At 43.8% G+C, this 121,896-nt stretch overlaps 1 protein-coding gene and 1 pseudogene across 2 annotated transcripts; both read right to left on the reverse strand.

Moving 5' to 3' along the window:
* Positions 1 to 33,370: 33,370 nt before the first annotated feature.
* Positions 33,371 to 107,872, reverse strand: PIK3R2 (phosphoinositide-3-kinase regulatory subunit 2). Of its 2 annotated transcripts, XM_040417820.1 has the most exons (16): positions 107,743 to 107,872; positions 81,966 to 82,755; positions 65,448 to 65,540; positions 56,706 to 56,768; positions 51,070 to 51,201; positions 48,146 to 48,347; positions 45,284 to 45,369; positions 45,022 to 45,124; positions 44,040 to 44,138; positions 40,644 to 40,824; positions 40,440 to 40,565; positions 40,213 to 40,355; positions 39,576 to 39,752; positions 36,177 to 36,248; positions 35,506 to 35,676; positions 34,134 to 34,323 (listed from the first exon to the last, which is right to left on the reverse strand). In XM_040417820.1, the coding sequence occupies exons 2-16, from the start codon at positions 82,294 to 82,296 to the stop codon at positions 34,134 to 34,136; spliced, it is 2,169 nt and encodes a 722-aa protein (XP_040273754.1). In that variant the 5' UTR covers positions 82,297 to 82,755; positions 107,743 to 107,872. The 2 variants fall into 2 exon arrangements, with proteins under 2 accessions (XP_040273755.1, XP_040273754.1); XM_040417821.1 differs by lacking the exon at positions 107,743 to 107,872 and having other exon boundaries at positions 33,371 to 34,323; positions 81,966 to 82,296.
* LOC120992969 lies at positions 52,554 to 52,678 on the reverse strand (annotated as a pseudogene).
* Positions 107,873 to 121,896: the final 14,024 nt, after the last annotated feature.

The following is a 121,896-nucleotide window of genomic DNA, read 5'->3' on the forward strand; positions in this document are numbered from 1 at the left end:
GAAATCTGTGCTCCCATACATCACAGTGTATGAGAGTACTGATTCTAAAGCGCAATAGACAACTGAACCTCAGGTGCCTATTTCGATAGAAATGTAGAAATTAGTAAAAAAATAAAAATACATTACAAAATCTCATTTAGAACAAGTTTTAATAAAGTGTGTGTTAATATTTAGGTACACTTTAATTACTCAGTCATAATCCATGATCCACATTTTATAATATTTCAGCTGATACCTATTGTGACCATCTACCTCTGTCCAAAAGGTTTTAGAAATTAAGCTAATATCTCTAGAGGGATTCTTCAAGTGTTTATGATAATCTACAAGTTATAACCTTAGTCTCTAGTCTTACAGTGGCACTAAGAGGTCCAGCAATACTTTGCATGCTAAACATTGTTACACAGGGGATTGCGATCAGCACGTCATCGCTACAACGGACGAGCAGTTCTCCTCTGCAAACACCACTGTAAACTGAAGAGACGAACTTAACACCTGGGCACTGTACAAGTTTAATAAGTAACTTGCTGTATGTGTCATGGCACTAAACTTGATATATTGGACAGACTCTCATTCATCTATAGCTGCAGAGTATACCGCTGACAGCTGATAAACACTTATTTAAGCCCTATACTTATCAGTTTGAATATGAGCTATAATGAACTACTGATAAGTTATAACAAGTGTTTGTGAGCTGTCAGGAGTTCAGAGATAAGGGCTACACATGAGTCGTCAGGGCTTCTGACAGGACTGATCGTGAACAGAAAGCGTGCTACTCTGCAAATACACAGAGACTGACATCTATACATGTTTAATACAGAACAATTTAAACAATGATTTGTAGCCCAAAATGAGCCAAATGCAATAAAAAAAAATGCCCCCAAAGGTGTCCATAGCCTTTAATATAGTATTTTCTCAGATCCTCCTTCATAGATGACCTAAAATCTGATCTAAATAACACTATTTTTATATACAGGGCCACCATGATGATTTCTTTCAGCCGTGTCTTGTCTCTGCAGAGTTTAACAAACAGAAATCTTAGTTTCTTACTTTTCCATCATCCTTCCACCTTCTCAACACCCCATCCTTCCACCCCTAATACTGTGTCCACTGTGCTCCCCAATACTATATTGCAGAAACAGTTTCCCTGAAAATACTGGTACCACACAGTACTGCGCCAGTATAAAAATACCCCTTTATGTTGTGCACCAGTACAAAAAAATACCCACTTACCTTTCAGATCAGACCCCCATATCAGACCCCCATATCAGACCTCAGATGAGACCCCATATCAAACCTCAGATCAGACCCCCCATCTGAGACCAGACCCTTTTAGACCTCTATGTCAGACTCCATATCAGACCCCAGTTTCCGACCTCAGATCAGACCCACATTAGACCTTTCAGACCCCCATTAGACCTCTAGACCCCCATATCAGACCTCAGACTAGGCCTCCAAACCCCCATATCAGCCTCCCATTAGACCTCCAAACCCCCTTATCAGACCCCCATTAGACTTCCAGACCCCCATTAGATTTTCAGACCCTCTTAGACTGCCAGACCCCGATTAGACCTCCAGACTCCCAATCAGACCCCCATTAGACTTCCATACCCCCATATCAGACCTCAGACCAGACTTCCAGACCCCCAATAGACCTCCAGACCCCAGTAGACCTCTCAGATGCCCCATATCAAACCTCAGATCAGACTTCAAAATAAATTTACTTACCTCTCCTGCTCCACCGCCTTTCTCCTGGTCCGGCGGTCTCCCCGGCTCTCTTCTCGGGGCCAGCGCTGCACAGTCACCTGTTTGCAGCATCAGGTCACAGTACGCTCTGTACGTCCTGACGCTATAGGCAGCCAGGACACAGCAGTGCGGGCCCCGAGAACAGGAAGCAAGGAGGAGAGGTAAGATGTACTGCTTCTTATAAAGGAAAATATACAGCACCACTGGGAAGGTGGGCCCTCGACCCCTATAAATAAATCTCTGGAACTGTTGTTCACAACTCAAGAAAGATGACTGCTCCCGTAAACACGTAAAGATAATAAAATGGAAATTTACTTTTATAAGTTAAAAGCATATTAGAAAAAAAAGTTTCAGAATGTTATTTTGTAAACAGTTAATAGATTCCTTTTTAATCATACCACCATGTTATCCTCCGCCGTCATATGTTGATTGTGAAATAATGTTGATGAAATTAATCGTTTCTTTTCCTTATGTGGTGTCCTCTTGCTGTTATCATTTGTAGAAGTTACATTTCTCTAAATTTTCAGCATGACGTTTAACCAGTTCCCGACCACCCATAGATGATATGTTGGGACCAGGGATGAGCGAATTGACTTTGGATGAAACATCTGAAGTCAATTCGCATAAAACTTCATTCCAATACTGTACGGAGCAGGAGCTCCGTAGAGTATTTTAAAGTGTTGGCTTCGATGAGCCGAAGTTATTGCTTCGCGAAGTCTCGCGTGACTTCACGTAATAACTTCATAAATTAATTTGTACTGCAAAAAATTATTTCCCGAACTCGGATTCGGTTCCAAGTGGTACCTAGGAACCAAACCCGGGTGGCAGAACATTTAAGTACTTTTCGAATAGCTGGAGCTGAGAACCGGCAGAACAATTAGGAATTTTAGTGAACTTAAAGGGAACCTGTCACCAATTTTATGGTGTCCTAAGGGCAACATAAATAAGTGACTGATTCTCTTAGCAAAATGCTGGGTCACTTTCTTTAATTGACCCAGTCAATCTGCCAACATCTTGTATTGAACAGCTCCAGCTGATAATGATGAGTCATGAATATTCATGAGCTCCTGACTCTCCCCGACCACCTGCTGCTGAATGACAGTTTCTTTCCATATGAATCAGCAGCAGGTGGGCAGGGGAGTGGCTATAGCTCTGAATTAAATATACGCTGGACTCAATGACATCACGCCGGACTCAAATCAGCTCATTGGCATGCGGCATCTTTGTGTGTATATTATGAGATAACCATCTGTCACACCAGTAAGTGAATACATCTAAGGCACTTTTTAGTAGTTAATGATTGTATATAATTAGTTAAATTATAATCAAATATCCACATGACAGGTTCTCCCTTTAACCACCTAAGGCTACTTTCACACTCACGTTTTGGCTTTCAGTTTGTGAGATCTGTTCAGGGCTCTCACAAGCAGTCCAAAACAGATCAGTTTTGCCCTAATGTATTCTGAATGGAAAAGGATCCGCTCAGAATGCATCAGTTTGCCTCCGTTCTGTCTCCATCCTGCTTTGGAGGCGGACACCAAAACGCTGCTTGCAGCATTTTGGTGTCCGTCTGATGAAACTGAGCCAAACGGATCCATTCTGACACACAATGTAAGTCAATGGGGATGGATCCGTTTTCTATTACACAATCTGGCACAATAGAAAACGGATCCGTCCTCCATTGACTTTCAATGGTGTTCAAGACGGATCTGTCTTGGCTATGTTATAGATAATACAAACGGATCCGTTCTGAACGGATGCAGACGGTTGTATTATCTGAATGGTTCCGCACCAAACGCGACTTTGAAAGTAGCCTAAGTCCTTTTCGATGTCAGTGTTAGGCCTCATGCACACGACCGTGCTGTTTTTTGCGGTCTGCAAACCGCAGATCCGCAAAAAACGGAAGCCGCTCGTGTGTCTTCTGCAATTTGCGGAATGGAACGTGCGGCCCATTGTAGAAATGCCTATTCTTGTCCGCAAAACGGACAAGAATAGGACATGCTATATATTTTTTGCGGGACCACGGAACGGAGCAACGGATGCGGACAACACACGGAGTGCTGTCCTTATCTTTTGCGGCCCCATTGTAAATAGTTCGCACCCGAGCCGCAAAAACTGCGGCTCGGATGCAGACCCGAAAAACGGTCGTGTGCATGAGGCCTTACCCAGTGTTTTACCATTTGGTATGTACTGGTGACTTGCATTATTCCTTCCTATGTGATAACCTTACATTTATCAGTGTTAAAGGGGTTGTCTCATCATGGACAATGGGTGCATATTGCTAGGATATACCCCCATTGACTTATTGGGACCCTCACCGATATTGAGAACGGAGCCCCACAAGTGAAGGAGGGCGCACTGCGCATGCGCAACCGTCCTCCCTTCATTTTCTTTGGGGACGGCGAAAACAGGCAATCGCTGGCTCAACTATTTCCGTTGGCTCCATAGAAATGAATGGGAGCATGGGCCGCGCATGCGCGGTACGCTCCCATTCACTTCTATGGGGAGCCGGCTTGGTGGTGGCCAGACCGCAGTCCTCCAGCCACCACCTTGCGGGGCTCCATTCTTGATATAGGTGCGTGTCCCAGCAGTGGGACCTGCACCTATAAGACAATGGGGGCATATCCTAGCGATATGCCTTCATTGTCTATGATGAGACAACCCCTTTAAGACTCATCTGTCACTTATCTGCCCAAGCCTCCAATCTATCCAGATCCATCTGTAGCAGTATACTGTCTTCTTCTGTGTTAATTACTTTACACAGTTTAGTGTCATCTTCAAAAAGTGATATTTTACTGTGAAAGCCTTCTACAAGATCATTTATAAATATATTGAAGAGAATAGGGTCCAATACTGACTCCTGTGGTACCCCACTAGTGACATTGACCCAATATGAGTGCGTACCATTAATAACCACCCTCTGTTTTCTAGCACTGAGCCAGTTACTTAGGGTACATTCACACTAGCGGCAGGACAGATCCGACAGGCTGTTCACCCTGTTGGATCCGTCCTGCCACTATTTCGCCGTGCCGCCGGACCGCCGCGCCGTCCCTATTGACTATAATGGGGACGGGGCGGAGCTCCGGCGCAGCACGGCAGTGCACGGCGAGAGGCCGCCAGACTAAAAAGACGGACATGCAGTACTTTTAGTCCGGCGGCCTCTCGCCATGCACTGCCATGCTGCGCCAGAGCTCCGCCCCCGTCCTGCTGCTAGTGTGAAAGTAGCCTTACCCACATACAGACATTTTCTCCCAGTCCAAGCATTCTCATTTTATATACTAACCTTTTTTGTGGTACAGTGTCAAATGCTTTGGAGAAGTCCAGATATACGACATCCATTGACACACCCTGGTCAAGTCTAGAACTTACCTTCTCATAGAAACTGAAATAATAAATGGAACCTCATTTTGGAAACTCTGCCCACAAAGTATTAAGGAGCATTAGTATTTTGACTCATATATTTTGTAGAAATGAATGCCTAGTGTGTGAAAGGGCGCGCAAAATTAAAGTTTTCCCACAGATATGGCCAGAGTGCCCAATTTTCTGTGCCCAGCTGGTGCCATCTGAGACACATACCACACTTGGGTTGATAGGCAGGTTCTACTGGGCACAGAAATGCCTTAAACATGGATGTAAGCTGCTCTAGGGGCACATGGTAGGGCTTATAAGGGAAGGAGTGCAATTTGGATTTTGGATGGCAAACTCTGCTGGAATGGTTTTTGTGTGCTACCTTACATTTGCAGAGACCTGAGATACCCGTACAGTGGAAACCCCTAATAAGTGACCACATTTTGGAAGTTAAGTCCCTCAAGGCATTTACCAAGAAGTGGAATCAGCATTTTGACACCACAAATGATAATTGCAAGTTTTCCACAGGTATATTCCTGATGTGGAAGCATAAAGTTAAAAGAAACCAGAAACTGGGGGTGGATGGAATGAAGGGACAGGAAGGGGGGGGGGCTTTGAAGAGAGGAAGGGGGTATATAATATGCAAAACAATTCTCGTGCAGAAAATGTACCCAACATGGGTGAGTAACCCTAATCTCCTAAACCATACGTTTTTTTACGAGATGTATGAGGGCTTATTTTTAGAGGGATGAGTTACCATTATCATTGGTACTATTTTGATTGCTTTTTTTTTTTAGAGCGATATATTTAATTTTTCTGGCAATTGACCTGTGATTGCATCGTGGGGTGCTGATGGAGTGAGAGAGGAAGGCCACTCCCTCTGTAAACCGCTTTGATGCAGTGGTCAGCATTGACTGCCACATCTAAGAGGTTAAACCACTGGCATCGAAGTTCTGTGGATATTTATATTATGACTGAAAGGGGTATTCCAGTCATTATTTTTTATTTATTTGTTTGTTTATATAATAGGAAATGATACAATGTTCTAATATACATGTATTTAAAATTCTGCATACATACCTTTATTATATCAGGCGGTTGACCAATATATGCCGTAGAATAGTGTAGCCCATGTATCAGTCCTGTGTAATTTATCCATGGCCTAAATACATAGTAACATAGTTTGTAAGGCTGAAAGAAAGACATCTGTCCATCCAGTTCAGCCTGTTATCCTAACTGATGCTCAGGATCCTTTTTTTTTTTTTACAGGATCTGTTTATTCTTTATATTTCTGTTCTGATGGATCAGAAGAACGGAAAAATAAACGGTGATGAAACATGACATCAGTCATGTGATGTTCTTTACATTATATAACCCCTGATATCCAGTAAATTGCAGTGTTATATGACATGCATGTGCTAGGTCAGCACACAGGACACATTCATGTGATAAGTAAATAGGACTATCATGATTTGTATTGTGGATATTAAAAAAAAGACATTACTGTATGTCTTTACATGGTTTCCTGTCTGTAGGTGGTATGTAAAAATGGCCACCTATCTCAAGGTGATGTTGTAAAATGTCTGCCTGTCTCTAGATGATGTCATTTTATTAATAAAGGTGTATATTCGAAAATTGTTCAACATCCTATTCTCTAAATAAATAAATGTAAACACTAAATATTTTAGACTGAACAGCTAACATGTATTTTAGTCTGCGACTAGAACCTATGGAGCTGTTTGACCCATCACCTCTGCCGGCTTCCTGGGAAAATCCATAGTATTTGAGGCTTTAGCAGAAGGAGCACAGGCTGCAGGCTATTAGCAGAGCGGAGCGAGCGCAGGACAGGAGCTCCCATATCATGCCGCTGCTCTGCCTACTCCCGCTCTGCCAGTCAGGATTTAGAAGAGCAGCATTTGTGAAGGGAAGAGCTGTGATGCTCCAGCCTGTAGACTGCTCAGTGCGGCCAGAGGGAAATCTGTGCTCCCATACATCGCAGTGTATGAGAGTACTGATTCTAAAGCGCAATAGACACCTGAACCTCAGGTGCCTATTTCGCTAGAAAAGTAGAAATTAATAAATAAATTAAAATACATTACAAAATCACATTTAGAACAAGTTTTAATAAAGTGTGTGGTAATATTTAGGTGCACTTTAATTACTCTTTAATATATCAGCTGATACCTATTGTGACCATCTACCTCTGTGCAAAAAGTTTTAGAAATTAAGCTAATATCTCTTGAGGGATTCTTCAAGTGTTTATGATATTCTGCAAGTGATAACATTAGCCTTGAGTCCTACAGTGGCACTAAGAGGTCCAGCAATACTTTGCATGCTAAACATTGTTACACAGGGGATTGCGATCAGCGCGTCATCACTACAACGCATTGGCAGTTCTTCTCTGCAAACACCGCTAAAAACTGAAGAGACAAACTGTACAAGTACAATAAGTAACTTGCTGTATGTGTCATGGCACTAAACTTGATATATTGGTCTGACTCTCATTCATCTATACCGCTGACAGCTCATAAACACTTATTTAAGCCCTGTACTTATCAGTTTGAATATGAGCTATTATGAACTACTGGTAAGTTATAACAAGTGTTTATGAGCTGTCCGGAGTTCAGAGATAAGGGCAACACATGAGTCGTCAGGGCTTCTGACGGGACTGATCTTGAACAGAAAACATGCTACTCTGCAAATACACAGAGACTGACATCTATACATGTTTAATACAGAACAATTTAAACAATGATTTGTAGCCCAAAATGAGTTAAATGCAATAAAAAAAATGCCCCCAAAGGTATCCATAGCCTTTATTACAGTATTTTCTCAGATCCTCCTTCATAGATGACCTAAAATCTGATCTAAATAACACTATTTTTATATACAGGGCCACCATGATGATTTCTTTCAGCCGTATCTTTTCTCTGCAGAGTTTAACAAACAGAAATCTTAGTTTCTTACTTTTCCATCATCCTTCCACCTTCTCAACACCCCATCCTGCCACCCCTAATACTGTGTCCACTGTGCTCCCCAATACTATATTGCAGAAACAGTTCCCCTGAAAATACTGGAACCACACAGTACTGCGCCAGTACAAAAATACCCCTTTATGTTGTGCACCAGTACAGAAAAATACCCATTTACCTTTCAGATCAGACCCCCATATCAGACCTCAGATCAGACCCCCATATCAAACCTCAGATCAGACCCCCCCATCTGAAACCAAACCCCTTTTAGACCTCTATGTCAGACTCGATATCAGACCCCAGTTTCAGACCTCAGATCAGACCCCCATTAGACTCCCAGACCCAAGACACGACCCACACTAGACCTCCACCCATTAGACCTCCAGACCCCATATCAGACCTCGAACTAGGCCTCCAAACCCCCATATCAGCATTTCATTAGACCTCCAAACCCCCTTATCAGACCCCCATTAGACTTTCAAACTCTCTTAGACTGCCAGATCCCGATTAGACCTCCAGACTCCCAATCAGACCCCCATTAGACTTCCAGACCCCCATATGAGACCCCCATTAGACTTCCAGACCCCCATATCAGACCTCAGACCAGACTTCCAGACCCCCAATAGACCTCCAGACCCCTAGTAGATCTCTCAGATGCCCCATATCAGACCTCAGATCAGACTTTAATATAAATTAACTTACCTCTCCTGCTCCACCGCCTTTCTCCTGGTCCAGCGGTCTCCCCGGCTCTCTTCTCGGGCCCGTGCTGCACAGTCACCTGTTTGCAGCGTCAGGTCACAGTGCGCTCTGTACGTCCTGACGCTATACGCAGCCAGGACACAGCAGTGCGGGCCCCGTAAAAAGGAAGCAAGGAGGAGGGGTAAGTACTGCTCTCACAGTGCTTCACTACCCCTCCTCCTGCAGACTAGTGATTGCTCACTAGTATTCCCTTTATAAGATGCACTGCTTCTTATAAAGGGTAATATACAGCACCACTGGGAAGGGGGGCCCTCGACCCCTATAGCTAATTAAGTGACTAGGTTATTTTCCTATATGTTTTCTGTAAAGTAAATCTCTGGAACTGTTGTTCACAACTCAAGAAAGATGATTGCTCCTGTAAACACGTAAAGATAATAAAATGAAAATTTACTTTCATAAATTAAAAGCATATTAGAAAAAAAAGTTTCAGAATGTTATTTTGTAAACAGTTAATAGATTCCTTTTTAATCATACCACCATGTTAACCTCTGCCATCATATGTTGATTGTGAAAAAATGTTTGATGAAATTAATCGTTTCACTTCCTTATGCGGTGTCCTCTTGCTGTTATCATTTGTAGAAGTTACATTTCTCTAAATTTTCAGCATGATGTTTAACCAGTTCCCGACCGCCCATAGATGATACGTTGGGACTAGGGATGAGCGAATCGACTTCGGATGAAACATCTGAAGTCGAATCGCATAAAACTACGTTCCAATACTGTATGGAGCAGGAGCTCTGTACAGTATTAGAATGTATTGGCTCCGATGAGCCGAAGTTATTGCTTCATAAATTAATTTGTACTGTAAAAAAATAATTTCCCGATCTCGGATTCGGTTCCAAGTGGTACCTTGAGTTGAAACCGAACCTGAGTGGCAGAACATTTAAGTACTTTTACCACAGCTGGAGCTGAGCACCGGCAGAACAGTTAGGAATTTTAGTTTAGTGAACTTAACTTAACCACCTAAGGCTACTTTCACACTGGCGTTTTGGCTTTCCATTTGTGAGATCTGTTCAGGGATCTCACAAGCGGTCCAAAACGGATCAGTTTTGCCCTAATGCATTCTGAATGGAAAAGGATCAGCTCAGAATGCATCAGTTTGGCTCCGTTCAGTCTCCATTCCGCTTTGGAGGTGGACACCAAAGCGCTGCTTGCAGTGTTTGGTGTCCGTCTGACGAAACTGAGCCAAACTGATCCGTTCTGACACACAATGTAAGTCAATAGGGCCAGATCCATTTTCCATGACACAATCTGGCACAATAGAAAACTGATCCGTCCTCCATTGACTTTCAGCGGTGTTCAAGACGGATCCGTTTTGGCTATGTTACAGATAATACAAACGGATCCGTTCTGAACGGATGCAGACGGTTGTATTATCTGAAAGAATCTGTCTGTGCAGATCCATGACGGATCCGCACCAAACGCGAGTGTGAAAGTAGCCTAAGTCCTTTTCCATGTCAGTATTACCCAGTGTTTTACCATTTCGTATGTACTGGTGTCACGGCCTTTGGTGTGCGCTGTGACACTTATGCCACGCTTGCTGTTGCCTGTAGCAACGTGTTGCTGTTTCAGCATGCGGGGGCAGTGTCACGGCCTTTGTGGTGTGTGCCGTGACATGGTTGCCTTGCATGTTGTTGCCTGCGGCAACGTGTAGCTTTTTATGCTGGTGTGTGCACTTCCCCTGTCAGTTGTTTCCTCCTCTGTCCGTTGTTGGAGGGGGTAACCACCTTGTTGGGCGTGGTCACTAGGTGCTTCATCTTACCTGTGGCTAGAGGCCAGGAGTCAGTGGTACTCCAGCCATGGTGTGTGTTGGGGTTATGCTCCTGGTCTTCATGTTCAATCTCCCAGAGTGAGGGCCTCCTAGTGGTACATACTGTCACGGTGGGGAGGGGGGAAAACCCCCCACCGTACGATGACTGGGGGATAAGGAAAGCAACTAGGCCTGAACACACGGATAACGGAGCAGGTCACCTCCTAATGCGTCCCTATACCTAGCCCTAACTCCTCACCGTATGAGCGGACCTGGATGGTAGGACGGCTCATACCCTGGATACCTAAGGCCCTGAGTCGCCCTGAGAATCCCTCACAAAGGAGCTGAGAAGAGGCGCCCTGTTCTTCCAGGACACGGAAGAACAGGAGTCTCAAAAGGCCTAGAAGCAGGGAAAGGAAAAGACCATATGCAGCAAGAGAAACGGCAGGTAAGAAAACAAGACAACCCACTTACCTCCCGCTGCCACAACGACTGGAACTCGTGAATATGTACCGGAGCCCTAACACCAAACAGGACACCATACCAGCAAATCTCACAGGTATCCAGCACACCAGACTCCGCTAGGACCCTCATGCCGCAAGGTGCATGGCAGCCCCAGGCGGCACTGCATACAGGCTTGTGGTTCAATAACAACACACCAAATCATAACAACATACAACACATGTAAGGGAGGGAAGAGATCGCTGGAGACCTCGATGTCCCACTAGGAGGCCCTCACTCTGGGAGATGGAACATGAAGACCAGGAGCATAACTCCAACACACACCATGGCTGGAGTACCACTGACTCCTGGCCTCTAGCCACAGGTAAGATGAAGCACCTAGTGACCACGCCCAACAAGGTGGTTAACCCCTCCAACACCAGACAGAGGAGGAAACAACTGACAGGGGAAGTGCACACACCAGCATAAAAAGCTACACGTTGCCGCAGGCAACAACATGCAAGGCAACCATGTCACGGCACACACCACAAATGGTGTGACACTGCCCCCGCATGCTGAAACAGCAACACGTTGCCACAGGCAACAGCAAGCGTGGCATAAGTGTCACAGCGCACACCAAAGGCCGTGACAACTGGTGACTTGCATTATTCCTTCCCATGCGCATAACCTTACATTTGTCAGTGTTAAAGGGTTTGTCTCATCATGGAAAATGGGTGCATATCGCTAGGATATACCCCCATTGACTTATCGGTGCGGGTCCCACCGCTGGGACCCGCACCTATATTGAGAACGGAGCCGTGTAAGTGAAGGACGGCGCACTGGCGCTCGGCTATTTCCGTCGGCTCCATAGAAATGAATAGGAGCGGGGGCCGCACATGCGCAGCACGCTCCCATTCACTTCTTAAGGGAGCCGGCTTGGTGGAACTAGTGTTAAGGACCACTCCATAGAGGCGACCTTGACGTGGTGAGTGGCTTATTACGCTTTGGCCAAAATGTACACCAATGCCTCATTCAGCATAGAGGCAGGGCAGAATGCTGGTTGCAGAGTGCTATTGCATTTGTGTCTTTTTCTTTGTTTATTATTATTTATTTTTGTTGGGATAAGGTACGTGGGGGGGGGGGGGAACGACTCTCCGTGTGGCTACATATAGATTTTATAGTTGTCAAAATATCGGGAAAGGTGTGGAGATGTGTCCTATCTTTAGTCGGGAGATACTTACCTTGGCACTATGGGGACTGTGAATTTGATATAGTGGAATGTTACAGGCCTCAGGGATTCCACTAAACGCACTGCAGTGTTTGATCGGTTGCGGTCATTACCACCCTCTATTGTGGGTCTACAAGAGACACACATGACTTCAGATACTTTGCACTGGTTGAGTAGGGGGTGGGTAGGATGGGCGTACCATTCAGTCTATTCCTCGTATTCTAGGGGGATAAGTGTTTTAATTCACCAAAATGTGCCCTTTCAGCTGTGTAAGTCTCTGACTGAGAAGCGGCGGTATATAGGGTTACATTGTACTCTCTTTAACGTAGAATGTATTCTTATGTTCTTATATATTCCTCCACCGTTTTCCAGTGCAGTTCTAACCCAGGAATTCGCATTTACAACTTCTCTGTCACACCTGCCTATGTGGTTACTTGGAGACTTTAATAATTTTGTGAACAATGCTTTAGATAAGTTCCCTGTACGGCAGCTGATCTAGGCTGACTCTAGAACCCCTTTTGGCAGGCTATTGGAAGAGTTGGGGTTGGTGGATGTCTGGAGAGTCAGGAATCCCAATGAAAGATGTTATTTCTGTGCTTCCGGGACATATGCCTCTCTCTCGCGCATTGATTTGGCCTTAGGCAATTATGCAGTATTACCATGGGTATCCCAGGCATCTTATACTCCTAGAGTGCTATCAGACCATTCTATATTATCTGTCAGTCTATGTGTGGGGGAGGCGCGAGGAAGGAGACATAGAAGATGGAAATTGAATCCGTTCTGGATTAATCTGGTAAATATGGTGGAGGTTAGAGAACAAGGGAGGGAGTTTCTGAAGACCAATGAAGGGTCAGCTGGAGTGAGAGTGATATGAGATACTCTGAAAGCGTTTCTGAGTATTTTTATTGCACAGATATTTAGACTCATTCAGACAAGAACTAGAGCTTTGGGGAAAGAGCTTAATCGCAGGCTAATGGAGAGAGAAAAGCTTCACGTAGCTGATCCCTCCCCATCCTCTTTAGCAAATTGGAAATAGGCGCAGGAGGCTCTTAATGCGCATAGTATGGAACAAGCATGTAATCATAGATTCTTTATGAAACAACAATATTTTAAGGAGGGGGAAAAGTGGGTCATCTTTTGGTGACAGTGGCCAAAGTACAGCTGGACTTATCCTATGTGCACATGATGACAGCACATGATTCTGGCGTGTTGGTTACGGAGACCCCTGACATTCTTAAGGTGTTTAATCAGTTTTATGCAGAGTTATATAAAACTAAATGAAGGTATAGCGACGATGATGTGTTTCACCATCTCTGTCATATTAACATGAAGTTACTGTTGGGAGAGGAGAGGGACCGCCTTGAATCGCCTATCACATTAGAGGAACTGAAGATAGCAATAGGTGGCATGGCTAATGAGAAAGTGTCTGGTCCAGATGGGTTACCGGCTGAGGTGTTTAAGTCCATGGTGGAGGATCTATTGCCTATATTGTTAGAGGTGTTCAAGGGGGCATAGGAGGTGGGACGTCTACCTGATTCTTTTTATGAAGCTACTATAGTAGTCCTCCCTAAGCCGGGAAAGGATCCTACTCTACCTGAGTCTTACAGACCAATCTCTTTACTCACAACAGATGTGAAGATTGTTAGCTAATAGGCTGGTAGGGGTTATTACATCCATGATACATCCAGACCAGTCAGGTTTTATACCATCTAAGTCTACTGCAGTTCATTTGAGGAGGCTATTACTTAATAAGCACGCAGTCCCGGGTGGTTCCTTCGGCAAAGAAGTGATATCACTAGATGCTGCAAAAGCGTTTGATGGGTGTCAAATGGGTGTACCTGTGGGCTGTTTTGCGGCATATAGGGTTTGGGCCTATGTTCCTGTCCTGGGTTCAATTATATGTTGCTCCTGATGCAAAAATAAGAGTAAATAATAAATTATCTGATAGTTTCAGGCTGGAAAGGGGGACTAGACAGGGGTGCCCACTATCGCCCTTGTTATTCGCTATTGCTATTGAACCATTGGCTGCTCTTATTAGACAAGAACCTCAGATTCACGGCTTCAAATCTTCAGTGGTGGAGGAAAAAGTAGCACTATATGCAGATGATCTGCTCTTATTCTTGGATGATGTGGGCACCTCTGTAGTCAAGGTAATGAAGATCATAGACCAGTTTGGGAAATACTCAGGACTATTAACTGGACTAAATCGGCAATAATGTTGATGTCCTCTCAAGAGGATAGGAGATGTGTAGCAAATGTTCCGATCCCGTGTGTAGACATGCTTAAATATCTGGGTATATGGATTACTCGCAATATAAATGATTATAGCACCTCTAATATTCTTCCATTGTTAGAGAAAATGAAGGTAGACACATGGATTAAATTACCCCTTTCAGTTATGGTGCATGCCAACTTAGCCAAAATGATCTTAATGCCACAATTAGTATATGTTTTGCATAATGCACCGGTGTGGGTCCCGAAATATCTGTTCCGCAAAATGGAAAATATATTTAGAGATTTAATATGGAAAAAAAAGACTCCCAGAATAGCACTATCAAAGTTACAGCTGTCTAAAACAGAAGAAGGAATAGCCTTGCCTAATCCATGGGTATATTACATGTCAGCACAACTACAGCATATGCAGGGATGGGGGATAGAGGATGGGAGTAGTGATTTTTACTCCAGAAGATTGATTGTGCAGTCATTGGTATCAGAGAAATCCCTCGTAGAGGCTTTGGAATCGCATAAACTTCGCCTGCACTCTCCTGGATTACCTACCTTACTTCTTTTACACAAAACATGGTGGAGGGTGAGAGAATTATTGGGGATAGATGGATGCACGAAATATACCCCTATTTGGAGGAATTCTCGGTTATGAGAGATTTTTAAGCTGGAAGGATTTGATAATTGGGAACGAGCTGGGGTTATTAGGATATCTCAACTCTATTCAGAAGGGTATCTACTGTGTAACAACACCAAGATCCATCAGCGCTATCTTATTACAGCTATGCAGCAGTGCTCCAAAAACAGCCCCGTACCTCCGCTGTGGTTACTGAACAAAAATAAATTTCTAAATAAGTGTAGGGGCACCTCCACTGGGCTACTGCACACTATAATGGGAGACCGCTACTCGATACCAAACTATAAGGCAAGATTTACCTTGTTATTTTTATTGGTCCTCCTTGCTTGTTACTCCACGTGTGGAGTCACTTTACTTTTATTCTTCAGAGAGCTCAACAAGGATCTCCGCTGATTGTAGGCAAAGTTTTTCAAAGCTCGCCCCGGCCGGTGGCGTAGCTTCTACTTTTGTTTTTCGCTCACGCTCACAGAATGGAGCGGGTGACGTCACCAGAGCTATGGTTACTCACAGACACCAAAAGGGATTATACAACGCGTTTCTAGCACTACAGTGCTCTTCGTCAGGGATTCGCTAAGGTGCCTTCTTTATCTACCTTTTAACAGCTACAATCCTTGTCTGTTTAACCCTTCTTCTGCTGTAAATAACCTAATGAAACCCAAATAACTAAATTTCTTTATTTAGCCCCCTCGGTTCTAATGTGTCCATATTAAAAATCCACTGTCTCTTTTTTTGACATATATTTGAGATAATCTCCTCCACGTATATCCACTTTAACTATTTCCAACCCACAAAACAGGGAACCTTCAAATTTACCATTATGCTGTTCCCTATAATGCCTTGATAACGGGTGATCATCTACTTTCTTTTTTATATTATATACAGTCATGGCCAAAAGTTGAGAATTACATAAATGTTGGAAATTGGAAAAGTTGCTGCTTAAGTTTTTATAATAGCAATTTGCATATACTCCAGAATGTTATGAAGAGTGATCAGATGAATTGCATAGTTCTTCTTTGCCATGAAAATTAACTTAATCCCAAAAAAAACTTTCCACTGCATTTCATTACTGTCATTAAAGGACCTGCTGAGATCATTTCAGTAATCGTCTTGTTAACTCAGGTGAGAATGTTGACGAGCACAAGGCTGGAGTTCATTATGTCAGGCTGATTGGGTTAAAATGGCAGACTTGACATGTTAAAAGGAGGGTGATGCTTGAAATCATTGTTCTTCCATTGTTAACCATGGTGACCTGCAAAGAAACGCGTGCAGCCATCATTGCGTTGCATAAAAATGGCTTAACAGGCAAAGATATTGTGGCTACTAAGATTGCACCTCAATCAACAATTTATAGGATCATCAAGAACTTCAAGGAAAGAGGTTCAATTCTTGCTAAGAAGGCTTCAGGGCGTCCAAGAAAGTCCAGCAAGCGCCAGGATCGTCTCCTAAAGAGGATTCATCTGCGGGATCGGAGTGCCACCAGTGCAGAGCTTGCTCAGGGATGGCAGCAGGCAGGTGTGAGCGCATCTGCACGCACAGTGAGGCGAAGACTTTTGGAAGATGGCCTGGTGTCAAGAAGGGCAGCAAAGAAGCCACTTCTCTCCAAAAAAAACATCAGGGACAGATTGATCTTCTGCAGAAAGTATGGTGAATGGACTGCTGAGGACTGGGGCAAAGTCATATTCTCCGATGAAGCCTCTTTCCGATTGTTTGGGGCATCTGGAAAAAGGCTTGTCCGGAGAAGAAAAGGTGAGCGCTACCATCAGTCCTGTGTCATGCCAACAGTAAAGCATCCTGAGACCATTCATGTGTGGGGTTGCTTCTCATCCAAGGGAGTGGGCTCACTCACAATTTTGCCCAAAAACACAGCCATGAATAAAGAATGGTACCAAAACACCCTCCAACAGCAACTTCTTCCAACAATCCAACAACAGTTTGGTGAAGAACAATGCATTTTCCAGCACGATGGAGCACCGTGCCCTAAGGCAAAAGTGATGACTAAGTGGCTCGGGGACCAAAACGTTGACATTTTGGGTCCATAGCCTGGAAACTCCCCAGATCTTAATCCCATTGAGAACTTGTGGTCAATCCTCAAGAGGTGGGTGGACAAACAAAAACCCACTAATTCTGACAAACTCCAAGAAGTGATTATGAAAGAATGGGTTGCTATCAGTTAGGAATTGGCCCAGAAGTTGATTGAGAGCAAGCCCAGTCAAATTGCAGAGGTCCTGAAAAAGAAGGGCCAACACTGCAAATACTGACTCTTTGCATAAATGTCATGTAATTGTCGATAAAAGCCTTTGAAACGTATGAAGTGCGTGTAATTATATTTCACTACATCACAGAAACAACTGAAACAAAGATCTAAAAGCAGTTTAGCAGCAAACTTTGTGAAAACTAATATTTTTGTCATTCTCAAAACTTTTGGCCACGACTGTACAGTCACGTCCATAAATATTGGGACACTGACACAATTCTACAATTTTTGGCTCTATACACCACCACAATGGATTTGAAATGAAACGAACAAGATGTGCTTTAACTGCAGACTGTCAGCTTTAATTTGAGGGTATTTACATCCAAATCAGGTGAACGGTGTAGGAATTACAATAGTTTGCATATGTGCCTCCCACTTGTTAAGGGACCAAAAGTAATGTGACAATTGGCTTCTCAGCTGTTCCATGACCAGGTGTGTGTTATTCCCTCATTATCCCAATTACAATGAGCAGATAAAAGGTCCAAAGTTCATTTCAAGTGTGCTATTTGCATTTGGAATCTGTTGCTGTCAACTCTCAAGATGAAATCCAAAGAGCTGTCACTATCAGTGAAGCAAGCCATCATTAGGCTGAAAAAACAAAACAAACCCGTCAGAGAGATAGCAAAAACATTAGGCGTGGCCAAAACAACTGTTTGGAACAGTCTTAAAATGAAGGAGCGCACCGGTGAGCTCAGCAACACCAAAAGACCTGGAAAACCACGGAAAACAACTGTGGTGGATGACTGAAGAATTCTTTCCCTGGTGAAGAAAACACCCTTCACAACAGTTGGCCAGATCAAGAACACTCTCCAGGAGGTAGGTGTATGTGTGTCAAAGTCAACAATCAAGAGAAGACTTCACCCCAGTGAATACAGAGGGTTCACCACAATATGTAAACCATTGGTGAGCCTCAAAAACAGGAAGGCCAGATTAGAGTTTACCAAACGACATCTGAAAAAGCCTTCACAGTTCTGGAACAACATCCTATGGACAGATGAGACCAAGATCAACAGTTAAAGCACATCTTGTTCGTTTCATTTCAAATCCATTGTGGTGGTGTATAGAGCCAAACATTTTAGAATTGTGTTGATGTCCCAATATTTATGGACCTGACTGTATATGTTCATTTATTCTCTTCTTCAATGGTCTCTTTGTTCGGCCTATATAGATCTTTTGACATGGGCATTCAATGGCGTAAATGACACCCTTAGTATTACAGGATATATGATCCTTTATTTGGTACTTATACGTACCACTTTTATTTTCTATATGTACCCGTTTTTTGTTCTTATTCTGTGTGTGTCTACATCCTGCACATTTTTTACAGGGATAAAAACCTGTCAGTGGGTTCTTTAATTGTTTTTTATTCATTATTGTGGATGCAATTATGTTTCCAATATTTGCTGCATTCCTATATACAAATGCAGGTGCTGCTGGTATCAAATCCCCAATCCATTTGTCTTCCCTCAGTATATCCCAATGCCTACCCACTATCTTCCTGAATATATCTGTCTCTGAATTGAATGAAATTATAATAGGTGGTATTTCTTTATTTCCATCCTCTTGTCCTTCTGCTCCCTTTTTATTCTTATTATTCTCCCCCAATAGCTGTTCTCTTTCGATCATCCTAACTTCCCCCTTTTGCGCTACTAGTATATTTGTATCATAGCCTTTATCTTCAAATTTGTCCTGTCGTTTTTCAGCTTCCCTATCATATTCTATGACGTCTGTACAATTTCTCCTTAAGCGCATAAACTGACTTCTGGGATTATCATCCAACCACCGGGGGAGGTGGCAGCTTGTTCTTAAAAATCTAGCTGTTAGAATCTGTGGGTTTTTTGTATAAATTTTATTTTTTTCAACATATATTATAAGATCCAGGAAGTTAACCTCTTTAAAACTGTAATTCGGGGTGAATTCCAAATAAAACTCATTTTTATTAATATCATTTAAAAATGTATTTAAAGTTTGTTCACCCCTCCAAATAAATATCACATCGTCAATTAAACGCCACCAGAGGAAGGGGCCCGCCCGGAGGCATTGGGATATACTAAGGGAAGACAAATGGATTAGGGATTTGATACCAGCAGCACCTGCATTTGTATATAGGAAAGCAGCAAATATTGGAAACATAATTGCATCCACGAAAAAATGTGCAGCAATAATGAATAAAAAACAATTAAAGAACCCACTGACAGGTTTTTATCCCTGTAAAAATTGTGCAGGATGTAGACACACACAGAATAAGAACAAAAAACGGGTACATATAGGAAATAAAAGTGGTACGTATAAGTACCAAATAAAGGATCATATATCCTGTAATACTAAGGGTGTCATTTACGCCATTGAATGCCCATGTCAAAAGATCTATATAGGCCGAACAAAGAGACCATTGAAGAAGAGAATAAATGAACATATATATATATATATATATATATAATATAAAAAAGAAAGTAGATGATCACACGTTATCAAGGCATTATAGGGAACAGCATAATGGTAAATTTGAAGGTTCCCTGTTTTGTGGGTTGGAAATAGTTAAAGTGGATATACGTGGAGGAGATTATCTCAAATATGTCAAAAAAAGAGAGACACAGTGGATTTTTAATATGGACACATTAGAACCGAGGGGGCTAAATAAAGAAATTTAGTTATTTGGGTTTCATTAAGTTATTTACAGCAGAAGAAGGATTAAACAGACAAGGATCGTAGCTGTGAAAAGGTAGACAAAGAAGGCAACTTAGCGAATCCCTGACGAAGAGCACCGTAGTGCTAGAAACGCGTTGTATAATCCCTTTTGGTGTCTGTGAGGAACCATAGCTCTGATGATGTCACCCGCTCCATTCTGTGAGCGTGAGCGAAAAACGAAAGTAGAAGCTACCCCACCGGCCGGGGCGAGCTTTGAAAAACTTTGCCTACAATCAGCGGAGATCCTTGTTGAGCTCTCTTAAGAATAAAAGTAAAGTGACTCCACACGTGGACTAACAAGCAACTACAAGGACGACCAATAAAAATAGCAAGGTAAATCTTGCCTTATAGTTTGGTATCGAGTAGCAGTCTCCCATTATAGTGTGCAGTAGCCCAGTGGAGGTGCGCGGTGCCCCTACACTTATTTAGAAATTGCTTTCTATTCAGAAGGGACTCAAGTCTTTTCAACAAATGCAGAGTTTCAATTGACTAGCAGGGTGTTCTATCAGTAGTTACAGCTACAGTACAGACCAAAAGTTTGGACACACCTTCTCATTCAAAGAGTTTTCTTTATTTTCATGACTATGAAGGCATCAAAACTATGAATTAACACATGTGGAATTATATACATAACAAACAAGTGTGAAACAACTGAAAATATGTCATTCTAGGTTCTTCAAAGTAGCCACCTTTTGCTTTGATTACTGCTTTGCACACTCTTGGCATTCTCTTGATGAGCTTCAAGAGGTAGTCCCCTGAAATGGTCTTCCAACAGTCTTGAAGGAGTTCCCAGAGATGCTTAGCACTTGTTGGCCCTTTTGCCTTCACTCTGCGGTCCAGCTCACCCCAAACCATCTCGATTGGGTTCAGGTCCGGTGACTGTGGAGGCCAGGTCATCTGGTGCAGCACCCCATCACTCTCCTTCATGGTCAAATAGCCCTTACTTTCAAAGTTTTCCCAATTTTTCGGCTGACTGACTGACCTTCATTTCTTAAAGTAATGATGTCCACTCGTTTTTCTTTACTTAGCTGCTTTTTTCTTGCCATAATACAAATTCTAACAGTCTATTCAGTAGGACTATCAGCTGTGTATCCACCTGATTTCTCCTCAACGCCACTGATGGTCCCAACCCCATTTATAAGGCAAGAAATCCCACTTATTAAACTTGACAGGGCACACCTGTGAAGTGAAAACCATTTCAGGGGACTACCTCTTGAAGCTCATCAAGAGAATGCCAAGAGTGTGCAAAGCAGTAATCAAAGCAAAAGGTGGCTACTTTGAAGAACCTAGAATATGACATATTTTCAGTTGTTTCACACTTGTTTGTTATGTATATAATCCCACATGTGTTAATTCATAGTTTTGATGCCTTCAGTGTGAATCTACAATTTTCATAGTAAAAATAAAGAAAACTGAATGAGAAGGTGTGTCCAAACTTTTGGTCTGTACTGTACATGTCCTGCAGAGTCAGGAACGAGGAAGTCCGTTGACATTGACTTTAATGCCAGGGATTGATTTAGTGGTACAAGCCAGGTTTTCCCGCAAAATAATTTCCATGGCATATTCCATTTTATTGGATGAAGAACTGCGTAATCCACTTGCAGGTCTCAAGGGTAAATGGGAGAGAGACGTGGGAGTGTTAACAGACGAGCAATAGAATGATGTTTTGGGGGGCAATACCCAGAATATCTTTGAGTGTGGCGCAGTGATGTTCACAACAGTTTTTATTACACCATGTATATAAGACGCCATGGCACATGTTTCAGATGGGCCTGCGGGCGGACTCTAAATGTCCACGGTGTACTGCCCCGGAAGTAGACTTGATTCATATGTTCTGGACCTATACGGAACTGGAGCATTTCTGGACTGCAGTGTATAAGCAAATAGAAGAAAGATATGAAGTTAAATTACCACAGGTTCCAATGGTTAGGGTACCTTGGGTATGTAGAAGATCTGTCAGTCAGTCTCTACAGATCATAAGTTAGCCATTGCTAAATTATTATATGTTGCACGTAAATCCATAGCTACACAGAAATAAATTAGACCCTATCTGGGAAAGGATTTAACAATACACAATCACATAGCTACAGGCTAATTTCCTTTCTTGTCCCAGATAATAAAATTTAACTTTTAATGATTCGCTTAAAATGAAGTCAGCACATCTATTAACTATTTTAAGTGAGCTCTAAACACTGTGGGTTAAAACTAGCTGATGCTCATTATTAGTGCCAGATCACCGTTATTGAATTGCTTCGTTTTTAGACAGTGGCTGGGAGTGCACTACAGAGTGGTGGTGTGGGGAAGTGCACTCCCAGCCACTGTCTAAAAACGAAGCAATTCAATAACATAGTGATCTGGCACTAATAATGAGCATCAGCTAATTTTAACCCACAGTGTTTAGAGCTCACTTAAAATAGTTAATAAATGTGCTGACTTCATTTTAAGCGAATCATTAAAAGTTACATTTTATTATCTGGGACAAGAAAGGAAATTAGCCTGTAGCTATGTGATTGTGTAAATCCATAGCTAAGCATTGGATACAGCCGACTCCTCCGACTGAGTCGGAATGGGTTAACATGGTTAATCACATGATTTCCATGGAAAGTGGCATTCATATTAAAATAGGCACTGTAAAGAAATTTGAGAAGCAGTGGAAGACATGTCTGGCTGGCCCTGGTCTGTTATCTCAAAGATTCATGCATATCTGGAATGGTATAGTTCTTATGGGATTTGGAGGGCTGAGATAAAGGAACACAGAGGTATGGATGCTATAAGAAGCTACAGTATTAGTGTAATTGATGTAATATTTAAATTGGATATCAGGTGACTAATATATTGGAGTGATAATTTCCTTTTTAGGATATGTGGCCACACGGAGAGTTGGGGGGAGGGAGGACAAGGGAGAGTTGGGTGGAGGGAGGGGTATTGGGATTTTATACTGATCAATGTATGACAGTGTACAATTGTGATAAATGTCATCTTTATTCTGTACTTGTACATTTGCCATAACTGTGATTGTTGTATACTTTCATTTTTATTCTCATACGAAAAACAATAAATAAGAAAGAACATCTTTCTGACGGCCAGGACCATGGGAGCGCACATAGGCTGTCACCTTTTCCTATAGTGTGCAAGCACGACCACCAGTGCTGGATTGCACGGTGGTTGGAACCATGGAAACGAGCAGTGTATAATATGAAGGAAAAATGAATCCAGCCAGCATAGGAGGCAATATGGCCAATCACAATACATTAGTAAATGCCTTGTATTAACTTTCTCTACATGATAAATTCCACTTGCTGAAGTGACACAACCCCTTTAAGGCATTAAGTAGATCTGTGCTTGCACCGTACTTCATATTGTGTGGATGTGCCAACTAATTTATTTTTTTTGCACTGTTCATGGTGACTTTGGTTGTGGACTCCTCCCTGTTTTAATTAAAGCACAGAAAAGCTGGTTCCGTACTGGCCCCAAGTTCATTTTGGCCCTTAGGCCCATGTTTGGTGAGTGCAGGGACACAGCTGTGAGAAGTAGCTTTGCTGTGGCTAAGAACTTCAACTTTATAAGTAAATATGGCAAGTAAAGCAATTTAAAACAATGAGGTTCATTTATTAAGGGTCTTGTGACTATTTTAGTAAGAAAAAAAAGTTAGTTGCAAGCCTTTTTACTTGGCTGTGCAACAATATTAAGTCGCACAGCTGGTTTCACGGCATGCTTGGCAATTGTGAGGGATGGGAGCATGTCAGGGGCCACATCAGACCCGGGACTCCGGCCCCGGCAAATGTTGGTGAAAAACTATGCCAGCCTGGTACACAAGGTCTTCTATAAACGGGTCTGATTTATGATGAATCTTACAGCAGCGCAAGGAGGAAACTAAGACCAAAGCTGTAAAAAGCTGGTTGTAGTAAATGTGTCCCAATATATTCAGTGTTTGTATATATAGTGCTGCCCATAATTATTCATACCCCTGGCAAATTTTGACTTAAACTTACTTTTATTCAACCAGCAAGTAATTTTTTGACGGGAAATGACATAGGTGTCTCCCAAAAGATAATAAGACGATGTACAAGAGGCATTATTGTGAAAAAACAAAAAAACAACATTTCTCAGCTTTTATTTACATTTGAGCAAAAAATACAAGATGTTCTGCACTGTGGAAAATCTCAGAGGACGTGGTCGGAAGCCAAAAGTGACACCTGTGCTGGCCAGGAGGATAGTTAGAGAGGTGAAAAAGAATCCAAGGATCACCACCAAGGCCATCCTGGTGAATCTGGGCTCTGCTGGTGGCAATGTCTCAAGGCAGACAATCCAACGGACACTGCACACTGCTGGATTCCACTTCTCCAGATAAGGCACTCAAAGCTCGCTTGGCCTTTGCAAAAGCTCATCTGGACAAAGAAGAAGACTTCTGGTCTTGTGTTATGGTCAGATAAAACAAAAATTAAATTGTTTGGTCACAATGATGTTTCCTTCATTTGGGGTAAAAAAGGAGAAGCCTTCAACCCAAAGAACACCATCCCCACTGTCAAACATGGTGGTGGGAACCTAATGCTTTGGGGGTGTTTTTCAGCCAATGGACCAGGGAACCTAATCACAGTAAACGGCACCATGAAAAAAGAGCAATACATGAGGATTCTCAATGACAACATCAGGCAGTCTGCAGAGAAACTTGGCCTTGGGCACCAGTTGACATTTCAGCATGACAATGACCCAAAACACACAGCAAAAGTGGTGAAGAAATGGTTAGCAGACAACAACAGTAACGTTTTGGAGTGGCCCAGCCAGAGTCCAGACTTGAATCCAATTGAGAATCTGTGGAGGGAGCTAAAGATCAGGCTGATGGCAAGAAGACCCTCCAACCTGAAAGATTTGGAGCTCATTGCTAAAGATGAATGGGCAAAAAATACCTGTGGAGACATGCAAAAAGCTGGTCTGCAATTATAGGAAGCGTTTGATTGCTGTAATAGCCAATAAAGGCTTTTCTATTGATTATTGAGAAGGGTATGAATAATTTTGGACTGGACACTTTTTGCTCAAATGTAAATAAAAGCTGAGAAATGTTTTTTTCCACAATAATGCCCCTTGTACATAGTCTTATTATCTTTTGGGAGACACCTATGTCGTTTCCTGTCAAAAAATTACTTGCTGGTTGAATAAAAGTAACTTTAAGTCAAAATTTGCCAGGGGTATGAATAATTATGGGCAGCACTGTATCTTGGTGCACATTTTATTAGCTGACCAGGCCCAGTTTCAGGAACACACATTTTGAGACTCAATCGTAGTCTATGAGCTGCAACATAACATGCACTACATTGCCTAGCAATAAATCATTTCTCCATTGTGATAGATGTAGATGACACAAGTATTTTCATCTGCTTTTATTTTTTTAATTTTTTTTTAAGTACCATACAAAATGTCATTTTCGAGTACCAGTCTTGGAAACAAATACTTGGTTTACATTAGTAAACATTTATTAATAAACAGAAACATTGTTAAGGAAAAAAAAAAGAAAGAAAATCTCTGGTAACATAGTGTTAAGTATACAAGATAAATCAAAAGTTTATCTTCCCAATGTTCACTGGATAAAACTTCTGGCATAAAACATATGGAATATTAAACATACAACAATAAAGCCAGCTTATGTAGAAACATTCAGCATTTGTGTCAATGGCTGGTCATGTTACAAAGAAAAAAAGGCTACATGCTACAGAGCAGCCGGCTTACTCTAGAAACTATCAGAAGTGATTCACTCTACACTTCCTAGTAAAAGGGTTAATAGTTCATATATGTTGAATTTTCACAGTATGCTTTTCTCCTGCATAATCTACAGCAACAAAAGCTTAAATGTAATAATCTAGAAGTGAAATGGAATACATCTATATAAAAAACATGGTTAGGTATAAAATCTATAACATTTTCCAAATTGGTTCTCTTGTCTGCATAGGGTTATAAAGTATAAAAGAATTTAAATTCTCTGCCCCGAGAAACAATCATAGCAATGTCTATGGATCAGGCACTAAAGAAAATGTGAAGCAAAACAGACAAAGTGCATATTGTACATACACCATGTGATGTGTATATGAAAATCTACATTAACTCTTACAGTCCTGGGTGCAGCTCTATAATTTTTTAGAAAGTGAAGTGACATAATAATGGGAGACTTCATGGCTTCAGGGAAATATTAGAAATCCAAAAACGATCAGAGCCTCCACAAAGCCATGTTACACAACTCATATCAGCTTTGTACTCTGATATCTCCAGAACTCCCATAGAAATGGGGGGGCTGCAGGGGATATGGGGTCCCATTCTCGTGATTGGTAGGGCCCCTAAGGATAGGGGATAACTTCAAAGAACTGGAATACCCCTTTAAGGCCTAAAACTGGTGTGGGGAGATGTCCGGCTGTGTGCCAGTTTGTACTTTTTTTTTTTTTTAACTATTTGAAAAAAAAGATTTATGGTTTTATTCAAGAGCCGAGTGCTGGACCTGCCATTTGGTTTCTACAATGGATTTGGATCCGTGCACCGAGGACTAACAAAGGCGGTGAGCTGATTGCATTTATTTCTTTGTTCTGATCATTAAAGGGGTATTCTGCTTATGTATCCTACCCCTGTGACCCCCCCCCCCCAATCAAGAGAACTGCGACCTTATTTTGAGGGGCTCCACGGGGTATGGGGTCCCCGTTTTCGTGACTGTTGGGGGTCCCAGGGGTAGGATCCCACTTATCTAATAGCTATCCCCTAGGGCTCTTTCACACGACATTACATAACTGGAATACCCCTTTAAAGCTGGAACCTTTTTACAGAAGATTTTTCAATCAACTGGAAAGACTTTTTTTTTTATGTAAAACACTCTTGATGATCATAATTATTGTATAAGTGTATTGCTGCATATGTATGTTACCATAAGCCTTATATAAGTTACTCCAGATGGGACTAACTGAAATCAACTGGAACTAATGCTTATTGAAGCCAAATACTGGAATGCAATTCAAAAAGAAGACTCAGTTGTTCCTTTATGTTTGCCATCCATTTCTGATCCACTCCTGACTTTTGCTGCAAAAACCACATAACAAAATGAGACGTGGAATCCCAGCCTTAGACCTCCTGCACACGAACGTGTGCTGCGCGTTGCCGTGTTGCGGACCGCATTTGCGATCCGCAATACATGGGCGCTGTTCCGTGGGCATTCCGCATTGCAGTTACGGACCCATTCACTTTAATTGGTCCGCAAATCTGGAATGGTGCAGAACGGAAGCACGGAACGGAAACCTACGGAAGCACTAAAAGTGAATGGGTCCGCGATGCGCTGCGGCTGCCCCACAGTCGGTGTTCGTGCATTGCTGCCCGAAATTTACAGGGTGCACACGTTCGTGTGCAGGAGGCCTTAGCCCAGGGGTGGCCAACCCGCGGCTCGCGAGCCGCATGCGGCTCCTTGAGCCTTCATTTGCGGCTCGCAGGGGAGCGGTGCGGCCAGCGATTACTCTCTGTGAGTGAAGCGCTGGAACGAGGTGGAAGAGTGGAGAGGACTCAGAGCGCCGAGAGCGGGCACGTGACTCAGTCACTCACTGCAGCTCCGCCCCCTCCTCCGGCAGAGAAGGTGAAGCTGCAGTGCTTAACCCCGCCACCAGCCGCCGATGTGCCCGCCCACTGCCCCACACCCCCATCTGTGAGTGTGTCTGTGTGACCAAATGCCCGCCTCCAGTCTTCACAGTGCCTGCCCACAGTGCCCAGCAGCCAGATTCATCAGACCGCAGGCTGGGGCTATGGGGGTGGCAAGAAGTGGCGCAGCAAGCAAAGAGGACCTGCTTCCAGCTACATAGTAAATTTTTATGAATGTTAATGGTGGACAGCAGGTCAGTGGGCACTCAGAGCAGCAGTGGCAGAGAGACTCACTGAGGCCAGCAGCAGCCATTTTAGTCCGATTACAGCCACTCTGCAGCTTTGGCTCTAATCTGACTGAAATGGATGCTGCTGGCCTCAGTCTCTCTGCCACTGCTGCTCTGCCTTTTTTTTCACAGGTGCCACTGCCCAGCACACCAAGTGTGTTTGAGCATATGGGTGGTAGTCTAAGCATGGGCGGTCATCTGAGCATGGGGCGGTCATCTGAGCATAGAGCGGTCATCTGAGCATGGGGCGGTCATCTGAGCATGGGGCGGTCATCTGAGCATAAGGGTGTCATTTGAGCATAAGGGGGTCATCTGAGCATGGGGCGGTCATCTGAGCATGGGGCGGTCATCTGAGCATGGGGCGGTCATCTGAGCATGGGGCGGTCATCTGAGCATGGGGCGGTCATCTGAGCATGGGGCGGTCATCTGAGCATGGGGCGGTCATCTGAGCATGGGGCGGTCATCTGAGCATGGGGCGGTCATCTGTGCATGGGGCGGTCATCTGTGCATGGGGCGGTCATCTGTGCATGGGGCGGTCATCTGAGAAATCTTGAAACACATTGTGAAAAACAAAGATTGCCAGAAGTCTCACTAAAGCTGTCTACACTACAGGTAGGAAAGGTGGTTTAAATGCACTTTTAAATGTTTGATAACTCAATTGCAGTAATACTGTCGTGTGCACGCATATTTGTGTAAACGGAAAGCTTGTGGCTCCTGGCAGTCATATGATTTTTTTTTCTGGCTCTTTGTGCCTGTAAGGTTGGCCACCCCTGCCTTAGCCTATGTCCAACTGGTATAGAGCTAAAAAGTAGCAAAGACTGAAACAAACAGATCAGAACTACCTTAAGGGCTCCGAACACACAAATTTGGTCTGGCATTGTTTGCTCACAAAAAAAAACCTCCATTGAAATTGCTCAGATTTATTTCCATACTGCATGAAGTTTTGTTTTTTAGCGGCATTTTTTTTTTTTTTTACTGTGTTGAGCACTTTTTTTTCCTAGCTCTTTTTTTCCTAGAAAAGAGATGTTAAAATGCCAGAAAAAAAATGCTGCCCTAAAAAAAAAAAAAAATCTGTGTGTGAACCCACCCTTAAAGTTTTTTTTTTTTTCCAACAATTATGCCTCATTCACAAAGTCAGTTTTCGGTCAGTGATTTTGAGCCAAAAATATGTAAACACAGAACAGGTGCAGATCTTTCAATTATACCTTCTCTCTGCATAGGCTCCAATCCTGGTTTTGGCTCAGAATGGTAAACTGATGGAAATCACCGACGTGTGAATTAGGGCTTATACATATTTTATGTTCTGTAGCATGCATCGCCTATTTGTAAGATTTATACTTGCCTGATACTCACTGTGTTTGCTCTCGTTCCTCCATCTTCTGGTCCTCTTATTTTCACCTAGCCAGGTGGGTGGTCACCTTTGCCATTGTAGCTAATGACTGGCTTCAGTGATCTGTCGCTTGGGGATATGAAACTGCTGAAGCCATTTATTGGTTGTAGTGCTGCACATGAACATGTCCATACCTGGTTGGAAGAAAACAAGTCTGGACCAGAAGATGGATGAATCTGAGGCAGAGTGAGGGACTCGTGGAGCGCAAAGCAGCCAAATATGAATCTTTTGGTAACCAATCCAGGCTACAGGGCATAAGTAAAATGTGTATAAGTACCAGAAAACCCCTTTAAGTAGACCACCAGCCATCTCATATGTTATGGGACTGACTTATTTGGATACTGTTCCTTTGTAGTCACCTATAGATGAATGAAAAATGCAAATACAAATTTCCTCAAAGTTTTGCTTCAAATGTTTCTTCATATGTAAGTCATGGATGTGAAACATTGCTCCCGACTGTTTCAAGGGCAGGATTAGTCTAGTGCAATGACCCCGTGCAAACCTACAGATTCATTCTAAACTGCAGAAAAAGCATAGTTAGAAAAATAGGCACACATTCTAAAATAACAAAGTGATACAATAGCTTATTTAATAGGTTAAAAGCACAGAGGGCAGGAAAGAAGAACAGGGTATAGCCTAAAGGGCAGCATTATAATAATAGAAATAGCTTCCAACAGGTCATTCATAGAGCCTTTCATTAAATGCATCCGGTAAGCTCCACTTGAATTCAAGAGTAGCTAGCATTCCACCACTAGCTATAGTTAGAGAAAGCTGGGACACAACCTACCTTCTGCAACATCGACACCAAATAAATCCTGGTGTCCTGTATATTTAACAAAATACATTATCCCCACCTGAGTTCCCCCAACAAGCGGGCCTAGATATCAGGCAATAAACAGGACCATGAAGAATTGAGGGAGGCAGTGTACATGACAATACAACAATGCTGTAAAGCGTGTACCAGACTAAAGTGCAACAGGATAACATAAACTGACCATAGATTTTCTTTACTGCTGATAGTCTAACCCTATAGGGACAGCCAGAAAGTCCCCTGACCTCACCTGGTAGGAGAAACAAGGATGGATCTTTTTTTTTTTTACCTGTTTGATCCTTTTGTAACCAAGATAAGCAGTACCAGATGAATTGTCAGCTGCCTTTCCCCAGCCATACAATAACATGGTCAACATGTTGATGAAGGTGTCAGGGGAGGATATCTGTCAGCTAGTCTACAGTCAGCTTAACTGTGAGGTATACTAATGCAATAACATGAAGGTTTAGTGTTTTACCATTTGGTTATGATGGCTTAGAAATGGGCAATTACATTTTCTCTATGAGGTGATCTGATCATTTTCTATAAAATGAACATAGTCCAGCAGTGTTCCCAAGCTGAACAGAAAACTCTAGTGCTTATGTTTTGTGACTTGATGGTCAATCACAGTTTCTCTACAGTGGCATCAAGTCTAGCTTATGAGAATGTATCTAGATGGAATGGCAGCTCCCTTCCTGCTGCAGTGAAGTCCAGCACCAGCTTTATGTAGTCATTTTTAATGCATTATCCAAATACTAAATCCTGACAAAAGCTACAGGGGAAACAACTGGAGTCTCCCATTGTAATTCTTCATTTTCTATATTGTGTGCAAAGCTTCCCAAGATGCAGCTCATCGATGACCATGCTGGATCTCCATGCTCATGTGGAGAGATCCAGTGCTGGTATGCATTGTGTTGGACTGTTGGCAGCAGCCAACACATCTGGGAAAGGGTGACTGGCTGCCAGAATTTTAGTTTAAGATGGTGATAGCAGTATAGCATTAAGACCTATACTGTGTGTTTTTTGTAAATACAGTACATTAAATGTGCAAACATTTTCTTGTATCATCTGTCCATAGTAACATCTTTGGGAGAGGTTCCACAAACTGCAAACACTGGAGATGACAGGGGAAATATTGGTCTGAATAGTGACCACATTAACTAGTATGTGCAATTACATGATTTCATTGCCAGTAGAGGACTGGGAAAATTCGTCCAATTAGATTTATGGGTGGAATGGAGATAAGTAAGGATGAGCGAACTCGTGTTTTGAAGTTCTGTGTACAAGGTTTGGGTTCTGGTTATCTAAGAGTTCTGTTATGGATCCATTATAACTTATGGTCCTTGGTCGCGGAATCCATAACGAAATTCTTAGATAACCCGAACCTTGTACGCCAAACTTGAAAAGAGAAGTTCACTCAACACTAGAGACAAGTCTTCAGTGAAACTTTCCTTTCATGGGAGACTGGGCAGCTTTATTTTTATAAATTTCTCAGAAGTGCAAAAATATGGGGCCAAACTTTAAGTGGAGGATTGCATAGCCTATGAGCCTACATTTTATAGGAACAGCTCAGCAGTCTAGCTGCCATGGTTTGAAAATTATATCTCCCACTGATTGTGAATCTGTGAAATAGTCTACCTCAGGACATGGTCACAGCACTAAAAGTTGTTAAGCTCAAAAAGGCCTAGATGATCTCTTAGAACAGAATAACATTAATGCTTATGGGAATGTGTAGAATTCCAGTTTATAATGCTGATCCAGTGTGATCGACACTAGGGATCAGAAGGGATGTTTTCCCTTTTAGGACAGGTTGGCTCACAACTTAAACAGAACCGGTCACCACAAAATGCAGTGCAATGTACAGTCAGAAAGTTATAGAGCAGGAGGAGCTGAGCACACTGATACATAGTTTTATGGGGAAAAAATTCAGTAAAACTTGTAATTTATGCATTTAAACCTTTGCTCTTTTTGAACTTAAGATCAGACCAGTGTACAACTATCAGTGACTGACATCTAACTGTAACTGTATACACACTCAAATGGGGAATGCTATCAATTACAGATAACACCTCCTTCTTGTATAACTGAAGTTAGAAATAGAAGAGATTTAAAGGGTCACTGATAAATAGCTGAATAGGGTAATTTTGACCTCAGAAAGAGCAGAGATATACAGTAAATGTATAAATGATTGTTTTATTGAATTTTTTCCCACAAACTATACATTAATCTGCTCAGCCATTCCGGCTCCATAACATGCTGCCTGCAGATTGCTTGCTATATTGTCATCATAATATGCAATCTATTGATCTGCACAAAGTGTAACCCCTTGCACTACCGTATTACTTATGCAGATCCTTTCTTTATGTTGGTTTGTAAAACCAGGGGACTGAGGACGCGTTCATATACTGGCAGATTTTGTTAAAGCACCACAAACTGGTGTGTAATATGGAAATACAAGTAATTCTAAACCTGGAAAGTTGTATGGGTGGTAGACTTACAGAATCCCATTAAAACACAACTCTGCAAAGCCAAATATGCCAAACTTTGCAAATGCGACATATGCCAACTACCGTACTTAAAATCACAGAGGTGAAATTCTGTCAACACCCAGAAAACCATGATGGAAACTTGATACAGGTGTGATCTGTTCTCGGACAGGTAAGTAATGAGAAGTGTGGTGAGCCAGCACCACAGTCTGGTCATAGCATTAAATCTTCAAAGTAAAAGATTATAAAAAAAATATATTATTTTCTAGAGATTCAGAACCTTGCTGATCACTATCTGCAACCTTCTCACAATGATAATGTGACGTCACACTTTATGGTGGGTTCACTGAAATTACTATGTTAGGAACAGTTTCTTGTATGCCTTCTTATATCAGAAGTTAAAAAAAATGTGTGTGTGTGTGAGAGAGAGCCAAGTGTAGTGTTTAGAATCCCTTTTGGCTTTACCTTCTATGTCGTCTTTGTCTACCGACTGCTCCTGTATGTAAGGCTACATGCACACAACCGTATGTGTTTTGCAGTCCGCATACATCCGTATGCCATCTGTTTTTTTTTTTTTTTGCGGATCCATTGTAACAATGCCTCGAACGGACAAGAATAGGACATGGTCTATTTTTTTTGGCGGGGCTACGGAACGGACATACTGATGCGGACAGCACAAGGTGTGCTGTCTGCATTTCCTGCGGACCCATTGAAATGAATGGGTCCACAGCCTATCCGCAAATTTTTTTTTACGGACACGGAAACAAACAACGTTCGTGTGCATGAGGCCTAAAGCACACAATGAGTCATAGACAAAAAAAAACTGTTTTTTTGTGAATGTTAATTAAATAGCTTATTTTTGTTGAGCATGCAGCAAAGGACTATGAACTGTAGATACTCTAGTTCTGCTGGCCTATGTGTCATTTCAAATGGGTAGTGTTTATAGCTAAATACAGACCTGGTGATTTAGAATTAAGATTCTGATTAAACTCTCCTACAAAGAAAGAGGCACACTGCTTATGACTACAACAAAAAAGACTGTGTGCCTGACAACTGAAGGTGTAGAGGCCTATCTGAGAAGGAGATCTTGATTCTGTATGGGGTTTAATTTTACCAATGTGAAAACTAAAAGAAAAAAGAAAATAAGATTAAATACCTCTAAGAGAAGATTGGAGGCATAGATCTTACTTCAAGGTGTAACATGAATAAGACTTTCAATTAACTACTGTGTATGGTGTACACACAATGCTACGGATATAGTTGCAGCATATAAACACATCCAACTTTACAATGCTCAAAACAGTAATTCCCTCTAAGGAAAGATCTTATGTTCTGAAAGGAATGTATAGCCAATTTCCTTAACAAAAAAATAGGTGATCTACAAAGCTATTAATCCCCACAGAGATTGTTCTAGTAGACGTTGCTCATCATTAAAGTTAGAAGATCCTAAGACCAAACCAAATTTACTCCAAGGGCACATCTTATGTGGTCGAAAACACAGTTGGTAGAAGATTAGAAGTTCACCGTGATGGTGGTGCCAGCACGGGGTACATCAGAGTGACATTCAGGGCATCGTTGTGTTGCACTAGTGATGTGTGCTGGTAATGTAGCACAAGCTCTTTTAAAGAGGCATAAAGGTAATAGGGTTCAGCAAAGCCATAACCGGTGGCAGTCTTGTAGATAACGCAGTGCTTGGTGTCACCATCAACCCTAAAAATGAAAGATTAAGTGTTAATGCATGTAGAAACATTCAGAACGTATTTATTATCCAAATTCAGAATATGTACTTATTGTTTGTGTACTTACTCACATTTGCCTGCTGTAATGTGGCTATTGTCCTGAACCACTTAGGAGGAGTCTTTATTCTATCACCAAATCTGGTGTATGCTCTTAAATTGATGGAAGACTGTTCCCCGATTTATCATCTCCTTTCCCCATAACTAGCACATATGTACATGCTGTGACCATGTGCAGTATTACTTTTGTAAAGATTTGCCCCTACTAAGTTCTGGTATTACGCCTGCGCCCTGTGATTGCCACATTGGTGCACACCCAGCACCCCACCAATTAGCCGTTTATGGAGGCCGTAGCACTCCGGCCTCCTCACGTTTAACCAAGTACAGTGCTGTACATTATATAGTGGCTGTACTTGGTTTTGTGGTTCAGGTACATTCACTGGGACCAAGCTGCAAATAGATCATGTGACCGGTGAACCTGATGTCGCTGACTTGCTGCAGCCTCTTAAAAAATAAAATGATCAGCGGGGGCACTGAGAGTCTCCCCCACTCAGGGGCGGATTGGCCATAAACTCTACAGGGAAATTTCCTGGTGGGCCGTTGCCCAGGTGGCTGATTGAGCCAGGTAAGTAATGATCTGTCGCTATCATAGTTAATTAACTCTGAGGGCATCAAGTAGTTATGTATCTGGCTGGCAAGCACAGGTGCCCTCCTGATTCCAACTGTATTGTCATCTTGAGGCGCCTAGAGTAGGAGGACAGAACATGGCAGCTGGTGCTGGCCACCAAAGAGCTGTATTTTGTGCTGCTGTGGCACTCTCTCATTCTGCATTGTGTTTTTTTCTGCTGTGGCACTCTCTCATTCTGCAATTTATTATGTTACACTGAGATATTTGGCTCTGCTGAGGCGGTATTTTATGCCGCAATATGGTCTTGCTGGGCCTGTCTACTTGTGTTAACCCTTTCTGTTAATTTGGACCCGCCTACGTTGGGGCCACTTTTAGTTTTTTTTTTCCCAGGGCCACTTTAAGTTCCCAGTCCGCCCCTGCCCCCACTGATCAGATATTGATGACCTCAGGATAGGTCCTCAATATATGACTTCAGGAAAACCCCTTTAATATATAAAGGGAAACAAAAGGCACTGAATTTGTACTTACACAACTGAGCATGCATAGCAACCTTTCTGCCTGCTCTCTCGAATCAAGAAAGTACCACCTGGCTTCCCAGTAAGCATTTCTTCAGCCTGTTCACGTTTCATCTTTCCCATGTACCAGGTTCTCTCTTCATGGTGAGGGAGATCCTCATCATCATCCATCATGGAGTATGGACTGAAAGGGAGAAAAGATAAGTGATGATGCCTTGTGAGACACATCTTGTTCATCATGTTAAGCCCTTCTTCAGACCCAGTCTCTATTCATATCAACACCCCTGTTTAATCCCTCACTAACACCTTTGCAAGTGATCAGAACTCTTCCATACATTTGGCAGGTTTACATCTGAAACCTTCTTTCTGACTAGTAAACTACACACACTTTTAATGACTGTGTGCATTCCGTTTCCGTATGTCCTCATGGATAGGCATTGCTACAATGGATCAGCAAAAAAAAGGATGTACAGGGTAATATGGATGTCACACGGATGTCATCCGTATTTTTTCCAGATCCATGTTTTGTGGACCGCAAAATATATAAGGTCATGTGCATAATCCCTTAATCACACATTTTCCAAGCAATGCTATCTTTGGTATGATACCAGTATCCTACAGGGTATTTATCAATGCCACATTATGTAATGACTGAAATATTTCTGTTTCATGTTAATGACTTACTCTTCAGGCTCATTCTTCGTGTCCAGCCATTCACTGATATCTTTCTGTCGAGCACCTTTCCCAACCAGCCAGCTGAAATAGCAATTAAAATATTCAGAAATTGGAATTTAAAAAAAAAAAATCAAAGTTTACACTAAAACAACAAACTGACAATACAAAACAAAAGGCAGAAACAAACCTGAAAAGACAATAAGATAGATTTAGCACATAGTGGAAGCGTCAAGTGGAGTAGCTGCCCATATCAGCCAATTAGTTTTTATTTTTCAAAGTGCTATTAGAAACTGGTTGGTTGCTATGGTCAGATACTTTCCTTCACTCCTTTGATAAATCTCCCCCAACAAGTCACACAGTCCAATGTGACAACAAATGAATGTTCAAAAGAATACCGAGTCCTAACCATCACACCCCAAGGAAGTCAATAGAAAGTTGAGATGTCACATTGCTGTACGACAGCTCTCCTATGAAAAGACAGACTGAACACAATTGGGAATTACAGAAAGATTTAAATAATCAAGCTTATTAAAATGACTCAACTTCATATAAACATGTATGTAAAGGGTTCTGGAGGTTCTTAGAACAAGAGCTATGTAAATGATGCAATATACATGAAATAAGAATAGCCTGAAACAGGATTTTCTGTATGAGTGTTATACTTCCTACTTATAGGACTGGCACATTAAAGGAATGGCACATCATACAGTCATAAGAATAGATGCTCCAGAATGGTTAATACATGGGAAATGCAAGTACTTACAAAAAACAAACAAAAAAAAACCCTCAGATGATAGGTCCTCTTTAAAGGCTATGTACACCATCAGGGAATATTTTTATATGATTGAATTTAACTCATTTTGGACTAAAAAAAAAAATTTAAATTGTTTTTTTTTTTTAAATATTAAGTTGTTCTGTCACAAAGGGTTAACGGTCTAGCTGTGTGACTGGTACTTTCACTTTTACTTTGTGACAGTTATCCAATAACCCTCATCTCTAAATTACTAAAAAGGTGATAAACACTTATCTTACTGATTAGAATGTGGCTTAAATAAGAGCTGAGCTATAATGGGTGTTTTTAAAAGTCAGAGAAAGTAGATAAGGAGCTGAGCTGCCTGACCAGAAACAGTAAAACAGAGCCTGCTACTAGAGAATCTCAAGGTTGTACAGAGAAAGGGGTTTAACATTTTTAAAAATATATTTTTAGCTCAACCTGAGTGCAATGCAATATTAAAACAAAATTGCCCTTAAAAGAGTACATAGCCTTTAAGTATATGAATTTATTGCTACGCATAGCTATTTTCATGTGGGCTTTTTTTCTGGTTACTGTGTGTGTACACACATATGTATGTTTGTATATGTACAGTACAGACCAAAAGTTTGGACACACCTTCTCATTCAAAGAGTTTTCTTTATTTTCATGACTATGAAGGCATCAAAACTATGAATTTACACATGTGGAATTATATACATAACAAACAAGTGTGAAACAACTGAAAATATGTCATATCCTAGGTTCTTTAAAGTAGCCACCTTTTACTTTGATTACTGCTTTGCACACTCTTGGCATTCTCTTGATGAGCTTCAAGAGGTAGTCCCCTGAAATGGTCTTCCAACAGTCTTGAAGGAGTTCCCAGAGATGCTTAGCACTTTTTGGCCCTTTTGCCTTCACTCTGCGGTCCAGCTCACCCCAAACCATCTCGATTGGGTTCAGGTCCGGTGACTGTGGAGGCCAGGTCATCTGGCACAGCACCCCATCACTCTCCTTCATGGTCAAATAGCCCTTACTTTCAAAGTTTTCCCAATTTTTCGGCTGACTGACTGACCTTCATTTCTTAAAGTAATGATGGCCACTCGTTTTTCTTTACTTAGCTGCTTTTTTCTTGCCATAATACAAATTCTAACAGTCTATTCAGTAGGACTATCAGCTGTGTATCCACCTGACTTCTCCTCAACGCAGCTGATGGTCCAAACCCCATTTCTAAGGCAAGAAATCCCACTTATTAAACCTGACAGGGCACACCTATGAAGTGAAAACCATTTCAGGGGACTACCTCTTGAAGCTCATCAAGAGAATGCCAAGAGTGTGCAAAGCAGTAATCAAAGCAAAAGGTGGCTACTTTGAAGAACCTAGAATATGACATATTTTCAGTTGTTTCACACTTGTTTGTTATGTATATAATTCCACATGTGTCAATTCATAGTTTTGATGCCTTCAGTGTGAATCTACAATTTTCATAGTCATGAAAATAAAGAAAACTCTTTGAATGAGAATGCGTGTCCAAACTTTTGGTCTGTACTGTATATATACACGTAAACTTTTGCTGTTAATTTTGCAGTAGATCAGTCTGACTACAGCTTTTGCAGCACAGTGTGGACTGTAGCATTTACATCATATACAGTATTTATCTGTCGCACTATAAACAGCAGAAGGCGTGTCATTTTATAAGACTGCTGGCAGATTTCAGGTGATAATTGTGGTGCAGGTTGCGTAATGATGATGGAATTACATGGACCAATATACGGCCTGGGTCAAGTAATCCTTACAAACTAAATTCTGTACATAGCCATGTAGTTATTACACACAGTGCTGCCATTATAGCACTAGAGTAAACATAGAAACATAGAATGCGTCGGCAGATAAGAACCATTTGGCCCATAACAGGATGTAATGTGTTGGCATCACATAGATAATACACTGGGGTGCTGGAGTGACTGGCAGTTAAAAGGGTTGCGCAGTGTCATGATATTGATGACCTATCTTCAGGATACATTATCAATATCAGATTGGTGGGCATCAGACCGCAGCATACTCTTCAATTTTTTCCTGCACACCATCTAGACTGTAACAGTAAAGCACTGGAAATACAGATTCCTCTCCCACTGAAGTGAATGGTACGAAAAGTCTAGACTGTGTTCAGGTAGACATTGAATTAGAATGCAGCTCTGGCATGAGCACCGTAGCCTCTTGAAACTACGTTGATTTGATATTGATGACCTATGCTGAGGATAGGTCATGAATATCATGACACTGCATAACCCCTTTAACTTGTACTCACAGATCAAGCTTCTGTACCCATAGACTTGTGACTCACACAGCAGTACTTCTTACACTTGAGGAAAGGAGGGCACGGGTGGCTCCTAATGACGTCCCTTACTGACTCAATGTGCTGGCATCAGATTGAGTTCATTAGGATCCAACTGATGGTCCTGTGCTGGAGTCGTAGCGTGAGAATATAAAGCTGTACATAAGAAGAAGTTCTGAGAACCTCTTCATATTTATTTGCTTTACTACTTACATAGAGAAGCCTGCACAACCCTCCCAACCAAAATTAATTCAGTCTCAAGCGCAGGAATATGCATTTCAAGTCGATTTAGGCAAAAGAACCACTGAGCCAGGATACTTACACAAGATACTGATCTCGAAGTTTCCGAAGCTGCATCAGGTCTGGCTTCAAACTATTCATTTTCTTGTCAATCTCCCGGTTTTCATTTGCCTGCTTCCTTAGGTCCTGCTCCAGTTTCTTTTTACTGTCATGGATCTCTGTTACCCGAGATTTTAGCTTTTCGTAATTTATCATGATTCTGTTGGAAGTTGGACAGAAAGACGTAGAGTGTCAAAAGGGCAAGACATTGTATATACACATACGTAAGTAACTTATTCTATAACAAGTCCACCATTATTGGAAATTAACATTTTCAGTAATAAACATGCTACATGTTATGTATCAAATGATGTTTGTACAATTTCATATAGACACATTTCTCACCAAAAGAATAAGCCATGCACATGGTCCTTCAATTCTAAGGATCGGAAACCCACAAGTACAAAAATGACATGTTACAACTATTCCCCATCTTAGGCTCTGTTTACACTGCAGTTATGGTTTCCATTAAAACCACAACCATCTAGGCGAGGAGGCTGCTGGCCACCACCATGGAAAACCCGACAAGAGGTGAGCTGTGACTCCCAAAAAAATGAATAGAAAGAGCCTTGCACGTGAATGGCCAAAAGAACAGCAGTATTTCTGTGTGCTGTTCTGACCTTTCTATCTCTTGGTTGTTGCCCTCCCTGCGACACTTCTCAATATAGTCCTTTGTAAATGCTTCTTGAGTCTGACACTGTTCCTCAAAGATTTTGATGGTTTCTTTAAAAGCCTCAATAGCTGTCCGCTTCATTTGCAATTCCTGTTAAAAAACAGAGGGTTGAGGCTCGTTAGTAAAACCTGTGAGAGCAGAATACCCAGCTAATAAGTACAGTCAAGGGATTACCTGAGTTGTCCTTGTGTATTCTTCATAAAGCGAATCAAACTCGTGACTTTTATCTCTGTATTGCTGACTATAAATTTTAAGCTGTTCCCCTACAGCCTCCACACTGTCTTCCTTGACAATCTGGTCCTAAATTCCCATAAAAAGGTTAGTTAGATTAAGGCAAACATAAATGTATCAGTGAAACCCACAGTTACTAACTCTTACCTGCTGGTATTTGGACATGGGGTACAGAAGTTTGGTGTCCAGTTTAGCATTATACTGAGCTAGAGATTCATGACGATAATGTGCAATTAGAGCCATGACAGACGTAAAAGTCAGAGGTTCCGAAAAACCATACATGTTATCCCGGTTGAATATTTTGATCAGTTTGTTGTTTCCACCCTTCCTAAAATAAAAAAAGGTCAAAGTTAGCAGTAAAAGTAGCAGCAGTATAGGAATGCTGAATATTTAGGCAGATTTTTCTGCTTTGACTGTGTCCATATTAGATCGCATGCATATCCTCCCTTTTGTTCACACCTGGTAATATTCATAGGTTATTCTAAGTTGTATACATTCAAGTCAAAGGGACATTTCTGTGCAACAATCTAAGGCCACTTTCAGTCAAGCAAGTTGTCTGCGGGAAACATGCTCTGCGTGGGAGCGTGATTTCCTGTGTAGTAACGGGACCTCACGGCTTTAAAATGATTTATAATGCTGTATGTCCCTACCTAACATCAGCTGTAATGTATTATGCATTTTCCCACATGACCTATTTCTATTCTATCACTGAGGAAAAGCTCCCCACCCTATTCACCCTAGCAGCAGAACAGCACGTCTACCTCAAACTATCCTCCCACTTTTCATCCAACTCGCTCTTTGACCAGCTACAATCTGGCTTCCAACTAGATCATTTTAATGAAACTACCCTAATAAAAGTCACTAATGAGTTGCTAGCTGCCAACACTAAATGTCATTATTCTGTATTGCTTCTTCTAGACCTGTCCTCAGTCTTCGACACAGCCAACCACTCCCTCCTGTTACAAATTCATCCCTTGGCATCAGATACTTGGTCCTCTTCTGGATTTCCTCATAACTCACCAACTGAACATTCAGTGTCTCCCACTCATGCATCACCTCTTCACCCCAACCACCCTCTCTGTTGGTGTGCCTCAAGGATCTGTCCTGGGACCCCTACTGTTTTCCATTTATACCTTTGGCCTAGGACTGCTCATGGAACTCTATGACTTCCATTACCACTTCTATGCTGAAGACCTTCAAATCTACCTCTATGGCGAAATGGCACTTAATAGACATGCTGGGATCCTGCATAGCTACGAACTATATCCTCCTCCGTAAAACTCAAAATGTCACTCAGCCCCAACCACTAGACCTATCATTCACAGCTAATGACACCACGCTTTCATCAGTGTCAAGTCCGCTGCCTTGGGATAACATTTCATTCTGCCCAGTCCTTCACACATCCAAGACCTTACCACATCCTGCCACCCCCAAATCAAAATCTCAACCTTGAGTCAACTAAAAGACTAGTGTATGCCCCCATCATCTGCTGCCTAGACTACTACAACTTCTTCTGTGGCCTTCCATCCAACACTCTTACACACCTCCTAAATATCCTACACTCTGCTGCCCAGTTAATTCACGTGTCCTCTTGTTTGTTCTCCTCTTACCTCTGCCTTCACTGGCTCTCCCATTACACAACCAATTCAGTTCAAAGTACAAATAAAAACATACAATGCCATTCACCATGTGTCCTGTCCTTACATTTCTGACCTAATCTCCTAATATAGCCCCACATATAATCTCTGATTCTTACAAGAACTCCTTCTTTACTGTCCACATGACAGCCTCTCTCACCATCCAATCTTTCAAAAGCAACCTGAAAACTAAACTCACCTTTATCAGAGAAGCCTACAACCTACAATAACCATGCTGCTGCTTCTCAGTCATATAGGCAGCTTCTACTGTCACCTACTTTCCCCTTCCCTTGTAGATTGTAAGCCCTTGTAGGCAGGATCCTCGTTTAATTTGAGGGTATTTACATCCAAATCAGGTGAACGGTGTAGGAATTACAACAGTTTGCATATGTGCCTCCCACTTGTTAAGGGACCAAAAGTAATGGGACAATTGGCTTCTCGGCTGTTCCATGGCCAGGTGTGTGTTATTCACTCCTTATCCCAATTACAATGAGCAGATACAAGGTCCACAGTTCATTTCAAGTGTGCTATTTGCATTTGGAATCTGTTGTTGTCAACTCTCAAGATAAGATCCAAAGAGCTGTCACTATCAGTGAAGCAAGCCATCATTAGGCTGAAAAAACAAAACAAACCCATCAGAGAGATAGCAAAAACATTAGGCGTGGCCAAAACAACTGTTTGGAACATTCTTAAAAAGAAGGAATGCACCGGTGAGCTCACCAACAAGAAAAGACCCGTAGGACCACGGAAAACAACTGTGGTGGATGACCAAAGAATTCTTTCCCTGGTGAAGAAAACACCCTTCACAACAGTTGGCCAGATCAAGAACACTCTCCAGGAGGTAGGTGTATGTGTGTCAAAGTCAACAATCAAGAGAAGACTTCACCAGAGTGAATACAGAGGGTTCACCACAAGATATAAACCATTGGTGAGCCTCAAAAACAGGAAGGCCAGATTAGAGTTTGCCAGACGACATCTAAAGAAGCCTTCACAGTTCTGGAACAACATCCTATGGACAGATGAGACCAAGATCAACTTGTACCAGAGTGATTGGAAGAGAAGAGTATGGAGAAGGAAAGGAACTGCTCATGATCCTAAGCATACCACCTCATCAGTGAAGCATGGTGGTGGTAGTGTCATGGCGTGGGCATGTATGGCTGCCAATGGAACTGGTTCTCATTATCTGCTCATATTCAGCCAAATGCTTCAGAACTCATTGGACGGCGCTTCATAGCGCAGATGGACAATGACCCAAAGCATACTGCAAAAGCAACCAAAGAGTTTAAGGGAAAGAAGATGAATGTTATGCAATGGCCAAGTCAATCACCTGACCTGAATCCGATTGAGCATGCATTTCACTTGCTGAAGACAAAACTGAAGGGAAAATGCCCCAAGAACAAGCAGGAACTGAAGACAGTTGCAATAGAGGCCTGGCAGAGCATCACCAGGGATGAAACCCAGAATCTGGTGGTGTCTATGCGTTCCAGACTTCAGGCTGTAATTGACTGCAAAGGATTTGCAACCAAGTATTAAAAAGTGAAAGTTTGATTTATGATCATTATTCTATCCCATTACTTTTGGTCCCCTAACAAGTGGGAGGCACATATGCAAACTGTTGTAATTCCTACACGTTCACCTGAATTAGATGTAAATACCTCAAATTAAAGCTGACAGTCTGCAGTTAAAGCACATCTTGTTTGTTTCATTTCAAATCCAATGTGGTGGTGTATAGAGCCAAAAATGTTAGAATTGTGTCGATGTCCCAATATTTATGGACCTGACTTTAGGAGTCAAAGTTGAAAGCTTGGCTTGCCAACTCCACAGCCATGGTTTTATCCCACTGAAATCGCTGAGTTAAGACATGACAAATCCACAAAGTACACACCTTCGTGAAGAGTTCTATTACCTTAGAGTAAGAGTGTACTCTCCTAGGATTTTGCTGGAAGCATCTCTCACCAAAAATGTTCCATCTGGTGTATCCCGCAGTTTATCATTGACTTCCTCCCTGAATGCAGACATTAGCAAAATTTAATGATTGGTTTTTAATACATATAGCAATGTCAAAATCGCACATCTTCATATCCATTTTAATCAAGCACTGAACAAGTCTGCCTGCGCATCATGTTAACATAAGGACTTTCTAACAGAATTGCCTTCACAAATTTTATCGACTAGTTTTTAAATGTGAAAATTTATATTGCAGTCTATGTATGTACAGGATGTGAGCCTCATGTGTTTTTATATGAGGCACCTAGATTTTCCAGTGCCTTCATAGTTACTGATACGTTATGGGTATATTTTCATATTTTTGTTTTTACCGAAATGTTTGCTAAAATTTCTGTGAATAGAGATGTGTTCAAAGCATCTGAATTGGTTCTGCAGCACGCTTATAGATTTTTGCAAAGCTTATTTAGATGTATGTTACAGTTCAAGAAATCTGCCGTGTGTGAATATAACCTTACTCAACTTGATAAGGCACAGCTATGCAGTCATTTTATGCCGACATTTGTGTGAACATATGCACAATATTTTAACCTTTTACTGGGCATGACACATCGGGAGAGCTTTACCAAAACTGGTGTAAAGTAGAACTGGCTTAGTTGGCCGTAGAAACCTTTCATATTCCATCTTTTAGTTTCCAAAGGAGCTTTGGAAAAAGAAAGTTCAAATGTGATTGGTTGCTATTGGCAACTAAGCCAGTTCTACTTTACACCAGTTTTGATAAAGCTCCCGCATATAGTCTACTTGCTTCTGACATGTTTCAATGATAGTTATAGGCGCACCTGCCCATAAAATAAGCTCGACTAAATAAGTTGAAAACTGGGTTCTCAGCATTGCTAGACTCTTCAGTAGTCCCCATCCAAAATATCAAGGAAAATGTGACTCACCTAGAAATGTCCCCCCAGTACCACTCTGCCTCCTGCAGTGTCCCTCCAACCCCATTGATTGTAGAAGCTGGCAGTCTGGGTTTTGCTGGTTTGGGAGGGAGAGCTAGGAATGACAAACCAGAAAGTAAAGCCATCTTCATAATTAAAGTACAGAAACACAAACCTCAAAGTGATTTTAATTAATATCTAATAATTCAAAAGCAGAACAAGACCTAACACAGTGAGCGCTCAATTAAACGTCATTACTCCAGTGAAGCTGTACCTGGGGGAGGCTGATCTTGTGGAACTTCATTATCCTGAAGCAGAAGCTCCAGGAGCAGAGCAGGATAATCTGGCAAAGCTTCTGCCCTGATCAGAGTAAAAGAAAAAAGACAGAAATGATAGAAAAGGGCTCCATCCTCGGTATGTGCTATGGATCACACAGACTGTCTACTATGCCCCCTCTCATCAAACTGGCAACCACACTGGCAGCACTTCTGCAGTGCTGTACTTGAAATCCCCACAGGATTGTTTCAAAATGTTGACTCTTTAGTACTTTGGGTAAGGTGTCTGATGGGGCTGATGCCTTAAAGGGGTTGTCCAAGATTTTACAAGTGATGGCCTATCCTAAGGATAACCCATCATTATCTGATTGGCGGAAGACAGACACCCTGGGCCCCCTGCAAATTAGCTTTCTGCAGTAGCTCGAGTGCCAAAAGTCAGCGATGGAACACCACAGATACTGCATGGTGGACGGAGCTGGTTACTGCAGAGCGGCTCCCATTGAAGTGAGCTGCGTAGTTCCAGCGCCAGAGATATTCTGAAACAGCTGATGTGCGGAATGAGACTGTGATGGCTTATCCTGAAGATAGGCCATCACTTCTAGAATTCTGGAAACCCCTATAAAAAGGGTTTTTACGTGACTTAAATATTGATGACCTAACCTCAGGGTAGCTCATTAATATCAGATCAGTGGGAGTCTGACTCCTGGCAGCCCTGTCAATCGTTCAAAGGGGCCCAGGGGCTGTGATGTCACATCCACCGGTCACATGGTCTTTCTGCCAATCGGTCCCATTCAAGAAGGGACTGAGATGCAATACCAAGCAGAGCCACTATAAAATGTGCGGTACCGTGCTTGTTATACTATGAAGGGCTGAACGTCAAACAGTTAACTGGGGGGAAAGGGGTCTTGCTAGGAGCACAAGTCATCAATTTTTAACTCCTGGAAAATCTTTATATTGTAATGGTTTTGTACAAAACCTATTTTACTTAATTAGAAGCACACATGTTCTGTGAAATAAAAGAGTTGTACACTGACATATCTGGTGGTGCTCCTCATGACGTGTATAGTGTCTGAATAGTCTTAACAAAGTGTTCCTCCATTTTCTTCTGTGACTTCTCTACATGTGATCTGATGGAAAAACCTGCATTTCACACTAATTTTCTTCCTTCCCCTCACCTGCACTGACAATCTTTTCTTTCTTCTAGTCCCAGCCCCCCAGGACTACTTTGTGGATATTGGGGTATTTAGGATTACTGAGTGAAGTGAAGCCTCACATTGCTGTAAACTCCCCATTCTGTGCATCATGTAAGGAACTTTTGCAAATAATGAGAGTGACGAGTTGACGTTATAGTATCAAGACTGTTCAGTACGCCGTGTTTGTGAACCATGTATTTATGTGTCTCACATAAAATTACTTTAAAAGGGTTTTCTGATATTTTAATACTGATGATCTATCCTCTGGATAGGTCATCTGTATCTGATTGGTGGGGGGTCTGATGCCCAGGACCCCCACCGATCAGCTGTTTGAAAAGGCTGCAGCACTCCTGTTAGCACCGCAGTCTTCTCCATGCTTACCAAGCACAGTGCAGTACATTGTATAGCGGCTGGGCTTGGAACGGCACTCAGCGCCAGTCCCTGCAATGGAGCTGAGCTGCGTCTAGGCCAAGTGACCGATGACTGTGTTGTCACTTGGCTATGAAAAGCTGAGAGAAGGCCACGGGACTTCTCGAACAGCTGATCAGATGGGTGCTGGGTGTCTGACGCCCACTGATCTAGAGGATATGTCATCAGTATTAAAATCTTGGAAAACCCCTTTAAGTAGATGGCAACAGTAGCTGGAGAATAAATACATTGGTTACAACGGGCAGTAAGCCCTGCTGATATCAATCACATTCCACCTTTCATTTTCCAACTAAACCAGTTTTCCTTTACACCACTTTTGATAAATCTACCCCATTGTGTGTATAAAGTGCAGAAGAAAAATCACTAAAATAACATGGCCTAAATGGGAGGAAATGCTCAAAAACCCCAAACACTGTAGCGTGTTTATAACCGGGGGAGAAAAACAGTGTTCACACACCTTAGGTAGTCTAGTGGTAGGCCCCATGCCGCACTGAGATACCTTGACGGTGGTGGAAAAGGGCTCCAATGTGTTCCTAACTGGAATACATTGGCTCAAGTCTCAGTTCTTAACATCAGCCTGAGGGATTAGCCAGTGTTGTCAGTTGCATATCATCGTGGTGCACCTTTTGCAGTGATTAAAGTACAGAAGAACCAGTGGGCAGTGGTAACCTACAGAAATTCTTTAGAAGATGCCATGGTGGAATTTAAATGCATGGCCCTATTTCTGCAGCCACTTTAGCTCATGGCACATCACTATTTGACCCAGGCCTTGGCAGTTTTGTCCAGTATAGGACATTTGTGTTTTCTTGAGAAACCCAACAATCACATCCAAAAAGCTGACACAATGGTGCCTGTTAGACCCAGTCATTATTGTGGGGTCCGTTGGGTTCAGTCATAGTATATGGCATTTGACCAGGCAAAATAGCACTTTCTCAACGAAATCTGTGAAAGAACCTCCAATGCAGATGTGAACATAGCCTACGTTTGTTTTGGAAGTCGGCATGGCCTTCAAAGCTGAAATTCTGACATTGTACATTACTATACACAACTTGGCATCTTCAGTACTCCGCACACTATTCCTCAACAGGTTGGTGGAGAATATAGTCTAGTGGACACTGGTCACACTGGCGTGCAACTCTGCAGTATGCTAATCTCTAAACGTTCGCCTCATTAGGCTCTCATAATACAGATAGAAGCCTCTGTCATTCTTCACCATAGCCATTATACACAAGAACTCACCCTGTGATGATAGGCCGAAACAGCAAAGGTCCAAACATCTCTACAGCAACTTTGACTGTGAAGCTGTTCAAGTTACTGGCACTGCATGCTTTCCTGATGTGCTGGAGGACATGCTGAAAAGTGAGCGCATGCTGTATGGGAACAGCGGGTGGTTGCAGGAGTGACAAAACGTGCGCTCTCTTCTGTACATCTTCCCCATTGTCTGCAACAGAAAGCAAACCTTATGATAGACATACTGTAATAAAGTACATTACCTCATAGTATCACCTACCTGACAATCAATAGATACACATTTTTTTCAATTAAATTTGCTCAAATGTGATGCCCAGGAATAAGGAAAGTACAGGTCAGCTTATTTTGGAAATGTACAGTGCCTTGAGAAGACATTCACCGCCCCTTGCTATTCTTCCTTTTTGTTGCATTACAACCTGGAATTAAAATAGATTTTTGGGAGGTTTGTACCATTTGATTTACACAACATGACTACCACTTTGAAGTATTCACCCCCTGAAAGTCAATTCATCTAGACACAGATTTTTTTGGGCCATTCTTCTAGGCAAAGCTGCTCCAACTCCTTCAAGTTAGATGGGCTGTGCTGCCACATAGGCTCCATTGGACAGAAGTCTGGGCCTTCATTAGGACCTTCAGAGACATTTAAATGTTCCTCCTTAAAGCGTCATTAATGAGGTATTTCAGTTATCCCAAGCTATCCCCTATCCTACTGCTGGGACCTCCACCAATCACAAGAACAGGGGCTCCGTACCCAGTGGAGCCCCACTGAAATGGACGTAGCCGCTCATAATCAGTAGGGGTCCTGGCGACAGGACCTCCTCAAATCTGATAGCTATACCCCATCCTGTGGATAGGGGATAACTTTCTATAACCGGAATACGCTTTTAAGTTTTCATAAAGAGATATCAAAAGTTTTGATCAGTGGAGGCCTGATTGCTAAGACTCAAACCGATCTCTAGAATGAGGGGAGAGAAGTGCATGCATATCGTGCTCTCTCTCCTTGCTGCACGAGACAGGCTACACAGAAGTCTATGCGTCTGTCTTCATTCCGTCCTCAGTAGCGGAGAGAGATTCTCTCCCTGTGTTCTACAGATTGGTGAAAGTTTCAACACTCAGACCTCCACTGATCAAAACTTTTGAATTGTGTTTGTGAAAGTTAGTGATGCTTTAAAGTAAAGCACTCCAGAATCTGAAACGCAGTATGATTAGGGTCACTGTCCTGCTGGATGATGAACCTCCGCCCAGTATCAAATCTCAGGCAGACTGGAACAAGTTTTCCCCAAGAATTGCTGTATTTTTACATCTTTCTTTCAAGCCTGAACAGTTTTCCAGTCCCTGCTGTTGAAAATCCTCCTCCCAGCATGCTGCCGCCAACAGACTTCGCTGTGGGAATGGTGTTCTTGGGTCTTCGCCACACATAGTATTTGACATGATAGCCAAAAAGGTCAATTTTAGTCTCCACTGACCAGAGAACCTTCTTCCATATGTTGCGGAGTGCTGTTTGTCAGACACCAAACATGTTTCATTATGATTTTTCTTTAGCAATGGCATTTTCTGGCCTCTCTTCCATAAAACCCCACATTATGAAGTGTACGGCTTATAGCAGTCCAGTGGACAGATACTTCCATCTCCGCTATGGAGCTTCCTCAGTGTTGCTATTGGTGATTAATGCCCTCCCTGCCCTCTCTGAGAGTCTTGGCGAGTGGCCTTCTCTTGTCAGATCTCAGCCAAGTGCTTCCCGCCATGTTTTTTTTTTCTTCTCCTCCAGAAATGCCTTATCCTGGTCTGCAAAATGGACAAGAAAAGGATATGTTCTATTTTTTTGCAGGGCTTCAGAACAGACTTACGGACGGGTGTGCTGTCAGCATCTTTTATGGCCCCACTGAGATAAATGGGTCTTTATCCGATCCAGAAAAAACATGGATTGGATGCAGACCGAAAATAGGTCTGTGTGCACGAGCCTTATTTATCGGACTTTGGAAGGGATTTGGTTGAACCAGACCTTATTTAGGAGTTTCATGACAAAGAATACCTATTAACAACTTTACAGGTCTTATTTATGTAATTTTTTTTCATTCCAACGCAACACTTTGGACTATTTTATCCGGGCCATTACATAAAATCTAAATTAAAATTCATTTTAATTACAGGTTGCAATGCAATAACACAGGAAAAACACCAAAGCAGGTGAATACTTTCACAAGGCACCATGCATAGAAAAAACAAACATCACCATACTGAACAAGGATTTCACACAAATCTACTCATCTTGCACCAGTAGGGGGCAGCACATTTCACTCTATGGACTGTCCATATTCAAATAATATTTCATGTGAACATCGGTATACTATGCAAAAAGATTCATTCCACACCCTGAAATGTGTGCAAATTTAAAAAAACACTATTGACAGAACCAGAATAAGGTCCACAGTCGATAGTGGTTAACATTTCAGTAGTACATCCAAACATTTGATAATGGTTGTAATTGCTACAGTGGCTATATCACCCTTGTTACTGGCCAATCCTATTACGGGGTTGTCCAGCAGGGGAAAAAAATTGTCAAAGGGCTCAAAGAAGCAATAATCCACCGACCCCTTGCCACTCCTGTTCCAACACTTACCAGGTGCCCGCTCCCCAGTCTTTGACACATAGGAAATGACACACAGCCAATTGCTGGCAGTACAGGCATTTCAAGTGTTGAGATGGCCCAAGAAGAGGGCACTGTGGCTTCATCTATCTATCTATCTATCTATCTATCTTTAAGCCACTGTACGCCTTTTGACATTTTTCCCCACCAGAAAACTCTTAATACCCCCATCTGAAGGGATTATGAAGAGTTAAAATACAGGCAGTTGCAGGACGGACTACTAAACCTGCACAACATGGGTTGACAGGGTTGACAGAGCATTTACCTAGCAATGCCTGAATGAGGTCTCGGTGGATATTCAGTGGAATTACGGGACTGGGTAACTCTTGCAGGAATGACTTCACCATATCTGTGAGGAAATGAATGTCTGCCACTTCCAGGTCAATCCCAGAGAGATCTGAAATGATAAAACCAAAAATTTAAGCAGAAACTGGGTGAGTCTCACATTTAAGATCCATTCCAGGAGTAAAATCCTAGGCACAGTCATTTTTTCACGGCTAGAGTTTTATTCTGTTGGGATCGGGCCAAATTTTATATTTTATCTTGAAGATTTTCTTGTTCGGATTTAACCATTTTAACCACCAAATAAAGTTATGCAAATGAGCTCTTAGCATCCTGTGCCTCTGATGACACCAGAAATAAGGTAGATATCCTATAAGTCAATGTTCGACCCTTTAAATAGGCCTTGAGACATGACTTGGATAATAATTAAGACAGCACCTTATCTGCAGACACCTGTTTCTGAGTAATTACTCCTCATTAGGGATATGCGAACTTCAAGTTTTGAAGTTCGGGTACGTACTGAATTGCGTTATGGATTCCGTTACCACGGACAAAAACACAATTCCATGACGGATCCGTTATGCTGGTCATATCCTTCTATAATGAGGGAATGTAAAGGCATTCAGTTATGTATTACGTCATGGAATTGCGTTTTGGTCCGTGGTAACTGAATCCATATTTAAAAAATAATAATTTTGAAAGCCCAAAGTCGTGCTTTCTCACCCCGTGCAACAAAATCGTGCAGCGTGCCACACAAAAACGTGCACTAGGTCGCGGTCTATGGCAGGCCCTCTCCATAAGAAAAGGGCCCCCCCACAAACCATTCCCAATCCCTCCGGGGCCGAAGCTCCTACAAGGGACTGGGACAAGTGGCAACCCTCAGCCGAAGCCAAGGGTACGCCCAACTATGCTCCCGGCTTTCACCTAGGCTGCCACCCAAGGCGTCAGCCAGGAGCTTCAACAAGGTCTGGACTCTCCCCGGAGGGAGAGCCCACGGGGTTTGGCAGGGGCGTGAGGAACCAATATGGCCACACACACCCCCCCAGACCTCAAGGAGGGGGTACCCGTAAGGGCGCCGCAACACTGAAAATCCTAGTGGACACAACAAACGTGTAAAAGTGCACACAGTGAAGATAAAAAATAAATAAAGTGAATGTGTGCCATTACGGCCCGGACATTCGACTGGAATTATAAAAATTCCTCGTATTTTCAAGGCCGAAGCCGAGCTAATAGAGGTGTGTGCGCTAAAAATGTGAGAAAGAAAAATGCATGTGCAAATGTGCCATCACTCTGTGGGCCTAAAAAGAACCCAGTGAGTTAAGGCACCCCCGGGACACCACCCCTGGGGCACTACCACTTCGGGCTTTTAACACAACCCAGCCTCATGGCTTCGATCCAGCAGAGCCCAATGGTAGCTTTGCATAGGAGGACACTACTACTCCCGCACTCCACTACCCAAGGTTGCTGTGTGGTTCTCCATTCCGCTCGACAACCATGGCTAGCCACGGTTGGAGTACGGCCTGGAGCGTAGCTCTACAGGAACTGAAGAACAGATACTACACTTGATCTTAGCCAAAAGGCCGGGAAGCATTGCACTGCGGCCATTAATGACTGAAGGAGGGGGCAGGGAAAGCGCAAGGATCATGAACACAGTGGAATCATAACTATGAGTCCACAGCAACTTCTTAGGTACTACACAGAAGGTGCAATCTATTGCCCCTTAATAAGTACAGCAAAATCTTATTATTTTACAGGGAATCTGTCGCCTATCAAACTGTTTGCATAGACATATAGCTGTGGTCCACCTGAGTAAAACGCTGTTTTTCTTTCTGTGGCCAACCCTTCCTGCACAGCTTTGATTGACAGGGCCAGACAATGGCAAGTCAGCGAGGGAAGGGCTGGCCACAGAAATGAGTGGAGCTTGGGGCAACAAAAGCAACGGTGACGCCCTTGTTGCACCAAAGGCCTAGTTTGCATATTGAGAAAAAGTAATTCAGGAGCTTCAGATCAATAAAAGAAAAAGTGTGTTTTAATCAGTTGAACCACAGCTACGTGCCTGTGCAAACAGTTGGATAGGGAGGTCGCTGGTGACAGATTCCCTTAAAGAAGAGATCATCTACAAAAGATGCCTTTAAAGGCAATGGGATAGCCATCAGGCTTGAGACTGCTCTGAGCCATGAACAACAATTACTGAGATTTGCTTTACAGCAATTATGAGAAAGCTGTCATGACATGCTCTTTTACCCCTGCAGGGAGAGGGAGGAGGTGAGCTCCTATTGTTATCTATATACAGAGGTGTTATCTGTCACTGCAATCCTGACTGTGGAGACAACAATGTGACTGCTGAAAACTGAGCTCTACAGAGCAGGAAGTGAAATCTTATTATAAAGTTTGGTGACCAGAGGGAAAATTGCCCACATCAGAATGTTTTTTTACACGAAAAACAACAAAACAATAGACCATTTCCTTATAATGGGCACTCATATATCCAGTTCACAAGGTAGGCAAAGCGACTCGAGCAATATAGCAATAATGTATCAATTTATTAATTATTTATGACAGTAAAAGAGCAGATGGATAGTGCCATACGCAATAAATTTTGAAACCTAACCAGAGCTGTGTCCCCAATTTGAAATGGTTAAAACTCACATAAAATATACTAAAATAACATATATTCATCCACTGTTATAGCTAATAGAAAACCGGAGGTCCGGTCCAGCATCTATGGGTAGGACAAATTGGATAAGAGGAACTAATAGATTTCTGTTATCTAAAACAGTGGCTAGCAACGAATATGTCTCCAGACAATGAATGAAAAAAAGGTGAGTATCAGTATTGATAGTGATAGTGCATAATATAAACCATTAACATATAGTGCATATGGTGAAATCCCTGTAAGATAAATATATTAAATATATAAAAAAATATATAAGGCTACTTTCACACTAGCGTTCTGCTGTCCGCTCGTGAGCTCCGTTTGAAGGGGCTCACGAGCGGAGCAGAACGCTTCCGTCCAGCCCTGATGCAGTCTGAATGGATGCGGATCCGCTCAGACTGCATCAGTCTGGCGGCGTTCAGCCTCCGCTCCGCTCGCCTCCGCACGGCCAGGCGGACAACTGAACGCTGCTTGCAGCGTTCGGGTGTCCGCCTGGCCGTGCGGAGGCGTGCGGATCCGTCCAGACTTACAATGTAAGTCAATGGGAACGGATCCGCTTGAAGATGACACCATATGGCTCAATCTTCAAGCGGATCCGTCCCCCATTGACTTTACATTGAAAGTCTGAACGGATCCGCTCAGGCTAATTTCGCACTTAGAAATTTTTCTAAGTTATTAATGCAGACGGATCCGTTCTGAACGGAGCCTCCGTCTGCATTAATATGATCGGATCCGTTCAGAACGGATCCGATCAAGCGCAAGTGTGAAAGTAGCCTAAAGTGTACAAATATTTGGTGAATATATATAAAATGTCTCTGGAGAGTCAGCAATAATAAATAAGTTGTTGCATCCCACTGATGGTTATGTTCCTAGAAAACAGTCTTTAGTATTAAAGCATAAGACAATGATGCGCCGATTGTGGATACATTTGTATTGCTGCTTAATCACCTTGCCGCGTTCGCCGCGGTTGACTCTGTTGAAATTGATTATACCCCTGGGAAATTGCGCGGACCAAGCCGATTCCCAGGTCTTATGCTTTAATACTAAAGACTGTTTTCTAGGAACATAACCATCAGTGGGATGCAACAACTTATTTATTATTGCTGACTCTCCAGAGACATTTTATATATATTCACCAAATATTTGTACACTTTATATATATTTTTATATATTTAATATATTTATCTTACAGGGATTTCACCATATGCACTATATGTTAATGGTTTATATTATGCACTATCACTATCAATACTGATACTCACCTTTTTTTCATTCATTGTCTGGAGACATATTCGTTGCTAGCCACTGTTTTAGATAACAGAAATCTATTAGTTCCTCTTATCCAATTTGTCCTACCCATAGATGCTGGACCGGACCTCCGGTTTTCTATTAGCTATAACAGTGGATGAATATATGTTATTTTAGTATATTTTATGTGAGTTTTAACCATTTCAAATTGGGGACACAGCTCTGGTTAGGTTTCAAAATTTATTGCGTATGGCACTATCCATCCGCTCTTTTACTGTCATAAATAATTAATAAATTGATACATTATTGCTATATTGCTCGAGTCGCTTTGCCTACCTTGTGAACTGGATATATGAGTGCCCATTCTATTTTCATTACTATTGTTTTTCGGTGATTGGGTACAACATCTGTTTGGTGCACCTTGCCATCCTAAATCGGAGGTGAGCCGTCCTTCACCCCTTGTTTCACCATTTCCTTATAATACATTCCGTTTAATTAAACCTGGATTTAAATAGTAGGTCATTTTTTGGGGAACAGGTGTCCAAGAACACATCATTTAAGGCCAAAAAAACAAAATGCAGAAACAGATACTTGTGTAAAGTGGTGTCAAATGCAGCTCAATAGGCGGTCCAGGTTCTGCATGAATGGCAGGTATTTAAATGGTTCTCTACTGTAAAATAAGATGCTGATGCAGGCAGCAGCAATAAGCCTAGGAGATGTTCTATAACTTCTCCGAAAACGAGATGTGTTCCCATCAAGAAGAGACATGAATTCAATCTTCAAGCTCCGATCAGTAAACGGATGAAATAGAGCCATTTACATTCCAACAAGAAAATGTCCCAGGATGATGAGGAACGGCTCCTTTAGGGCTCGTTCACACAAACGTGTCAAGCCCGTGCTGTGGTCCGCAATGCACGGGCACCGTGGGGCAGGCGCATGGGGATCGCAGACGCATTCACTTGAATGGGTCCGCGATCCTTCCGTTCCGCAAAAAGATAGAGCAAGTTCTATCTTTTTGCGGTGCGGAAGCACGGAACAGAACCCCAGAAAGCACTCCGTAGTGTTCCGCATCTCCGGATTTGCGGACCCATTGAAATAAATGGGTCTGCATCCGTGATGCAGAATGGCAACTGAACGGTGCCCGTGTATTGCGGATCCGCAAATGCGGTCTGCAATACGGCAATGGGCATCACACATTTGTGTCGAGCCCTTACACAGAAACATTTCTGGATCACTGATGGTGGTGGTTTTTAAAAAAGAAAAAACTTTCTTAGAAGATGGCATTTCCAGGCAGCGATGCATGGAGGAAACTCTTGGCCTCTAGGTGGGCTTCATGAATGCTACTAGACTGCTCTTCTACATTACACTGAGCAGTGATCGCTCTGATTGCCTGGAAACAATAGAACATTAACGGGATAAAATAATGCACCATGTTGCCATCGATGTTAACCTGTGGCTGATTTTCCTAGAGTACATAATGGAAGGTATTTCAGTCAGTCAGTACGTGGACTGGTGTGGCCACAATGCCTATTCACTTCCATGCATCCTGCGGGCACAGCTTTTCAGGTACCGAAAGACACCAATAAAACCAACATACAAAGTGTCAAATGCAAAGTAAACTACTAACTTGTGATATCCCTGCTATATCAGCTACACAGAACGATCCGGCCTGCCCACCGGTGGCTATACAGACCCTTGTGAGAACTGGTTCTTACCGGTTTTTAGTGTGTGTCTAAACTCTGAGCCAGCGGACCTGTAAAGCATATCACTGTCCAGTCCTACAGAGGGGGGAAAAGCATACCAAGTGAGTTTACACAGCAGCCAAGTCACCCAGCCCCCACACCATATGCCTTCACCACCCTAACTGCATGCGTATCTCATACCATCCATACATTCATTCTGCACGTGATCAATAAACAATATCTCACAACACCACTAAGTAAAAGAAAGAAAAACAAACTGAAAATCTTTGCATTGTATGCTGGGTATTCCCATCTCAACATTTATAGCATATACACACGTCTCCAACCATCTCATACTGTAATCTACAGGTTCTCAACCTTTTTATGCCAAGTACCCCCGTGTCACTATTGGGGTGATTTATCAAACTGGTGTAAAGTAGAACTGTCTTAGTTGCCCATAGCAACCAATCAGATTCCACAGCCCCTTGGAAAATGAAAGGTGGAATCTAATTGGTTGCTATGGGCAGCTAAGCCAGTTCTACTTTACACCAGTTTGATAAGTGACCCCATATAGGTTTAGACTAAAGCTTATATTATAAGGGCAGATAATCGTGCAGATCATCACTAACAAGAGTTCACATGAACGCTCATTTGCAATGATCTGGCACTGTAATGCTTTATTCACACGTCAGAGTTCGGTCAGTGATTTCCATCAGTGATTGTAAGCCAAAACCAGGTGCGGCTCTAAATACAGAACAGGTGCAGAGCTTTACCTTATACCTCATGTCTGTGAAGGTTCCAATCACTGACCAAACACTGATGTGTGAATGAGGCTTAATAATGCCACAGATTACCTGATGAGTGAGCAATCCTTAGCTAATTCATCAGGTAATTGAAATCTTTCAGCAGGTTCAGCAGTGATTTAGTATGGGGAGGAGCGATGGCATTAGCGATCGCTCCTCCCCATACTGAGGAGGGGATTGTTGCATGTAATTGCAATGGTCTCCTCCGCTAGCAAGAAGGTGATTGCTATAAAGGAATGTTTCCTTCCAGACAATCACCTTGAAGATCTGCGCGTCTAATATAGGCCTAAGGGTCCCTAAGGAAGCAAACGGTGATAAATGTTAACTAAACAAGGTTATTGTCACACCACTGTCACAGTTCTAAGCCTCTGTCAGCAGTTCCTTCAGATTAGACAGAAAGAATAGCTCAGCATGCAGCACTAGTCATCCAAAAGAAAGACACCACATAAGGACCTATGAGAGATAACCATTGCTTTTTAAATTACATCCCACACTACCAAATATACAGGAGAATACAGCACTCCATACCTATTACATCCAGGACATTGCCTCTGATAGAAATGTTCTCTTTCAGCCATGTCTCATCTCTGCCACTGAGTTTGCCACACAGACATCTTAGGTATCTACTTTTCCATCCTCCTCCTCCTCATCTACTCAACTATCCCATTCTGCCACCCACAATACTGTGTCCGCTGTGCTCCCCAGTACTATACTGCAGGAACAGTCCCCCTAAATATAGTGTCCCCTTCAATGATTATTGCCACACAGAGCCCTCAAAAATAATTATACCGCCGTGGTCGTGCTGGGGTCCACAAAATGTGGGCTGCAATGCACGAACACAGTCCGTGGGGCAGCCGCAGGGGATTGCGGACCCATTCACTTGACTAGGTCAGCGATCCGGCCGTTCATCAAAAAGATAGGACATGTTCTATCTTTTTGCGGAATGGAAGTACGGGACGAAACCCCACGGAAGCACTCCGTAGTGCTTCCGTTCCGTACCATCCCGCATCTCCGGATTTGCGGAAACATTCAAGTGAATGCGTCCGCATCCGTGATGCGGAATGCCCACGGAACGGCACCTGTGTATTGCGGATCCGCAAATGTGGTCCGCAATACGGCAACGGGAAGCACACGTTCGTGTGCAGGGGGCCTTAAGGGAAGATCATCTTAAGGCCTCATGCTCACGACAGTTGTTTTTCTCGGCCTCCGTTCCGTTTTTTTTTGCGGATAGGATGGGGACCCATTCATTTCAATGGGTCAGCAAAAAAATGCCTATAGTTCATCCGTTTGTGTTCCGCGTCCGTTGTCCGTGTTTCCCTTCAGCAAAAAAAAAATGTCCTACTTGTGCATGTCCTACTTTTTTTCAAATTTGGGGAAAAGGATAGGCATTTATTACAAGGGATCTGTGGGGAAAAAACGGATCCTCCAAAAAAAACGGATGCTGCATCCATTTTTTTTGGGCGGACGCATAATTTGCGGACACAAAAAACAACTGTCGTGTCCATGAGACCTAACTCTTAAACATCTACAACAATGTCTATTCTAGAGGACATTTACCTTTTATGAGGCCATCATTGTAGACATGCTAAAACTGGTAAAGAATATGGACCTCCCCGATTCCTACAGCCTGATCTCTTTATTTATAATGGATGTAAAAATCCTGGCAAACATTCTTGTAAAAAGACTAGCAAATGTAGTTACTTCAGCAGTACACCCCGACCAGTCAGGTTTCATGCTGTCTAAATTGACAGGTGTTCATTACAAAACCTTTTTCTTAACTTCCAGGCGGGTCAAGTTGGCTGCCTCAACAAGGCTGTATGGTTAGATGCTGCCAAAGCATTGGACGGTGTTGACTGGTACTATGCTGCCCTCACTGATGGTAGCCTAGTATAGTACCAAACCCGCTAATTTCAGTGGTCTGTCACTTTTAAACTGGCAGACCTTACAGTGCACACCAGTGCTTCAAGGACATAAGTCCAATAAGACTAACTGGACCCGTCATCCCCCGACCTCTTGACCATGCCTGGGAGGTTCCTTTCCCGTTACGCATAGGAAAGGAACTTGCCAGTCTTTGTCAGGAGGCAGGGCCAGCGAGTCTTAACGGGCTTATCTCCCTCATAGTGCTGACGGGCGCTGTGAGGTTCGGCATGGCAGTACTATGAAATTACTGACTGCCAACTCAAAAGTGACAGACTGCTGAAATCAGTAGTCTGTCACTATATCATGCTGCCCTCAGAGATGGCAGTACAGTACAGGTGACAGGTGCCTTTTAAACAAATACAACTTTATGTGGCCCCAATAGCCCGGATTAATGGAAAGGGAAACTCTCCAATGGTTTCCCCTTTCGCTGTTGCTGTTTGCAATTGTAATTGAACAGCTTGTGATCAGATCACCACATGGTATTTTAGGGTTTACGTATGGGACAAAAGAGGAATGGGTCTCGCTGTATGCGGATGATCTTCTGCTTTTTGTGAAGAACCTTGACACTTCCTATTTTTAGGACCATCATCTTAATGATTACATTATGTAAAATATGCTGCCCTTGCTTGATAAGATGAAACATGAGGTGGAAGCATGGATTAAATTGTGTCTGTGATGGGTCGGGCTAACTTCAAAATGATATTAAAGCCACGGTTATGATATGTCCTATTTGTCAATAGTTTTTCAAGACTTACTGTGGGCTTATTTTCTAGCCTCACAGATACAACATATGCTGGGCTGGGGATTGGTACCAGTTGTGGACTCCAGGCAGTGTGTGTTACAATAGGTTCTAAAGGGACGGCATGTGTTGTGCTCTCTAGAAGTTCATATATTCGACCTGGTCTCATCTAATATGCATACCTTGACACTTATGAATAAGATCTGATAAAAAGCCAGGGAGCTGTAAGAGCTTTCTGGATGTACTAAATACATGCCTCTCTGAAATACGCCTTTTTGTGGGAACTATATAGTTTGGAGGGATATGAACGATGGGAACACAAAGGGATCAAATATATATATATAATTAGGTGTACCAGCTATATGATAATGGTCCAAGTCTTTTCAGTCACTCCAGAGTGAACTTGGCCTGAGCATACAGTTTTTTCTCAATATCCAACTCCAGCACGGTCTCCAGTACCAGGGGGTACAATTTCCACGACTATATGCCCCATGGAAGTTTTTGACCGTATATTTTAAGCCTCTACTTCTTGCAACTTGATCTCTTTTCCAGATACTTTTCTGGTACCCAGGAATTTCAAGGATACTATACAGGGATATTAGCTGTATGTAATGTCTCTGATGAACGGGGGATATTACTGCACGCACATAGATCCCATCGAGTATACAGGATACGGGAGTTAGAACATATGCTATGATCCTGAAGGACTAATGAGTGAAGGACATTTTTGTACGGAGGGGGGTGGTTTGTGTGGAGGTTTTTTTTGTATTGTTTGCTGCTTATGTTTACTTTTTTTAAAACCTTAAAAGTTTTCCAAAAAAAAATGTAGTAGTAGTGGCCCCAATAAGTAATGCCCGCCTACAACGCTCCCAGTATTACTAATGCCCCCTAAAGTGCCCCCAGTAGTAATAAATCCCCACAGTGGCCCACTAGTAGTAATAAAGCACCAACAGTATGCCCCAGAAGTAAAAATGCCTATATAATGTCTATAGTGCCCCCCAGTAGCAATCAAAGCCCCCATGGTCCCAAAAGATAAATGCCCGCTTATAGTGCTGCCAGTAGTTCTAATGTCTCCATAGTGCCCCCCAGTAATAATAATGACTCCCCCTACAGTGTCCTCACCTCCATGCTGCCGGCCTGTGTCCAGTGCTGCTTACAGCCCGACACGCGTGGTCGTGATGATGATGATGATGATGGCATCCTCTGTGCCCTGCTCTAGACCTCTCAGCTTTCTTGACGTGTCCATTATAGTAAATTATTGCATTTCCCATAAAAGAATAGTGGAAAATCTTTACATAGATTTCTGTGTTGTGCCATTCCTCAGATATTCCTATTGGAGGTTTATGAATAAACCGACAGCTGGGAGTAAATATTCCCCAGCAGGCACAGAGTCAAACTGATATACTTTTAACTAGTAACACAGGGTTACCAATTTATTCATGCATTTCTAGAAGAATTAACAGAGGAACGGTAAAATATAGACATCTAAGAAAAAAAATTCCAGAATAAAACGGAAAATGTATAAAAATGCCAACATATTCCAATATCTCACTGGCCACTAAAGCAGATACCGCCTATTCTCGGTAGCTTACTTGTCAGCTTTACTGCATAGACTGGGACAGAAAGTGTCATGACATTAACTTAAGAGGATGGGATAACAGGGGATAGCTACTGCTGGAGACATAAGTAAGGCAGGATACCATATATATACAGTACAGACCAAAAGTTTGGACACACCTTCTCATTCAAAGAGTTTTCTTTATTTTCATGACTATGAAGGCATCAAAACTATGAATTAACACATGTGGAATTATATACATAACAAACAAGTGTGAAACAACTGAAAATATGTCATATTCTAGGTTCTTCAAAGTAGCCACCTTTTGCTTTGATTACTGCTTTGCACACTCTTGGCATTCTCTTGATGAGCTTCAAGAGGTAGTCCCCTGAAATGGTCTTCCAACAGTCTTGATGGAGTTCCCAGAGATGCTTGGCCCTTTTGCCTTCACTCTGCGGTCCAGCTCACCCCAAACCATCTCGATTGGGTTCAGGTCCGGTGACTGTGGAGGCCAGGTCATCTGGCGCAGCACCCCATCACTCTCCTTCATGGTCAAATAGCCCTTACTTTCAAAGTTTTCCCAATTTTTCGGCTGACTGACTGACCTTAATTTCTTAAAGTAATGATGGCCACTTGTTTTTCTTTACTTAGCTGCTTTTTTCTTGCCATAATACCAATTCTAACAGTCTATTCAGTAGGACTATCAGCTGTGTATCCACCTGACTTCTCCTCAACGCAACTGATGGTCCCAACCCCATTTATAAGGCAAGAAATCCCACTTGTTAAACCTGACAGGGCACACCTGTGAAGTGAAAACCATTTCAGGGGACTACCTCTTGAAGCTCATCAAGAGAATGCCAAAAGTGTGCAAAGCAGTAATCAAAGCAAAAGGTGGCTACTTTGAAGAACCTAGAATATGACATATTTTCAGTTGTTTCACACTTGTTTGTTATGTATATAATTCCACATGTGTTAATTCATAGTTTTGATGCCTTCATAGTCATGAAAATAAAGAAAACTTTTTGAATGAGAAGGAGTGTCCAAACTTTTGGTCTGTACTGTATATATATATATATATATATATATATATATATATATACACACATACATACACACATACATACACAGTGGGATGCGAAAGTTTGGGCAACCTTGTTAATGGTCACGATTTTCCTGTATAAATCGTTGGTTGTTACGATAAAAAATGTCAGTTAAATATATCATATAGGAGACACACACAGTGATATTTGAGATGTTAAATGAAGTTTATTGGATTTACAGAAAGTGTGCTACAGTTGTTTAAACAAAATTAGGCAGGTGCATAAATTTGGGCACTGTTGTCATTTTATTGATTCCAAAACCTTTAGAACTAATTATTAGAACTCAAATTGGCTTGGTAAGCTCAGTGACCCCTGACCTACATACACAGGTGAATCCAATTATGAGAAAGAGTATTTAAGGGGGTCAATTGTAAGTTTCCCTCCTCTTTTAATTTTCTCTGAAGAGTAGCAACACGGGGGTCTCAAAACAACTCTCAAATGACCTGAAGACAAAGATTGTTCACTATCATGGTTTGGGGAAGGATACAGAAAGCTGTCTCAGAGATTTCAGCTGTCTGTTTCCACAGTTAGGAACATATTGAGGAAATGGAAGACCACAGGCTCAGTTCAAGTTAAGGCTCGAAGTGGCAGACCAAGAAAAATCTCGGATAGACAGAAGCGACGAATGGTGAGAACAGTCAGAGTCAACCCACCGACCAGCACCAAAGACCTACAACATCATCTTGCTGCAGATGGAGTCACTGTGCCTCGTTCAACCATTCGGCGCACTTTACACAAGGAGATGCTGTATGCGAGAGTGATGCAGAGGAAGCCTTTTCTCCGCCCACAGCACAAAAAGTGCCGCTTGAGGTGGGCTAAAGCATATTTGGACAAGCCAGCTTCATTTTGGAATAAGGTGCTGTGGACTGATGAAACTAAAATTGAGTTATTTGGCCATATCAAGGGCGTTATGCATGGAGGAAAAAGAACACAGCATTCCAAGAAAAACACCTGCTACCTACAGTAAAATATGGTGGTGGTTCCATCATGCTGTGGGGCTGTGTGGCCAGTGCAGGGACTGTGAATCTTGTCAAAGTTGAGGGACGCATGGATTCCACTCAGTATCAGCAGATTCTGGAGACCAATGTCCAGGAATCAGTGACAAAGCTGAAGCTGCGCCGGGGCTGGATCTTTCAACAAGACAACGACCCTAAACACTGCTCAAAATCCACTAAGGCATTTATACAGAGGAACAAGTACAACGTTCTGGAATGGCCATCTCAGTCCCCAGACCTGAATATAATTGAAAATCTGTGGTGTGACTTAAAGAGAGCTGTCCATGCTCGGAAGCCATCAAACCTGAATGAACTAAAGATGTTTTGTTAAAAGGAATGGTCCAAAATACCTTCAACCAGAATCCAGACTCTCATTGGAACCTACAGGAAGCGTTTAGAGGCTGTAATTTCTGCAAAAGGAGGATCTACTAAATATTGATTTCATTTCTTTTTTGTGGTGCCCAAATTTATGCACCTGCCTATTTTTGTTTAAACAATTATAGCACACTTTCTGTAAATCCAATAAACTTCATTTCACTTCTCAAATATCATTGTGTGTGTCTCCTATATGATATATTTAAATGACATTTTTTATCGTAACAACCAGCGATTTATACAGGAAAATCATGACGATTAACAAGGTTGCCCAAACTTTCGCATCCCACTGTATATGTGTATATATATATATATATGTATATGAAGATGAGGATCTATATGCACAGAGATTGGAATAATTATTTCATTTCTGTCTCAATAAAATGGGTTTTCTGGGACTTTGATATGGATTGCTTATAATTAGGATAGGTGGGGGGTCTACTTCTACTAAAACTGACTGAATGAACTGCAGGCTCTTCCCTAATTCTTTACCGGGCACGTCTTATAGCAGCTGACCCTGGTAGTGCAACTCTCTGCAGCCCAGTCTCATTCATATGAGTGAGCTCTAACAGGCACAGCCGCAACCAAATACACAATACTGTGCCTGGTGAAGGGTAGGCCTCAGTATCAAAGTCCTGGAAACCTCTAACTTCCACACATTGCAGGAGCCATCAAGCACTCACACCATGCTATACGGTCCATAAAGATAATGGAGAGGAAAAGTGTATCTCCAATACGGTGGCCCCACAGAATGTTTGTAAAACCATTTCCACTGGGCCGTGGCATTAAGCAGCAGGTCACAGATTTTGAATAAAAATGAAATTTCCATTAACAATGAGGAAATGGGTGGTTTCTGCGCTGCGTGAGGATATGCCCAATTTATGTTATGATGAAGCGCGGGCCTGGTCAGAAATTAGACGCAACCTCTAGCAGAGCTGCCGTAGATTTCTGGCTTCATTTGCAGCAGAAAACTGGTGTAAATGAAGATAAAATTTGTCTCTGCGGTTGATCACGCCCCTTTCCCGTCCCCATTTGGAAACGTGCTGAAGGCGGCGTAAAAAGAGGCACTTGCGACTTTTTGTTCACAAAAACTTGCATTTCAATAGACACAAACATATAGCTTATGACTTTTTAAAGCCACTTTTCTGGTGCAAGGGAGACGATAAATCTTCCTCTTGGTTTATACAATTTAATTCATAACTGCATCCCAAAATCAAGGAGTGCAGCTAGTGGTGAAGGCTGAACACAATAATGCACACTTGGATTTGAGCCAAAAAGATCTCACCTCTTTTTTCAACTGTTTTGAGTAATTTTACAAGGAGAGGAGGTGCTTCTTCAGGAGGAGAAAACTGGTCGACAAGTTCAAGTAGGAGGGAGCCTAAAGCAAAATGAAGCGAGTTACATGGCATGTTCATAATTCACAAAAAATAACATTCTACTATTGTGAACTGCTATGCTAATTTACTGACTAAAGGGGAGCTGCCATAAGTTTTGACCAGGGTAAACTGCTGACAGAACTAGGTAGGGGGTGGGGAGAGCAGTACATATATAGTGTGAAAACATACTTTTATTCTGCCAGATTCAGCTCTGTAAAAGAGGTTCTCCAGCTTCTACCACAATCTTATCTATACCCTGGACAGTGTGGTACCTAAAATAAAAGAGGTACAAACCTGTTCCCCACAGCTACGTCCTAGAGCTAAGGGTTCAGCCCTGCTCCTACTGGTCCCCGGCATGTAAACTTCTAACATCCAATGGGAGTGATTGAAATAATATTTTAGTAAAGAATTGCTATTTAAGGGAGAACGACTACTAATTTTTAGGATCTTGATGTATATGAGCAGGACTAAATAAGCCAGGGAACTAATACACAGAGATCTCGCAACTGACCCTGAAAGTCTAGTGTATTTGCCCATGACTGCACATAAACAATTTAAGAACAGTTTTTAAAAGAATTTCTCCATATTAGGCTACTTTCACACTAGCGTTAATATTTTCCGGTATTGAGATTCATCATAGGTCTCAATACCGGAAAAAACGCTTCCGTTTTGTCCCCATTCATTGTTAGTGGGGAGAAAATGTAACTGAACAGAATGGAGTGCTCCAAAATGCATTCCGTTCCGTTCTCATACCGGAGAGCAAACCACAGCATGCTACGCTTGGCTTTCCGTCCGGGATGCGGAGCAAAACGAATCAGTCATGACCCACAATGCAAGTCAATGGGGACGGATCCGTTTTCTCTAACACAATAGAAAACAGATACGTCCCCCATTGACTTTTAATAGAGTTAATGACGGATCCCTCTTGGCAATGTTACAGATAATACAACCGGATACGTTCATAACGGATGCAGATAGTTGTATTATCAGTAACGGAAGCATTTTTGCAGAGCCCTGCCGGATCCAGCAAAAACGCTAGTGTGAAAGTAGCCTTACCAAGGCTTGGATATCAAAGGCCCGATATCCTCGTTACACGTTAGCACCCGATAAGTGTTACTATTCTGGTAATATAATGCTGCAGATTTGTTTTATTCATTTTGGGCTAAAAATATTTTTTTCAATTGTTTTTTATTAAAATTATTGAGCCGTTCTGTCAGAAAAGGTTAAGGCCTCTTTCACACGGGCGTTGCGGGAAAAGGTGCGGGTGCGTTGCGGGAACATGCGTGATTTTTCCACGCTAGTGCAAAACATTGTAATGCATTTTGCAAAAATCGCGCATGTTTGGTACCCAAACCCGAACTTCTTCACAGAAGTTCGGGCTTGGGATCGGTGTTGTGTAGATTCTATTATTTTCCCTTATAACATGGTCATAAGGGAAAATAATAGCATTGTGGATACAGAATGCATAGTAAAATGCATAGTAAAATAGCGCTGGAGGGGTTAAAATAAATAAATAATTAAACTCACCTTAGTCCACTTGATCGCGCAGCCTGGCTTCTCTTCTGTCTCCTTTGCTGATTGCAGGAAAAGGACCTGTGGTGACGTCACTCCGGTCATCACATGATCCATCACCATGGTAAAAGATCATGTGATGGATCATGTGATGACCGGAATGACGTCACCACAGGTCCTTTTCCTGCAATCAGCAAAGAAGGAGACAGAAGAGAAGCCGGGCTGCGCGATCCAGCGCTATTTTACTTAGCATTCTGTATTCAGAATGCTATTATTTTCCCTTATAACCATGTTATAAGGGAAAATAATAATGATCGGGTCTCCATCCCGATCGTCTCCTAGCAACTGCACTTGCTTGCGGATGCTTGCTATTTTCACGCAACCCCATTCATTTCTATGGGGCCTGCGTTATGTGAAAAACGCACAAAGAGGAGCATGCTGCGATTTTCACGCAACGCAAAAGTGATGCGTGAAAATCACCGCTCGTGTGCACAGCCCCATAGAAATGAATGGGTCATGATTCAGTGCGGGTGCAATGCGTTCAACTCACGCATCGCATCCGCGCGGAATACTCGCCCGTGTGAAAGGGGCCTAAGTGTTTTTCTAGCTGTGTGAATGGTACTTTCACTTTGTGCTGATCATTTAATAACCCTTCTCTCTAAATTACTAAAAGGTCATAAACACTTATTTAAGCTACAGTGAGTGTTTAGGAGGTCAGAGATCAGAGAAAAGGAGCCGTCAGATGAGCTGCCTGACAGAACAGAGTAAAAATTCAGATCCTGCTACTAGAGAAAAATGAAGGCTGCACAGACCGTGTTTAAAATTTTTCATAAAGACCAATCGAAAAAATTATTTTTAGCTCAAAAAAAGTACAATGCAATAATAAAAAGGTGTACATAGCCTTTAATGGGGACACAAATCCCAATCCATATAAATGTCTACATATGTACAAACACTCAAAACTGTTAGACCTCGTATGTAAAGAGACTTCTCTCCATGGAAATCTGTGTGGACTCCGTGCCAAAACAGCCGTGTGGGAACCGCCTTCCAGCGCTTTCAGTCGCGCTGCTGGTCGTGTCCTTTCTTGGCATACTGTCTGCACATTCAGTGGGGCTAAATGGCAACAATGTCCGCCACATTCAAAAAATGCAGCAGAATTTTTCGGTCGCAGAATCCATGGTGGATTTTGACAATGGCAACATCTGCCATATGAACTAGCCTGCAGATCCACCTACAGATGCAATGCGGCTAATGTGTTTGTGGTAATCCTTCAGCTTCTACACTTAGAATCCACCTTAAAAAGTAACAAGTCACTTTTTTTCTGCAACGTAGAGTTTAAATCTGAAAAACTCTGCAGGGCTTGAACAGCAATGTGGATTTCCCATTGAAATCAATGGGCGGCAGTTTGTGGGCAGGAAATTTCTCTATGTAAACAGACCCCAAACGTCAATACGCTTTTCATCTTTCATCTACTACTTGGGCAGTGCTTTGGAGAAATGTGAAATAAAGGAAAGACGCAGTGCAAGACTTTGATGCTTTCCCTGCACCCCTCCTCCTCCTCACATCCTGGCTCTCAGCTTAATCCTCAGCCAGGCTTATTTAGCCTTGTCAGCAAATTCCAAGCTCTCCAAGCACATTAACTCTTTACAGAATGGAACGGCCATACTGGGAGGAAGCAAACCATCTGAACTTAGCTTTCTAAATGTATCCAAATGAATACCGCACAGAATCAGCGAAATAATGGTATATCCCAAATGTCTTATTCTTATATAGTGTGCAGATACCTTACGATTTAGGGTACTTTCACACTTGCGGCAGGGCGGATCCGACAGGCTGTTCACCCTGTCGGATCCGTCCTTCCGCTATTTTGCCGTGCCGCCGCTCCGTCCCCATTGACTATAATGAGGAAGGGGGCGGAGCTCCGGCGCAGTACGGCAGTTCGCGGTGAGAGGCAGCCGGACTAAAAAGTCGGACATGCAGGACTTTTAGGGTACTTTCACACTTGCGTTGTTTGATTCCGGCAGGCAGTTCCGTTGCCTGAACTGCATTTTTCTGACCGATCAGGCATTTTTCAGACTGATCAGGATCCTGATCAGTCAGAAAAATGCATTGCAATACCGGATCCGTTTTTGCGGTGTCATCAGGCAAAACGGATCCGGTATTTTTTTTCTTCTTTTAAAGGTCTGCGCTGAACTGAAGACCTGCTGATGCATCCTGAACGGATTACTCTCCATTCAGAATGCATGGGGATATGCCTGATCGGTTCTTTTCCGGTATAGAGCCCCTGTGACGGAACTCTATGCCGGAAAATAAAAACGCTAGTGTGAAAGTAGCCTTAGTCCGGCGGCCTTTCACCGTACACTACCGTGCTGCGCTGGAGCTCCGCCCCCGTCCCCATTATAGTCAATGGGGACGGAGCGGCGGTCCGGCAAAATAGCGGAAGGACGGATCCGACAGGGTGAACAGCCTGTCGGATCCGTCCTGCCGCAAGTGTGAAAGTACCCTTAGGCTACAGAAAAATCCACTGCAGGGTTCCCCCTAAAATGCACAGAGCGACATGTCGAGCACATGCACTGTGTCTTCATTCACCTGCTGGAAACAGTGAAGAGCTGTACTCGGCGGCCATTTTCATTGTTTTTCTTTCATACTTTATGTGGCATAGCAGGTTCAGAATGTTACAATTACAACAGTCTTCACAATAAGGCCTCATTCACGTGCCTGTGTCTATGTCCATGACAAAACGATCAATGTTTCAACCAGGTCCAGTCTGTATGTCCATTTTATTGTTCTTTGAGTGTAACCCATTTCTCACATGCACTGCTAGGCTGAAAAGGGATTTCCAGAGCATCTCCTACCAATGGTTGGTGAAAACCACTGAAGAACACAGATGTCATCCATTTCTCACATGCACTGTGGTCGGGAAAAACCACTGAAAAACACAGAGTTCATCCACTCACATGCACTGCTAGACTGAAAAGGGATTTCCAGAGCATCTCCTACCAATGGGCAATGAAAACCACTGACAGAACAAAGATGCCATTCATTTTCCGCCAGTGGTTTTCACTGACCCATAGACTGTTTGGTACACATAATAGACAAAAGTAGTGTATGTCTCCAAGCAAGTGTGAGTAAACACATAAAAAAAATCAATGGATACATGTCCGTCTTGACACACAAGAAATACTGGTAATTGGCTGAACAGGTATTTTCTGTACCTCGAGATGGGATCATGAAGTAGAGATCAGAACAGGAGCGGCAGGAGACCCAGTAGGTATCCTTTTTTCCATTATTTGAATAAACTGCCCTTTCCAAATAAATTTTACCTCGCTGGACAAACCCTGACAGGAGAGTCTGGTTTGCACCTCTGGTAGCCAGAAATGGTTTTCAGTTTTGACATGTACCCATAAAACCTAAGTTCCAAAAAAAATAAAAAATCATACTAACCCCCCAAACCCATATATTTTCTGAAAGTAGACACCCAAATACTGTCAAAATGCCACTCCGCACTTTATACACACAGACACCTTCTTGCAATTTTGTGAGTCAAAATGTATATTTTTAAGTTGTATAAAAGTTCACATTATTGGGTAAAAGTATGACACAAACAAAGTTATACACATCAAAGCTCAAAAATAAAAGTTCATTGTCTGCATGTTCATACATACCACTAAATTTACATGCACATATCTTCATAAAATCATCACAACTAGAAAGAACAAAAAACTGGTTTTAAAGGGGTTTTGCACTTTGTTTAAACTGATGATCTATCCTCTGGATAGATCATCAGCTTCTGATCGGCGGGGGTCCGACACCTGGGACCGCCGATCAGCTGTTTGAGAAGGCAGCGGTGCTCCAGCAGCGCCGCGGCCTTCTCACTGTTTACCGCTGGCTGAGTGACATCACAACTTGTATCAACTGGCCTGGGCGGGGCTAAGCTCCATTCAAGGGAATGGAGCTTAGCCGTGCCCAGGCCAGTGATACTAGTCATGACGTCACTCGGCCAGCAGTAAACAGTGAGAAGGCTGCGGCGCTCCTGGAGAGCCGCTGCCTTCTCAAACAACTGATCTGTTTTTTTGCTGCCTGCAAATTGCAGATCCAAAAAACATGGATACCGGCCATGTGCCTGCCGCATTTTTCAGAGCGGAATATCCTTCTCCATGATAGAAACGCTTATTCTTGTCCGCAAATACGACCAAGCATAGGACATGTTCTATCTTTTTTGCAGGGCCACGGAACAAATGCAGACAACACACGGTGTGCTGTCTACAGCTTTTGTGGCCCCATTGAAATCAATGGGTACTAGGGCTGCACGATATGGGAATTTTGTGCGATTGCGATTAGGGCCCTAAAAATTGCGATAACTATGTGCGATGCGATATTTTAAAGGGAATTGTGCTAGAGGTCTATTTGCTTGGATTTTCCCATATGAGCCGCTGACGCGGCTGGGTATGACATAGTTATGGGGGATCTGTGGATGACGCTGTGTTGTGGGGGATCTGTGGATGACGCTGTGTTGTGGGGGATCTGTGGATGACGCTGTGTTGTGGGGGATCTGTGGATGACGCTGTGTTGTGGGGGATCTGTGGATGACGCTGTGTTGTGGGGGATCTGTGGATGACGCTGTGTTGTGGGGGATCTGTGGATGACGCTGTGTTGTGGGGGATCTGTGGATGACGCTGTGTTGTGGGGGATCTGTGGATGACGCTGTGTTGTGGGGGATCTGTGGATGACGCTGTGTTGTGGGGGATCTGTGGATGACGCTGTGTTGTGGGGGATCTGTGGATGACGCTGTGTTGTGGGGGATCTGTGGATGACGCTGTGTTGTGGGGGATCTGTGGAGGACGCTGTGTTGTGGGGGATCTGTGGAGGACGCTGTGTTGTGGGGGATCTGTGGAGGACGCTGTTATGTGGGGGATCTGTGGAGGACGCTGTTATGTGGGGGATCTGTGGAGGACGCTGTTATGTGGGGGATCTGTGGAGGACACTGTTATGTGGGGGATCTGTGGAGGACGCTGTTATGTGGGGGATCTGTGGAGGACGCTGTTATGTGGGGGATCTGTGGAGGACGCTGTTATGTGTGGGATCTGTGGAGGACGCTGTTATGTGTGGGATCTGTGGAGGACGCTGTTATGTGGGGGATCTGTGGAGGACGCTGTTATGTGTGGGATCTGTGGAGGACGCTGTTATGTGGGGGATCTGTGGAGTACGCTGTTATGTGGGGGATCTGTGGAGGACGCTGTTATGTGGGGGATCTGTGGAGGACGCTGTTATGTGGGGGATCTGTGGAGGACGCTGTTATGTGGGGGATCTGTGGAGGACGCTGTTATGTGGGGGATCTGTGGAGGACGCTGTTATGTGGGGGATCTGTGGAGGACGCTGTTATGTGGGGGATCTGTGGAGGACGCTGTTATGTGGGGGATCTGTGGAGGACGCTGTTATGTGGGGGATCTGTGGAGGACGCTGTTATGTGGGGGATCTGTGGAGGACGCTGTTATGTGGGGGATCTGTGGAGGACGCTGTTATGTGGGGGATCTGTGGAGGACGCTGTTATGTGGGGGATCTGTGGAGGACGCTGTTATGTGGGGGATCTGTGGAGGACGCTGTTATGTGGGGGGATCTGTGGAGGACGCTGTTATGTGGGGGATCTGTGGAGGACGCTGTTATGTGGGGGATCTGTGGAGGACGCTGTTATGTGGGGGATCTGTGGAGGACGCTGTTATGTGGGGGATCTGTGGAGGACGCTGTTATGTGGGGGATCTGTGGAGGACGCTGTTATGTGGGGGATCTGTGGAGGACGCTGTTATGTGGGGGATCTGTGGAGGACGCTGTTATGTGGGGGATCTGTGGAGGACGCTGTTATGTGGGGGATCTGTGGAGGACGCTGAACATGTGGGGGATGTGTGGAGGACGCTGTTATGGGGGATCTGTGGAGGACAGTGTTATGGGGACCTGTGGAGGACAGTGTTATGGGGTGGATCTGTGGAGGACGCTGTTATAGGGGATGTGTGCTATGACACATAGGGCCATGAGGGGGGCCAGCATAAGACATATAGCATCTTATGCTGGTCCCCCTCATGGGTCCTAAACTGCGCACATAACTGGCTTTGTGTTAAGTAATTTTACTAGTGTGTGAAACAATCTCTCTCCTATTGATAACATGGCCAGCCTCTGTTACTCACTGTCACTATGAATGCACTGCAGCGAGCGGCAGCGAGCTGGCCGGCCGGCGCGTGACTGACGTCACTTAGTAACGCTCCTCCCACTTCAGGAAGCAGGGGCGTTACTAAGTGACGTCAGTCACGCGCCGGCCGGCCCGCTCGCTGCCGTTAGCTGCAGTGCATTGCATTCATCGTGAAAGTGAGTACAGAGGCTGGACCTGTTATCAAAAGGAGAGAGATTGTTTCACACACTAGTAAAATACTTTACACGCAAAGCCAGTTATGTGCGCAGGGCCCCTTCATATATAATCGCGGCATTTTCGGGTCGGCCAAATCGCCATATCGCATATGCCGATTAGATTATTTTTTCGATTTATCGTGCAGCCCTAATGGGTACACATCTGATCCACAAAATTGCAGAACGGATGCATACAAAAATATATGGTTGTGTGAACGGGCCCTTAAAAAATTAAATAAAAATATAAATATGAGTGAGCCCACTCCCACGAGACGCAACCACACACTTGAAATGGTCTCAGGATGCTTTACTGTTGACATGACACAGGACTCATGGTTGCGCTCACCTTTTCATCTCAAGACAATAACTAACAGAGACAGTAACAGTCTTCTATCCTTTCTGCAGAATGTCAGTCTGTCCTTGATGTTTTTCTTGGAGAGAAATGGCTTCTCGGCTGCCCTTCTTGACAGCAGGCCATCATCCAAAAGCCTTCGCCTCACTGTGCTTACAGATGCACTCACACATGCCTGCTGCCATTTCAAAGCAAGCTCTGCACTGGTGGTGACCTGATCTCATAGCTAAATCCTCCTTAAGAGATGGTCCTGGAACATGCTTGACTTTCTTAGGGACCCTCAAGCATTCACAGCAATTCAAACTCTCTCCTTAAAGTTCTTGATGATCTGATCAATGGTCGATTTAAAGGAAACCTGTCACCTGGATTTTGTGCATAGAGCTGGGGACATGGGCTGCTAGATGGCCACTAGCTCATCTGCAATACCCAGTCCCCACAGCTCTCTGCGCTTTTATTGTGTTAAAAAACAGTTTTGATCCATATGCAAATTAACCTGATATGTGTCCTGTGTCCGGAGATGAGTCAAGCGGAAAGGAGCCCAGCACCGCCCCGCGTCCTCTGAATCTCCTCCTTGCTGGCTGACGTCACAGAGCTGGAGCGCCGAAATCTCGCGATGCGCGAGCTAGCGCATGCGTAGTTCGTTCCCTGTGCTGATGCAGCTTTTGGCCACAACTGCAGTATTTCCTATGCATGGAGACTTCTGAACCACCCTGTATGTCTTTATGTCATCTTTCTATGAAGTTTCCAGGGGTCCTACATTTTCTGACACTTTTGCAGTTTGGGGGAGATTTATCAAAACGGGTGGAAAAAGAAAAACTGGCTTAGTTTACAGTATTCCATCTTTAATTTGCAAAAAGCTCTCTGAAAATTGAAAGGTGGAATCTCATTGGTTGTTATGTTGCTAAGCCATTTTTATTTCCCCTTTTCACCAATTTGGATAAATCTCCTGTTTTTGTATGTTACAGAAAATATGGTCTCAAGTTCGGGTGATCTAAGAATTCAGTTATGGTCCATGGTTAGTTATGGTCGGAGGTAGAGGAATGCATAACGGAAACTCTTCTTTATGGGGGTACAGTAGAGCCCCCCAGACTTCTATGGGAGTTGTACAAGGCCTAAATCTGCTTGTTGATTTGAGTAACCTTCTATAGATGTACAAGTTTGACAAGCAGGGAACTCATCCAGGCACACAGATCATGTAGGCACAGCAAGAAATTCTCTGCTTTCTCTTCATTAATGGAAACTATTTGAGAAGAATACTCAAGCTACAAGGAGGGAATAATTGCCAGAGACATGGAAAGCTCCCTCCCCTCCTCCTATGTTCCAAGAGGGTTTCTCTCTCTCTCTGCTGCTTCCCATACAACCAATTGAATTTTTACCACGTGTCTCAAAAGGCAGAAAAAAAATCTTCCTCAAACTGGTTTCAGCAAGATCAATGTCTGCAAGTCAGGGAAACATCACACACACATGTAATCCATCGATATGAAATCTCATACACTAACAGAAGCTTGCAGCAAGTCTGTTGTCTTAACGGGGCAGTCTGGTTTAGAAAAGTCATTGCCAAACATTCTATTAGTACATTTGTGAGTCACCAAGTGTGCCCCCCCATTCAGGACCTCCACCATTTAGTTGGAGCACAGAGCAGTAAGAACGGTGTATGACAACAGATAAAGACTTGGATGTGTGGTCAGTTTTAATAAACTATACCGTAGATTTCTAATTCTTCTCAATACTGTTTTGTGCTTTAGGTGCCTTGTGCAGTACATCCAGTTTTATTTCAGACCATTAAGGCCCCATTCACACGTCCACAATTTCGGAATTGCGGACCCATTCATTTCTATGGGGTCGCACGATGTGCTGCCCGTATACGGAATTGTGGACCCGCACTTCCGGGTCTGCAATTCTGTTCCCGAAAAAAAATTGCGGACAAGAATAGGCATATTCTATTAGTGCCGGCGATGTGCGGTCCGCAAAATGCGGAACGCACATTGCCGGTGTCCGTGTTTTGCGGATACGCAAAACACGCTACGGACGTGTGAATGGACCCTAAGGGTCCATTCAGACGTCCATAGAATGTGTCCACACCCGTTCAGCAATCATCTGGAACGAGTGCGGACCCATTCATTCATTCTCGATGGGGCAGGAATGGATGTGGACAGCACAAAGTGTGCTGCCCGCATCCTCATTTCCGGAGCGCGGCTCCGGAAAAAAAATAGAACGTGTCCTATTCTAGAGGCAGTTCTATGGGAGTGCCGGCTGGGTGTATTGCGGATCCGAAATACACTACGACGTGTGAATGGACCCTTAGCTAGGTTTCGAGGGGCACGTCCCCTTTCTCACACTTGAAGTTGTGAATCTTTTGAAAGAAAGTTGAATGTAGGGTAGAGAAACGCACAACCACAATGCCCAGTACAGGTCCGGGTGAAAACAACGGCAATAAGCAGTTTAATGAAAATTGGCGTAGTCTTGACAAGATCATTAATACCCATGTGGTTTTAAAAAAATGCTGCAATTTCTTCCCCGTTTATCTGCACACCATCGACAACACAGCGGACATGCAGTGTAAATTACAGTGGCTCCATTCAAGTGAATTGGACGGAGCAGCTGTAATTACACCGCAGTGTATACGGGGAGCAGGTAGGTGAGGAGAAATGAGCACTGCGGTCTCTTCAGACAGCGGATCAGCGGGCGTGCCAGATACTGATGACCTATCCATATCAGAAAAATGGACACCCCCTTTAAATCTCTAGTGCAGTGCTGGGGTCTGTACATTAATTCAGAAGAAAGGATTGTGGAACGTTTAGAAGCCACAAAGTCTGCGGAGGTCAATGGCAGGAGTATACAAATGAGCAGAAGTGGCAACGCTTACCACATGCTAAACACAAAGTGTGGACATACCATCATTTGAGCTCAGAAATTTGGATTAAAAGGGGCTGTCTCATGTCAGACATTTATGGCATATCGCTCCGTGGGAGCCACACCTATCTCCAGAATGGGCCTCCCAAAGTGAAGAAGAGCACACAACGTAAGCACCACCACCCTCTCTTCACCATTATGGGAGTTCTAAAAGTAGCCGAGCGATGGCAGTCCCACAGAAATGAATGGAGGGGCGGCCAGGCATGTGTGGCACGCTCTCCATTCACTGCTATGAGCAAAGTGCACTCGCTCAGCAATTTTTGGAATTACCATTGCACGCACAGTGTACTCTCCTTCACTTTGGGGTGGGACCTGCACCTATCTGACCTTGATGGCATCTCCTAACAATCAGTACAACCCCTTTAGGGGCAGCTGCAATTCCTGTTTCACCAGGTGAGCATCTGGTTAGGACTGCCATATTTCACACCAGTCTTAAGAAACTGACCCCATAGAGGATCCATTGAAATGAGCCAACAGTAGAGCCAGCTCCGTTATTTCACTACATAAACCATGGATGCCAGCCACATATGTTGATGCCAATCAATGGCCTACTTGAAGGGAAACAACTCTGTTCCAAAAGTGTTAGGGCTTGTAAATAGGGTGTAGCTGCCACATAACCTTAAGCTGGCAATGACACTATTGCTGGATAAATGCAAGGGCTGAGATCAAAGCCATTTCTGGAATTGTATTAAATTGTGAAATTCTACATGATTACTTTACTACTTCTATACAGGCCTGGTGTCAGGGGGGGACTGGGGACTTAAAGTGGCCCCAATGTTGTAGGTGGGTCCCAACTGACGGGAGGTGGGGCAACAAAAGCGGATGGGGTCAATACAAGGTGGCAGGGTCAGTAATACCATAGTGCATGGAGATGTATGTTCTCCCCGTGTTTGCGTGGGTTTCCTCCCACGCTCCAAAGACATTCTGATAGAGAACAGAAAGTCATGCTAATGTCTGTAAAGCGCTGCGGAGTATAGCAGCACTATGTAAGAGCGTAACATAAATAAATACCATAGTGTAGCACAGAATACCTTCCCAAATAACCAAATACCACAGTGCCTTCCATGAAGTGGTCCCTCTATGCCAGGGAATTAGCAACCTTTGGCACACCAGCTGTTGTGAAACTACAACTCCCAGAGAACAGCCAAGCAAGTGTGCATGATGGGAGATGCAGTTTCACAACACCTGGAGTGCAGGAGGTTGCTGATCCCTCCTCTAACATGGATATGGAGCAGGGGGCTTAGGAGGGGAGATGTGGGCCACAACACGAAGCCAGCCCTTCCTTCAGTATGCTGTCTGGACTTTCTCTAATAATGACCCCTATTGTGCCCCCAGTTGTATGTACCCGGCCAGTTGCAGTCAAGAGGGCTCGGGCAGTCCTATGGGAATCGGCCCATCGAGAAAATAGCTGTAAGGTCTGGTGACAGCCCACCAGAAGACCACATGCACCGAAATCTAAGAGGGTTTCCTACCAGTAATGATCAGTTTATATGCATGGGAGAAGCGCTGGATCACCATAAATGATGATGGTATATGCAATATATCTACCAAGCTTGAGGACATCTCCACTATATTAAACTGATTTTCATATATGTCAAGTTATTCTAGGATAGCATTCCCAATTAAGACTAGGTTCACATCTTTGCTAATCATTTCCGTTTTTATGTTCATTCATCATCATTTATGCCATTAATATGTGACTTAAGCCAATCACAGGCTGAGGCCAGTCACCTCTGGGGCTAGTGATTGGCTGGGTGGTCACATTTCCGGTGTTGAGAGAGACCAGAAAGTAGGGCGTCGGACATATTGTATCAAGAGCAGCCAGGGATTGACGAATATCACCTTTTTTAATGTCTTTTTAAGCCACTCTGACTTTTTTTTTTACTGGTACTTGCTGGACAACACCAACACATTATATGCACAGTCTCTGAGTCCATAGAAATGGCAGATGATCATACCGGGCCCAATTTCCACAGGGCACGCAATTCCTTTCCATTTTACAGTTCTGCACTATAGCTGGAGCATGAAGCAACATGAGGGTTAAAAGGAATTTGGCAGGCGTACATGTGTCCTCTATAGAAAAAGTCTGTGACAAGGGAAGATATCGGAGCTGGCTTGAGGATAGAAGAGGAACAAAAGAGGAATTATGCACTTGGCTGGCCCTCCCTGGCCTTTCTTTGATGCCGACAGCTTGTGGTCCAGAGCCAAAGAACAAACTTCATGAATAGGGCACACTATGGTGTACCAGCACACTGACAAGGAGCGGAAAGGTTGTGTGTGCATCAGCAGTATGCATTTTTTTCAATAGCCTTTGACCTCACAGTACATGTCAACGTTTTAACTTTACAGACTAGTGGTCACTATGGACCTATTTACGTTCTTGGATCAAGTACTGTTTTTTACCTATTTTTTGTATAAAACTTCACTTTTATTCCATTATTTAAATGTACATTATACTTTTAATCTTATTTCATCCTATTACAATGCTAAAGACACATATTAAAACTTTCAGTTGTGCGGACTGGCTCTATGTTCTTTTACTTATTCTGGTATATACTTTTTGTGTTATAATTATAATTGTTATCACAGTTGCTGCTACCTTATTTGAATATGGGACTTCTTTTTTGAAACCCTTCTATTCCTATGACGTAAGGGTAAAAGGAGAACTAGGAAGGGGAGAGGAGGAGAGATAAAGGGATCAACCTGTTGGTTGGTATAATCTCTTATGGAGGCATGGATGACAATGTTCGTCACAGTCTATACTTGATATCGTACCTCTGGTATATCTCTAGTGTATTCGTATCTATATTAAGCTTATTCCCTAATAGTGGCAGCTTCTACTTATACTTTCAGTATGCTCCTCTTATCACCTCCTATCCACCTCTCTCCATAAATCACCTTCCCCTTGTAGCTACTGCCTTCAGTATTACTTTCTATTGTCTACTGGGTCCCTGTGGTACGCAGCTTCTGTGATAGTTACTTTATTTGCTCATATATTTGAGCTTAGTCCACACCATACTGCCTAAAACCTAAAACTCACACACCCTGCATCCCGACATGTGATTTATGGAGAGAGGTGGATAGGAGGTGATAAGAGGAGCATACTGAAAGTATAAGTAGAAGCTGCCACTATTAGGGAATAAGCTTAATATAGATACGAATACACTAGAGATATACCAGAGGTATGATATCAAGTATAGACTGTGACGAACATTGTCATCAGCAGTATGGCTGCTTCGAAATCTAAGCCTTAAACTCAAATAAATGGAGGTTTTCCATGCTTATGTAACGTACACAAGCAAAGGGCCCATCAGATGGTTAAAGCGGGTCCACCTCGGTACTCAGACCTACCTGCCCAGTATGTTAATGGGGCAACTCCTGCCATGTCTAAAGGAATATTTAATGGTCATTGGCAATGTTCAAATAAGATACCAAAACATTCAATTCTATTTATGTAGGTCTCTAATCAAAAATACCAGAACCCTCACTGGATGGTGAGCGTCATGTTCATGCCCAGATTAAGAAACAAGTGGGTGGAAAATCCCTCTCAGGATGCAGCGTAATCACTGCAGATGGTTACGAGGATTCTGCACCATGAATACAGTGAATACAAAAGTATGGTGACATCTGAAACCTCATTCACATGTAGCAGACAGGTTGTGTGCAGAATCCCCTCCATGCCCTGTGCTGGAAGCTGGCCATGTACTGCTGCTAGCTCTCCGACTCCTGGTCACCAGGAATGGAAGTAGTATATTGCTATGGAGAGAGCCAGCCATCAGCCATTATCTTCCAGACAAAGGATCCACAGGTGAAATTCCAACAAGCACATTGCTTCATTTTTTTCTGATTGCCAGTAAGAGCCGGGGTGGTCGAGCCATCCTTATATATATTGGACCGCTGTCTCAATTTGCTGACATTCATATAATGTCTACAGCAGCTTTGGGTTTTGTTCACATCGCGCTTATGACCTCTACATATACTTTGGGATGTAAAGGCTAAACAGGTGCTTGAGGCTATGTTCACTTCCCATTTTTTTTTACGGCTGGCATGTGATGAACACCTACAGCGCCCCACTGTCAGTAATAACATCTGTTGGGTTTCCATTATGGTTTCCCTCATTCTGCCAGACAAAATAACACTTCATGCAGCAGAATCTGCAGCAGATGTGAACCTGACCTTACAGTAGCATACCTCACCTATAGCGTCCTACTGTAAAAATACATGCATGAACAAATCCTTTTTTACATCACAAGGGAACCTGATGTAGAGGTCCTACACCTGCCACATCTCACTCTGAACATTACGAGTGAGTTCTCTGAGGTGACAAGGCATGATCCCATCTTTTATCACTATGGCCATACTAATGAATACTGGCCAGAAGGAGCCTAAAAGGACACTCGTTTGGACAATGTACCTTTATGGACAAGTCTAGCATGTACTTTGTTAGCTTTCCTACCGAACACGCTAAACATACATCATAAAATGTCATGTGAACCTAGCCTTACTTAACGGGAACCTGTCACCATGTTCTGACATATAAAACCAAATGTACCATAATGCTTGTTTATCCTGATAGTTCCCAGTGATCGATCCATAATCTTCTCAGGACTAACCTGTCCTATTTTATCGCCCTATAACGCTTTCCCTGCTTTCATGCTAATTAACAGAAAAGAGTCATATCTTACATGCTTGACCAGAGAAGAGTCATATTTTCTCCGAGTCAAGCTCCTCAGCTCCGCCTAAGAAACGCCCCTACAGATAAAATCTCACGTGAGCTTCCTTGCTTCGAGTCTAGGTAAGCACACCCCCTAACCATCCCCTCTTTTGTTAGCTTGACAGTCTGCAGTGTGGCCGGGATCGCATAAGTCTTGCACAGTTATGAGCAGCGCGCAGCACAGATCCCAACCAGTCCGTGATGTTATATAGAAGCAAAATCTGTGCATACTTCTTACAAAAGGGGTATAAAGGGGTTGTCCGGCCTAACAAGCAACTGCACAAATAAAAATAAAATAAATAAATCACCTGACTGCAATCCTGAGGTTCCAATGAAATGACAGGATAGCAGATATGAGAGATTATATTTTTTATTTATTTGGGCCCAGATTCTGAGGAATGGGTAGGTCGCTTCCCCGGCCAGACAACATTTTTAAGCAAAACAAAATTCATGCTTGGTGACCACATTTACTGAGAAATCATCTCTCTTTAGTGACCACATAAAACCCACCACTGTCAAATAAGTGCAAAAGTAACCTACCTGAGAGGCTGGATTGGTCTATCCTAGATGTAGTGGGAGTCGCAGGCAGGGGCCGCTGCCCGCGTGGACGATGGGCTGGCAACGACATTCGTACAGGTCCGATAAATTCAACATAAGTTCCTGGAAAGTCTCCCTTATGCTTGGTTCTTTCATTGACTCCCAAAATCCAACCAATATGATGTGGGTCCAGCTCATCTCCATCTTTACACCCTAATGCTAACAAAGATGCTCGACTGACCGTTAGGACATCTCCAGGCAAAAGGTCTATGTCTTCCTCTCGTTCTCTTTCATATGGATACAGAGCTCGATACTGGAACCCTTCGGTTGACATTGGTACAGGAGGTTTCCTGTAATGGCTTCCAAATGTCCTAGAAGTCGCAGGTGCTCAATAATGTCCTTAGTGCATTACAGCACCAAAGAAATATTGGGGGATAGAACTTACACTACAAAAGCAGAGGGGTCTTCCATGAACATTGTTCTACAGAGAGGATACAGAGAACCCTCTTCTGAAGTGAAATTCACATTCAGCTACTAAAAAGTCCCGAGAGAACATAGAAGGTAGTGTGACCAAGACCACTATACCAGCTAGCTGCCTCTTATTCTGAGCTTGAACCCTCTATTCAGCCAGATGATAGAGCACAGGAAAAGTGCGACAAACATAATCCAGGATTTTTCAGGGACCATGCGGCAACTGGAAGAAGAACAACAAATTGGAGGAGCTGAGGAAGGAATGTTCTTATGGTTGCCGGTACTTCCTTGATCAATGCTCAACGTGTTGAAGGTTGCAAATCTGAAAGACAAGGAAGATGCCTTGTTGAGAAAATGCCCAGTAATCGCTCAGTAGTGTGAAAGATTTATTATTCAGATACAATACTGGTTTGTGCAACTTTTTTGTGTGTTCGTGGGCTTGACATACATGTATACTGGTATAAAGTAGATTATATATAGAGAACATAGAGCAGGATGCAGTACAATGAATAAAAAGGTACATGTGCAAGAAAAATGCGGTTTGTAGGTCACATCTGCTAGCTGAAAATCCCTATACTGCCTCTGGAGAAAAAGAAACTGAGAATTTACAGCAATTTAGCTCTCAATGAAATCCACTCCCGGCTGTGGTCTGACAGGAAAGGCACTGCACAGTTAGACAGCAGAATTCCTGTACTATACAGTGGAATAGTTTTTTTAGTTAAAATTATAAAACTTGAGCTGAAGGATAGGCCAATATCAGATTCTGACAAACGACAATACAGTAGACTTTATAGGAATAAACTACACAGGCAGTACTATGACCATGCACCTCATACATTGGTCACAGAGTCTACTTAGAGGGGTTGTCTGGGTTCAAAGCTGAACCTGGACTCCCTATTTTCACCCAGGCAGCCCCTCTGATATAAGCATATAAGCTCTTTACAAACTCTGATTGCTTTTTGTAGTGGAGTTTTAAAATAACTTTTTGCTCCCTTGGCATTTTTTTTTTTTTTTTGAAATCGCAGCATGCTCTGGGTGTGGTGTTTTTTCAGACATTTTCCCAAAGACTTCTCATCAGGAAAAACAAGCCTAAAAAATGCCACCCCAAAAAAAGCTAATTAAAAATGCCAGATTGTAAATGTAATATGCCAAAAATGCCAAGGAAAAGACAGTGTAGTCAGAGCCTAGAACTCTGTGGAGCATCTTTTCTTAGACCTCTGCCTTGTGCTTTTCCTCTGTTATTCCACCTACAAATAGGTGTCAAGTCAGTGGTGACAGGGTCAGACTACGTACTGACAAGGGTAATGGTAAGAGCCAGTTGTCAATTTATTAATACATTTCTAGGAGGAACGACAATACTGTACTTGGGATACTAGGAGGAGGCTGCAGCGTTTGCCTGAGAGCTGACCCCTTGCAGAGAGTCAGCCCTTCACCAATCAGATACTGATGAGATGATGTATCCTGAGGATTAGTTATTAATATTAACTACCTGGAAAACCCCTTTAACGACCTCCTCCATTCATGTACTGCGGAAGTCGCCACGTTAAAGATGACATCCACTCACGCATGCAGTGGGCACCATAGCAACCGGGTTTCTGCCGTTTCAAACAGCAGAGACCAGTAGCGAATGTATGCGATCAGTCCTATGGCTGATCGCATACATTTAACCCCTCAGATGCCGTGATCAAATGTCACCACGGCATCTGAGTGGTCCAGAAGCAGTAGCCGTGCACGCCAATGCCTGTAACAGCGTTCCTCAGCTGACATAGGGGAACCTGTTATGGTATTATTTATTATTATTATTAAAGCGCCATTCATTCCATAGCGCTGTACATATGAGAAGAGGTATACATACAGTACAGACCAAAAGTTTGGACACACCTTCTCATTCAAAGAGTTTTCTTTATTTTCATGACTATGAAGGCATCAAAACTATGAATTAACACATGTGGAATTATATACATAACAAACAAGTGTGAAATAACTGAAAATATGTCATATTCTAGGTTCTTCAAAGTAGCCACCTTTTGCTTTGATTACTGCTTTGCACACTCTTCGCATTCTCTTGATGAGCTTCAAGAGGTAGTCCCCTGAAATGGTCTTCCAACAGTCTTGAAGGAGTTCCCAGAGATGCTTAGCACTTGTTGGCCCTTTTGCCTTCACCCTGCGGTCCAGCTCACCCCAAACCATCTCGATTGGGTTCAGGTCCGGTGACTGTGGAGGCCAGGTCATCTGGCGCAGCACCCCATCACTCTCCTTCATGGTCAAATAGCCCTTACTTTCAAAGTTTTCCCAATTTTTCGGCTGACTGACTGACCTTCATTTCTTAAAGTAACGATGGCCACTCGTTTTTCTTTACTTAGCTGCTTTTTTCTTGCTATAATACAAATTCTAACAGTCTATTCAGTAGGACTATCAGCTGTGTATCCACCTGACTTCTCCTCAACGCCACTGATGGTCCCAACCCCATTTATAAGGCAAGAAATCCCACTAATTAAACCTGACAGGGCACACCTGTGAAGTGAAAACCATTTCAGGGGACTACCTCTTGAAGCTCATCAAGAGAATGCCAAGAGTGTGCAAAGCAGTAATCAAAGCAAAAGGTGGCTACTTTGAAGAACCTAGAATATGACATATTTTCAGTTGTTTCACACTTGTTATGTATATAATTCCACATGTGTTAATTCATAGTTTTGATGCCTTCAGTGTGAATCTACAATTTTCATAGTCATGAAAACAAAGAAAACTCTTTGAATGAGAAGGTGTGTCCAAACTTTTGGTCTGTACTGTATATAATACAGACAATTGCACTAATCATAAACAAGAGGAGTTACAAACTGGTACAGAAGTAGAGAGGGCCCTGCCCGTGAGGGCTTACAATCCACATGGTATGGGAGAAGGACACAGTAGGTGTGGGTGAAGTTGGTCATGGCGGTATGGAGGCAGCAGAGTCACTGGTTGTAGGCTTGTCTGAAGAGGTGGGTTTTCAGGTTTCTTTTGAAGGATTCCACTGTATGTGAGAGTCTGATATGTTGGGGTAGCAAGTTCCAGAGTATGGGGGATGCACGGGAGAAATCTTGGAGTCGATTGTGGAAAGAGGCGATAAGAGGAGAGGAGAGAAGGAGGTCTTGTGAGTATCGGAGAGTGCGTGTGGGGATGTATTGGGAAAGTAGCTCAGAGATGTAGGGAGGGGACAGGTTATGGACGGCCTTGTATGTATTTGTTAGTACTTTGAAGTGAATTCGCTGGGCAATAGGGAGCCAGTGAAGGGATTGGCAGAGGGGAGAGACAGAGGAGCAATAGGGTGAGAGGTGGATTAGTCGGGCAGCTGAGTTGAGGATAGATCGGAGGGGTTCGAGAGTGCTAGATGGAAGGCCACAGAGGAGAGTGTTGCAGTAGTCTAGGCGGGAGATGATGAGGGTATGTACAAGCATTTTCGCAGATTCAAAGTTAAGGAAAGCACGGATGCGGGAGATGTTTTTGAGTTGGAGGCGGCAGGTGGTGGAAAGTGCTTGGATGTGCGGTCTGAAGGAGAGGGCAGAATCCAAGGTCACTCCAAGGCAGCGGACTTGGTTGACCGGGGAGAATGTGCAGCCATTTATCGTGATAGATAGGTCTGTTGGTTGAGCAAGATGGGGGAAAGAGGATGAATTCTGTTTTATCCATGTTAAGTTTTAGAAAGCGAGAGGAGAAGAAGGATGATATAGAAGATAGACATTGTGGGATTCTGGATAGTAAGGTGATGTCTGGACCAGAGGTAGATTTGTGTGTCATCAGCGTAGGAGTGATACTGAAAGCTCTATGAGCTGTTCCAGGCCAAAAGTGTAGATAGAGAAGAGCAGGGGTCCTAGGGCAGAGCCTTGCGGGACACCAACAGAGAGGGAATGAGACGAGGAGGTGGTGCGGGAGTGAGAGACGCTAAACGTCCGGTCTGTGAGGTATGATGTGATCCAGGAGAGGGCCAGGTCAGTGATGCCAAGAGATGAGAGAGTTTGCAACAGAAGGGCGTGGTCAACAGTGTCGAAGGCAGAGGACAGGTCAAGGAGAAGGAGGACAGAGTATTGTTTCTTGGTTTTGGCTGTCAGTAGGTCATTGGTGACTTTGGTGAGGGCAGTCTCAGTCGAATGGTGGGGTCGGAAGCCAGATTGTAGGCGGTCAAAGAGGGAGCAGGAGGAAAGGTGAGAGGACAGTTCAGAATGGACATGTTGTTCAAGTAGCTTTGAGGCATACGGAAGCAGTGATATGGGGCGATAACTGGACAAAGAAGATGGGTCAAGTGAAGGCTTTTTGAGGATGGGTGTAATGGTAGCGTGTTTAAAAGCAGAGGGGAAGACACCAAAGGTTAGTGATAGGTTGAAGAGATGAGTTAAGGCTGGGATAAACACTGTGGTGAGGTTAGGGATAAGGTGGGATGGGATTGGGTCAAGTGCACAGGTGGTGGGATGTGATCTGGAGAGTAGAGTGGAGAGTTTTTCTTCTGTAATGGTGGAGAAGCGGGTTTGGGAGAAGAGGACCGAGCAGTTGTGTAGAGGGTCTGTGGGGACTGTGTAGTGAAGCTTTCTCTGATGTTGACTATCTTTTGTTTGAAATATTCGGCAAAGTCCTCAGCTGAGAAGAAAGAGTGGGGGCGCTGGGGGACGGAGAAGGGAGTTAAAAGTGCTAAAAAGTTGTTTAGGGCTGTGGGCCAGGGAAGATATGAGAGATGAGAAGTAGGCCTGTTTTTCATCAGCGAGTGAGGATTTGAATGTGAGGAGGGATTGCTTGTATGCGGTGAAATGATTTTTTGAATGGGATTTCTTCCATCGCCACTCAGCAGCCCTGGAAGCTTGTCTGAGTTTTTTGGTCAGGTTGGTGTGCCAGGGTTGTCTGTTAATTTTTTTCGGGTTTTGTTGTGTGTGAGGGGGGCAACAGTGTCCAGAGCTGTACTTATTGTGGTGTTATATAGGGTGGTAGCAGCATCTGGGTCTTGGAGGGAACAGATGGTAGAGAGTGGGAGAAGAGAGTCAGAAAGCAAGCGAAAGTCTAGATGTTGAAAAGGTTCCTGCGGGGGGGTGCTAGTGTGTGGACCAGGGGAGCAGCAGAAGAGACCAATGAAAAGAAGGCGAGTAGGTTGTGGTCGAATAGGGGGAGAGGCGAATTAGAAAGGTTAGATAGGGAGCAGAGGCGGGTAAAGAGAAGATCCAAAGTGTGACCATCTCTGTGGGTGGGACCGATTCTCTCATCTCCAGGTATGTCTTGTCTGAAGCTTGCTGCTACACCCAGCTTTTACACAGCCCGATATTGTCCATCCCTCTCATTTCTCCTTCTAAATCCTGGTATGTCTTGTCTGAACTATTAATGTCTCTTTCCCTGCTGGATTTATTGAGTATTTGTTTACATTGACTATTTCGCCCCTGTATCTGGTCCTCCTTGATTAGACCAAATGTACCCCCTTCCCCTCTTGGTCACACCTGATTGAACACTGAGTGGTATAAATCTAAGGTCTTAGGTCTTTTCAGACCTTGGTCTTTCCAAATGCAACATCTTTTAAGTGCCACTCTTAAGTGCACAGACTGAATTATACCAGAAGGGGACCACAGGTAATTACAGACATAGTTAATGCAAACAATGTTTCAATTTTTCATCTTACTGTTCCCACTTTTCAACAACCTCCTGAAATACCCCCACGTTCATTCACCCAGCAAGGAACTATTCATCTCTCTCTCCATCTTACCTTCTCATCTGACAGCTTGCACAAACCTGCTTGGCAACATAAAACACTTCCTTCCCAAACACACACACAGATACCTCCTGCCCTCTCCGATTCTCACCTATTAACACTTTCTCTGCTTCTCCTTACTGCTGCTGATATCTCTCCAAATCCAGGCCCCCCTCAGCAAATCCCCACTATCACCTCTATGTCCCAATACAAATCTCCTCCTACAAATTTCTGCAACCCCTTAAACCTTAAATTCCTGTGACCCCTGCTCCTTTGGTTCCTCTTGCAGAATTATGGAACACACGCTCTGTCTGTAACAAACTGTCGTACATTCATGAACTTTTCATCTCTCAAAACCTTTCCTTTCTTGGTCTCATAGAAACATGGCTGACATCCTCTGACACCTCCTCCCCTGCTGCACTCTCATATAGTGGATTTCAATTCACTCACACCCCCCGCCCCGGCTGCAAACATGGTGGAGGAGTTGGTCTTCTCCTATCAGACACCTGCTCCTACAGCCCAACTCCACTGCCACCCTCCATTACGCTCACCTCATTTGAAGTACAATCAATTCGCATCTACTCTCTCTCCAACCTCCAAGTAGCCGTAATTTACCGCCCCCCAGGCCCAGCCACCATCTTTCTTGACCACTTTAACACCTGGCTACTACACTTTCTTTCTGCCGACATCCCCACTGTCATGGGTGACTTCAACATCCCTATTGACACCTGCCACTCAGCCGCCTCTAAACTCCGATCGCTCTCTTCCTCCTTCGGCCTATCACAGTGGTCTCCAGGTATAGTAATAACCCAATGCCTTTAAGCAGGTTTTGGTAGTTATTACTAGAATATACTAATACATACCAGCAGGTGGCAGAACTGTATTGGTGTATGGTAAATGAAGTGTTCTATGATGGCTATGTAGCCATCAAAGAACACAATGGGCAATCTAATGATTGCCAGTTATAGTCACCCAGGGTGACTTAAAAAAGTACAAAAAAAAAAGGTTTTAAAAATATAAAAGTTCATATCACCCCCTATACCCAAAATTAAAATACATAACCAATAAAAAAAAAAAATACACATCATGGGCATCGTCACGTGCAAAAACGCCCGTACTATTAAAAGGGGCTGTCCGAGTTATGAAAAAAAAATATATATAGCACTGTAAATCTGAAGGGCAGCAATATATAACTGAGCTAAGCAAGTTTTAGGTAAAAAAAAATAAAAAATTATATTTTCTCATTTCCTCTTCTGGCCCTTTGTTTACCTGCAATAACATCAATCTCTGCCCCTCCCCCTGCTCTGCAAAGGGAGTGAATAAGTCTTCCCTGAGTGACATGTCTGCCTGCTGAGAGACTCAACAGTATGTTGTATGTGTAGAACTACAGGTCCCAGCTGTATAATGACACTGCTTAGTGAGTGAATACAAGTACTGCCCTTAGTGACATGTCTGCCTGCTGAGAGACTCAGCAGTATGTTCTATGTGTAGGACTACAGGACCCAGCTGTACAATGACACTGCTGATACACACAGGATCTTCTCCCTACCTGTTGTGCAATGCTCTGCAGAACTCCTTTGTCAGCTTCTGTGCCCAGCATTTGTCTCCTAACTGCCTGCAGCTACTCAGTAAAGCCTTCAGCCCTGAGTCTGTGCTCCTGAAGGGGTTAATCTTTCCTGAAGTATCCAGTGGGAGGGACACACAGGGCAGACAGCAGAAGCAGCTCCCAATGCAGGGGGACGTGGCCAGTACAGTGACCTGTAGTGTACAGACACATATCTGCTCTCTCTCAGGCTTGTGCACCAAACATCAGAGTAGGGAGAGAAGCTGACATCACAGGTCATGTGACCCTCAGTGAAATTTGAGAAAGGAACAACTACAGATGCAGTAAGTGCATGGTAAAGCGGTTACATTTGATTAGTTAGAAACATACAAGGAACAAAAATATAACTCGGACAACCCCTTTAAAACATAATATTTGCCCTACAAAAAATTTGCCCTCACACAGCTCCGTACACATCTACAAAAATATTCTAGGTGTCAGAATATGGAGGTGAAAAGAAAAAAAATTATTTCCTTAAAAGGTGTTGTAATCATACTGAGAATGAAGGTAACAAGTCAATTTTACCGCATAGGGGACGCCGTAAAAACAAAACAAATATAAAAAACTGTTCCAGAATTATGTTGGTTTTTTTTCAATTTCACCCCATTTGGATTTTTTCCCCAGCTTCCTACCACATCATATGCAATATTAAAAAGTGCCACAGTCCTCATAACGCTATGTGAACGAAAGTTATGGCACTGGGAAGGCAGAGAGTGAAAAACAAAATGCAAAAACAGAAAAAGGCAGGTTCCTGTAAGGGTCAGGAGGTATCCAGGAAAAGATATTCATGACATCCTCAGGATAGGTCATCATCACACTGGTCAGCTGTTAGAAGAGGCCTTAAGAACTGCAGCCCGTTCCTAGGCTAGTGACATCCCTGTACATTGGTCACATACCCTAGTTGCAGCTCAGCCCCATTCAAGTCAAAGCGACAGAGTTGCAATACCAAACAATGCAATTATTTGATTTACAGCGATGTCCTTGGAAAGCTGCGGGAGCCTTCACCGCTCACCCGAGCTCCGCTGAACGCAGCGGCTCCCTGAAAACAGCTGATCAGCGGGGATGCCGGGACTTGGACCCCCACTGATTTGATAATGATGACCTATTCTGAGGATAAGTCATCATTATCATTTCCCAGATAGCCCCTTTAACTTCAGTCTGCAGTTGCAAACATTGTGAGAAAATACAAACTAAATGTAGATGTTGCCTCATGTCAGTTTCAAACACAAGACCGAGTGCGAACCACTGAGACATCATGCTGCCTTCTGCTGTATAAACCATGAAGACATCTGAAAGAAATGTGAAGGCTCGGGGGAATTATCCGATTCTATAAAGCACGAAGTGGAGCTTGTGTGAGAACTCAAACAAATGGAGGCCTCTGCCAACACTGCGCCAAAACGGTTAATGTTACTGGAATCATTTATTTCACCCTATGAACTGACAAGTCTTTCAAGTCCAATGTTCCCATGGAACACAGCGCTCCGTTTCTTGACAGATGTGACCTATGACCCAACTGTTTTACTAAAGGTGTCACATGGCCACAAAAACAGAGCCGATTGGGACGTCTTACTAATTTATAGCAGGGGCTGGCACATTTACTAAATACCCTTCTACCAGGATGGAGTGCGGTAAGTGGTCAACCACATCCTACGCATGACCTACTTCTGATGGGATACGACAAAATGAATGGCGCACAGATAACTACACCAGTCATTCAATGAGAGGAAAGTGGATCTGAAGGAACAGAGCATGGATGCTGTAGAGACATCCATTGTGCGGTACGATGGTGGGGGGAGGGTCCCAGCATAATACATTCCAGATGTCTGCGCTCTGAGACACCACTAAATTACCACATCCATTTAACCTCTACAAGGCCTGAAGCACAAATTAGATGCTGTCCACTTGCCTATTCATTAGACAAGGGCATCTCTAAAGCTACTATCTATGAGGCTACTGGAACCACCTTCACATTACAGTAATAGCCGTAATGCACTAATCGGTTGTCAAAATGGTCATCTAAACAGAAATACCAATTGAAGTGGGGGATAGGTGTGTATCGAGAGTTGTATCCTTAAAAATATAACTATCTGTGCCGTCAATAGCATTGTCTATTAAGAGCCATCCACACAATCCTTACCCACTAGACAGGCCGGCCCTTTTTCCTATAGTGTGCAAATACGGCCACTGCTGCTGGATTACAGGGTGGTTGTAACCATAGAAACAAGTGGTGTATAATGTGATAGTAAAATGAATCAATATGTATAATAACAATACATTAATAAGTGGCTTGTAGTAACATAGTATATAAGGCCGAAAAAAGACATCTGTCCATCCAGTTCGGCCTGTTATCCTGCAAGTTGATCAGAGGAAGGCAAAAAATTATAATTTCCCCACTTAAAGGGAAAAAAAATTCCTTCCCGACTCCAATCAGGCAATCAGAATAACTCCCTGAATCAACGACCCCTCTCTAGTAGCTATAATCTGTAATATTATTACCAGGGCTGTGGAGTCGGAGTCGAGGAGTCGGAGGCAATTTTGGGTACCTGGAGTCAGCAAAAAGTGAACCGACTCCGACTCAATTTAAATTGGAATAAAAAAAAAAGCAAGTTTAAATGTCCCAATTCACAAAAAGTTATAATTAATTACCGTATTTTTCACCCTATAATACGAACCTGCCCATAAGACGCACCTGGGTTTTTGAGGAGGAAAATAAGAAAAAATATATTTTTAACCAAAAGGTGTGCTTTTGGTGGGTTTTGAACTAATGGTGGTCTGTGGATGGCACTGTTATGGGGGATCATTGTGGGGGCATCTGTGGATTGCACTGTTATGGGGGCATCTGTGGATGACACATATATAGCATCTTATCTTATGTGTCATCCACAGATCCCCCATAACAGTGTCCCTGTGTAGTGAATGGGGGCCGGCATCTGTTTCTGTAATGGCAGTGGGGCACGGTGCAGTCACTGTATTCTACTACACCGGGCCCCGCTCACTGTAGTATACGGTAATCATATCTAACTGGTGGGTATTGTTAAAGTATTCCAATCATCTTAAATCTAGCGCTGTACTACTTACTACTAACCTCTTGGCAGTCAGGAGGCCGGGCGCTTGTAGCGTAGCTCACTACGTCAGGCGCCCGCGCCGCCTGCTTCATTCATAAAGTGGGCGGAGCAGGCGCGTGACGTAGTGAGCTACGCTACGAGCGCCCGCAATAACAATACCCACAAGTTAGATATGATTATCGTATACTACAGTGACCGGGGCCCAGTGTAGTAGAATACACTGACTGCACCGGGCCCCGCTGCAATTACAGAAACAGATGCCGGCCCCCAGCCCCTCCTCCCTCTCAGCCTATTCACCGGACGGCCACAGCATTCGCCCCATAAGACGCACTGCTATTTTCCCCCCACAATACGGTACTTCTCTACTGTAAGAATAAAGGCCAATGCATGCAGTGCGTCACGTTACCGCAAAACGAACACGTTAAGTGACCATGAAGAAGCATGCTTTTCATACGCTTCACTATATGGCACGCAACGCACAGTTAAGGAGCGGCAATACTTATACTTTCCATTGTGTTGTGTTCCGCTGTTACAGGGAACGCAACGCCCATGGTTAACCTAGCCTCTCACTGATAACTGATTAAGTAAATATGTTTTTTGCAGGACTAGACACTTGTACAAGTGATGGGAATGGATAATCAATAGTTCAAGACCGAAGCTGTAAACCATTTGAAAAACTGCGGTCTATCAGCTAAGGCTATAAAAACTTGTAAACTCAGATTGTTAGCTTAAAGAGGACCTTTCACTAGAATTAAACACCTAAACTAACTATACAGACATGTAGAGTGGCGCCCAGGGATCCCCCTGCACTTAGTGTTATACCTGGGCGCCGCTCCGTTCGCCCGGTATAGCGTCCGGTATCTTCATAGTTAGGCTCCACCCAGGGGAACCTGCCAGCGTCTCATTCTCCCATGCTGTAGCGCTGGCCAATCGCAGCGCTCAGCTCATAGCCTGAGAGGCTTTTTTTTTCTCTCAGGCTATGAGCTGAGCGCTGCGATTGGTCAGCGCTACAGCATGGGAGGATGAGACGCCGGCAGGTTCCCCTGGGTGGAGCCTAACTATGAAGATACCGGAGACTATACCGGGCGAACGGATCGGAATACATTTGCATATTAAATACAGAGGAGTCGGAGATGCCAAAAACTGAGGAGTTGGGAGCATTTATCTACCGACTCCACAGCCCTGATTATTACACCCCAGAAATACATCCAGGCCCCTCTTGAACTCTTTTAGTGAACTCACCATCACCACCTCCTCAGGTAGAGAGTTCCATAGTCTCGCTGCTCTTACCGTAAAGAATCCTCTTCTATGTTTGTGTACAAACCTTCTTTCCTCCAGACGCAGAGGATGTCCCCTCGACACAGTCACAGTCCTGGGGATAAATAGATGATGGGATAGATCTCTGTACTGACCCCTGATATAGTTATACATATTAACTAGATCTCCCCTCAGTCGTCTTTTTTCTAAAGTGAATAACCCTAATGTTGATAATCTTTCAGGGTACTGTAGTCCCCCATTCCAGTTATTACTTTAGTTGCCCTCCTCTGGACCCTCTCCAACTCCAGTAACTTTCTCTACATTATAAATGCCACTTACTGAAGTGAGACAACCCTTTAATCCTGTAGGATCCCTGAGGAAAGGGCTGGGGCAGCCCTAAAACGGGCTGTTATTCTACACAAATAAATGAATATACCAAGACAATGCAGTTGAAAGTTCCTTCACCAAGCAGCACCAGCGAAAAAATGTTTTTTTTTTTTTTTATCATCCTCTTCAAACTGATTTTTGTCTGGTGAGACAGCAGCTCCAAGGACCCTGATTTGGCACTTCGGGTTGCTGTGCGCCTGTCCCAGCGCCCCAAGGTGAGTGGCTTTTATACCCCTTTATCTTTCTACTTCTGTATAGGCTCTTCTGTTTAAATTCTTTTTTTTATTCAAATTTTTAAAGGTTCAAAAAAGTAAATTCTGCTTTACAGTAAAATGATAATGAATATTTATATCAAAAACATAAATGAGATTGGTCTACATGGCATTAAATAGAATGACATGTGTTACAATGGGATTGTACAACAATCAAGTATTAATGTAGGAAAGAAAGTTTTCGGTTCTCAAAAGTTATTGAACCTATAACCATAGACGCTGGGGTGACAGGCAATCAAATATCAGGTTAGGACCGAAGTCTTTATTAACAACATGAATTGTGTTTGCCATTTGTTATATGCCTGTACCACTACAGTATTCTTAATACTTTGTAGTTTAACCAACTTCTGAAATACTGATTGTGGCAGACCTAGTCGAGTCATCCCAGCTATATCTCAAAGAGAACAGTATCTTTGGGGGGGAAAACAATTTAACAGGGGAAACACGGGGGAGGGAATGGGAGGGGAGGGAGTCAGGTTTAATCTAACCTTATGAGTACAGGGTCAGGATGATGAAGCTGAGAAATTAAAGATGTTCAGTTATGGCATCTTTTTCTAAAAGTTTGGTCCAAGGGTCCCAAGTTTGATGGTATTTTGGTTTATTATCATCTCTAATTAATCTTAGTTTCTCGTAATTATGTAGGGTATGCATCTCCTTCAGCCACTCTGAAATGGATGGGGGTTCTTTTTCCCTCCATAGTTTAGGGATAAGTAGCTTGGCTACGTTTAACATATGTAGTGTTAAAGGGTGCCTAATAGTGGAGGTTTGTATATCGAATATACTAAATAGAATCAGGATTGGGGGAATTTTAGCTGTCGAGTTAAAAGTTTTGTTGACTATCGTTGCAATGGATTTTCAAAAGGCTTCTAGTTTTTTGCAGTGAACCCAGATATGGTACCCTTTTCCTCTTCACATCTCCAGCACAACGGGGATATGTCTGGGAGCATATGATTAAGTATAATAGGGGTTCTGTACCAGCGTGGGACTATTTTGAAATGAGTTTCCTGTATTTTGGGGCTAATTGATTTAGATCTCGTATTTGCAATAATGTATTTTATCTCGGAGCTATTGAACTCCCTACCTAGTTCTGCTGTCCATTTTTCAAGGTATGAGGGGGGGGGGGGATTATTGATAATGTTGTAAGCTCTTCTTCTGGGTCACAATCACTGATGGGAAACACCAAGCAAACACAAAGTTTGGAAGAGGCCTTACACAACTTTTTTCCCCTAGCTGGTCATCTCGTACCACCTTCAGCCAAGAACAAGGAAGCACACAGATTCACAGACAGAAATCTATGGCAAGTTTACTATAGAGTATATAAAGTCCTTATCCAGGGGGGGAAAACACTCCATACAAATATAGCCAATCATAATACAGCGTATACTGCACAAGTACTGGATGCCTAGCTGATGTGAATACTTCTACTGCTGGGAAACCCTCCAGCAATGGATGCCCTGCATACCAAATGAGAGTTCTCCTGCGTAAGATTATTCGGAGGTGAGGGCATGGGCATCATTCTCCTAGAGAAACTGGTCTCTTTGAGATTGGAGAGATTAGCAGAAAATAGTAATTGACAGTTTGGTTGCGCCAGCTCTTTGTATAGAAGGGAGATGCACCCATACATTAGCGCACATTCCAGACTTCTACACCCACAGATGACCTACTTCACAAGACATGCTGATTTATTATACCTACAGAAATGCTGCAGCGTGCCCTTGTAATACAGCACAGACAAGCAGATGATGTCCTGTTACCTCACATATGCTTATACAGTATACAGCCCACCGAATAAGGGCAACTCCTCTCCATATGCCCTATTAGGCCCTCGTTCGAGCTGCCTTCAGTGGCCAGAACGGAAAGCCACTCTTTATGAGCCATCCTTGTATTATAGTGAAGGTCACTTATCTCAGTGGTCACTAGGGCTGAAATGATCCACCAATTTAAATCGATGAAATCAAAGCAAACAAATCCTCAATGCAGTTTCCCTGCATCGAGGATTTGTTTAAGGGAGCATTCACACGACCGTGTTTTTCTTCCGTGTCCGTTCCGCAATTTTGACGGACAATGCACAGACCCATTCATTTCTATGGGTCTGTGAAAATTGCGGTATGCCTTTTATTCTCATCCGTGTGCTGTCCGTTCCGTGTCCGTTCCGTGTCCGTTCCTTTTTTTTTTAGAACATGTCCTATACTTGGCCGCAAATCACGGTCCGTGGCCCCATAGAAAGTCATTGGGTCCGTGAAAAACGGATAGCACACGGAAATGCATCCGTGTGTCATCCGTTTTTAACGGACCCCTGGACTGGAAACATTCTAGGAAACCCCATTTCAGTTTTTTGCGGACCGTGAAAAACGGATGACACACGGAAGCACCATGTCCGTATTATACGGACTTGCGGAACGGAAAAGGAAAGATAACTGAAGACATACGGAACACACGGATCCGTGATTTACGGACCGCAAAACCAACACGGTCGTGTGAATGCTCCCTAAATCACATGACCATGGAGCGTGTGGCCTCCCGACTCGGCAGCGCGCTGCAGGGCAGTGCGTTCACACATTGTCAGCGCGCTGACCCAGTGCATGCTGGGATGAAGACGCGTCTCCTGCAGACTCCATGTGTGCTGCACTGCCAGGAAAGGTAAGTATAAAGTTAACAGCACTAGGGGCGGGGGGAGGAAATGGGGGTACCTGTGATTTGGCAATGGCATGTATAAAGTTATTGGTTGCTGGCGGGCGGGGAGAGAGGTTAATGGGAGGGGAACCAGTGATTTGGCATGTATAAAGTTATTGGCGGGGGGGGGAGAGGGGTTAATGGGGGCACCTGTGATTTGGCATGGAGGGGCTGATCTGGGGGAGATGGTGGATGGCATAGAGGCATTGGGGAAAGGGGACATCATGGCAGCCAGTGAACTCCGGCAGTCTGTTCCTCCACCGGAGTTCACAACATAGCCTTAGATACACATTCTGGCAGAAGAACACCCTGCTGGACTATACCGTATTGGGTATAGCCGGATACAGCCAGCTATATGCTCTCATTGACTAGAATATGTGGTCCAAGGCCATCTGGCCATGTTTCGGCATACATGCTGGGTATCGTCCAAAGCGGACCCCATTACAGTCAATCGCTGCAGCAGCTGGCAGCATCCAGACATACCCGATATGGTACATTCTGGCTGTTCTTCTGACAGAATGTATATTGCAGCTGTGAAAGAAGCCTTAGGTGTGTGCAATTGTTTGCTATACCACTGTTAGAAATAAAAATATTGTTTTTATAAAGGAATACATTATTTTAAGAAGGTTTTTCTTATTAGATTACTCGATTAATCGTAAAAAATAATCGATAGAATACTCGATTACTAAAATATTTGTTTACTGCAGCCCTAGTGGTCACCATGCAATACTTAAGGGAGGGATCATAATCTCCATGTGTCTAATCTTTCTCCATTGTGTTTCCCATCCACATCTCTAACAAGGATGGATCATGCCTGTATCTTCAAAGTTCACAGATGTCTAAAAATGTAACTGGAAATAACATAAGTCATAAAAAATTTGTGGACAACTATAAGGAAATATAGAAGATGGCTGCCAACTCCAGCCTATCCTCAGGACAGGTTATCAATATGAGATTGGCGGGGATTAGGGCTGAAACGATTACTCGATTAAATCGAGTAATTCGACACAAAAAAATCCTCGATGCAAATTTTTTGCATCGAAGATTCGTTTGTGTCATGTGACCACGGAGCGGGAGTGAAGCGCTTGCTATTACTCCCGCTCCGCTTGGAATACTCACCTTTCCAGCAGGGGGCCTCCGGACACTTCACAGTACGTCCATGGTCCCGCGCTGCTCTGACGTACAGACGCCATGACCTGACGCACTGTGTGACGTCTGGCGTAGAGCAGCGCAGAACGATGGAGTGTCGGCAGCGCCGCTGCTGGAAAGGTAAGTTGGTGAAACCGAGGGGGTGGGGTGCGACTAAGGCCAGGCGCCTGGAGTGCAAAGCGTCATAGAAACCAGTGACGCTGTGCAATCCGGGTGTCAGGAAGAGCATGGGGGGAGAGCTGACGGCACAATGGGGTGGGGGAGAGCTGACGGCACAATGGGGTGGGGGAGAGCTGACGGCACAATGGGGTGGGGGAGAGCTGACGGCACTGGGGGGGAACTGATGCACTTGGGCTGATCGCACAGTGGGGAACAAAGGGTGTTGGGGACTAATGGCAGGGGGTCTGATGAGTTTTTATAAAGGAAAACAGTCTATTATTTTTTTCTTATTAGATTACTCGATTAATCGTAAAAAATAATCAATAGAATACTCGATTACTAAAATAATCGTTTACTGCAGCCCTAGCGGGGATCTGACTCGCTACCGGTCAGCTGTTTGGAGAGGTCGCAGAACGCCATGAGTGCTTAGACCTCTTTCTAGGTCAGTGACAGCGTGCATCAGTCACATGACCTAGGCACAGCTCAGTCCCATTCAAGTGAATGTGCTTGGTAAGCTGTGAAGAGACTGCAGTGCCCTCTGAATGTCTGTCTGGAGAGGGCGGTGGCCTCTTTGTACAGCTGACTGGCGGGGGTTCTGGGTGCGGGAATTCTCACCGATTTGACATTGATTACTAGGGTTGTCCCGATACCGATACTAGTATCGGTATCGGGACCGATTCCGAGTTTTCTCGGCGGTACTCAGCCGCCGATACCTCGCCCCGATACATAAATAGAATACTATGGGCGTAACTATGGGCGGGGCCCGGTGCAGTCACTGTACTCTTACACCGGGCCCCGCCGCTCACCAAAGTATTTATAAACGTGAATCCTTATCCTGTTTACTAACGCTGCCCTCTCCCATGTTCCCATGTTCCCCCTGTATCCCCACAGCACTTACTTAAGCTTCCATAGCAGGCAGAGCGGACGGCAGCAGTAACGTCACTCACTGACGTAGAGCGCCTGCTCCGCCCACTTTATGAGTGAAGCAGGCGGAGCAGACGCGCGACGTCAGTGAGTGACGTTACTGGTGCCATCCGCTCTGCCTGCTATGGAAGCTTGTTAGTAAGTGCTGTGGGGATACAGGGGGGACATGGGAACATGGGAGAGGGCAGCGTTAGTAAACAGGATAAGGATTCACGTTTATAAATACTTCGGTGAGCGGCGGGGCCCGGTGTATTGGGGGACACTGTTATGAGGGGGATCTGTGGATGACATATAGCAGTGTCATCCACAGATCCTCCCCATAACAGTTCCATCCACAGATCCCCTATAACAGCACCATCCACAGATCCCCCACCAAATAACAATGCCATCCTCAGATCCCCCCACCCCATAACAATGCCATCCACAGATATCCCACCCCATAGCAGTACCATCCACAGATCCCCATAACAGTGCCATCCACAGATCCCCCATAACAGTGCCATCCACAGATCCCCCATAACAGTGCCATCCACAGATCCCCATAACAGTGCCATCCACAGATCCCCCATAACAGTGTCATCCACAGATCCCCCATAATAGTGCCATCCACAGATCCCCCATAACAGTGCCATCCACAGATCCCCCATAACAGTGCCATCCACAGATCCCCCATAACAGTGCCATCCACAGATCCCCATAACAGTGCCATCCACAGATCCCCATAACAGTGCCATCCACAGATCCCCATAACAGTGCCATCCACAGATCCCCCATAACAGTGCCATCCACAGATCCCCCATAACAGTGCCATCCACAGATCCCCCATAACAGTGCCATCCACAGATCCCCATAACAGTGCCATCCACAGATCCCCATAACAGTGCCATCCACAGATCCCCCATAACAGTGCCATCCACAGATCCCCCATAACAGTGCCATACACAGGTCCCCCATAACAGTGCCATCCACAGGTCCCCCATAACAGTGCCATCCACAGATCCCCCACATGACAGTGCGTCATCCACAGATCCCCCAAAACGGTCACATGACATTTAAAAAAAGTATCGGTATTCGGTATCGGTGACTACTTGAAAAAAAGTATCGGTACTTGTACTCGGTCCTAAAAAAGTGGTATCGGGACAACCCTATTGATTACCTATCCTGAGGATAAGTCATCAATATCAAATTCCTGGATAACCCCTTCAATATGTCATGTGAAAAAAAAAAAAAAACACGGATCGTAAAATACACAGACAGAACCATGGTGTGGGTAACATGGTACTAAGCCTGATACTTGCCCTACTAAATCCTACTCTAGCACCCTGATATAGGATCAAGTGAGTCCCCTGAAAGGAAAGCCTCACGATGGAACCTTCTATGATACCATGGTCCAGCCTGCAGCCTCATCCCAAGGACAGGTGGGGGTGCTAAATGCACCCAGAAAAACAGCATAGGTCACACCATTGCCATACCATCAACTAGGGCTGCAGCAATCGACTATTTTTGTAATCGAGTATTCTATCGATTTATCCAACGATTAATCGAGTACTCTAATAACAAAAAACTTATTAGGCCTCATGCACACGGCTGTGTTCCACAGCTGAGAGCGGTCCGTGGTAACCCGGCTGGGATTCCTGTTGACAGCAGGAGCGCACGGCGTCATTAGTTGCTATGACGCCGTGCGCTTCACGCCGCCGCTGCACTACAGTAATACACTCGTATAGATCATATGAGTGTATCACTGTAGTGCAGCGGTGGCATAAAGTGCACGGCGTCATAGCAACCAATGACACCGTGCGCTCCTGCTGTCAACAGGAATCCAGGCCGGCATACCACAGACCGTTCACGGCCGTTTCTTTATAAAAACTCATCAGACCCCCCTTGTGCCACCAGCTGCCCCCTCACATGCCATTAGCTTCCCCCCAGTGCCATCATCTCCCCCTCCTAGCCATGTCCCCAGTACATACCTTTCCTGTAGGGGTGCCGCTCCACAGCTCCTCCATCTTATTCTCTGCGCGCTGCACTGTCGTCCTGACGTCACACAGCGTCGGGTCATAGTGTACGCTTACGTGCACTATGACCTGACGATGTTTCAGGATACAGTGCAGCGTGATACGGGCCGGCGGGTGACCGCCGAGCAATAGCAAGTGCTTCACTCCCGCTCCGTGGTAACATGGCACAAACGAATCCACGATGCAAAAAATTCCATCAAGGATTTTTTTGTGTTGAATTACTCGATTCAATCGAGTAATCGTTTCAGCCCTAGTTTTATGAGTTTTGTTTTTATGGCATTCCCTATACAGTAAAAGTGACCAGATCCACAAAACACGGCAAGCGGCAATGTGCGTTCCACATTTTGCGGACCGCACATTGCCAGCACTAACAGAATATGCCTGTTCTTGTCCGCGGACAAGAATAGGACATGTTCTATTATTTTGCAGACCCGGAAGTGCGGGTCCGCAATTCCGTTCCGCAAAATGCGGAACGAAATTGCGGATGTGTGAATGGAGTCTAATTCTCCAGGTCAGTACGATTATGGCAATACCACATATGTGTATGCTCCCAGGAGCACCATGTCAACACAGCTGAGAGGTCACAGTGCTATCAAGGGAGGCCTGGCTGCCAGAACAGCACTACCCTTACTGCTGATCGGGCCCGCTCAAACATGTACTGCGGTGGTCAGGAAATCACTTCCAGCAGAGCCAGGTCTGGAAGGGGTTAAAAAAAAACTAAAGAATAGATTGAGGAACAGTTTCCCCCCCCCCCCTTAGGGCGGTGGTGTCAGTTAATACTACTGTTTCTTCATGTTCTTTTTTGCATGAATACAGAAACACATAAGAGTGATGTTAAGGGGAGGAATGGATGTACTAAATCTGGGATTGGTTATGAGTGGGGTTATAATGATTGAGAGGTTGCAGTTATAACTTTTGCACATTATGCACTTTATGGATACGGTTCTGTATATAAAACTTAAGTCTTTTTATACTGATGCTGGAAAATGCTGATAGTTGTGAGCCCCGAAACAAATCTTGTTGTATAATTACAATAACAATAAGGTCTCAACTTATGGGAGTGTATAAAGAAGTCTAGGGGCCAACGATAGAGATTTTGTTTATATGGCCATATCGCGGTAGAACAGGGCATGCGCCGCTCTCGGCACGCACCATGTTCTCCGGAGCCGACACAGTGGAGAAGGAGAGAGTCCCTCCCTCCCCACTGTGTGCGGCTGCCGCTGACCACCAATGAGAGCAGAGCAGGAGGAGAAGGGGGGGGGGGGGGGACTATGGCCACTGCACCACCAATGAGAACAGAGAGGTCCTGAGGGGTTAATTGCGTCGGATCACGGCGCGCAGTAATAGAGGCCAGGTATGGGATATGGCCGGCACATGGAGGCTACGTTTGTATTCGGGCATATTAACTATATTCATTGGTGGCACAGTGGCCACAGCCCCACCCTTCTACTCCCCCTCTTCTAAGTATTATATTAATTGTGGGACCCCCCCTCCACACGATTAAATCATTGGTGGCAGTGGCCCCAGGGTGGCAGCTTCTGATCGGAGCCCCTAAGGAGGCTAATAGTTATTAAATAAAGTTATTAAAAAAAATAAAAATAATAATAAAAAATAAAAAAAGTTTTAACACGCCCCCCCCCCCCTTGAAGTATAGAATATATCGCAATCTAGATTTTAGGCCATATCGCCCACCCCTAGGCCTTCATCAGACATGTCCACCCTCCTCCTTACTATCCTGAGTTGAGCAGCAGCAGGAGCGTCCCCCCTCTGCCCGGTCTAGAATACAATAAAAGGATTGTTCATCTCTGCCACACGGCTAAACGCCATTTGCCACTGACCTGATCGCAGCCCCTTGGGGGGTGATTTATCAAACTGGTGTAAAGTAGAACTGGCTTAGTTATCAGATTACACCTTTCATTTTTAACAGCTCCTTTGGAAAATGAAAGGTGGAATCTGATTGGCCGCTATGGGCAACTAAGCCAGTTCTACTTTACACCAGTTTAATAAATCTCCCCCTTGGTTTCTCTAACAAGTTCTACAAACCAGATTTGCTAATCCAGTGGACTTCATAAGCTTAGACTGGCATTCTAGACCTGCGCTAGATTTATCCCAGAGGCTCAAGCTGGATGATAAATCTGGGGCAGGAATAGACACTTTTTTCTGACTCTGTATCAACTATTGGTTGGCTTAGAGAGATTTTTAAGTCAGAACTGTGGCGCAATTTTGGGGCAAAATGACACAACTTAGACCCTCAACTTTTCCCACAAAGCACCACTTTCAGCTAACCCCCTTACCCTCTGACGAACATTAAAAAAAAAAAAAAGTGTACACACCTTAGAATAGCTATGCAGCTAAAACTACATATAACTGAAATACAATGTAATATTTCATGCCCTCATTTTTTAAAAATTCTATGAAACACCTGTTGGGGCAAAGGGCTCAGTACTCCCCTTGATAAATTCCTTGAGGGGTGAAGATTCCAAAAGAGGATCACTTTTTGGGGGTTTCCATTGTAGCGATAACTCAGGGTCTTTTCAAATGCAATAAAACCAATGCACCCAAAAACCATTCCAGCAAAATCTGTCCTCCAAAAGCCATATTGCGCTCCTTCACTTCTTTACAACCACATAAGGGATGTTTCTGTAAACTGCAGATTCAGGGTAATAAATATTGAGGTTTGTTTGGCTTTCAATTCTTGTTGTGTAAGTCTACTTTCACACTGGCGTTTTGGCTCTCACAAGCGGACCAAAACAGATCAGTTTGCATTCTGAATGGAAAAGGATCCACTCAGAATGCATCAGTTCAGTCTCCATTCCATTCTGGAGACGGATCCATCCTGGTACACAATGTAAGTCAATGGGGACGGATCCGTTTTTCTATGACACAATCTGGCACAATAGGAAACGGATCTGTCCTCTATTGACTTTCAATAGTGTTCAAGACGGATCCGTCTTGGCTATGTTAAAGATAATACAAAGGATCAGTTCTGAATGGATGCAGGCGGTTGTATTATCTGAACGGATCCGTCCATGCTGGATCTGCACAAAACGCGAGTGTGAAAGTAGTCTTACAGGAAAAAAATTCATTAAAATGGAAAATCTGCAAAAAAGTTAAATTTTTAAATTTCATCCTCCTTTTTGCTTTAAAGGGCACCTGTCAGCAGATTTGTACTTATGACACTGGCTGACCTGTTGTATGTGCGCTTGGCAGCTGAAGGCATCTGTGCTGGTCCTGTGTTCATATGCGAGTCTCTACTCTCTCTGCAACTGCTGCATTCTCTCGGCTTTGATTGACAGGGGCAGGCATTGTCAGTAATGTGGGCACATAGGAACATGGGACTAATTCCTGTGGAGCACCTAAAACAGGGATGTCCAACCTGCAGCCCTCCAACTGCTGCAAAACTACAATTCCCAGCATGCCCTAATAGCTGTAGACTGTCCGGGCATGATGAAAGTTGTAGTTTTGCAACGGCTGGAGTGCAGCAGGTTGGATATCCCTGACCTAAACGGTCAATAAAGTTTCTAAAATCAGTTTTGAATAATTTGAGGGGTCATTTATTGGTGGTTTCTATTAGTTAAGCCCCTCAAAGTTACTTCAAAATTGAATTGGTCCTAAAAAAAAAAAAGTTGCTTTTTGAATCTTCTATCTTCATTCAGCAGGACCTGCGCTGACGTCACTGCGCTCACCACGTGGTGAGCGCGATTACATCAAAGGTCCTTTTGCAGGTCCTGACAGAAGAAGAAAGAAGACAATGCCGGCTGCGTGATCAAGTGGATGAGGATAGTTAATTTTTTTTACATTTTTTAACCCCTCAAGCCACATTTTACTATGCATTCTGTATTAAGAATGCTATTCTTTTCCCTTATAACCATGTTATAGGGGAAAATAATACAGTGAATAGACTTTAATGGGGTTGCTCATCTCCAAGCAACCATCCGTGAAAATTGCACCGCATCCACACTTGATTGCGGATGCTTGCAATTTTCACGCAGCCCCATTCATTTCTATGGGCCCTGTGTTGCGTGAAAAACAATATAGAACAAATAAAAGATATAGATATAGAATAAAAGAATATAGAACATGCTACGATTTTCATGCAACGCACAAGTGATGCGTGAAAATCGCCGCTCATCTGCACAGCCCCATTGAAGTGAATGGGTCCGGATTCAGTGCGGGTGCAATGCGTTCACCTCACGCATCGCACCAGCGCAGAATTGTCTTGCCCGTGTGAAAGGGGCCTAAGTATTTTAATATCCCAAATAATTAAATGTGAATGGCGAATGTTAAATACTATTTTATGTGGCATCACTGTGGCTTAAAAAGTAGAGAAATTCTAATTTTCTGTAAGTGGATGTTGACTCAGATTTACCACTGACATGAAGCATGATGTAGTAGAAGAAATTACCAGCACTCCCCGACATGTAATAGTGAGGTGCCACACCAATAGTAACTAATCCAGGGCACACTCAAATGTTATGTATGGATTTATTTTGCATAAAAAGCTTTCATTTATAAGAGGAAATCAATAAAAAAAAAAAGACTCTTGACTTGATGTATCATTTTTGCCCTGGATTTTTGTTACTAATGAAGTACAATGTGTCACGAGAAAACAATCTCAGAATGGCTTGGATAAATAAAAGTGTTCCAGAGTTATTACCACATAGTGACACATGTCAGATTTGAAAATTAGGTCTGGTCAGGAAGGTGAAAAATGCCTTCGTCTGGAAGGGATTAAGCACTTACAAAATAGAAAAAATAAAAATAAAATACGGTATTTTCTGCTTTATAAGACACACTTTTTTTCTCCCAAAAGTGTGGGGGGAAATAGGCGTGCGTCTTATAAAGCGAATAGAGCAGTATTGTGCCAGACATGTAAACAGGGGCGCTATCAGAGTAGTAGCGGGGCCCGGCCCAGTAACGCCATTGACCATCCATGAACTTGATACTGACGGCCCATTATCAGATCGGCAGTCTTCCTAGGCCACGGACGTCACCGTATGTAGGGTGCTGCACCTGGTAAGCTGTGAAGAGACCGGAGCGCAGCATTCCCTTCATACAGTTGATCGGTGGGGGTGCCAGGAGTCGGACCCTCACCAATCTGTTATTGATGACCTATCCTGAGGATAAACATCTGGACATGTGAAAGGCCAAGTGAGCGGCACATGAGAAGGACCCCAAATCCAGTTTAGCAAAAATTCTTCAAACCTGGGTACTACAGACCCTAAAATGTACCCGTTAGAGCGGTGTGAAAGCGGCCCCTTACTTATGGGTGCACTACATGTACCTACACAACCTCCTTCCTCCACATAAAGCGCTGCCGATACATCTCTCTACGGCCACTTCTACACCGTCAGCGTGTGAAGCCAAGGAGCACAACCTACAGAGAACAAAAGTAAGGTCTCCTCCACATTTCAACGTCCGTGGAAAAATCCCGCCATGTTTCATCCCCTAGGAGGTCTGTGAAGGATCGTGTTTGGCGCGCATGTCATCGTATTCCATGGACAATGCTAAGCTGAAAATTCATTTCCCACAGCATTTCCTACGAGTGAAAAATGGACCAAACACAGATGCCCTATGCGCTGTTCACCGACCCATAGACTTCAATGGGCAAAGTAGCATTGCTGTCACTACTTTGGTCTGTAAAAAAAAAAAATACTAATGTGTGAACAGACTGTGAACACAATGACACGTTCAGGTGCCCGTGTGTCTGACACAATTAAGGGCACAACGCGATTTCAAGGGGTTGGCAAGACCTTTTAGTGTGTCTACATATACATGCTATAGCACAAGGCTTATGATAGGAGCCCAGCAAGGCCCGGGCAGCGGCTCAGATGCCGCACAATTGCCTGCGCCTTGTGAATACGTCCATGTGACATTCCTGGCCTCCTCGGAACATGTCGCACTGCACACCGGGCGCCCAGAGACAAAGCTCGGCTCCAGTGCCCGCACGTGTGTGCAGGCCCGGGCTGAGCTGGCACGGAGCTCCTCCACTAGTTGCCGTCTCTCGCCTTCTACTCTCCCCTGGAACTTTGAGCATAGTAACCATAACCCCTAACGCCCAGCCCGCATACGAAGCTGGGCAGCCCAGTGCCAGCTTAGCCACGTCTTACCGCTCTGTGCCACTCTCGCCAGTCCTGATGCATGGCCTTTCCCCTGCTCCTCTGTCCTTTTCCTGCCTTCACACGCCGAGGCTCCCAGGAGCTGCCATTATGCAGCTAGCTGAGAGTGAGAGCCGAGCGATTCCGGAAACTCCCGAAGTGACGCATCATGGCGAAGCCGAGCGCTGACGGAAACCAACGAAACGGAACCGCATCCACTGCGAGAGGGAAACCGCTTCTGAGGACCACCACAGCACACGAGCAAGGCTTTAGAGCTGCCTGGTTTTCCTACTGGAATGATGGGGCTGTCAGACAGGCGCTGATCCAGCACTGCAGTCCTAAGGGCACAACCACACAGTCCGGTTCCCTGATGCGGTTTTGAAGGCCAAAATCAGGAGTGAATCATAAAAGAGGAGGTCATATCTGTCCTCAATACTTTCTCTAATTTTATGATCCACTTCTGATTTTGGCTTCCAAAACAGCATCAAGAAACCTGACCACGTGGCCGTACCCCAAGACAGAGCAGGAAACCAGAAATACAGATGTGACCCTAGCCTTCTACAGACCAGATGTACGGGACAATATCTCCTTCTCTCATCTAAAATATAAAAAGAGTCACTTAAAGAAGGACCGTTCACCTGGATATCCTTAATCTAATTATTATCCTACCTTATGGTGCGGGCCGCACTTTTTTTTTCTTCTACAGAACCCCCCCCCCGTGATCCCCGTATATTTTGGCGCCTCATATGCTAATGAGGCAACTCGGTTTTACTAGGTGTGGACTTGTATTTCTCCTGGGCGCGGTTATCTTCTCTCTGGCTGCGAGCACATCCAATCAGAGCGCCCCGCTCTTAGCCAGGGAGAAGGAGTTCTCACGAGAACTTGAGCTCCTTCTCCCTGGCTAAGAGCGGGGCGCTCTGATTGGATGCGCTCGCAGCCAGGGAGAAGATAACCGCGCCCAGGAGAAATACAAGTACACACCTAGTATAACCGAGTTGCCTCATTAGCATATGAGGCGCCAAAATATACGGGGATCACAGCTGACGCACAGGGGGTTCTTTAGAAAAAAATAAAATAAGTGCCAAGACATCAGTGGGGGCCGCCCTATAAGGTAGGATAATAATTAGATTAAGGATATCCAGGTAAACGGTCCTCTTTAACCGCCTCCAGACCGCCTAATAACGCAGGATTGCGTTCCGGAGGCAGTCGTTTTGTTCCTCCTGGACGCGCCGGCGCGTCATCTCGCGAGAGTTAGAGGAGTATTTCGTCACCAGCCTGCCAGCCAATGATCATCGCTGGCAGGCTGATGATTTTCAAAAAATCAAATCATTATCCAGATAACACATTATATTAGTAAATATGATGTGTTAAATGGCTTCTCTGCTCCTCTGCTGGTCCTTTTCGTCGGTTGGTTCCAGCAGAGAAGCAGACATCACTGTGAGTACCCACCAACACCCCACTTAGCCCCCAGATCACCCCCCATCTCCCAATTAACCCCTTGATCGCTCCTGTCAATCGCCTAGTAAAAGGAAAAAAGTGATCAGTGTAAACTGTCACTTTTTTTCCACTGGTATTGACTGATAGGTTTTAGGATAGTTTAGGCCCCTTTGTTAGGCGGTTAGCGCCCAGTCCACCGCACCGCAGTCACTAATTCGCTGATTAGCGTATCGCTAATCAGCATTTGTACTTTTATAGTATCTGTAAGTGATCAAAACTGATCACAGTCAGATCTATAATAGTATTAGTGTCACCTTAGCTCGCCCTCCACCCAAAACGCAGTGTTTGCCCGATCAGGAGTTCCAGCGCAAAGAAAAAAAAAACTAAAATAACAATTTTAATGGTATACCTTAAAAGGGATCCCAATTGGGTCCACTAATTATGACATCAATAATATACAAACAGAGTAGTGTAATCTATAATCACATCCAGTGTAGATTAGTGACCTTGGGTACGGGAGTGTTTGTCCCTATATCTACCCCTATCCTATAACCTCAACCCAGGGAGGGCTCCTGATGGTGGAGGCCCCCTGTCCACGTACCTATACTACTACCCCTCACAGATCCCTATAGGGGTGCAGCAGGGATGGTTCTAAATTGCACCAGGTATGAGGTGAGGATAAGAATTAGGCCTCTTTCACACTACAGTATGTCCATTTCAGTGTTTTGCGTTCCGTTTTTAACGGATCCGTTCCGTTTTTTTGTTCCGTTGTGTTTCCGTTTCCGTTCCGTTCCGTTTTTCCGTATGGCATATACAGTATACAGTAATTACATTGAAAAAATTGGGCTGGCCATAACATTTTCAATAGATGGTTCAGAAAAAACGGAACGGAAACGGAAGACATACGGATGCATTTCCGTATGTGTTCCGTTTTTTTTGCGGACCCATTGACTTTAATGGAGCCACGGAACGTGATTTGCGGCCAAATATAGGACATGTTCTATCTTTCAACGGAACGGAAAAACGGAAACGGAATGCATACGGAACACATTCCGTTTTTTTTGCGGAACCATTGAAATGAATGGTTCCGTATACGGACCGCAAAAAACAGACCGCAAAACGGAAAAAAAAAAACGGTAGTGTGAAAGAGGCCTTAATCATAGATATATAGATCAGCTGGATGCAATGAAAAAAGACAAGAAAAAAACCAAAAACATATAGTACAGACATATACAAAACATACGATTGGTCAGGGTTGACTAGATAGTCATACACCTTAGCTACCTCGACGCGTTTCCCCCTAGACAATGCTATGGGATCATCAGGAGGTATAATAAAACTGTTAGTCTATACAGAATGAATGCAACCATATAGATACTGGCATAAAGCCAGGTCACATAAAAGAGTGCTACAAGATAAACGCACAGACAGAGTAAGATAATCGCTCTACATTAATTGATTTAGGGGGATGTAGTCAGGCCAATGGGTATGCTTGATAGCATCATATCAGGCCAGTTATGTGCACATTTTGATGATCGTGCCTGCATCAGACTCCTTCAGCGGTAGATGGTATATTCCGCATCCTATAGGGCAGAAAATGATCATATACCAAGGTCAGTTTGGTGTTCATCATCCAAATATAGATAGGTTCAATGATCAGTGCGGACTCACAGTTCAGATGGTAGGGAAGATCCCAGCAAGATATTATTTCTGTTGTCCCCCTATCATGAAGTCCTGATAAGACCCACACTAAAATCAAGCGTTATAATCACCAATAGTGCTTATGCTGAATACACACTAAACGATCAAAAACTTGTGGTTCTAATGACCAAGGTATATTTGACTTACATGCTGGAGTCCTTCCATCTGCTCACATTCCCCCTGGTAGGCGATTTATGACTAATGCTGCAGCTGTATTTAAAGTGCTGCCACTTAGCGCCCTAAAGCCCTATTGGTAGTTTACCTATCGGGTTAGCCCCACTTCCTGTTGTTGGAACGCATATGCCCTCCACGAGGCGGATGTTCCGGTTATCTAGAAGCAGAGTGGCACAGTCAATGCTGCGCTGCCCTTCCGGTCTCTGGAACACACATGCGTTCCAAGGAGCGGCTTCCGGTCTTTGAGCCTCTTCCTGGTTCCTGTATGTATAGTCCTGTGGTGCGCTGTTGCGCTCCACACGATATTCGCATCCCCAGTTACAGCATAGTGGCCATATCGATTCAGCTATGCCCTATCTAGGCAAGGAGATTTTATAATGGATTATGGTATGCCTATGGTTATATAATAAACTGTAGTATTTGCCCTCATTTCTCTTCAATATGAATGAAGGCATACCTACCATAGGCATATATATTGATACCTCCTATATCACACCCAGAAAAAGATTTTTAAAGGGATAGAATGGATAGAGATTATATTGGGGGGAAAGGTAAACACAGTAATTGTGGAACACAATTCATCTACTATGTGGGCAGTTATATGGATGCCTATGAGGTACACCATAATAAGAGATCTCAAAGACGTTGCAGCATAGTCACACTTAATCCTGATGTATATATTCTCAAAAGAAATAACCACAGTTCGTGGTTATCTCAAGACAGTGACCTGATATTAAGTCACCAATGTCTAAAATGATATAACACAGTATTTCATGCTTTACGCATGTGGTCTAATTTTCAGTACACTGTATTCAGTCACATAATGCTCGGCTTATAAGGGTGGATAGGGATATCTCGAACAAGGCCACAGCTCATAGGAAACAGGTAAATGTCAACCTTTCATTAATGCCCAAAGGCGCCTGGGATCTAAATCTATGGATCCACATACACTCCTTTTGCAGTATCTTATTGTCCCAGTTCCCACCTCTAGGTGACGGTGGTACCAACTCTAACACAGAGAATTTGAGGCATAGAGGGTCCCCCCCATGCACATCATTGATATGTGAGGCTACTGGTGTGGCCTTTTTGTTAATAAAATCGTTAACATGCTCACATATTCTCCTACGTAGCTCTCTTATCATTTTCCCTATGTAGTCCTTTGGACAAGGACATTGACAGATATAAATGGCCCCTTTACTACGACAGCTACAGAAGTCCCTAATGTCAAATACCTGTCTAGTGGCTGTGCACGTTATTGTTTTAGCGGTAGATATATATTTGCATGCCTTACACGCCCCGCATCTGAACATACCTAGCGGCTTGCGGTCCAGCCAGGTACCCTCCCTAATGGGGGGGGGGCGTAATGGCTATGGACAAGACGGTCCTTAAGAGTTTTTCCCCGCCTGTAGCTAACGCATGGTTTCTTCGTAAGAATGCTGGACAGATCCTGGTCCATTCGTAATATGGGCAAATATCTACTGAGCACCCTCATGACATCTTGGTTAGCTGAGTCATAAGTAGAAATAATGCAGGGTGATTGTGTCTTATCTAGGTCTCTCGGTTTCGGGACCAATAGACTGGTGCGATCCTGGATTGCTGCGTGTTTAAAAGCTCGATTAAGGTGTTCCTGCGGGTAGCCCCTTTCTCTAAATCTTGTTAGTAATTTCTTTGCTTCCTTGAAAAAGGCTTGATTGTCCAAACAATTCCTTCGTGCACGGAGATATTGTCCCCTCGCTATTCCTCGTTTGAGGGGGATCGGATGGTGGCTATCCCAGTGCAGGAGGGAATTGGTAGCGGTCGTCTTTCTAAACATGTTGGCCAATAATCTGTCACCGCTAATCGTGACACGTACATCCAGGAAGGCAATTGTCTTCGGATCGATCTCTGATGTAAATCGAAAGACCAATTTTGTTCACATTAACCACTTAAGGACCACAGGTTTATACCCCCCTAAAGACCAGGCCCTTTTTTACAAATCGGCACTCCACAACTTTAGCGGTTTATTGCTCGGTCATGCAACTTACCACCCAAATTAATTTGAACTCCTTTTCTTCTCACTAATAGAGCTTTCATTTGGTGGTATTTCATTGCTGCTGACATTTTTACTTTTTTTGTTATTAATCGAAATTTAACGATTTTTTTGCAAAAAAATGACATTTTTCACTTTCAGTTGTAAAATTTTGCAAAAAAACGAGATCCATATATAAATTTTGCTCTAAATTTATTGTTCTACATGTCTTTGATAAAAAAAAAATGTTTGGGTAAAAAAAAAATGGTTTGGGTAAAAGTTATAGCGTTTACAAACTATGGTACAAAAATGTGAATTTCCGCTTTTTGAAGCAGCTCTGACTTTCTGAGCACCTGTCATGTTTCCTGAGGTTCTACAATGGCCAGACAGTACAAACACCCCACAAATGACCCCATTTCGGAAAGTAGACACCCTAAGGTATTCGCTGATGGGCATAGTGAGTTCATAGAACTTTTTATTTTTTGTCACAAGTTAGCGGAAAATGATGATTTTTTTTCTTTTTTCTTTTTCCTTACAAAGTCTCATATTCCACTAACTTGTGACAAAAAATAAAAACTTCTATGAACTCACTATGCCCATCAGCGAATACCTTGGGATGTCTTCTTTCCAAAATGGGGTCACTTGTGGGGTAGTTATACTGCCCTGGCATTCTAGGGGCCCAAATGTGTGGTAAGGAGTTTGAAATCAAATTCTGTAAAAAATGGCCAGTGAAATCCGAAAGGTGCTCTTTGGAATATGGGCCCCTTTGCCCACCTAGGCTGCAAAAAAGTGTCACACATGTGGTATCTCCGTATTCAGGATAAGTTGGGGAATGTGTTTTGGGGTGTCATTTTACATATACCCATGCTGGGTGAGAGAAATATCTTGGCAAAAGACAACTTTGTATAAAAAAATGGTAAAAGTTGTCTTTTGCCAAGATATTTCTCTCACCCAGCATGGGTATATGTAAAATGACACCCCAAAACACATTCCCCAACTTCTTCTGAATACGGAGATACCACATGTGTGACACTTTTTTGCAGCCTAGGTGGGCAAAGGGGCCCATATTCCAAAGAGCACCTTTCGGATTTCACTGGTCATTTTTTACAGAATTTGATTTCAAACTCCTTACCACACATTTGGGCCCCTAGAATGCCAGGGCAGTATAACTACCCCACAAGTGACCCCATTTTGGAAAGAAGATACCCCAAGGTATTCGCTGATGGGCATAGTGAGTTCGTGGAAGTTTTTATTTTTTGTCACAAGTTAGTGGAATATGAGACTTTGTAAGAAAAAATAAAAAATAAAAATCATTTTCCACTAACTTGTGACAAAAAATAAAAAATTCTAGGAACTCGCCATGCCCCTCACGGAATACCTTGGGGTGTATTCTTTCCAAAATGGGGTCACTTGTGGGGTAGTTATACTGCCCTGGCATTTTCCAGGGGCCCTAATGTGTGGTAAGTAGGTAAATGACCTGTGAAATCCTAAAGGTGCTCTTTGGAATATGGGCCCCTTTGCCCACCTAGGCTGCAAAAAAGTGTCACACATGTGGTATCGCCGTATTCAGGAGAAGTTGGGGAATGTGTTTTGGGGTGTCATTTTACATATACCCATGCTGGGTGAGAGAAATATCTTGGCAAAAGACAACTTTTACCATTTTTTTATACAAAGTTGTCATTTGACCAAGATATTTCTCTCACCCAGCATGGGTATATGTAAAATGACACCCCAAAACACATTCCCCAACTTCTCCTGAGTACGGCGATACCAGATGTGTGACACTTTTTTTGCAGCCTAGATGCGCAAAGGTGCCCAAATTCCTTTTAGGAGGGCATTTTTAGACATTTGGATACCAGACTTCTTCTCACGCTTTGGGGCCCCTAGAATGCCAGGGCAGTATAAATACCCCACATGTGACCCCATTTTGGAAAGAAGACACCCCAAGGTATTCCATGAGAGGCATGGCGAGTTCATAGAAGATTTTTTATTTTTGGCACAAGTTAGCGGAAATTGATTTTATTTTTATTTTTTTCTCACAAAGTCTCCCTTTCCGCTAACTTGGGACAAAAATTTCAGTCTTTCATGGACTCAATATGCCCCTCACGGAATACCTGGGGGTGTCTTCTTTCCGAAATGGGGTCACATGTGGGGTATTTATACTGCCCTGGCATTCTAGGGGCCCCAAAGCGTGAGAAGAAGTCTGGAATATAAATGTCTAAAAAATTTTACGCATTTGGATTCCGTGAGGGGTATGGTGAGTTCATGTGAGATTTAATTTTTTGACACAAGTTAGTGGAATATGAGACTTTGTAAGAAAAAAATAATAATTTCCGCTAACTTGGGCCAAAAAAATGTCTGAATGGAGCCTGACAGGGGGGTGATCAATGACAGGGGGGGTGATCAATGACAGGGGGGGTGATCAATGACAGGGGGGGTGATCAATGACAGGGGGGGTGATCAATGACAGGGGGGGTGATCAATGACAGGGGGGGTCTATATGGGGTGATCACCCCCCTGTCATTGATCACCCCCCTATAAGGCTCCATTCAGATGTCCGTATGTGTTTTGCGGATCCGATCCATGTATCCGTGTATCCGTAAAAATCATACGGACATCTGAATGCAGCCTGACAGGGGGGTGATCAATGACAGGGGGGTAATCAATGACAGGGGGGTAATCAATGACAGGGGGGTAATCAATGACAGGGGGGTAATCAATGACAGGGGGGTAATCAATGACAGGGGGGTGATCAGGGAGTCTATATGGGGTGATCACCACAGTCATTGATCATGCCCCTGTAAGGCTCCATTCAGACGTCCGTATGCGTTTTGCGGATCCGATCCATCTATCAGTGGATCCGTAAAAATCATGCGGACGTCTGAATGGAGCTTTACAGGGGGTTAGCAATGACAGGGGGGTAATCAGGGAGTCTATATGGGGTGATCACCACAGTCATTGATCACGCCCCTGTAAGGCTCCATTCAGACGTCCGTATGCGTTTTGCGGATCCGATCCATCTATCAGTGGATCCGTAAAAATCATGCGGACGTCTGAATGGAGCTTTACAGGGGTGTGATCAATGACAGGGGGGTAATCAATGACAGGGGGGTGATCAGGGAGTCTATATGGGGTGATCACCACAGTCATTGATCACGCCCCTGTAAGGCTCCATTCAGACGTCCGTGTGCGTTTTGTGGATCCGATCCATCTATCAGTGGATCCGTAAAAATCATGCGGATGTCTGAATGGAGCTTTACAGCGGTGTGATCAATGACAGGGGGGTAATCAATGACAGGGGGGTGATCAGGGAGTCTATATGGGGTGATCAGGGGCTAATAAGGGGTTAATAAGTGACGGGGGGGGTGTAGTGTAGTGGTGCTTGGTGCTACTTTACTGAGCTACCTGTGTCCTCTGGTGGTCGATCCAAACAAAGGGGACCACCAGAGGACCAGGTAGCAGGTATATTAGACGCTGTTATCAAAACAGCGTCTAATATACCTGTTAGGGGTTAAAAAAAATCACATCTCCAGCCTGCCAGCGAACGATCGCCGCTGGCAGGCTGGAGATCAACTCTCTTACCTTCCGTTCCTGTGAACGCGCGCGCCTGTGTGTGCGCGTTCACAGGAAATCTCGGCTCACACGAGATGACGCCAATTGGCGTTAGCGTAGCCTGGGGGAGCCGCCGCAATGACGCCTTTCGGCGTTAGCGTGGCGGCAAGCGGTTAAGCTCAACAATAAACCTATCGAATTCGTCCGACCCACCTTTCCAGACCAGAAACACGTCGTCAATATAACGCGTCCAGACCAATATTTTGTCTGTCCACCACATGTTCTGGTCTGGAAAGATATGGGTATCCTCCCACCAGCCCAGGAAGAGGTTGGCATATGAGGGGGCACAGGGACTCCCCATTGCCGTCCCCCTAAGCTGGTGGAAGAACCGCCCATTAAATAAAAAATAATTATGGATCAGTACGAATTCAAGAAGTCTAAGGACAAAGATACTATGTTCCCTGCAATGTATCCCTCGAGTTCTCAGGAAATATTCCACCGCATGGAGCCCTTTATCATGAGGTATAGAACTATAAAGGGACTCCACGTCAATGCTGGCGAGGAGACAACCGGGGTCCAAATTGATGGTGTCGATCTTGTTAAGAAAGTCTATTGTGTCCCTAGTATATGCAGGTAGGGACACGACGAACTGACTTAGGACACGATCAATGTAGATGCCACTATTTTGAATAAGTGAGTCCACCCCTGAAATGATTGGTCGACCCTTCAGTGGACTAGTCCCTTTATGGACTTTAGGAAGTCCATAAAATGTGGCTGTACAAGGAAACATCGGTAAAAGAAAGTCATACTCCGCAGGTGATATTACCTTTTTGCGGATACCCTCATCTAGTATGTTCTTCAATTCGGCTTTAAAATTGATGGTGGGGTTAGTGGATAGAGTCCCATATCCCCCCCTATCTTCGAGCAGGTCCATGCACATTTGTAAATACAGTGACTGGTCCAGGATCACCAAGTTTCCTCCCTTATCGGAGGGCTTTATGATTATTGATTTGTCCCGTTCCAGTGACTGCAGTGCCGACATCTCCACCCGTGATAGATTATGTTTTACGGGCCGCATATGCTCAAGTTTCTCCAGATCTGATATTACCATCTGAAGGAAGATGTCTATGCACTCATAATTAAAAGGGGGCGGCATCCTTTTGCTCTTTGGTTTAAGATCCGTAAATGGACCCTGTCCTGGATTTCTTTTACCCTCTTCCTCAAGATCCTTCAATATCTGAAAGTCAGCATAGTCGGAAACGTCAAGTCCCAGACTATCACAGGTTTGTTTATTGGATTGTTTAAAGAACTTCTGCCATTTTAGGCGCCTCCCAAATAAGTGCAGGTCCTTGGTCCGACCAAAGAGGCAGAAGTTCATATTGGTACGAATGACAAACCCTTTCTCAGTACCTCAATTTCGACCATATTCAAGTTACGGTAGGTAAGATTAATAATTTGAAGACCGTCCGTTACACTTTGTCTGCTCGTCCCCGTTCCCGTAACTGATAGGGAGCCTGGGCCTTCTCTAAAAAAGAGGGTACAGACTGAGAAAGAGATGGCAAGATGGAGGAGGAAGATTGAGATAGAGATGGGGGCACGGCAGGGTATTGAGACCCTCGCGGTGCCCCGCGTCCCTCACCCCCTCCACGTGGCCATCTCTTACCGCGTCTCCTTGTACCGAACGATTTACCTCTGATCGGTCGCCCACACGTGCGTTCACCCACGCCCGCCGCAGTGACAAAATTTTTTTTTTTCTTTTGATCACTGCACAATCACTTTACAAGCACTGCGGCGATAAAAAAAAAAAATCAGTTTTGATATTTTTTTATCAATCGCAGCGGCTTCCGGTACTTCGCTAGCCTCCCATTTGTAAGACAGACTTGCTTTTTTTTCTTGGGTAGTCTCAGGGAATACCCCCTAAATTTAGTTGACCAAATGGCAAATAAGGGGTATTCTTCTGAAGAGGCCTACAGGCTTCTGACCCAGTCGGATGAGGAATGGGAACCCTCATCTGACAAATCTAGCGGGTCAGAATATGAACCTGTAGAAAGCAGTGGCAGTCTGACCCAAAGTTCGGACAAGGAGGTTGAGGTCCCCGATACCACCAGGCGTACCCGGCCCCATGTTGCTAGACCACCGGTTGCGCAGGATCCGCTTCAAGGGCAGCAGAGTGGGGCTGGCGCTGTCGGATTACGTGGCGAGGCATACACCAGCAGCGCAGCCCATCCTGGACCTAGTACCAGCACTGCCGTACAACATGGTGAAGTGGCGAGCACCAGAAGGGCAGTTGAAGCTGGTACGGTGGCACGTGCATTAGTTCCCCCGTCGCAGCCACCGCACAGACAGGCCCGTAGAGTCCCTGAGGTGCTGGCAAACCCTGATTGGCAGCCCCCAACTTCAGCCGCACCAGTAGTTCCCCCTTTCACCGCCCAATCTGGAGTTCGGGTTGAGACAGCTCAGATCGGATCGGCACTGGGGTTTTTTGAGCTGTTCTTGACTGCGGAGCTCTTGGACTTAGTCGTGGCAGAAACAAATCGGTATGCCACTCAATTTATAGCCGCCAACCCGGGAAGCTTTTATGCCCAGTCTTTCCGGTGGAAACCCGTCCAAGTTTCCAAATTTAAAACTTTTCTGGGCCTTCTCCTCAACATGGGCCTGACAAAAAAATATGAATTGCGGTCATATTGGTCCACGAACCCAATTCATCACATGCCCATGTTCTCTGCTGCTATGTCCAGGACACGATTTGAGACCATCCTGCGTTTCCTGCACTTTAGCGACAACACCACCTCCCGTCCCAGAGGCCACCCAGCTTTTGACCGGCTCCACAAAATTCGGCCCCTCATAGACCACCTTAACACCAAATTTGCAGATTTGTATACCCGAGCAAAACATCTGCATAGACGAGTCCCTTATACATTTTACCAGGCGCCTTGGCTTCAAACAATACATCCCAAGCAAGCGCGGCCGGTATGGGGTCAAATTGTATAAGCTCTGTGAAAGGGCCACAGGCTATACGCACAAATTTTGAGTCTATGAGGGTAAAGATCAGACCCTGGAGCCGGTCGGTTGCCCTGACTACCTGGGGAGCAGTGGGAAGACAGTCTGGGACTTTGTGTCACCCTTATTTGGCAAGGGGTACCATCTTTATGTGGACAATTTCTACACAAGTGTGCCCCTCTTCAGGCATTTGTTCCTAGAACAGATTGGCTACTGTGGCACCGCGCGACCTAGTCGCCGGGGCTTCCCCAAACGGCTCGTTACCACCCCTCTTGCAAGGGGGGAGAGGGCTGCCTTGTGTAATGAAGAACTGCTGGCGGTGAAATGGAGAGACAAGCATGACGTTTACATGCTCTCCTCCATTCACGCAGACACGACAATACAAATAGAACGGGCAACCAGTGTCATTGAAAGGCCCCTCTCAGTCCACGACTATAATTTGCTCATGGGAGGGGTGGACTTCAATGACCAGATGTTGGCTCCTTATTTAGTTTCCTGACGCACCAGACGCTGGTATAAGAAGGTGTCTGTATATTTGATTCAATTGGCTGTATATAATAGTTTTGTTCTCTACAGTAAGGCTGGGAGAACAGGATCCTTCCTCAAATTTCAGGAAGAGATCATCGAGAACCTCCTGTATCCAGAAGGTTCTGTGGCCCCATCCACCAGTGTAGTGAGCCGTCTACACGAGCGACATTTCCCCAGTGTCGTTGCTGGTACCTCAACCCAAGCGTCGCCCCGAAAAAGATGTGGCTGTAGCAGGAGTGGAATAAGGCGTGACACCCGCTATTTCTGTCCTGACTGCCCTGACCACCCTGCCCCATGCTTAGGGGAGTGTTTCCGGAAGTACCACACACAGGTACACTATTAGTATAGGGATTGCGTGACACAGGACAGGCACATAGGGCTATTAGGGCCCTTTCACTCACAGCTGCTGCAAACCTCTCCTTTCACCTGGGATAAAGTGCATAATGTACTTCGCCACATCTCTGGGCGATTTGCGCTTTGCACATTGTCCCATGGGGAAGGAGAGGTTTGTCCTATAAAAGGTAAAAAAAAATCACAGGTAAGCAAAAAAGTTCATGTTCTGTTCCAAAAGTTCAATGAAGTTTATAAAAGTTATGTTCTGTTCAAATGTTATATAAAGTTAATGTTAATAAATTTATTGCATTGCGGCCTGTTTTTTTTTTTTTTGTATGAGCTGCAGCACTGATGTGCATTCTGACAGAAGCATTGCGCTGCTGTCAGATTACACAAAAGTCGGTGTATGCGGCGCTGCAAGATGAGATTTCTCCTCTGGAGTAAAAAAGATAAGTTTGCCGAGGCATATGAGCTGAGGGGCGGTGTTCATATGCTTTGGCAAACACTTTGTATATATATAAAAAAATAAAAAATAAATACCGGCAATGATTTATTCATCCACATCGATTGATGTGAATGGATAAATCAGGTTTGCCAGGGCATACGAGCTAAGTGGGTTTGGATGTTGGGCGGAGCTCCTATGTCCTGGCAGACGCCTTTCCCCTTCTTTTTTGGCAGAGATTTTTTCATCCACATTGATCGATGCGAATGAAGAAATCTGTGCCGTTCATTTTTTCTTTCAGCCCAGAGGCAGCACTGCTGGCCATACATGTAATGATTGTGGAGACCCTCAAATGCCAGGGCAGTACAAACACCCCACAAATGACCCCATTTTGGAAAGAAGACACCCCAAGGTATTCGCTGAGGGGCATATTGAGTCCATGAAAGATTGACATTTTTGTCCCAAGTTAGCGGAAAGGGAGACTGAGAAAAAAATAAAAATAAAATCAATTTCCGCTAACTTGTGCCAAAAATAAAAATCTTCTATGAACTCGCCATGCCCCTCATGGAATACCTTGGGGTGTCTTCTTTCCAAAATGGGGTCACATGTGGGGTATTTATACTGCCCTGGCATTTTAGGGGCTCTAAAGCGTGAGAAGAAGTCTGGAATCCAAATGTCTAAAAATGCCCTCCTAAAAGGAATTTGGGCCCCTTTGCCCACCTAGGCTGCAAAAAAAAGTCACACATGTGGTATCGCCGTACTCAGGAGAAGTAGCGCAATGTGTTTTGGGGTGTCTTTTTACATATACCCATGCTGGATGAGATAAATATCTCTGTCAAATGACAACTTTGTATACTAAAAATTGTAAAAGTTGTCTTTTAGAGAGATATTTCTCTCACCCAGCATGGGTATATGTAAAAAGACACCCCAAAACACATTGCGCTACTTCTCCAGAGTACGGCGATACCACATGTGTGACACTTTTTTGCAG

Source organism: Bufo bufo, chromosome 2 (assembly GCF_905171765.1).
Source record: "Bufo bufo chromosome 2, aBufBuf1.1, whole genome shotgun sequence".
NCBI lineage: Eukaryota > Metazoa > Chordata > Amphibia > Anura > Bufonidae > Bufo > Bufo bufo.

Bases quoted from the DNA above. Each gene is read 5' to 3' on its own strand.
- PIK3R2 (XM_040417821.1), bottom strand. From the start codon at position 82,296: ATGTCAACCGAAGGGTTCCAGTATCGAGCTCTGTATCCATATGAAAGA. The intron at 48,348-51,069 runs GTAAATGCTCTG...TTTCTGTTGCAG, and splicing joins CCTCATTCAGGCATTGCTAG to ACAATGGGGAAGATGTACAG. The intron at 40,566-40,643 runs GTAAGAGTTAGT...ATGGGAATTTAG, and splicing joins CCATGTCCAAATACCAGCAG to GACCAGATTGTCAAGGAAGA.